This window comes from Parambassis ranga, chromosome 10, assembly GCF_900634625.1.
Source record: "Parambassis ranga chromosome 10, fParRan2.1, whole genome shotgun sequence".
Taxonomy (NCBI): Eukaryota; Metazoa; Chordata; class Actinopteri; family Ambassidae; genus Parambassis; species Parambassis ranga.
The window spans coordinates 19,484,272-19,625,527 of NC_041031.1; the positions used below are offsets into that span (position 1 = coordinate 19,484,272).

The following is a 141,256-nucleotide window of genomic DNA, read 5'->3' on the forward strand; positions in this document are numbered from 1 at the left end:
TCCTGGGTGGTCATATTTATTCTCCCCATCAACAGCGCCCTTAACCCTATCCTTTACACACTAACCACACGGCCTTTCAAAGAGACCATTCTGCAGGTATGGGCTAACTACAGGCAGAGGAGGCCTCTGCTGAGCAGTCAGCCAGCTCATCACCCGTCGCTCACTTGGCAGGAAATGTGGCCCCTGCAGGACAACAGCCACAGTGTCACCCTGGGGCACCCAGTGGAAATGAAAGGAACGCTAGCCAAGCTCACCCCTGTAGAGAGTCCTAACGATGGATGCAATGACATTACAACGTGTGTTAAGCCGCAGCAGCCGAAGCCACACGCGGTGCTTTCCGTGTGCTCCCAGAAACAAACGGTGCCACACACACTTACGCACATCCACACCTATACACAAACCAATGAACTCCTCTAGGTGTTGATTAGCAGGGCTCCTGGTTGTGGGTTTGTTTGTAAAGTCATCACCACCTGAGTGTGATTCAGGTTCGTTCATTTCAGCGATTTGTATGTATGTACCCTTCTACAAGTCCAGTTTAGTCCTCGATTTTTGTGGTTCATAGTGGTTCCTGACATTCTCACTGTGTGCATGATCGACCCAAATAACATCTATCAGAGCAGCAAAGTGAATCTCTTATTTGACATACAAATACTGGCTTCATAAAGAGATAAGTCGAAATAAAGAACAAGCAAAATATTCAAATGCAATAACTGCAACGTTTATTAGACTTTCTGTGTGTCTGGCTCAGATACAGAGCTATAATAATAATAATGCAGAAGAATGAGAAAGAAAGATAAAGTTATATTTAATTGTGAATGTCTGAATGTCCCTGGGATGAGTTATTTGATGAAGGACAAAGATGTACCTTGTGTCACGTCTTAACATGATAACCTGGTACCAGCAGCTGGGATGTACTGGGGTGATTGGAGTGGTTCTGTGTAATGCTGGTTGTCACCGATGTGCGTATAGCTCGATTAATGTTATTTGGTTTCATCCAATCAATTTACCGCCCTGATTGGTGAGGCGGGAGAGTTTGATTAAGTGTTTAGATGGAGGTGAGTTTCGATGGAGTGAGTGACCTGTGAAGGGTTGTTGCAGGATGTAGACGCTCACTCCTGACCTTGACAATGGCAAAATCTTAAAGAACTTACCGACTTTATTTTCCCGCAAACCTTTCGACTTATGATGATAAATTCAAAGCATCTAGATTTTTAGACCAATGTTGGAACATTTTATCTCCAACACTACGAACTACAAAAGACACCAGCACTTTGAATATTTAATAAGATTGCCACTAATACGTTTACATTTTTATTGCCCTTCTGTGGCATTTTAAATCTCTCTAAAGTGGATATTTTTGAGTATATCTCCCTACGCTTGTTGATACATTTTTACAGGCAATAAATTCCGAGAAAAACTAATTGTTAGGAGAATTATTTACAGCTCTGCTATTATCCAAAACAACAACAAATAGTTTAAAGAGTTTCACTGAAAACATGCTGAAAATACCAAACATCTTCAAAAATACTTACTTAAAATGCCCACTCTTAAATTATCCAATATAATATAGGCTAGGCTGGATGACTAGACATGAGTGTTGCACCTCATAAAATTGGAAATAAATGAGAAATGGATTGGCTTTATTCTTGTCCAGGGATTATTATAGATGTAAGTATGTAGTGTTATTGTGTATTTCCATCCAGACATTCTGTCCTTAAACCCCTTAAACCGAATTGGATTTTCTTGGGCAAAGATATAGAAGTATACTGTAAATAGGTCTGTGACATTATATCAACAGGCTACATGGTATTTAAGTTCATCAGGTTTATTCCATTCCTCACTGCCTCATTCAGAATTAATGGACCTAGGGATGACATCAGCTTACCCCTTTTTTTTCTTAACTGGAGTCAGTTATTCACTCTGCTCAGTCTCGGTATCTTTGTCCCCCCGGGGCTAATATGGCACCAATACCAAGAGGTCCAGCAGAAATCAACAGCCGCTGTACGACACTGTCGGCAGAATTACATCAGAAATAACCCCATTGGGTTACTTTGGCCCAGAGCTGATACTCTACCACTTGTTTTCTATTATCAATTCTAGTTCATTTAAATATTTAGCAGCAATGAAATTCAGCTAGAGAAGCTGCCGATGGGCGAAAGGTGCAATGGTCAGTGTCTAATTTAAACTTTTAGACATGACATGACCTGCCTCATGAGAGTCTTTACAGACTATTTGCTGATTTTAAATAATTTATAGATAATGCTATGATTTATGCACAGTAAAAGAGCAAACAGGAACTGTGTGTCTTGGCTCAAATGTTCCACAGGAGCATTTACACTATTTTTTCATGTTAAAGTTAAAGGAATGAAGCAGACTTCAGTCTCTTGCTCTTAGTTCTAGTTTTAATGGAGCAGCATGTCAGTGCTGAGTGGCAGGGAGTAGACGCAGCGTGTCTCTAGTGTAGCAGCATAATTACCCTCTTAAGATGTTTTCTTTTTCTGTGACAAAACTTGATTGTGTGATGTACTTGCTCTGTTCACAGAAGAAATGTCAGTAAAATCTAAGGGGGCAGAGTGATAATAACACATCTACATTTCCATTATGGTACCCATGCTTTCTCATTTGTCTTGACACAGCTTGTGCTTTTCAGTTTTTTTGCCATCTGGAGACGTAGCCCTCACGACCAATCCAATTATTATTATTATTTTTTATCATTGTGTCTTTTTTTCCCCTCTCCATGCTGATGCAGGCTTAACCAAGATATTGAGACAACCAAAAACATGACACTTGTCTCAGGTCCATGATGCAATATTTACTTGTTAGATGCATATTCCAATTAGATTGTTAAGTACCAAAACACTAGAGCATGCACTGAGATATTGAAAAATGTGACTGCATGGGGAAAAAAAATGTCATGCCACACTCCACCAGGAAACTTTGGGCAATTCTTCCCCACATGCCTGCTGTTTGCACATCGTTGTGACTGTGGTTGCTTGTTAAACCCGATTGAAGGCAGCAGCTGTCATTTAATTAGTCAAACAAAGTGAGGGAACATAAAACAGATTGGCAACAACTTTAGTTGCAACAAACTCTGTGGGAAATAAGCCTGCACTTTCTTAATTGACAGTATGATTAAATGTGATTGGCAACATTCCTGCTAATCAGCTCCATTTTCTGAGATACTAGAATCTAATCCAAAAAGGTAAATTGCTGTTTTATTATTGAACATTCTGGTCATATTATGAGAGCTCCTCATGTGTCAAACCTGCTTGATCAGTATTTGAGTGATGTGTGTCAGGTCCACAGAGGATGTACTGAGTTTTCCTGGAGGTAGTGATGAGAGATTGTTGGATTGCAGCAAATGTGAGAAGCATACAAACACATCTTTGTTTCACTTTGAGGCAATACAGATGATTATGCTAAGCATATACAGTATGTGCCAGTGCTTTTCTTCAGAAGTGGTTTATTCATCCAGCAAGGTAGCTTTTATTTCACAAGAGGACCTGCGAGTCACAATGGATTTGAAATGATAATTCATCCTATGATATGTTTCTGTCATCACATCACAACAGTGATTCTGACTGAAATCAATCAAAGGTTTTGTTTTAGCAATCATTCATGAATAGTTTGTATGAAGCTATTCATGTTTGAGATGGTACCAGCAGCTTGTTGGGAATAAACTGTGAAGAAATGGTTAATCAGCATGAAGAGAGACACAGCAGAGGTCACCAGTTGAGGAATTATGGAACAGGGACCGTCAGTATCTATGGCACAAAGCCCCTGAAACCAGGCCCAGCCAGCTACAGAGCCACAGTGACAGCAGCTCCAATCCAGCTGCTACCATCCATCAAAACAAAACATAAGGACTGATTTTGTTATGACATTTGCACAACCTGCAGGCAATAAGCATTTATGCATTTCCTGTTGAAGGTGCTGGTCAAGGTGTCCCAAAGATGAAGCATTCCAGCAAAAATAAAATCAAGGTTAATATGTCTTGGGGTTTAAGTGAAATATCTTTACAAATCTCGGATGGATTGCGCTGAAATGTGTTAGTCTGCAGAGATGTAACTCAGAGCACCACTGTGTCTAATTAAATCCACACAGAGATGCGAGCTGTAGCCTATTTTTTCCTGACACAGTACTTGTTCAAACTATTTAAAATGTCATCCCATATAAAAAAAAAAGTTTCACTGACTATGTACATGTATACACTGTAAAAACTGCAACCGATAAATCTACACATAAAATAGCTAAGGTTGTAACACTCCTTGCCTGCAGGTGGTCCAAGTGCTGTTAAACGTAGCAACAATTTTCTTTGAGGCGATATCAACACATCTACATCTGCTGCTATTCATTTCCTCTCCTGTAGCTGAGGCATGTTGTTGGCATAGGCTGAAACTAACTGAACAGCTCCCCCTGTTGAGAATTAAAGACCTGCTTGATGTGACTGTGACATGCAGGCCAGCTCCCTGTGGTGTTTCGGAAACACTTGTGTTCATTGAAAGGCATGCCTTCTAAAATTGTAGCATTTAAAAAAAAATTGTGAAAATGTTCGTTCATTCATGCAGTCTGCACTGAGATGCTTTATTATTATATTAGGCTAGTAGTGTCTAAATGTAGCTATTACTTGTTTACTGTGAGAACTTCGTTGCATATTTTTGTGACTGCTGACTGTAAGCTGTGTAAACATTATGCCATTTTGTATCTATGTGTTTTATACAATTTATACTGTACATATTACCATCTTTGTTAATGCATCATCTTAAACTCCGGTATTGTCGTATTCGTAGCTGTAAATCAGCTCATAGTGCAGTCTTCATATAATGAAGCAGGTACTGTACGTCAACAGTGCAGTGAAACAACTTTGCATTTTGTCTTTAAACTGTGCAGGTTCATCATAGCTCTTGATACTTGTCTTTGTTTACTCTGATAGAGAGGAACCTGGAAGAATAACACAACACTACATGTTTGCATCTGAAAGCTTTGGAGCGTCAGGAAATTGTGCATTAAACCCATGATTAACTTGAATATGTTTTTTCATACTTGCATTTGTCTTGGTTGCTATAGGTCTTATTTTGATATATTATTTTATACATGCAACTAACTTACAGCAAATAACTATTTTTACACCAAAGTTTTACATTTTTTAAAGTTTGGTAAGAAGGATGAAATGCTATTTGTTCATAATTTTGTTTACAGTGTTCGTTTATGTTGCCTCCACCACCAAAAAATACCTATAAGGGAAATAGTGAATGTAATATAGATATATTCAACAAAGAATGTATTTAATTTTGACAAATATAGAGTGTTTTGTCAGTGGGTTGCATTTACATAGGCAGCAATTAAAAAAAAAAAAAAAAAAAAAAACTAGCATTGCATCCGGTCATGAAACCCTCCAGCTGGTCTGGTGGTTTTAAACATGGTCTCAGCCTCATATCAACAAATCCAACATTCCGCTACACATTTTTTTACTCTGATCTCTGCATTTATACAATCAATAAATACAAAGTTCTTATGTACATACTTTGTAAAAAAAAAACAAACCAAAAAAATAAAACAAATTCCTGTAAGACTGGCTCTTTCCAGACATTGTAAATGTATGAATGTAAGATAAACAGAGGGGGATAAATTATGTATCATAACAACGACTTGTGAATACATCATATGTGCCAGATTGTGTTAACATTGCATTCTAATACAAGCTGAAAAGACAGAGGAGCCGGCATTTTCTTGTGATATATAACAAATCTGCAGGCTTTACATTTAGTATTGGAGGGAAATCAATTATTTTAAAGTTGTTATCCTTTAATTTGTTGTATTAACTGTGTCCTACAATAAAAGTACTTCTGTTAAGGTTGTTGTATTTTTTGTTTTTAAATATTGTATATATTTGTTAGGTTCAAACCCCAAACATTTGTATTACACAACCTGCACAAAAGAGACACAGAGAGTTAGATATCTTTTTACTTGCAAGGAGAGTGACCAGAGACTGCTCAGTTACAATCTCCCACGCCACTCTGAAGCAGCTCTGGGTTCTCCAAGCCTTTTATTAGTTGGGAACGCCCTAATACATAGTTACTAAGGGACAAAGGGTTCATGCATCACAAATCTTAGTTTCGTTTTACGATGTCCTTGAACATCTTCAACAAGCTCTGTGTGAAAGTGTGTGTGTGTCATCTTCGGCCTCTGTTCTTTCTCCAGTCTTGACCTGTTGTAAAGTGGTTAAGCTGCACATACCATGCTGTATAGACATGTCAAAGTTCAACTAGAGTAAGCATACCTTCAAACATAAACACTTATGTGATTTAGGTTAACTCAAATATAAAACACTCATGTGATTTAGGTTAACTCAAATAGAAGCATAAATCAACAGGTTAAATGATACTACACACAGCAAGATACTTAAATCATTAGGCACACATAAAGAGTAAGATGTAACTCATATAACGACGTAAGATGTAACTCATATAATGAAGTAAAAGTAGGATAACTTATGTACATTGATTCCAACATTTCCCTCCTGTTTATTCACTTTTACTGCTTTATGTTACATCCTTTAATGACCACTTCTGGTTAAGATTTTCGGTCACAAATTCATACATGCAGTATAAAATGGTACACTCAGAGGGATGGATCATCGTTATCGGTCTGATTAAACACCTGTTTCCGTTGCTCCAGCATTTTTCTCATGTAGTCAGCTAAAGTACTTTCATCATCAGTTTCCCACACATTTTGAAAGAAAGGCAATCTGTAAGGTCTGCCAAACAGAATTTCATAAGGTGTTAGTCCATTTGTACTTGTAATGTTTATGTACAACTTTACTAAATCTAAGCATTTAGTCCATGGTCTGTTTGTCTCTTCCATACATTTTTTAAGTCTATTTTTTATTGTTCCATTCATTCTCTCTACCAACCCTGCGCTCTGTGGATGATAAGCACAATGGTGTTTTAGATCTATACAAAACATTTTGCCTATGTTAGAGATTAGTTGATTTACAAAATGAGAACCGTTGTCACTGTAGATTTTTTCTGGAATCCCATAGCGAGGAATAATGTCTTTACACAAAGCTTTCGCTACCGTTAGTGCGTCTGGGTTTTTGGTAGGAAATAGTTCAATCCATTTTGAAAAAGAATCAATTATGACTAAACAGTATTTTTTACCTTCACTTTTGTTTAGTTCTATGAAATCCATGTGTATGTGCTGGAACGGATAATTAGGTTTTGGAAACTGTCCTCTTCTTGGTCTCAAATTGCCTTGAGCATTATGTTTTGCACATATCAAACATGCTCTGCAAAAATTTTTTGAATAGGAATTGAATCCATATGTTGTGTACTTTCTGGCTACCAAGCTCAACATCCCCCCTGTGGAGACATGTGTTTGCCCATGGCTCCATATAGCGGCCCATTTATATAGATTTTTTGGTAGGATTGGTTTATTTTCTGGTCATGTGTATATTCCCTCTTTTAGTTGTGCCCCCTTTCGTTTCCACTGTTCCAGCTCTTGGTTGGGTGATTGTTGTTGCATGTCACGTAGTATGTCATGGTTTAAGTTAGTGTCTGACATACTGAAAACATGGATTTCACCCTGCGCGGCTTGTTTTGCTGTTTTGTCTGCAAATGCATTTCCTCTAGAAACAGGGTCAGTCCCGTTTGTGTGTGCTGCACATTTGCATATGGCTAATTGTTTCGGCAAATTTATAGCCTGTAGCAGTTCTGAAAGAAGTTTTGCATGCGTTACTGGTTTTCCCGTAGATGTTATCATGCCTCTATTTTTCCAATGTTGCGCAAATGTATGAGTTGTTGCATATGCGTATTGGCTGTCAGTGTAAATTGTTGCTATTTTGTCTTTCATTAATTTACAAGCTTCAGTGAGAGCTACTAATTCTGCTGCTTGTGCAGAAAAATGTTGAGGGAGTGCCTCTGCTCTCAAAACCTTATCTTGTGTTACGACAGCATAGCCTGTCTTTGTTTTTCCTTTATCATCCTTTTTAGAAGAACCGTCAACAAACAGTGTGTGTCCCTGCTGTAAAGGAATGTCCTTTAAGTCTGCTCTGCTCTTAGCTGTCTGTTCTGATAGAGATTCACAGTCATGAGGCTCCCCCTCCCCTTCCGTGGGCACGAGTGTAGCCGGGTTAAGCACTGTGCACCGTTCTATTTTTAGATGTGGTTGTGAGAGTAAAATGGACATGCAGGATAAATGTCTGGCCGGGGAGAGAAAAGTCATTTTGGTTTGCAATAATAAGGCAGACACAGCATGAGGGACTTTTAAAAGTAACGGATGAAAAAGTACAATGTCTGCACTTGAAATTACAGCTAATGACGCGGCGATCACTGCTCTCACGCAATGAGGCAATGCACATGCTACAGCATCCAACTTTGTCGAGTAGTAGGCAATTGGCCTGAGTTTATTTCCATGCATTTGTGTCAAAACTGAGGTCATGAAATATCCTTTACAATCTACCATTTGCACAAACTCCTTTTGGTAGTCTGGTAAGGCCAATGTGCAGCTGCTTACCATGGCCTGTTTTAAATTGCACAGAGCATTTTCAGCTTCAATCGTCCACTTAAGGCTGTCAGACATTTTCAATTCTTCCTTATACATCAAAGACTGCAATGGTGCAGTTAATTCTGCGTAATTCGGCACCCAACTTCGGCAATAATTAGTCAAACCTAAAAATGACATCATCTGCTTTTTTGTTAGTGGCTTGGGTGCTTGTAGAATTGCAGCTTTTCTCTCCTCCAGTATTGTTCTCCCCCCTGTACATAACTGGTGTCCTAAATATTTTACTTTTTCCTGACAGAACTGTAGTTTGCTTTTGTTTACTTTATGGCCCTCTTGTGCCAAATGTTTTAACAATGCAATCGTGTCCGTTTTACAGCCTGCCTCTGTTTCTGACGCCACGAGAATGTCATCTACATAAGTAAGCAATTGACTCTTACTTGGAGGTTCAAAAGTGGAAAGACTAGAAGCAATTACTTGTGAATAGATAGTTGGACTTTCACAATAACCTTGAGGCAACCTGGTGTATGTGTATCTTTTCCCTTTGAAAGTAAATGCAAACCAGAATTGGCTATCTTTATGCACTGGTACCGAAAAGAATGCATTGCTTATGTCTATCACAGTAAAATATTTAGCTTTTGGATTCAGTGAATTTAATAGTGTATGTGGGTCTGCTACGCATGGAGACCTCTGAATTACTGCATTATTCACTGCTATCAAATCCTGAACCATCCTCCACCCTGTAGATGGAGGCGCCTTTTTCACTGGAAAAATAGGCGTGTTCACTGGAGAGTCTGCGCATTCTATCAATACACCTGCTTTCTTTAAATCCTCAATTACCGGTTCTATTCCTTCCATTGCATCAGGCTTTAAAGGATACTGTTTTATTCTAGGACGATGTTCTGTTTTGGGCCTGATTATTACCGGTTGTGCTCGTTTCACTAGTCCTACATCCGTGGGTCCTTGTGACCATAGTTCAGAGGGAACTTGTTTCAATAAATTCTCCTGCTCATCAGTGAAGAAAATGTATCACTTTTCAGTTTCAGCCAAATGTACTCCTGCTTGGACAGTCACAGTCCAGAATAATGCTTTTCTGGTCAGTTCAGTTGAATCACTATACCAGGTGTTTACACCTGTTGCTGTCCAATCACACGCTTTCTCTCCTCTATTCACTAGCTGTCCGAGATCTCTCCATCTAGCATGTGTGTGTTTACATAGAGAGATGTGCATGTGGTTCCAGTGTTGTCTGTACAAAGTTTTAACTTGATCTGGTACAGTGACTGCAGCTGCAGCATTTGCTATACCATCAGAATACAAGTATGTCACTGTCACTTTAGCAGGTGTGACTTTATCCAAACGTTCTTTATACTTAGGATCAACGTGGTCAGTGTACCACATGGTGATATGCAAATCATTTGGTGACATTTGATCCTGAACCTGCCTCACCGCTCCTTTCCCTTCATTCATAAGAGAATCTCCCATAGAAATGGGTTGCCTGTTAGGAACGTCAAGTGTATAGTAGTAATTAGGTTTCCCTGTCCCTTGCACTACATATACTTCATCTGGTTTCTGTCTGATCATTTTTAATCCTTCAGGTGTTGGTACAATGGCTAGGCCTAGAGAAACTAAGGCATCTCTTCCAAGCAAATTTACTGGACATTCTGGCAGCCACAAAACTGATAGCTGACATGATTTTCCTTTCGGGTCTCTAAGCCATATAGGTTCTGTTTCTTGGACCATTTTAATAGCACCTTGTGCTGATCGTACAGTAGAATAATTAGGGCCCAATGAAAGGTGCGGTAGCTTTTCTCTAATTGTGGTCCTGCACGCTCCAGTGTCACAAAGAAATTTAACTGGAGTGCCTTGTACCATTATAGTGATCTCTGGCCTTATTTTCTCCTCAAAAAACAAATCCTCTAGATTTAACACTTCCTCTCCTTCATCAACCTCTTCCTCAGGTTCTCCTAACTGTGTATGTTCTAGTCATGCTGTCCCGTGACTGTGGGGGGAGGGATTGCTTCTGCAATCTCTCGCTATGTGGCCTTCCTTTCCGCATGACCAGCACGCTCTGGGGTTATCAGTTGAGCGTGATCCAAAACCTCCTCTGCCTCTGGCCCTACCGCGTCCGCGACCTCGACCTCTGGCTTGTTGATAAAACACAGCTGGCTCTTCTTCTTCCTGATAGAAGACCAACTCCTTTTTTCCTTTTTTGCTGCTAATGACTTTCTCCGCATGCAGGGCATGATTTACATACTCTGCGAGTGTTCCCCCGCTCATGCCTATATAATGACGACTTACCCACCCACTAATCTCTGGTAGTGAGCCTGAGTGTAAAGCGTTTTTTAGCTGTTGTTTATAAGCTCCATCATCAGCGTCATCCATCACTAGACCACTGTGCGCTCTAAAAATTTTCTCCATCCTTACTCTGTACTCCTCAAACGGCTCCTCTGGCTTTTGTTTACACCTTCCAATTTCAGTGTAATTTGCTCTCCTTCTATATCTGTTTCTGATCCGGTCTAAAAGCGGATTCACATTTCCATTTAATTCCCCACTCTCAGGAGGATGAATCTGGTTTTGTGCATCAGTAGGGGAATAATTTCCTTTTACATAAAACCAGTCAGGACCTGTTAAGGTCATCCAAATTTGCTGAACTTCTGCTCCATTTAAATGATATGATTGTCGCAGATTTTCCATTTGTGTGATGCATTCCTCAACATCCTCCTTAGGGTGTGGAATCCCCTCAACTGCTTTTTTAACATCACTTTGAGTCCAAGTTCTGAATACTCTAATCACCTCTCTCTCACCTTCCTGGCCTGCGCGTGGATTAGGTAATTCTATTAGAGGGAAAACATCTGTGTCTTCTCTCTCTAGTGAGAAATCAGGTATTTTTGGTTTCGGAGAAAACATATTTTGTATTCCGGTTGTTAAGCCTTTTGACCAGTCTCCTACACTGCCTTTTGAACGGGTCAGCATTGTGTGTGGAGTTTCAAATACAGGAGGTGCGTAACTGGGCTGTGAAATTGCATTTGCAAGAGGTGTGTATTTGGGTGGCCCCCCTGGTGGCCCCGCTGCTATGTGTGTGTCTGGAGCGGAGACCTCAGCCTGTTGTTGCAACAGCTGTCTAGCCTCTGCATATGGCCCACTAAATTCATCATCCTCCTTCCTGTGAAACATCAATGTCTGTTTCTCTCCCACACTGTCACTGCCTGCTGCCCCTTTTTTCTTTTTCTCATCCCTCTCCCGTCTCGCCTTCTTCTCACCCTCCTCACGCTGTCCTGCTATTTTGATCCAGACCTGCGTGTGTTCATAACCTTCTTTTTTCAATTTATTTTTATCATCTTTACATTTGATCCTAATTTTGAGTTGTAGGTCTTTTACATCAGTAGTTGATAGTTTACCATTAAAACTATACTTTTTTATCCAACGACCTAACGGTTCTATCGCGGCCTCATCTGCCTTTTGAACTATTTTCCAATCTTTACAAGTTAACTCATCAATTAACTTTTGTCGGGTTTTGCTTTGCCCCTTCCCCATTTTGATCTAGATGTTGGATCCAGTGGGTCTTAATACCTGCTGTATTCTATCACTGGATTTCTTTCAACAAGATGGCAATCAACAACCTTTTGTGGTAAAACTCACTTCAACCTTTTCAGGTGGAGTTTTCTTGCCTACATGCATCCACAAAGGCTCACCATTTGAGTCTTGTTGTTTTACATGAAATATAATTACCTAGTGGTAATTATGTTTCCATTCACACATTCACTTTCACACCTTTTTGTTCGAACGTGCACTTCACTTTTTACTTTTAATTTTAACACAGTTGCCAAACAGGTTCCGCTGACCTACGTAGAATTTAACTAGTCGTTTTAAACTAGGGGAGTCTACCCTCCTGCGGACTTTTTTACTTGACCTGATAGAGTCTAGAATTGTCAGGGTTTTATTCACTTTTTCAACACACAGAGGATCTCACTATCCTCTTGTCACTTCTTTAACACACAGAGGATCTCACTATCCTCTTGTACTTCTTATCTTTTACTGCGCGCGTCTTTCACACATTCCCCCTTTTTAAGGAAATCTATACTCACACTCGTCTGTGTCTCCTGGACTTTCCGTCAACCATCGGACCCCAGCCCACGAGGGAGGGACCAGTCCCGGAAAGGGTCTCAAGCAGTGGCCACTGTCTTTCTCTGGATCTCACCTCGTTCGCTGGGATCGTCAGGTATCTTGGAATCCGGCTCGAAGGACCAATTAAATGTTAGGTTCAAACCCCAAACATTTGTATTACACAACCTGCACAAAAGAGACACAGAGAGTTAGATATCTTTTTACTTGCAAGGAGAGTGACCAGAGACTGCTCAGTTACAATCTCCCACGCCACTCTGAAGCAGCTCTGGGTTCTCCAAGCCTTTTATTAGTTGGGAACGCCCTAATACATAGTTACTAAGGGACAAAGGGTTCATGCATCACAAATCTTAGTTTCGTTTTACGATGTCCTTGAACATCTTCAACAAGCTCTGTGTGAAAGTGTGTGTGTGTCATCTTCGGCCTCTGTTCTTTCTCCAGTCTTGACCTGTTGTAAAGTGGTTAAGCTGCACATACCATGCTGTATAGACATGTCAAAGTTCAACTAGAGTAAGCATACCTTCAAACATAAACACTTATGTGATTTAGGTTAACTCAAATATAAAACACTCATGTGATTTAGGTTAACTCAAATAGAAGCATAAATCAACAGGTTAAATGATACTACACACAGCAAGATACTTAAATCATTAGGCACACATAAAGAGTAAGATGTAACTCATATAACGACGTAAGATGTAACTCATATAATGAAGTAAAAGTAGGATAACTTATGTACATTGATTCCAACAATATTATATATATTATATTTGTGTAATTATTAAAGGGGAAATAAAACTGTTTCATTCTCTCATTTAGTCACATTCAGTCCGTATTACTTTTGAAATAAAATTGGCTACATGTGATGATGACTGTATTTCCAACATAAAGGAGAAGATGGAGGAACCTTTTTGAACCAGCTGCTGTTGTCATCAGTGAATCGTGGTATCAGGGCTCCATTGATGATGTCTTTCTCATAATCGCATGCATGCGCTTAACTCAGGCTCAACCTAGTCAGAGTTAACTGATCTGTATCAAACACTCTCAGTCAATTTAGTGTGCATCTTCAAATTTAGAGTTTGTTGAGCCTCCTCTGTGGTAGGCTAGTGGACAAATGCTAGCATCGGCTAACAGAATGGTTCGCTTGTTTGAGGTAAATAAAAAAAATAATTGTTACATCCTTTTAGTTTCAATACAAATGTACCGCCTTTAGCTTTAGTACTGTCAAAACTCTCACTGCCAGTAATTTCAGCTACTGTCAGACATCTGCAGAAGCTAACCCAGATGACTATGCTACACTTTGGGAAATGTCGCAATAAAACCAAGATTTTTTTAGTTTTTAGTTTAAATTTCTTCTTTACTGACAGTGTTAAACTATTTTTAGATGGATAATTCACCTTTTAATAATCCTAACTACAGTCAATGTTTCATTCCCTCTAAAAATATAAACACAGGTTAAGTAGACTTAATGGCATCTGTGTAAACTTTAAATTTAATCAACTTTCAGTTGACATATATTTACATTTATACTGTTTCCCTACCTTTACCTTTAAATTGTGCACGCTAAAGAGTTAGATCTAATATTAATTCATGACAAATGTTTGTTAATAGTAATAGTAATCCTTTAGTGTCCCCCCTGCTGTTGTTGGACGGTGGCCTGGAGGGACAGTTTCAATATCACGCCTGTTGCTCCGCCGTCCTTCGCCTGACTCCTACTACTGTGCACTTCACCATCTCATGTTCACTGCACAGGCTTTCCGTAGCGTAGTAGTGCATAGATCTGCACCTGCGCAGTTCGTCCGGTTACGTGATTGCTTACGCAGCAGCGCAGCTTTTGACGCTGCTGAATGTCTGTGTTATGAGACGTGTGTTGTGCGAGTGTTTGTTTGCTGAGCAGGACGGTTACACAAGCTCTGCGCTGCTATCAAAGTGAGGACAAATTGCATTCAGCAGATTTTAAAACATAACCCTGCTGTCTGCTAGTGAGCTCGCACTAGCTGACACAGAATGTTTCCTGCTAGCAGATATCCATGTCAAGGTACGTCAGCTAAGAGCCGGTTAGCTAACACTTTTTTGCGTGCCTGTGACTAATTATTTTGTCAACTCTCATAAATAGTTGCTTTTGTATTTTCTATATGTGCAAATCATAATGTTCTCCCTTGTGTCTGATTGAAGTATTTTCTACACACGCTACTATTAGCATTAGCCTGAAAGTCTAGCATGCTTACCTAAGTTAGCATCGAGCTAATATGTAGGTTAAAGGTGAACCAATATATAGGTCACTTGAACAATGTCCTTGATCTGTTACGACTTTCTTAGGAAATGCACTTTTGTTGCTAGTGGGTGTTCATTGTTTTGTCAGTTAAGCTATGCATTTACTACGTGAGAAGGATGTTTATTACCAGCTTTATTCTTATCTTCCCACTAGTTAAACTACCAGCTCACATGGGTCTTGTCTGGGAAGGTCCAGCTGTGGGGTATTCTATATATACATACATCAGTGTGTTGGGGTCCCTGTGCTATTTTATCTATTACCTTTTTTGTTAGTGTTTAGAAATCCATCAGACTGTCAGCTTAATCAACTCCCCTCTGGTCTGAATTTGTATTTTTTTTCTTCTCATGCAGCCCACAGGTGTATTAGGGTATTTAAAACCATAAAGGCAAAGCATACTGCCCCTCAGCTGTACACAACAGTACACAGGAGGACATGCTCTTCTTTGTCAACACCCCGCATCACTACACACTACACCATCCATCCTCGAGAAAAGGATCCACGATGGGAGGGTAAGTGACTGTATTATTCAGTTTTGTCTGAAGTATTAGTGACAGAATTTTGCTGATAAACACAGACATCACTTCAACTCCTTGTGGGGCTGAGTTTTTTTGTATAATTATCTGCTTTTGTTTTATGTAAACATGTCTATAAGTCTTTGTTGCACTCCCACTCCAAAATTACATCCTTGTGCTGTTTTCCAAAAACATAACTGCACAGCATTCAGGGTAAATAATTATCTAGATTGATTGTGTTAAACCTAGTCTAAACCTTTGCACCACAAAGTCAATCACAGAATTTTATTGACACATAGTAGAACATCCTTGCACAGCTTTTAGTTGGTTATTTGTACCTCAAGATTAGATACTGATTTTTTGCACTCATACTAGAGGTCGACATATTTGGTCATTTTTCAATAATTGACATCGGCCAATGCCGGAATATATAAGGCTTGTTAATAGAGAGGCGCATGTGCGGGCAGCGCAGTGTTGTTGTGGAACACGTGCACTAGCACTGTGAGGATAGCAAGCCATAAACCAGCTGTGTTTCCTGGTGGGGTGGGTCCCTTTAAATTCTTAAAGGCCTTCATATTGTGTGGCAACGATGGTATTGATAGGGGGAAAAAAATCAGCCTCATATACCAGCTGCCCTGATTAAAAAAAAAAAAAAAAAAAAAAAAAAAAAAAAACAGCATCGGCCGAAGAATCACAATACACCAGTATTGGTCGACCTCTAACTTATACCAATATCTGTTTCATATGGGTTCCTCACACCTTTAGATGCTTGCAGCAGGTCCTCAGTCCATTGACTCTAGTGTGAGCACAAAACTGAATATTGAGCCTACTTGTCACAAGCCACATGCCAGCTGACAATCCTGAACATCCCAGTTAACAAACTTCACTTCTGTAAATCTTTTGCACTACCTTCACAGTAATAACTCATAATTAAGTTGTACGTTTTGCTTTAAGGCAGAGGTCAAATTTGCCCTACATGGTTGCATTTATTCTATCTAAAAATATTTAATCCTGAGTCAAGTGGAGAACCTCTCTCTTATGTAGATTTCCCTGAATAGTTCTTCTTGTGTCTTCTCCAGGTATGGAAATGGAGAGGTTTGCCGATGAGGCAGATGTGGTGATAGTTGGCGGAGGCCCTGCTGGTCTTTCAGCAGCCATTCGTCTGAAGCAGCTAGCCAATGAACACGAGAAAGAGCTGCGAGTGTGCCTTGTGGAGAAGGCTTCTCAGATTGGAGCACACACTCTGTCAGGAGCTTGTCTAGAACCCAGCGCCCTCTGTGAGCTCTTTCCTGATTGGAAGGAACGAGGAGTAAGTGTCTCTTTCAACAGTTCACCTGTGTGTGTGTATAGGTCAACAAAGGTGGTCTTTAAAGGAGGGTTACATAGGCGCATTATGTGCTTGTATGTTGCATAATATATGACATTATGCATGTCATATATTGTTGTCAACACTTTTCTGGATATAGGTATATAATATATGTCAACATTATGTGTTATTTAGTTCTCAATAAAAACCCATATATATATATATATATATATATCACAATTTACTAACACTCAAACTCTTAATTTAGTTAGATTCATAACATAATGAATATCAACCTCTCAACAACATGTGCTATATTCATAATTATCTTACCTCAGGCACCTCTGAACACTCCAGTGACTGAGGATGTATTCAGCATTTTAACAGAGAAACACAGAATCCCTGTCCCTATGTTACCAGGTAAAACGTCTCTTTCTTTTTTTTAAATACATATGATGAAATGTTCTTTCACTTTTCACTGAGCCATCCACACAGTATTCGTGTTCAAGTATTAAGAGGTTTTGCCATGCCCAGAGAATGTTTTATTCATGTTGGCATAGTCTGTTATTTATGACTTGGAAAGATTGAGGCCTGAAGCACGTTTGAGGGTAGACGGAACAGGATGCAGCAGCTGACATGTTCGATGATCAGACGTAATTGAAATTTGAAGGACATATTTGGAAGATGCAAGATTCATTGGGGGCACTGTCATACTATTGAAATTTTAAATCAGCAGGAACTTACTATGATTTTCTTTAGGTTTTAGGAACCATTCATCTTCAACTTAAGTTTGGTCATTTAAAAACCTGTACATCTATAATTGATTTGAATGCTTTTCAACAAGCTAACAAGTGTCACAGTACGTAATAAAAAAAGGACACCAACCTATTAGATCAAAGCAAGAAAAGATGGAAAGGTGACGTGTAAAAGCCTAAAGTAAGGCTTTTTTGTCCCCTCATTGGCTTTAGAGATAATGATTTATTATGTACACCTCCTGACCCTGGTGGATTTGACACCATTAACAGAAACATGCAGAATGATCTGATCACAGGGCTGTTACTTAAAACAATCACGCGTCAGCCTCAAGCTCCCTATGGTCAACATAACATTATTTTTGCAGCATCCTTTTACCAATTCATGAGTTGGACACGGGTGACGGCCTCTGTGAAAACTTTAGGCCAGCTTGTTGATCAAACATTGAGACAGCCACAGTACTGAGCTTGTGCGCATGATTTTTCTTGCCGTCTGTAGGCCTGCCCATGCAGAATCATGGGAACTACATAGTGAGACTAGGGAACTTTGTGCGCTGGCTGGGGGAGCAGGCTGAGGAGCTTGGAGTGGAGCTCTACCCTGGATATGCTGCATCTGAGGTGAGACCTTCCCTTAGAGTGACTCTTTATATCCAGTAACAACAACTTAAAACAACAAACTATTGTTATTTGTCCATGAAATACAAATATTTCAGTTAGTAAATGTACTCTTGTTCTACATTAATGTAAAGGTTTTATTTCATGAAGATGGAAGCGTGAAAGGAATTGCCACTAATGATGTAGGCATCGCCAAGGATGGGTCACCAAAGGTAATGGGCAGTAAACTTTTACTGTATTTAAGCTTGTTGTTAGGGCGATGTTTTCTTAAATGGAAGGCAAACAAACCAACTTACATTATTCATAATTGGGTAAATTAGTTTTGTGTCAGAGCAATGAAGAGTATAATTTATACACATAAAATATTTATGGATTTCTTTTCTTCTTTTTTTAATCTCCATGTAGTAGGTCATTTTTCATTGCATAATTAACATGGGAAAAGCAATTCAGTGATGGTTGCACCAGCAACTCAACTTATGTAATAGAGTTAATAACTTTCAAACTCTTTCATTGCATGTATTGATACATCATGTTCTTTTATTGCATCAGGATGTTTTCGAGAGGGGAATGGAGCTCCATGCTAAAGTCACATTGTTTGGAGAGGGCTGCCATGGCCACTTGGCTAAGCAGCTGTACAAGCAGTTCAACCTGCGTGAGAACTGTGAACCCCAGACCTACGCTATTGGCCTGAAGGAGGTAAATAACTTTTATAATAACTGCATTCATCTAATGCCTTGGAGAGGCTTTGTTGTTTGTAGTCTGGTCAACCACAAGAGTAAGAGTAGGAATGTCACGGTGAGGAAATAAATACTTCCCATTATCAGTAGGGATGTCCCGATCAGGTTTTTTTGCCTTTGAGTCCGAGTCCGAGTCATTTGATTTTGAGTATCTGCCGATACCGAGTCCCGATCCGATACTTTCAAGATTCTCTATAAAGGCGGTAAATAGGATTAGGATTAGGATAGGAATAGCAGTAGCTCATCGAGACCTTGCACCAAAAGCAACTGTCATACCTAGGCCTGTCATGATAACAGATTTTGCTGGGTGATTAATTGCCAAGAGAAATTATTGCGATAATCGATAATATTGTCGTTTTGCGACTATGTTCAACGCTTACAACGCGGACTCTCTCTGAGAGCAGGTTCTATACATGAGCATGTTTAGTGTCGTGTTGAATTGTGGCAAAGTGTTGAAACGGTGTTGTGCAGCTTCACAGCTCTCTGTGTTGCTGTAATGTACAAGCCCTGCAGCGCTGTGACGCACCGTGGCGACGCAGACAGCGAGCTGACAGTGGTCTGCTCAGAACATCCCGTAAACGTTACACAATGAGTTTAAAAAATAAGAACTACCTGTTGATTTGACACATTTTAAGACAGAAGCCGCGGGACATATAAAGTCCGACGGCCTTTATACGCTCAACGCACCGGAGTGACGCCTTTTGTCATCCAGTCTCTTTGGCAGCGAGAGGGAGAGAGAGAGAAAGAGAGGAAAACAAACCAGCATGCAAATGTAATTTATCGCGGCCAAAAAACTTAATTTATCGTGCAATTAATTGATTTATTGTTTATCGCGACAGGCCTAGTCATACCCCTACACTACAGGACACAGAGCCACCCTGCACAGAAGGCATTAACTTTGAGAGCCCTAATAAATATATATCCGAGTCCTGATCGGGAGGTAACATCCTAACCCATCCGATCGAGTCTGAAATCACGTAATCGGGCCCGATTTCCGATCACGTGATCGGATCGGGACATCCCTAATTATCAGTGCTACACCAGCAACACGTGGTACAAAATATAAGTGTGTAAATTGTCAGTGTTTCCACTTTCATCAGATAAAGTTTACATATTTCATCAATAATGTATTACCGTTTGCCCTCTGCTTCACTGTGCAGAAAGCAGCAGATCCTGCTGCTGTCCACACACATTTTCAGTTTTGACAAAACATAGACAGGAACTGAAGTTCAGTTTGTGCTTCCAGCTGTTCATAGAGTTTTTTCCCTGAGTTTTACACGCTTGCAGTTTCATACAGCATCAGGATCAGGATCTGAGGAAGGGAGTAACTTTAAAGTAAAGAGAGTATTTGCACATGTAGCACAGCAGTGGTGTCATGAATTATTTATTTATATTTTATTTATGAATAATCCCTGGCTTAGACTATTTATAGTAATTTAAGGATTCCTTATAAAAAAGTGGTGTTATTAAGTTAAATAATGAATAATATGATAAATAAATAATGTTACAGCAACAATTTTCTTTGTTTATAGGATATAAAGTCAAAAAAAGGCTAAGGAAGGAGAACAAAACAAAAAAAAACACATTCTTATGATTGATAGATTTTCTGTCCTGTTCTTTTTTAAGGTGTGGATGATCGATGAGAAGAAGTGGAGGCCAGGCAGAGTGGAGCATTCTGTGGGTTGGCCTTTGAACAGAAACACATACGGAGGATCCTTCTTGTATCACCTGAATGAAGGAGAGCCTCTAGTAGCCTTGGGCTTTGTGGTGAGTGGTTTAATGAACATTATGATGTTGACACCCTTTAAAATACACAAGACATCTGTATAACTTCGAGAGTTATTGAGTTGCAGATTTTTTTTCCTATACACAGTAAGTATACACTGACATTGAACATGTATTGAAAGTGTTCTGTGTGTGTTTCCTGCAGAGATGATAAGAAATAAAGTAAACATTTGACAAAGTGGCACGACATTGATAAATGTTATATAAATAAAGTCAGAAAGAGCCATTTCATTCTGAAGTACACTGACAGTGATTGCAGGTTTATATCTTACCAATGTCTCTGCCATTCTGCACAAATGGACTTCTTGTCTCCAGCTCTGTCAGACTGACGGGGCGAACGCTGGTGAAAAGCTTTCCCACTGTTGATTAATTGAATTCAGTTCTGCAGTTTTAGCACTAGGACAGTCAGTTCTACAGTCAAGTCCTGTGTGCCGATTGTGTGCTTCTATTTGAGTTATTACAGTGTTTACCAGTCACTTTGGTGCATTTCTCACATCACTATTTACATTTGCACAACAGTTAGTGCATTTCCTAGCTGATAAAATGCAAAAGCATGTCACTTGTGCAAAATTGATAGTTATTTCCTCAAAAAGAAGTATTCATGTCGATGAAAGTGTCTGTCATCAAGACAGCCAAATGGCTTTGTCATGTTTTTATTATGACAGTTTACTCCTTAGGTGTTTTCTAATGCAAAAAGACAGCACTATATACTCCACAGCCATCTGGGAACTACAATGACTAAACATTACTGTTTTTAGTGAGGTAACTGAGTTTAAGATACTGAATATTTTACAACCTTGTCATTGTTTGTAATACAACACACTAAATCTGTGCTGCAGTAAAGCTGTATGACATGAGAGTAGTGCAGTGCAGATAGTTTAGTGCTAAATTACTGTCCATTACACACCCGTTCTCCCAAAAAAAAATTTGAATAATTGCATTTATAGTGGTTCTCTCACTTTTGGCTGCACTCTTCGACCAGCCTCAGCCATTGTGAGGCCTTGATTGACAACATGAGCCACAATTGGAGCCCTGATTTCATACCGCCTGTGTAATTGGCCTCTTCTTCCTCACCGCATTCTCACCACTCTTCCACAAGGCTGACCTTCTATATCTGTGTCACAGTATTGTAGAAATGGAGCACACTATGACCTGCTTGGTTCATATATGCTTGTAAAGTGGGTGTTCATGGCATTCAGCTCTGACTGACTATGGAGAAGTGGCTTATCACTGGTAGCCACCAATGCTTCACAAACCCCTTCTCATCAGTGAAAGCTGAAGTTCACCTGAAAGAAATTGTTTAATTTAAGAAACATTTTTGCATCTAATTACTCAAACAATGAAATGAGGCCTCAGTTTTATAGGGATGTGCACAAATGACTAAATGTTGTGGAGGTTGTGCAAATGTAAATAGTGGTGTGAGAAATGCACCGAAGCGACTGAGAAACTGTCAATGGAAACTCACAGAAGCGCTATCATGAAATCCCTGGCAGGTCTGACCTCCATGACCAAGGTCTTTCTTGTCCACTCAGTTAATTTGGCCACATATCAAACAAGCTGTGTCTCAGTGTGTCTTCACTTTCAACATGTACTTTAAGTTCATCCTTTCGATCTATACCTCATCACAGAGTAACCTCAGAAGAGTCCTTTACCTGGTGTAGTTTGTCCTCTGATACTTGCTGTGAATGCTGAGACGAGCAACAGATTTTCTGAACTCACGGCTTTCATTTTAATTTGTCTTTTTTTACTTCCTCAGAACAGTCATATAGATCTCATTCTGTTAGTTGTGGAGTCTCTGCACACTGTTGCTGTTTTTATTTTATCATTCCATGTTTTGGTTTGTTATAATTGTACTATAATTTAAGCTATCAATGAAAATCATTCATCAAATTGTTCAGCTGTTTTTTTGGGCCTTTTAAGTTTTTCATCCCATTAAAATGAATAGAAAATATCCTTTAAAATCCTTTATATGTGACCTTCTACTAGTTCTTGATAGAAATCATTAAATTATTTTCCTCTTTCTGCACTTCAAGAACACTCCAATTTATATTCAAAGTTTAAAGTTTAAATATTCTGCAAATTTATTTTATCCCAAAATAGTTTCTACATGTAATTATACCAAATTAAACACATCCTACTTTTTAAATACGACTCACATACACTTTTAGCTACCCTTCAACAACTTGTATTCTTGTATTAATATATTTCGAGGCTTTTTCTTTCTTTCTTTTTTTTTTTTTACTGTCTCTGTTTAAATTTGACATTTTTCACCCACCTTATGGTTTATAATGGGTCTCTGAGGGGCAGAATGGTCACACTTACTGTAGGTGATGCCATTGCTCAAGTGGAAATTGTTATTCTTACCACAGGTTGGTCTGGACTACACCAACCCTTACTTGAGTCCCTTCAGAGAGTTCCAGCGCTGGAAGCACCACCCTTTCGTTGCTCCGACTTTGGAAGGAGGCCATAGGATTGCTTATGGAGCCAGGGCCCTGAATGAAGGAGGATTTCAGGTATGTGTGTGTGCGTTATGTTTTTATTATCCAAGCCAACAAATTAAAAGTTGTCCCTACTGAAAAGTGAAATGTGTGATGGTGCACATCAAATTGATTTGCAATCCTGTGAAGCTGTGTGTGTAATCTGTTTCACAGCAAGGCAAGTACACTGTGGACATTCTCAAACACTTATTTTATTTGGCACTAAATACCTGTCGTTATTTGTATCATTTTTTTTATAGTGCATAAGAAAAATTGCCATTTAAATATGAATGTGTGGATAAAAAGTGCACACAGTCACTGCATTCATCCCTGAGGAAAGGTCAGTAAGCGAGTCGGGTCCTTGGCTGAATGAATGTGGAGGCTTTCCAGACATGTCCAACTGGGAGAAGGCTCCAGCAGACGCAGAACAGGATGAGGGTGAACATTTATTCCACGTGGACTAGGAACCCCTCAGGATCTCCCAGGTGGAGTTGAAGGACAAGGCAGCAGAGGACTTCTAGGCAATCTTGTGTTTTTTCTGATCCAGCTGTAGGTTTGCACCAGAAAAAAAAAACTCTGCCTGGGTCCAAATTAAGCAGCTAAATATAATTTATTAAAATGGTTAGAGTTTATCATCAATGGTATATACAATATTGCCTGTGTATCAGCATCTGGTAATTGTTTTTTAGTTGAAAAGATGGAGGCACTGTGGATACACACATCTTATGTAACTAGGTTACAGCTTATTAGTCAGTAAGAAAATTCTTAAATTCCAGTTAGAAGTTTTTAGGGCTCCGAAAGTAGAACACAAGAAAGTTCGAAATGGGCTTAAACTCTTTCCTCTTCCTCTTTAGTCTATCCCAAAGCTGACTTTCCCTGGAGGGCTGCTGATTGGCTGCAGCCCTGGTTTCATGAACGTCCCAAAGATCAAAGGCACCCACACAGCTATGAAGAGTGGCATGTTGGCTGCTGAGGCCATTTTCCCCAAAGTCACAGCAGAGAGCCTGGATTCAGAAACGGCAGGTACAGAATTTAAAACCCACTAATAATCATGATAGCACCAGCGGCAGCTGGTTTTGTATTTAATTCCAGTTCCTCCATCATTGGAGTGTAGCTCTTTAGAGGAGAAATGAACCTGCATTACTCTTGTGTAATACCACTGGATGAGCTTTGACTGTCCTTTAGGAGCTGCATTCTTGGAATAAAGCACGTTACTCTTCTTGTTGCCTGATGCTGTGGCCAGGATAGGCAAGAGATCGGGGGTCTTTGCTAGGCTAATAACTACTTTGGATAAAACTTTTTATATATCAGTGCATAAATTGTGCTTTCAAAAACACAATAAAAGGTTTCAACGTACATAAATTTAAGTTATATAATCGCAAACGGGGGGTATGGCAGAATAAATGGAAAACAGCGGCTGTGGAGGGTCACAGTGAACTCACAGTGAAGGGAGAACTTTGTGCTCAAACTGCAGGTGTATCAATCAAAGAACTACAGTGTCAATAAAATGTCATGGGGGGAGCTGTTATAAGAGCCATGACTCACTTTCAGAAAAGACGGGCTGGTCGCCTTAATAAGAACATGAAACACAGTGTCGGATATGACAAATGGTCTTTGTAGAGCTGTACTGTTTTAGTTTAATAAAGTGCCTTTTGCACAGTTTTGGTCATTTTCTAAAGCATTGTGACAACATAACAAATGAAAACAAGGAAATAAAAAATGTTTGTTGGTTCACTCAAATCACAGACTCCAATGTGCATGAAAAACTGTTTAAAAAGGAACTCTGTCTTAGTTGATAAGGAAATCACAGGCGCCCCACTGAGATGTGCTTGGTACTACTTATTTCCAAGTAAATGATCAAATATTCTTGGAAATAAGTAGAAATGCAGTCTTTGACTGGAGCTCTGTACCGCAGATGTGCAGAAAAGAACACATGACAACAGCAGAGCAGAAAATAAATGTTATTATTTAATCTTCTTAGGACTCCATCTACCTGAGTATGCTGAGGCCCTTAAGAAATCATGGGTATGGAAGGAGCTGTATTCAGTGAGAAACATCAGGCCATCCTTCCACAATTACTTTGGCCTGTATGGCGGTATGATCTACACTGGAGTTTTCTACTGGGTCCTCAGAGGAAAAGAGCCTTGGACTCTGAAACACTGTGGTGAGTATTGTCGAGTGGAATCACTGCACACCTTTGCAGAGACTTTTTAATAACTGTTAGTGGGTATAATAATACACAAGAGGCGACTTCTGACTTGAATACACAATTATGTGGAAAACTCTGAGCACTGTCCATGACCTTACCTGAATGTACAGTGCACCAATATTTTACTTTTTGTTCCTGCGGACTGGCACAAACAGTGTAATCTTTAGGTGAGGTCCAAGGTCAGCTTATCGTGGCAAAGAAAATCAACATTTCATAACCAGCTGTGCTCAACCTGTCTCAGGCACTGATGCAAACCAGCTGAAACCGGCTAAAGATTGCACACCAATTGAGTACCCCAAGCCCGACGGCAAGATAAGCTTTGACCTGCTCTCCTCCGTGGCCCTGAGTGGTACCAACCATGAGGGGGACCAGCCCCCGCATCTGACCTTAAAAGATGACAGCATCCCAGTCGCCAGGAACTTGGCCATTTACGACGGACCCGAACAACGCTTCTGCCCTGCAGGTATCACCGACATGGCGACTGAAGCGTATACCACACACACAGACATCTATTTATCAGATAAGAGTTAATCTTTTCCACATGCTATTGTGTGAAACTGAGCTCTCTGCTTTGTTGTATATAGATTCAGAATAAAACAACAACAACTTAAGGTGAACTCTTCGTTTTTGCTTGTTTTCAAGCAAAACCATTTCACAAAAATGTCAAATCTTCATATTTGTAAAGTCAGACCCTTTGAGAATTGATCCATTATCAAAATTGTGTAAAATTAGTTCTCTCTTAGCCTCCTAATGACTAATTATTCCAGTACTAGAGCAAAGAAATGGCTGAGAAAGCTTGTGGGAGGATGGGTTTTGCTACACAAACTCCAGGTTTTGCTGCTGGCTGGTGGATGTCAAGTCTCTGCTAAAATGATCAGAAACCAGAACTTCATTTTTAACTGCCACAAACTTATAATAAATAAATAAATAAACAAATGTTGGCCATTGTTTTTGGCTGATGAATGTGTGTTAAACACGTCAGGCACACTCTGGTTATTTGCCTTGTCAATCTCATTTTGAGTGCCACCAGTCATTAGTCTGTCTCTCAGACACTGGCTCCATGTGAATTCTTGGGAAACTTTGAAACCTAATGATGTGTGGCCTGTAGCTGTGCTAGCGTAGAAGCAAAATGCAGCACGACAGTTGTGCTCTTTCTTTGTGGCCCGTTGAGCGAGCCAGAAAGAGCACTGGAGATTGGATAAAGCTGTGCAGCAATTACTCCAGCAAGTCTGTACACATTTCAGCTTTGGGTCAGCAAGGTTAATTATTTTTCTAAATGGTTGAGGGAATGGCATTGTTGGCTGGCGTGATTCAACACTTTCTATAGAATTTGTGAAATGGTGATGGCGGCATAAAAAACAGGAAAGGACTTCTAGAATTTAGAGGACATAACTTCTCCTTCAGGGTCACAAGCATTGTTGCAGGCAGTGGTAATTAAGCTGCTAATATTACTGTGGTGTTAATAGCACTATAGTGAATGTGAGAAGTCTTGCATTGCCTTGACATATGTCCACAAGATCTGCTACATGTCTTTAAAAATGTTTTAAAGAGAAATTACTGCAGACAAAGCTAACTACCATCAGGCTAAATGTGTCAATTTCCAATGTTGCACCTTTTTTGAACTAATTGATGACAGTGTTTCTAGTAATGTGTCAGTTTTCTAACTATTTCAATGTCTCTTATCCACCTATTTCCCCAGGCGTGTACGAGTATGTTCCCTTAGAAACAGGAGAGGGGATGAGATTGCAGATCAATGCACAGAACTGTGTCCACTGTAAGACCTGTGACATTAAGGACCCAAGCCAAAACATCAACTGGGTGGTGCCTGAAGGTGGCGGAGGACCAGCCTACAATGGAATGTAAACCTCTGATTATTAGTTGTTTTTTTTTTATATATATATTTTGACTTTTTGTCACATTCAGGGTTGCAGTACTTGCCGGTGTTCGGCAAATGTGCCTAAATATCAAAGCTTAAAATATCTGTGTAGCTCTTTGTGGGTACAAAATAATCTGTGAGAATATCAAAAAAAATTTTTGATAAACAGTACTTGGTAAATTATATTGGGCACATTGGAACTTGTGCAGGACCATGAAGTCACAGTACGCAGATTTCTTTCTCTTTATGGGGCATTTAACATAAATTGTAATAGTTGGTTTTCAGTAATTTAACAACATGTTTTTAAATTAAGGTTTATTACAGCACTAATATTTTGACAGGCTTGTATCCATACAGTATTGTACATAATACTAGTTGACAGTGTCACAGTAATGAATAAAGAAGATGTTACAGGTATCTTATGTTTTATTGACCTCTGTAAAAAAAACACAAAACAAATGTACTGAATGAAAACCCCAACATTAAAATGATACACAGACTCACACCCTTCTTCACTAACCTTCCTCAAAACATCAGAACAAAAGCCAGTGTTAAGCCAGTTTTTCAGCACAGTGGAATCAGTCAGGCATCAGACTAATACTCAAGCTATCCAATATAGTGATGACACTTCAAATCAAGGCAGGTCAAACCTCAGGACAGTGACTTCCTTCTTAAATGATAGTGAGAAATGTATCTGCTGTAAACCATGAAAATCCCTGTCCAATGGGAAAAAAACAGTTTTGACCTGATTAGAATACTTATCCATTAAAGTGCAGCTTCCACTGCAAAGAACCTCAAGTGTTGATCATGATGCAAGTGATGCAGTGAACTGTTGCATTTCAGCAGAAATACTGAAATCCAACTGTTCACGCAAACATTTTGGCATAGATTTTCTTTTCTTTCTCCTTCTCCTCCTGGATTTTATGGTGAACTTTCTTCATTTCATTGCTGATAGCTGTCAAAAGAAAGAAGTGAGTCTGTGAGTCGAATCCTTTCTTAGTCTGCAATGGATACAGTTTCACTCTAAATATTAAGATTTTAAACATTGTTTTTTTTTTAGTCCCCATGTGTCCACTTTGCCACATTTTGCCTGTTTTTTCTGCACAGTATGAATCTTCCTTAAAAAGACAGCCTGCTCCTAGAGGCACACACAGAGCATGAAGCGCACTGATAACGCTTATCTTCTTGCCGGCAGCCAATAAACTGCAGCTTAAAATATCAAAAGAGCAGTGCAACACTGTCTAAAAGCAGAGAATAACTCAGATTTGCAGAGAGCAGAATTCTACCCAGGACACTCACTTTTACATATCGGTGGGGGGGGGCTGTTTTACTTCCCCCAACACACTCTCTCCCCTCTCAAAATAACTGAACTGATTACAACTGGCACTCTGTTAACTTAGCAAAACAGTGATCAAAGTAACTGATCCATTTTCGTCCTGGATAACCTACTCAGTTCCTCTGTAAGTCCAATTAGAGGCTCATCAGACATTAGGAACGAAAAAAAAGGAGTTTTTTTCCCAGCATTCTGGGACTATTTATCCAAATGAGCTTGCATGCACATCTTAAATAATGCATGTGAAAATAAATACAGTGAATATGCAAATGTTGGAGACAAAAATATATTTACTGTGTGACACCCTGCAAGGGAAGGTAAACAGAGATTTGGAGGAGGGGGTGGAAACTGACCTTTGTCTTCTGGAGCTATATTCTGAGCTTTCTTCAGATCGGTCTGTGAAAAAGCAAAAAAAGTTTAAGTCAAACAACCTAAGAATCAATGCAGCATGAGTCTAAACAAGGACACGGCAGTATAAAAATATATTTTCTACACATTACACATGCGTTGGTGATTTGCTGTATCTACTACCAAATACTGTCTTTCATCATTAACAGCCACTCTTACCATGGCTTTGTTGTATTCTTTTAAGCCCTGCCAGGCCTGGGCCCTCCGGAAAAGTGCCTTAGTGTTTGCTTGGTTCAGCTCTAGCGCCTGTAAGACAAAACAAAAATGAACTGAAGTGTTTTCACTATTCATAGGTTGCATAAACAGACAATTAACTTTATCGTGTAGACTTGTGGGTCTAAATCGGAAGAACACAATGACAATTGTGTTGATGTGTATAGGTGTGCTTTGTTCTGTGCCGTGTCACCTCGTTACAGCTGTCTAGAGCTTCCTGCCACAGCTGCATCTTCAGTTTGCAGGCTGCTGTGTTAAGATAGCAGCTGAGTGCTGCCGGCTCCAGCTTCTGCTGCACCTCCTCCTCAAGTTGATCTCCACCTGCCTCCAAGTACCTGCAGAGTTCAGAGTCATTCAGTTTAAGCTGTGTGCCTCCTCAGATTCATACTTCTCATTCAGTGCAATGTGAGCGTGGCTTAAAATAAACCACAAGCACGGTGACGTTGTCTATGCATCACCTGAGGGCTTTGCTGTATTTGTTGACTGCAGCTTTCCAGTCCTGGTTCTTAAAAAGAGTGTTGCCAGCGTTCTTCACATCCTCAGCCACAGACAGAATTTTGTCAGCCTGAAATGGAGAGCAAGCGAAAAGTAACTCAGAGACTTCAGCTTTTCTTTGTTTCTTCTTTGAAAACAACTCCTTTCAAGACAAATTAGGATTATTTAGTCTTTTTTTCACAGCTTGGCTCTTACTTAGCTGTTTAACCATTGTTTCTAATGGTTGCAATACTACAGTGCTACAAAGTACACTGAGAATAAGTAGACCAACACACAACAAAGTCTGCAGAAATTGGAAGGGACAAGGCTGTAAAAACAAAAAAGTTTTGCCTGACTTTAAACTTGTTTATTCCAAACTGCAAAAGAATGTGAGCACATTCAAAATGTCAGTAATAATCTATCATCCTCTATTTAAGGGACAAACCCTTGAAGATGTTTAGCAACTGTTTTTTCCCCCTCCACCAAGTGTTTGCTAGTCTGAACACGTCCTGGATCTTCATATTGAAATTTATATCAGTCTTCTTTCCTGACTCCGGGTGAGACCGTAAACAAGCACATTTCCAAAAAAACGCCACATTGGTCCTTGCAGAGCAGTCTGATGCTATCTACCAGAGTTAACCCGCGTCCTTGAAGATCAAAGACCTCCCTGATACTTACATCTTTAAAGTCGATGTCAGAGTCCTCGGGGAAATCTGGGTGGGTGTCTCCTGTTCCATCGTTTGGTGCAAAGCCCCAGCTGTCCCCGTCCTTATGCTCGCCGCACTCAGCTATGATACATGGCTGCGATGGCACAGGATAGAAGAAACTTTAGATAGAACGCAGTTATTTATACCTCACTGGACCAGTGGAATCATTTTCCATCTATACATCATATCTGCTAACACTGGGTCAATAAAACTATGCTATAAGAGTGAGTCTTTGACAAATGTTTAAATTTGGATACTAACCGTCTTAAAAAGCATTTACCTTAACAGGGGTGTCATCTGTAGTCTCCATGGACTCCAGCATTTTTACTACTCCCACCCCTTTCAGCACTTGTCCAAAGACAACGTGCTTTCCATCTAGATGAGGTGTAGGGACAGTGGTGATGAAGAACTGAGAGCCATTGGTGCCGGGCCCAGCGTTGGCCATGCTCAGCAGACCCACTTTGTCATGCTGGATGGAGATTTTTTAAAAGAGAACAAACACAGATGTTAAACTTTCCCCATCATTTATGATCATAGCAGTCGTGGTAAATCTGATTTACCTGGTAGTGGAAGTTTTCATCTTCAAACTTCTCTCCATAGATGCTCTCACCTCCTGTGCCATTATGGTTGGAGAAGTCACCTCCTTGGATCATGAAGCTTTTGATGACTGCAAATGTGATGACAACAACAATGCATTATTTAAAATGTACAGAACTAGAGGCTCAATTAAGGAAACTGAAATCCAGTATTTTAATCATGAGTAGCCTTTTTATTTCATAAATCTACCATAAACTACCTGACTGGTTAAATGTACCATGTCCTGTTTAAAATTCGGCAAAGTAAGCAGACTCCAATGTGACATTATTTGCATATTTGAAGGTTATTTACTTCTGTGGAAGGGGCATCCTCTGAAGTGCAGCGGTTTCCCAGTCGATGTGCCTATGCCTTTCTCTCCAGTGCACAGGGCCCGGAAGTTTTCAGCAGTCTTGGGGGTGATATCAGCAAACAGCTCCAGGACAATTCGGCCAGCTGTGGACACAAAACACTCAAGTGAGTCCAGACTCTTTTGTTTGAACAATAATGCTGATTATTATCGAAGTAAAGCAGGATATTATGGTACCCAGATCCTTATAAATGAATTAAATCCAATCAGCAGAATATATTAAGCTACATAATACATTTGATAATTAAAATTAAACTGTATCAGCAACGTTAGGCGACTTAATAATATTAAATGATATGGCTGACCACTAAACCACAACGGCATGACACCGTAACTAGGGTTACTATTCTTAATAGACAAAACAATTACACGTGGTTCATTCATAAAACACCCTCCCTAAACACGTTTATTTGACACAGAAATAGCTCAAAGATAAACTCTTATAAACATAAGTAGTCCTAATTAACACCTTAGCTTATTTCTTGTTTGTAACCTCTCCTATATTCAACGTATAATTAGTTTCTAGAACTCATTATAACATTCCACTATGGTGCTAAGCTAACCAGGCTAACGGCTAAAGTGTCCCAAAATAGCCGTTAGCTGACATTAAGTTCACCGTGTCCTGACCTCTTTCTCCACCAATGTCTACATCGAAGAAGACGCGGGGGTTTTCGGGGTTTGAAGGCTTGTCGGACGGTGTTGGGTGAGACATTTTAAGGACAAATCGACACTTCGTTCTACCTAAACTAGCTAAAGTCCCCGGCCGGTGCACAGGAGCTAGTTTAATGAATGGCTATACGACTTCCGATTGGGAACTTCAAAATAAAAGCTGAACAGCCATTTCGTATAATACTATTAAGAAATTCAAATATAAACGTTAAATTATTATTTACTTTGAGATCCTAAAAGACAAGAACATTAATTTTATCTACAGAATGTTCCTAAGTAAATTTTAAAGTGAATCTATTTTGGTTACTGTGCGAATCTATGCATTTCCTGTCAAGATTTACAAAATAAAGGTCTTTTTAAAGGATGATTACCCCCGAAAAAAAGACGTTTATGCTTTAATATTGCAGTTTTGACCTTTTCTGCAAGTTACAGGAAACAATTCTGAAATACTGTGTAAAACAGAATGAGATTGTTCAAGGAAAACAATAGCAGAGAATTGTATTTTAAGGCCTTCTGACAAATTTACTCAAAAAAGGTCATTTATTTGTCACAAATTCCAACCTTCTTGATGAACAATATTGACTTTTGTCAATATTTGATATTCTAATATCATATATTTTCCACCTACAGTAAATGCAGAGAAGGCTGACAGAGCCTTTCATTGTGTTAATAAACGTGTAATGCTGAAGGATTGCTGATGCTGAGCTACAGGTAACCAATCCAAATCCTGTAAAATGCATACAATGATCTCTCTCAACACACCTTCAGGTGGCTGACCCCAATAAACTGATGGCTCAGTAACTCATTGGATGAAAAATGGGCTGTTTCTCTGGTGGTAAACAATCTTTACAGTTATCTACAGCAGACATAAGGGGGTGGGATTGCTTTAGCCGGCGGGGATGGATTACAAGATGCTCCTCAAATAAGAATGAGAAGTCTGTGGTGGTGACACTGAGAGGGGAGCACGACCTCTGATAAACAATACCAACGAGGTAATCACAGTTATTTCAGGAGGGAATCTTCAGTTTAGGGGCTTAGAGTCACATCTGAAATGTTATATGACCACAGATTGAAGGTGTGACAGAAAGACTCCGTCATTGCTTGTTGGCTAAGTTTGTATATTATATTGCACATACTGACAAACTGCAGTCATAGATTTTCAGGGATGAGTAGTATTTTGCAAGAAAACTCATAATTCCAGCAGGAGGATGTGTTAAAATGTTTTAAATTCAAGCAGTGACAGAGATTAAAATATGTTTAATCAAAGTTGACACAGCTCATTAGCAGTCAGGTCCTCTGTTCGCCGTGGGTGGTAGAGGGCCATCTGGTGTTAGCTCCGACTGTCTCTGTGCAACTTGCTCTTGACTTATGTGAGTCATCTGTCATGTTCTGTCTGAGAAGAAACAAATATGAAACCATTAGAGGACAGACAATGAGATGAATGAGGCTGATGCTGCTGACATCACTGATGTATGTTTACAGACAGCCAGAGGCGGAGAATCCTGTAGTTAGATTTAATTCTGACGTTTTAAGAAAAAAGTTCCTGCGTGAAATTGCTTCTAACAAGGTCTGTGGCTTCTTTTAATTAATCGGCTCGTGATTTGTGGAAAGAGTTGGGATTTCTTTTGTCTTTTTTTTCTTATTCTGGCACTTTCGGCACAACAAACCTGGTGCTATGTAGTACCATTACGTTAGAGTCAAGACAAAAATCTCTTAAACTCAACAACTCTCATGTGAAAAAAAACATCTATTAGGTAAATAGCACTGCAGACCACAGGAAAATCAAAGCGTGTGAGTGTGTCACACAGAGAGTTACAAAGATCATTCCAGCTGCAGCCTTCAGAGAGGTAAGAGCACTTGTCAGCTGTACAACTTGATGTGTCTGAGGACATTTACTTTGCTGACAGGAGAATCTGTTCATTAGTCTGACTGTGTGAAGTTACAGTGTGACTCTGACATGTCACTGTGTTGCTGTGAGGCACCTTCTGTCCCAAACATGATTGGCCTGTCAGCTTTGCCTCATTTGTTACCCGTGTTACATGTGTATAAAATGAACAGCTTTTGTAGGGTCTTTTTGTAGTTTTTCGTGGCTGCTGTTGCAGCTTTGTCTGATCTTTTGTAGGTTTTGCTTTTCATTTCAGGCAAAGCGGAGAGACAGAACGAGCCGAAAATGGAGAGAAAACACAGGGGCACAGAGGTCAGGCAATCAACACCAAGACACCACAATCCTGAGCGCCAGCTCAGTGTGTAAAATATAATATGGAAACAGGTCTGGGTTAGCTGAGCAGGCGAGTATGGAAGCCTGATTATAAGTGGTTATGCGCTGCCTGTGTGCCGGTCAGCTCCCTCTCTCCAGACTTCAGCAGAATCACCATAGAGGCATCATGAAGGCATCAGAAAGCAGCAGCTCCTTCAAAAGCTAAACCCAGTCCATCCTGTGGAAGTCACCAGACTGCTGCATCACAAAAACAAGGTTAGTTCTGGACGCCGCCATTCAGCTGAAAGCTTCGCCACGTTTCGTGCCGACAGTGTCCTGTGGGTGGCGCCCACTGGACAGCGTGGGAGGACCTCCCTCTGGGTTGTGATTTGGCCGAAGTGCAATAAGTCCAACTAAATTCAACACAAAAACCACAGCTGCACACACACACTTAGTCTTATGTTGATGAAGATTCTCAGTCATCCAGGTCATAATATGTAGACAAGATTGAAGCGAGGCAAGAGTTTTATAGTAGAGTTCAGACACGAAGTGTGTGAGTTCCTTGTCTCTTTTTTTGGTACACTATGACCTGACTGTTGTTAGCTGATACTTAGATGGAGGGGTGGGTGCTGTGGTTCATTCTTGTTAGTTTGTTAGACACAGAACTCTGACATGATAGTGATGGATACAAACTGTGACCGTGAGATGAACACACCGGATTCTGATCAAATTCGACACAAAAAATAAATTTGCATTCTGCCTTTTCTCTACTGTCTCTTCAAGATGGAACCCCCGTTCTGGACAGCAAGCCTCTGTTGTCTCTGGCTGTCAGAGGACGCTGCCAAGAGGCTGCGAGTGTAATGGCATGAGACCAGAGCTGGTCTCAATCGACCCGGTCAAACCACTCTCTGACCTTCTCTCTTCTCTGAAGAAACATGGAGGTGGACACTTTGTCCATCAGCTTTTCACATCACTGAACAGACAGTCAGAGGAGAACAGCGATCACTAACATCAGTGTTTGCATTTCAAGTGACTTTAGCAGAGTTAGCTTGTAGTCTTTGAAGCAGCTTTTTTTCCAAACATTACTAAAACCTAACTTTAATGTCAGAGGCTAAAACCCATTTATTGATTAGATCCCTATTTTGATGAGACAAACATGATCCACTGAGTGGTTTCCCTCAAATCCCCCTCTCACCCTCTGACCTCTCCTCTACTCTCATTAGTCTGGTTCATACTGGTAATTCATGTCATAATCTGTGACTGCTGTCTTCCTCATAGTTTTGTGCCTCTCTCTCTCTCTCTTTGTCCGGCCCCTTAATACTCCAGTGCTTATTGACTTCACCAGTCTCTGCTGCTCATCTTTGTTTTAATTACTATCAAATTACTATTATTATTTATGGACTGATGATATATATAGATATCCATTATAATATAATCACTGTTGCTTGTCAACATCAACAACCTGTCATGTTTGTTCTCTGTAATGTATCATGTTTGTGCTCCTCTCTCTCTCCTTCATCCTCTCTGTCCTGTCTCCCTCTTCTTCTCCTCCTCCACCCGGCCGACTGGCAGCAGGAAGGTTCTTCCTTATGAGCCGGGTCCTGCTGAAGGTTTCTTCCTCTGAAAGGCCACAGTTGCTCTTAAGGGGGTTCAGGCTCTGGGTCTCTGTGAAGCGCTTTGAGACTATTTCTGATCAAATGCACTATATAAATAAAACTGAATTGAACTGAAACCTTAGTTAAGACTGGACCTAAGTAATGACCTATGAAAACACTTAACAATCAAAAAGCTTTATTATTATTTTACTAAGAAAAGAGAAGTATTTTAACCTGTTTATATTTTCTATAGTGGAGAATGTTCGGACCTGAGTATTTATAAAACGCTGGCTCCACAATCATTGATATAAACAGCTGTTTTAGTTGAATACTTTACAGTTGCTGGATGTTCAGGAAGTGTTCAGTCACAGTGGCTTTTGAGTGGAGAGTGCATATTTTAGCATTCCTGTCAGCCTCTCAGTATAATGGAAACATTTTAAATTGAGAAAATAATGTTTGGTGTTAATGCATTAGATATAATGTTGGCTTGAAGGCCTGGGAATTTAGCAAATGGCACTCTTAAGCTATTTCCTTTATTTATGACCCAGTGTTTTACTGTCACAATACAAGAGCTTCCTCTTCCCAGGATGCTCCTCTTCAATAAAATATGATTCTGACCTCGCGTTTAGAGGCTAACTGGACTCGTTTGAGATCTAGCTGCGTGGTTTCAAGTGAAGCAGCGTGAGTCACACATGCTGTGAGTTCATCCACTTTGTTCTTGTGCGATCTGCTGTGCATTTTAATGTATTGTTTTCTGTGTTTGCCGATCATCTGGGACACCATCAAATTCTGTTACACAAGGATTTTCTTCTTGAGATCCTGATCCATCCACAATCTCTCCCTCTGAGCCTTGTTAGTACTTCTTTACTCTCGGCCCAACTCTTGTTGTTTGTTGCTCGTGTTTTTTTTTTGTTTTTTTTTTAACAATGTGTGATGGGTTTATCCAAACCATCTATTAAACCTGTTTCTGGTCTTATTAACATTTTAAAACATCTTTTATTTGTTGTTTCATTTCTTAATGAGGCTGATTTTAGAGCCAGAGTTGGAACAAGCGTCCATTATTGAGTGTTTTTTTTTTTTTTTTTTTAATCTCCAGATGACACATCTGGCCGGTGCTTCTGCATGGTTGTGTGTCTGTTCTCAGCCTTTTGCCACAATACTATTGTCCTACCTTATAAATCAGCATTTCTTTTTTTTTTTCAAACTGTCCTGTCTGCATCACTTTGTCGGCTGTGATGATTTTCTCATTTGTGTAAACATTTTAGGCCTAAGATTTATGTGTGCTGTCCCCACAACAAGGATAAAAGTCCATCATTGACCCCAACAGGCTTTTTTAATGCTTGAGAGCATAAGTGCAGAACAGATGAAAAAATGGGGAAATATCCACATCGGTGACAAATTAAAAGAAAAATCGATACAAAACATTTTAGTAAGAGAGCCAGCAGAACACCTTTGATGTCCTTCAGCATTGATTCTTCAAGTCTCAGTTCAATAAATGCTGCAAAGGCTAAGACGCAGACAGTGATGCAGCAAAGTAATCAGAGAAGGCTCATAATGAAAAAGGAGTGATACAGCTGACCATATGTCTGACTTCAGCCCTCGATGCAACACTAGTCTTCAAAGATATTTTATTGTAAAAGGACAAAACCACAGATGGTTCTTTGCTGTTCCGAAATTAATATCATTAGTAACGTGTTACACTCTGCAAGTGTTCTTTACATAGTGACATTCATTCCAAGGTAATAAATTTAATGGCCTTTGATTGCAGATATTGAAGAAAGTGCAGAATGAAGTGTTTTCTGAGCGTTTGTTTAGCGTCTGCCTGGCTGATGTCCTACATCTCGAGGCGCTGCGTGTTCCTGCCGAAGTGGAAGTGTTGCATTATGGATGGGAGCTCACAATGTAGCCACTCATCAGTGTGCAAACCTGAGAGGTTCTCACTTTTCTATTCGGCACAGCACTCGTGTAATACGATTCTGGGTGATGGAAACAAAAGATGTCGAAAGTGTTCTGTCTTACTGATTGCTTTGAAACTTCTGAGAGTCCTCCAGTGATGCCCGTAACTCTGTTTTCTGTCAGACAAATAAGAAAGAACAGCCTGCGTTCAGTGAAATTCCATATATAGTACTTCATTTGCATTATGATGCCTCTGATCATTTTTTCCTAATCCACAGCCTGCACAAACAATAATTCTGCAGTTAGCACGTATCTAAAATAAAACAAAAAAATAAATCATACTTGATATAAATCATACTGATCATGCTACATAAATGTTTGGCTTGAGAAAGTTGCTGCATGTTGCATCATTTCCAACTGTTTCTCAAAGTCAAGCTCTCAGTGTGACTTTGTGGCACACGTACAGAAGGTGATGCTTCATCTGCATAAGCTGCACACACTGTGGATTTTAGTCATACCTTAATTTGCATATTGCTGAGCAGAGTCCCGCTGTTTAACAGCTGGTTATACTGCCACCCCCAGCCCACCTCCCCCACGTAGCTACGCCGGGGCCTGAACGGATGGGCGTCCGGTGCGGCTCGGCACAAGTAGTTGAGGTCGCCTGTGGCCTCAGGTGACATGTCGCCCACACCGATGTACACGGGGAAGTAATTAGACCTCGGCCTGTAGTCTCCAATTCCATCTGGACCTGATAAGAACCAGAAGATATATGAGAAATATCTTTTATTCTTAAATAGCTTTTATAATAAGGGAAGAGAGGTTTTTAAGTATATTTTGATGCTCACATGTTCTTGTACCAATACAATAAACAAAATACAATAAAAGGAAGAACACCTGCTGATAAACAGTATGCTAGACACACACACACACATAGAGAGAGAATGTCAATTTGCTTTTGGTCCTGGCTACACTGCCATCATGTGTCTACTTATAGTCATATTTGCCTGGACACAGACTAAGAATGTATGTACTCTGAAGCATAATCACAAGAAGCTAACTAATGATAACAACATATTGTAGCCCCAGCAGCATAGTTCCAACTTCACACAACACATTTTTACCCTTTAAGGATTGAACACCTGCTTCTCCTACCTGTAAAAAGCATCCTTTGCCCACGCTGCGGCCCTCCTGCAGCTGTGTCTCTCTTTTGCAACATGTTCCCCTCGCTGTTATGTTTGGATATAGGTTGTAGCCTACCTGCAGCTTTAAAACGGACACTTCTGGGTGATAACATAAGCCCAGCGGTCTGCTCTGTCCATGGGGTCATGGTTGGTTGTCAAGCAACCACTGGTTGTCATGGCATCATTGCTTGTGTCCCAGTTGCATGCTAAAAACAGAGGCTGCTTCACCTATTACATGTTCTCTCTTTATTCCACATTTAATCTCGTAAAATAATTAACAGTAAGGCTAAAATACACTGAAGTAATATTGTGGTGTCCATGTTTCTCTTTGCGTGGTATTCACGCCTTTTAAATGTATGCTGGAAAAAACACTGTTACACTGTTTAAACACACACACAGCATGAACACTTTAGATTTATTGTGAATGACTTATTAAAAAAATGTTATCGGACGCTGCATTGAGAATTTTTGATATGTATGTATTTTATACCTGTTCCTCAAACAACTATACCCCCTCTACAGAAAGGGACAGAGCTCTGTGCACTTCCTGAGGAAGCTGGGCTCCTTCAACATCTGTTAGAAGCAGCTTCAGATGTTCTGACGGACTGTCATTGCTAACGTCCTCTGCTATGCTGTGGTTTGCAGCATTAAGAAGCCACCATGTGGTTGGACAAGCTGGTTAGAAAGGCTGGTTCTGCAGAAGATAGGCCTTTGAGGAAACTACTGTCCATCGTGCTCCGAGCCCACCACCCTCTGCACAACCTCATCACCAGAAATAGGAGCACCTGCACAAAAAGCTGATGTCTCTGTCCTGCTCCAAAGACAGACTGACAAAACCATTTGTCCCTCAGACCATATGGCTCTTCAACTCCTCCCACATGAACTGGAGTGTTGCTGATCTATCTATTAAAAAAAATTAAATGTCATCCATCTCCCGGGGTGTCGTCAAAATCAAAGTCAAATCGGGGCTGGCCTGCTAGATAAGTGCAAAGGGCAACATTTCAATCCAAAAATAATGACATATTGACGTTTTAAGTTGTTGATCTATCTATCTATCTATCTATCTATCTATCTATCTATCTATCTATCTATCTATCTATCTATCTATCTATCTATCTATCTATCTATCTATCTATCTATCTAATCACTTAAAGTTGTAATCTAACATTGCACCGCTTGGTGGCGCCAAAGCATAATTTTTTTTTATCACAGAGTTTTTTTGTTAAATGGACTCGCCCAAGTGAGCCGCCTTCTTGTGACTCAATTTCTGTCAAGTGCAATAAACATTACAACTGCTAGACAGGAAGTGCAATGGTTTCACCTGAAGAAAATGGAAATAATACTATTCAATAAAAACAAATATTCTGTGAATTACTTTAATATATATTCCTACTGAATGTTAACCTAATTATGCTGTTATGGTGCACTGTAGATTATGTTATCCTTACAGTTTATTGCATGTTTTCTTAGTAAGTAATGGAAAGCTAAATTAATTTAATCCACATATAATGTAATTTGTCAGTACCTGTGGAGGAGATGACATCTTTGTAAAAGGAAACATGTCAGCATTAATATTATGTAGAAGTCTAATTTACCACAGACTCCTCCCTGTAAAACCCGGATCAGTCATTGTCTCTTTGCATTAGCGTTGAATTGCGTGTTTTATTTTGAAAAGTTCTGCAGGAAGTTCCGCCATTAATTCTGTCCGACTTGCCAATGGTGTGTCAGTCACCATGGTGGCACACAACAGAGCGCAGCGGCGGCGGTCTTATCTCCACTTTTAGACCCGGTAAAATAAGAATATAATGAATGTTCTCAGTGAGTGTGTCGGGTTCTACCTCTCATAATGGACGCCGGCTGCTTGTTGTCGGGGTAACGGTTAGCCTTTAGCTCGTTTTTCTCTTGTTTGCCGGACCCTACATGGAATTTCTTTCCGTCGCTAGCAGAATGCTGAAGAGACAAGGAATGGTTTTGATGAAGAAGAACGCTGGCTTCAATAATGGGACATCATTTTTTACGTTAAGAAAATAACTCCGAGTGACACTTTCAGCTGGGTGTTTTAAAGAGAAGTTTTACCTCCCGGTGGGGGACAGACTGGTGTTGTTGTGGTTAGCCGGGTTCGGCTCGGGCAGCAGAAATAAAAGGCGCAGACACCCGGAGGAGACTGCTCGGCTGTCTGGCTGGCTCCGGTCGTGGCCTGGCTTCGGGGCACTCCCAGCTTGTCCGCTTAGCACTGGAGCACAAGCGACAAGAAGAGAGACAATAGAGGGGCGTCTTTTGTCCACAGCCCTGCTCCTGGATATTTATAAACACTTTTTTTTTTAAAACGATAAGGAGTTCAATATCTTCCAGACGGCGTCTTCCAAAACAATGGCGTCTTATGTGGATAACAGCTTTCGGCAGGCTGTGATGATGAATCCGGCTGAAAGGACGCAACAGGTCAGAAGAAATTAATTCTTATGTTTTCCTTCTAATGTGATCTGTATTCGGAAGTGTGTGTTTTTTTTGTCTCATTGCATCATTACAACATTAGCTGCAGCCTCCCAAACTGCAACAGTTTTTTTAGTAGCAGGGTTTCTGTGTGGAACTGTTGCCATTCAGCTCGTTCCAGCTACATCCCGCTAAGCTTCCTATCAGCACAGATAATCAATGCTACTTAACATAACATGGTGGGAATCTAACCTCCCTGGAAGCATCAGCCTATTTGTGCACTTTTATAAACTTGTTTGCTTAAAAAAAAAACACTTCTGAATTTTGCAAAAAGTAACATTTAAAGCAAAGGGGCTAATCACCAACCTAGCCTTTAGAAAACACTTGAAAGGCTTCTCCTTGGTTGCTCCTTCAGAGTCACACTATCTTTGAAGCATGGCTGCATGCTGCAGTTACATATAAGTAAATACACAGTTTTGTTATTTGTTTCTGAGGTTTGTGTGTCCTCTGTACATGCAAATCCTGTTGGCAGTTATTACACCACAACAAACAAAACTTGCATGTCTTTTGGGCGGTGGATGTTATTATTATGTTTTTCCATTTATTGAAACAACGGCTCTAAATCCATGTTGTACATATCAAGATGATATCATTTTCATCTGAGCACTGCAAACAAACGCTCCCTTCAGCGCAGGCTTTTACACACAAAAGGACAATCAATAGGCCATCACTTAAACCAGTGGGCTACAGTTTTAGTGGCACGGCCTCTGCATGTCTATCTGACATTGAGGAAACAATTATGGTGTCATTGGCGGCTTGTTAAGTGCCCTAGGCCCATGGTCTTTACAGCTTTATGCAGGCTATAATTTGTACAGGCGACAGATACCATCGTGATGATGGAAACAAATATGAGGATAAAGAATCTGGCCTGCGTTATAGTAGTGGCAGTGTGTTTTATGACAAAGATTGCTGATGATATTTTTGATTCAGTCTTAAAAATGCTCGAGTAGCACGAAGAAAATGTCGTTTGAAATGCAGAATCATCAAATTAAATGACTTGTAGTGTATTTTTAGCCATGAGGACTGATTTGATTCCAATAAAAAGAAATAGAAATACATATATTCTTCCATTCCATCCATCCTTTCATATCAAATGCTGCCTCTGAGGCATTCCTCACCTGCCAAGAAGATGTGAGAGGACATGAAGTAAATGGAATTTCTTCACCCCCAGATAAAAATAACACCTTCTGGAAGATGCTTTAATAAACCACCGGGCGGTCTGTGGTCCTTTGACACTCTAGAGATATGGTTCAAGTCCACACTGTGTCAGCTTGCAAACATTTAATCTTTAAAAATGAACAAAAAGGAACACAGACAGGTCTTCCAACGACTAAATGTCTACCTTAAAGGTGTGACGTTCTTTTCCTTTTTTCCACAAAGCCACTAGAAAATGTGTGGGTATTCTGCTGAGTCTGTTTGACATTAATCTTATTGAAAATCATGTGATTGTCTGCCTACACCGGCCTCCACCTCTGCAACACCTTTCCCCAGTGTTCTTTTCAAACGTCTAGCAACGGCGGTGGCTCACACAGTTTATCCTAATGGTGTTGGCAGGACCTCTCTGTCAGGATTAGCTAACGGTTAGAGGGATCTGTCTTTATCTCCCAAGTCTAACCACAGTGGGATTTGATCCTCTGCCTCCACACTATTGTCACATGGTAGGTTAAATAACTGGCCACTTGACAGGTAGTGTTGTCACCATGCTGTGTCAGTTTCCTTTGTGTCATTTTGGACTGTAAGGGGAAGTGCACTGCAGGCTGATAATCAGAAAGCAGACGAGGACAATTTTTCCATGAAGCATGGATGGATATCATCTTTTTCATGTTCAAATTCAATTACAGACAGAATTACATTGCTCCAGATAAAACTGTGTTTCTTGAAGAGTAGGTCTCTGTCTTGTGTAATATTGTTGTGGTTTTGTCAAGTAGCCTTAAATCCAAATTGTAAAAGGTGGTTGGTATCATAGCATATAGGGTATGATAGTAGCATGACATGAAAAAGACTTCAAATATATAAATATATCATGTAAACAGTGCCTTAAGTGCACGTTCAGGATGTAAAATGGTGAGGGTCGCGAAGGTTTTATCTTAAAGAACATCATCATCACTGTCTCCTCTTCAGGACATCTTGTGCAGACAACATAATGACAGCAAGTCCTGTTCAAGAAATGCATGCTGCTCAGGTCTAGGTTTATATATGAAAGCTTACGTTGAGCTGATTCTCATCTAAAATTTAGTTTTGCATTCCATGTTATTAACCGTATATTTTGTGGCATTATAATCTGACTTAGCCCTTTTATAATGATTGGAAAACATGCAAAATTTCCCTTAGGTGGCGAGCTGTTACATATGTGAACCTACCTGATTTAAATGATGCAATTCTTTATTTTACAATAGCTCCGTATGCCGTCACCGCTTTGTTTTATTTTAGGCAACTGGACAGCCATCTCTCCCCTCTTGTTCAGCCAGGTGGCAATGCCAAAGGCCACAAACGGCAGCCCTTGGCTGCTGTGACCCTGCTTAACAGCCACATAGCTGGAAGGACATGTTGCCTACTTTACATTGTTTCCACATATTCTCGATCAGAGGTTTTAGTGCAGGCTTACGGTGTTATTAGTGGGGGGAAAACGCATTCAGGATATGTAGTGGTCATTCTAATATGGCTGCAGATCAGGGTCATATGTGTAGGAAGTCACGAAAAAGGCCAACACAGAGAATAAGCACAGATTTTGTTTTCTATTATTATTAATTATTAAAATACATCTAATTAAATTTTAACAGCCATAATTAAGCTGTTAGTATAGTTGATAATTAAACTGTATGGGAAGCATTTCGCCACAGGCTGTAAAATGATGTGTACAAAGCTGCCCGTCACTCAGCATCCTGCTCAACACAAGCAGGAAGAGGAACTGCGTCAAGATGCTTTTTGAACTTTGGCAAGAAGAATGTCTTAGAACCCCTTTCACCCCAGAGCTGTATTTTTCCATCTTGATGAAGCTAGTTGTTGTTTTGTTCAGTGTCAAAATCATGTGAACATCGGTTTAAAAACTGCTGCTGGTTTAAAAAGTAGCTCGAGAAGGAGTCATAATAGCATAACTTTAATTTTTTTGTTCCCAGGCAACACATGGTTTCCTGAATTCTCCACAAACACCAGTCCAACCTGTATATTGCGTTGTGCGCCTTGGCATTTGCATGTACTGTGCAGCAGCACTAACCTTGTAGAAGTAAAGTGATGTCACATGTTATTCTTGCATTGAATAGGCTGAAGCGGTTACACACCGCAGTCATTGTGACGTATTCCTCCCTGTTTAAACACAGGGGAAGATTTCAAGAAGGGAAAAAATTAAACAAATACACTGACGGACAATGCTCACACAGACAATCAGCTGACTTTGGCTCATTTGAACCAGGCTTTTAATTGCATGTGAGTTTTTCTTCATGATGCTGTGACGCCAATAAAGCAGCACCGTCCACAGTGGACTCATAAAAGGTATTGATTATTTTATTAAAAGAATGGTTTCCTCAGTGTTATGACTGTATAGGGAAGAGGTTCAAACCTAAATCAAACATATAACCTCTTTACTACAAGTTGATGACAGTTATGGTTACTTTAGAGTTTATTGGCCTGATAAATGTCTGATATCATGATTAACTACAAGCCAGAAATTATTTGCATTCCTCAAACAGTTTTCCTTACTGGAAAACATGAGGATGTTTGTGTAGCCCTGCGCTCAGTTTACTCCCTAAAATCTAATAATGAAAAGACCAATCCAGTGCAGTTTGTCTTTAAATGCACCATTGAGATTGTAGTTTAAGTTTAACACGCAGTGGTTTTCCCCATGAGGCATCATTTAACACTGGTGGAACACAGAACAGGCAAAAGCTCTTTGTCAGTGGCATATATCTAGTTTTTGTGCTGCACTGGTAACAAATGGCCATGAATAAGGTAGGTGAAGGGTTTTTGTTGTAAAGTACAAGTGAAGTGTTTCATATTTTTCTGGACACAAATGGATAGTTGATGATGTTCCTTGCTTGGTTGCTGTTTGGGTACAGATCTACAGAGATGTGATTGTGCACACTCAACAGATTTAAAAACACAAGAACATAAGAAATGGGGCTCAAGTAGATTTGTGAAGACGACAATAAGGGGACACTAAAGGGTCGTCATGGGACACAAGCTCGACTAGGCTTCAGCTACCTGAAGATTTTGGTCAGCAAGTTGTTCTGGAAATCACTGGCAGTCAACCCGTTCTGTGAGGGTGTGTTGGATCTGGATCTGGTCCAGTCTGATACAGTCTGAGTTACATTGTATCTCATGTGTGTCTCATTATGTTGCACTCATTGGACTTTTATTTAAAGTAACGTGAGGTTTTAGCTGTTGTATGAAAACTGAAGCATGAGTTTGACCCAGTTTTTAGTACTTGAGCAGTGAAGTGTTTGAGGTGGATGCTTCCTCGGGCGGTGCATGTGCAGAAGTTGCAAAAGAATCTTTGATTGTCTTGAGCAAAACTATGCTCCTTTTCCAACAATAGCAGAGGGAGAGAAAGTAAACGTATCACCGCTTTTGATATGTTTATCAAGGAGACCCCATGCTGGCTTCAGAGTAGCTGACTCTGCGGTTGCCGCTTTCATTTCTGAGTCGGATTGCTGGGCTCACTCCAGGTTATGTCATTCATTCAGTGAGGAGTTTTTTTTCAGTTACTTTGCAGAAAATAAAGAATTTTGCTTACTTAGATAACACTTACTGGTCTGAATGTACAATCACGTACAGTCCTGGATTGGATTGTCTCTACATGTTTATCTTGTCAGATAAGGTCAGGTGTAGCCTTCAGGGTCACTCTGTACATTCACACCAGCGGAATCACATACATTTTATTTTATAAAAAAGGCATGTTTCAGTTCCTGATGTTCACATTCCTTGAGATATTTTTAAAGCAAAGCAAAACAGCTCTGCAGTCAAGGCACCAGAAATTCCATTGGCCTTCACAGCAGAAAGCAACAGACCTCATGCCACTGAGCGACCACAGTCTTTACATAACTTAGCCCGAGACCCACTTGGCTGCTTGAAGAGCTTAGAGAATAAACCATTCCTGACGTGCAATATTTGCATGACTGCTATTGAATTACCCTCCATACTGCGGCTGTCATTAAGAGCTTCATTCCTAAATGGGATTTTGGAAATTCCTGCATTTGGAAAAAGTGACACCTACGTTACAGAAAAGATTGAACATGCTAAATCCTTGACTGACACAAAATGAATGAATGAATGAATTAAGATCTCTGTATTGAAGTGGCACTGAATTTAAGCTGTTGTAGTCCTTTTGTCTTGTAATATCCTTAATGTTTAGCCCTAGTCCTACACAGGACAGGCTCACTCTGCTGTATTATCTACCCTGTAATCCCTCTTCATGGTGTACTGCTCAGACATGACGTGGATCAGATGGAGAGCTGATTAATTTATGTGATTAGAGATCTCTAAATCCCAGTATATGGGTTCACCATGCAGCTAATACTTGTTTACAGTATTTGTAACAATGGCATTTTAACGTGGTTTCACAAACAAGGCAGCGTTGTGGCAGGGCTGCACGTAAACAGAATTAGGTTTAAGTCTTTGGCTTTTTGAAGTTTTAATTTGGAGATTTGTGTACAAGTTGAGCAACTTGCATACAGCTCACTTTTTATCTAATACATTTAATAGTTGAAATGAATTTAAAGTGTAAAGCATTTTTCATTATCAGAACAAAAGCCATTGGCAAATTACAGCTCTACTCTACACAGACAGGTTCATTAGCATGATGGCTCAATATGTCTGCCGGCTTTTATGCAGCAGCCGGTTTCATTAACACTATGCCTCTTGTGTATGGCTCACCTGTTTAAGATACATCTCTCAAATATTTATTAGTAAGGCACAGGCTGCCAGCCCTCTACACTACACTGAAAGCTTTGCATCAGCATCACTGTAACTGAGATGCTTGTCTTGATTTTCACTTCCCCTTTGTTTTATGATCTTCTTCTTTTTGTTTGTTTTTTTTACCTAGTCCACCTCCAAGAGCCAAGAGAAGCACTATGAAACAATATTTAATAAAAATAGATGGCTGCTTAAGTCCAACCCCCTTGTAAACAAATACACACTGCAGATTAAGTAGGAGCAGGAAGTGTGTGAAGTGAAAGTGAGACGAGGAAAAGTTCTGTGATAACGTTGTCATTCATGTCACACAAGGATTTCACATCAGCTTATTTGTGTGTGTTTTGTGAAGGAGTAGGAATGTTGTGCCTTTCCGATCGTAACGTGGCCTGTCATGCCTCATGCAGACTGGGGTTTCTTAACAGCTGTGCTGGTGGTAGGCAGGTGATTACTTGCCTTTGTGAGCTAAAAGAGGTGATTCATTACAACATTAGCATGAGCAAAAACAGCTGTCTTTGCTAATGGATGCTGCTGTCAAAAGTGAAAACTGCTGCAGCAGCAGTACTTGAGTTCTGCCTGCAGGAAGATGAAGGAGGTTAGTGGACAGCCAAAAAAAGAAAGCATACATTTCCCCCCCCCTTTACAAATCAGTGATCAGGAATATTGTTGTTCCACTTCCTGTGTGCAGTGGAGCAGACTGGTGCACCGTATCTGTCTTGTTGAAACCTTATCTTTGCAATTGGTCCCTGAGGGTTGGTCTAACCTGTGGCTGGTCACGTTTCCTTCTCTGCAACCCTCTATCCCTCCGATGCCAATCAGGGAAAATGTCTGTTCATTACCAAAGCCTAAACGTAATCTGATTCTCACTGGAATGTTTGACAGTTTCTCGCTGCTTCCTGCTTGTGGGAAGAAGGGGCATAATTATCTTAGCTTGCTTGGACTGAACTGCGTCTAACATTCCCTTTCTAGTGCAGATTGCTTCGGTGCCAGTCTGACATTATTAGGATGGCCTCTCCTTCAAACCAGAGAGCTTTTGTGGGCCCTGAAGTTTTATCTTTCCTACGGGGGAAGTTCATGGAAACACGGTTACGGCTGTGATGCAACGTTCCTCTCGCAGCTACACTGATTTCAATCCGGTGACATTGTGGTATGCTTCCCTCGCAGCATTCCAGCTATAATTTCTCTCTAAATGTTGTGAAGTCATTTACAGCTGGGCATTATTTATTAAACAGCATTAGCTCATTGGCGCCTCAGACCTTGACCAGGCTAATTGACACTTGCCTCGGCTGACCTCAAACAGACATCCGCTGCCAGACGTTTTCCCACATGGCCCTATATCTCCTTCGCACTTAAACCACTCCCGATGAGACCAAACCCTTTTCATTAATCATCCTTTCAGTAATTATTATGCAGATCTGCTCATGTGTTATATGCAGCCTTGATACGGCAAAGACCAGGTATCAAAAACGGGCTTACATAATGCCACATTAGCAGTTCTTTTGAAAGGCTAATGCCTGTACAATCTTCTTAAAGTGGTATTTGCTTATTTGTGATTGACTAACTTGATTACCTACACATTTTTAGCAAACATGCACTGAAACAGGCAGCACATAACACGCACGAAGAGAAATATTGTTAAAATAAGGGTGTTACTCCAAAGTGTAAAACAGTACACGATTAGTTCAAATCAGTAAGTCACAAAGGAGTCTTACAGATCCTGTCATGACAGAATCATGATGGCCCTGTGAGTTTGTTAGGTGACAAAGTTGCATCATGCATACTGTAAATGTGTGTCAAGATGTGATGCAAAGATTAGTCAGTAAGATTAGCCTAAGATGTTTTTTGTTATAAATGAAAATGTCTTGCCTCCCATGCCTCTTCCACATATTGTTTACAGTGATTTGAATGTGGTGTTGCCTGATAATCGAACATTATTCACACAACACACACACACACACACACACACACAGGTATTTCTACTATGTTGGGTTAACCCTCTAAATGTAAAATCTAATAAAGGCACGTTTTCTTTAAAAATGGGTCAAAATATGCATCCAAAAAGACTTCATGCAGTCACCTGCCACCGGCTAGGTTGACAATAAGTCAGTGACCTTTCAGCTGATCCTTTTCAGAGCAGAGCAGAGAGTGAAACTTGCTCAATCAGTAAATTGAATCCAAAACAGCTGAAAAATGTAACTGTGGTGTGGGAAAAATTGGTGACAGGATTCTAAAGTTGTTATGCAGCGTGTTAGTGGGAACACTGCCTTTCTTATGTATATTGCATGTCGACAATATTAGTAACACCTGTGGGCTCATGGAAAACAATACACATATGGCTTTAAATACAACCTGTGCTTATGCGTAAATACTGCGTATTTAAGTTCACTTTTCATCTGACAAATATTCTTTAATTGGTCATTTCAGATGGCAAGTAAAATGTGTCTAGTGGACACAAAATCCAGTTTTATATACTCTAGAGGATTATTTTAATCCCATTTAAGTTCTGTAAGGAAGAAATCCAGTTATGTGTCGGGCATAGGAAAAGTACGGCCTATACCTCAGAAAGTGTCACATTGACCTGAATGACATTCAGAGGGTTTGGTTGTTCTTGGGTCCTATTTGTTTTCTCACTAATAGTTTTGACAGTCATTGATGGAGCATTACAAGTGAGTTTGACTGGGCTGACGCATAAGATTGATGAGATTGTTTAAAGAAATTACAAGAGTTGGACTGGAGTTTTTTAACGAATGTAATTTGAAAGTTTCTTTCCGTCCTTGTTGTCTTGTTGTTGCACAGAATGCGACAGTGTTCCCATGTGATAGCTTTGTCGCACTGCCTGCCTGTGTAGGTCAGACTGCCTGTGGCTATGTTATTATTGGGTTAAATGAAGACTGTATTTGATTTATAATTGGAGGAAAAGATGCAGGCCATTCATGCATGCATCTCTATAGGCTCGGGTGCTTTGAATCCACCAGAGAGCACAGTGCAGACCCAACACAATGACTCCCTGTTACAGCCAGCTTGTGCTTGTCAAAAATGGTTAAAATCACACCAATTATAACATCGCTGCACTGGAAATATATGTTTTAGTTCAACTGTACCAGTTGTGCACATGCCAGGCAGACTTAAACAAAGGCTTCTAGTCTACATTTATAAAGCAGGCAATAAAAAAAGACTCTGAATTGAAGTAGGAGAAAAATAATTAGTCTTAAAAATATGTTGAAAAAGGGCAGGTACAGCATGATGTTTTGTTTTGAAACATTACATTCACTTGATCTTAGATGTGATGTTATTTTATATATTGTATTGTATTTATGAATACCTTGTTGTGTGCAGAAAAAGATGCACACTGTTTTGTTTTTATCCCTGCAAACTATGCTTCACAAGATGGTGGTTGTAAGGTTTAAAACACTACTGTTATTAGAATGTTAAATAAGGGTTTGTTAATGCTGTCGAAACGGTTAACATGAAATGAAAATGGCATTGCAAAACAAAATGGGGAAAGAACGTCTGCAGTTACTTTTACTACCTTAGGCCCAGTAAAAGGAAAACCATAACTTGTGATAGAAGTCTCAAAGGATCACAATGGTCTGCCATGTTTCTTTTGTAAAACATCCTCAGGATATAGCCTGAAATCCCCGTCTGTCTGGAGCTGAGGCCTATTTTTGTCCGAGTGAAGTGAAAGGCCTTGGGTGGGATCATAAGGCAACTCCTGTAAACAGGAAGCTTCCATTCAAGACTTAATAAGTGAGCTCGGTGCACCAATATGCAAGACGACAGCAGTTAGTACCTGAGTAGTGCAACATCCTAGGTATTCATCCTGATGAATTGCTCTGTTGTGCACACACTGGAGAAAAATGTTGGCATTATGTGTTTAAGTGTTCCTCTCCTTATCGCTTTGTTGTGACCTTAACTGGCACCTCACCAGATAAACGATCAGCATCCATTAACCAAATTGTTGCTGATTTCCCACCGGCTCTCAGAATCAACACAGTCATTGTCACCTTTGCATTGAAGGTTTACAGTGTGACAATCACTGCCTTTGAGATAAAAAGGAAAGGAGTCACACCTTACACAGGCAGGCGCTAGACCCCTTCCACTCCATTGTGATGGCAAACCATGAAAGAACATAGATGACAATGTCGTCTCCCTACTAACAAAGGCAATGCTGCTGGCTCGTTCCCAGCTCAGAGGGAACATGCTGTTCATGCGCTGATAATCCTGCAGCCTGGAGACCTTCTGGAAATGTTCCAAGCATGAGACCACTGGTAATTCAGAGTTTAGTGCATCAGATTGCCAACATTGCAAAACAAGTCTTGTTTATTTAGGTGAGATTGCTGAAAAATGTCACGCTGTTCATGTGTCAAATCTTGATTTGTCCTTATGCACTAAGGAGCACTTGTGTTTGACAGTATACAGCATTTATCTCTTGGCATGTCTCCACCCATGTGCTAAAAGAGAAGAAAATGTAATCTTTCTTGTACATGGGTGTTGGTTTAAAAAAAAACATCTTTTCATTATGTCAAGGCAACAAAAAACAAGTCATGCTCTTAACAGTACATGGGGTTTCACTTGAGATTTCTTACAAACAAACTCCAATGTCCCTCCGGTGACCAGGGAGTGTTTGTGGCCTCGGGGGCCCGAAATGAGAAATCTGGCTTGTGTGAAAGCCGTTCTACTTGGGAGAAAGAGTTTCTCTGGTTGTTCCCTAGCAACCAGCAGACAGAGTAGCATTGCAATGCTAGAATTACATTATGCAGAAGGCCATAGGAGAGCGCAGCAGAGATGTAAAAGATTGATTATTGAATTCCATAAATATTTTAAATGCACCAGGGGGAGGTTTGGGAATAATGGGTCTACAGTTTTGGAAACCAAATGGATGCAGTCACAGCAAAGTATTGAACCAAGCCAGTTGGGAACGAGTGTTATTTTTCTCCCATTGTGGCGCTCTGGGGGATTTCATTAGCAACTCTCCTCCAGTCTTTGGCTTCTGTTAATTGGACAGAAAAAAGGGGGGGTTGGGGAGAAGCTGGAACCAAGCGTTTTCTGGATCATTTAGGCCACCAAGCAAGCCATTTGCTCCACAGAGATGAAAGCACATCTCCATCCACCGTTCCCTTTTCTTCTTGTTTTTGCTTTGAGCTCTCATGAATTGATCTTTATGCGATGTTGCGTAACTTTGTGATGATTGCACTGCACCTCTTTGAGCCCTTTGTTTGAGCGAGATGGGCCTGGTTTCATTTGGCTGGACAGTTCTCTTTGTTCCCAGTTATGGACTTGCTACGATGAGGTTCAGTGACAGAGCTGAGAGATCCCTTTGTGTCCAGTATTGGTCTCAGGCCACTGTCAAATCCACACTGAGCCATTGTTGTTGTTAGAAAAGGCTTTAAATAATATACTTAGTACTCTTAAGTCTTTATTATTAAACAGATATTAAATGACCTTTATTCTGATTCTTTTTGTTCATTCTGGGGTTATAACAAAGAAAGTACACTTTGAACCGAAAACAAATGATATATTTTACTTAGAAAATAACCTTATCTGTCCAAATACAGCTTAATTTTCCATCAATAGTTACAGGTCTACATTTTTTTTTACAGCTTTTTAAAAGAAACGCATTAATTGAGCAGATCTACAGTGGATCCTGTGTGTGTTTGCTCATGCTGTGTTATAGATGAGTACAGTGGTTGACTGTGAGGGAAGTTGTGGTCGAAGCAGCAACAGGCTGCAGACCCGAGGCTGTTTTTTTTCCTGTGATATCTGGACTTGTGGTCTAAAGGGTGATTTTCATTTCAAGTTATGTAAAGTGGCAACCAGCTGGAGAAACAGGTTCTAAACTGATGCCTTCCTCTTTGGAAGGAGAAGTAGAAGTGGAATTAGCAAGAAAAGAAAAGCTGAACTTTTCACCTCAGGATTTCCTCAAGGTGGATCCTACAATGCAACACACACTGTGAACATTTGTTCATTTTTTTTTGTTCTCAAGAAGTGACACAGCTGCATAGGTTTGCAAAATATTCAAGCAGTTGAATGAGTTCCAAACTAGTTATAGCTGAGCAGGTGTTTCACTTTCAACTCTTAAAGGTAGGGTAGGAAATTTTGAAAACTCAGTGAGAGTCAGCCAGATTTTGAAAGTAAACACACGCCCCTTTCTCTCAGAGCTCACCCCGAAGCCACGCCTCCCAACCAGTCTGTGACTTCGGCCATCATGCACGTACCTCTCTGATGCGCGCAGAGCAGGAAGAGAGTGACAACCAGCCAATACACCGCGCAGGGTCCACCCGGAGGATTGGCTGATGTTTTTAGCATTTAATAGCTTCCACAGATGATTAATATTCTTCGGTTTTAAACGGAACTGCCGAACTAATTGGTTGCTATCGGATTGTAAAGAGAAGTTACACTAATTTAACAAAAAGTGCATCAGAATGAAATCTCCTACCCTACCTTTAAGGCTGTTACATACTCCATGAGTACATGGAGGTCTCGCAGCTTGTTCTCGACGCATCGTCTGAGCAGAACTTTTGTGTCCGAGAAATTTGTGTGATTGGTCAGAATTTTGAAGTGTGTGTAGTGAATGCAGAAAAGTGGAAAAGCTACTCCACTAGCGCAGAATCCACACAGGTCAAACAACACACACATTGTTCAATCTGTTATCATGCTACGAGCACAAACGCGCCCACCTCTCTTATTAGCTTGTTATTGCCCCTCGTTCAGGTCCCCACTGAAACGAACATTGTTTTTGTTGTTGCCACTTCAAGAAGATGAAAAAATGTATCTGCTCATGTGCTTTAGCATTCAGTTTATTCTTGTGAAGCTGATGATAGCTTTGACTCATGTCTCTGTGTGGCAGTACTCTGGTATTAAAGAGTGTAACTGAGTCAGCAAACAACATTCAGTGCTAATTAGGTAGCAGTGGGATCTTGTATCAGAGTGGCTTGGCTAACACTGTGTGGAGAACATTAAAACACTAGATTTATGCAGGGAAAGGTCATTCTGACATAAAGACAGCAGTGCAGTGTTTTGTCCAGTAGTGTTTGCTGCAGCTTCTGAATTAGTAATCAGTGTGGTGCCTCGTAGCAAGAAGTTAAACTTTCTCACCTTGTGCAGTTCCCTTACTGATTTAAGATCTGTAAGGGAAATGTTCTCTACTTGTACTGTGAACAATGCAGTTCAGCCTCTTTGCTCAGCTTTTGCATACATAATCTTTTCTATGTTGCAACTTGGAGAAACCAAATATTTATTGTTTGCAAGTAGATTTGAATTAATTGGCATCAGCTGCACACCTTCCTGTGATAATGACTTGTCACCATGGCAACCAAGTAAATGGAAGAGAAGCTTTAAGTAGGTGGAATAAGTTTGTCTGTAAGGTGTAACTCCATAATGACGTTCTATGTAACTTCTTGTATAATTTCTAAAGTGTTGGTATACATTTTGTTTTGTAGCAGTGATATCGTGCAGCTGTCTGAGTGAGACAGCCCCAGCTATAAGTCATTATCTATGCATTCTTAACACTGCAAGATATACAGGATTTCAACGTGCTAAAGGGATATCTAAGCTCATTGTTTATAGAACATGATCTTTATCTTTGGAAGAGGATGCTGCAGGTTTGGCTGCATAGATCTATTTTCAGAGGGCTGAAGACGCTCACACATTCTCACTTCCAAACCCACATCTGTGTCTGCTGGCTGTAGCGCTGATCAAAACAGATGGGTTGGAGAGGTCAGCTCTACCCGTAAGCCTTCAGTTTGACATGTTTAATGCCAACATGGGATTTCAATGACGAACACAATTTTTGCAACACAACTGCTACTGCTACTGCTACTACTTCTACACTTCAGCCTGCATCTGATTAGTATGCATCAAGAGACTTGAGGGCATTTTAGTTCTTCAGGGCATTATACAGGCAGGCAGCTCAAGTAGGTGCTGTTAAGCTCATTCACATGCCTCTCTGATTCCTGTTCCAGCCAGTCACCATGTCCACCAGCTGCCTGGCCACAGTGGGAAATAAACAGCAGCTCCCAAGTGCTTTTAAATTTTCTCTGTGACTACGGAGTTGTTCTGCTCCACTGGCCACTTGAACCACCTCCCCACCAGCATTTGGAGGAGTAATAAATTACATTCAGGCCTGTGTAAAACTGGAAGTGGAGGACGTCAAGGTGTATTAGACGCCTTCCTGTAGACAAACAGAGTGTCTCAAACAGGTGGCAGAGGAAGTGTAATTGGTTGTGCAGTGCTTAATTCAGCAACCGAAGCAGAGAGGAAGAAGATGAGAACCGTGTGCTCAGCTAGCTTAACCTGTTGAGTTAACACCAAGTGCTTAAAGTTAATACGACTGCTGATTAGCTTTGTGTAGTATGTGCCAACTTCATTCAGGTGGCACAGGGGTTTCATGTGGTTATAGTGGCAAAACTTGAAGGACAATTTACAATTTTTGCTCCAATGTAAAATGTGTTTATAGTTATTATTCTGCTTATAATCTATAATATAAAGACAAAGCTGCTTTTATATACAGATCTTTGAGATTTTTGTGAGGTTGATTTTTTTTTTTTTAACCTGGAGTCGGTATCATGTTTAAAACAGCGAGCTCTTCTGTTCTGCCACTGACGCCTTTCGCTATCATCACATGCTGTGTCTTTGCAAAATAGGCACTGAGACCTCAGCGATTGGCCCAGTCAGAGATAGCGAGACGACGTCGCTCGTCACTGTGTGACCTTGTTGTAGCCCACAAAGCCTCCACCTGCTCTCTCACACAGGCTAATGGATAAAAATACCCAGCAGATCCCACACTCTCTGTCAATAGAGATTCAAGGACAGCTGCCGGCCACCCTGTTAACACAGGGGAATGTACAAACAAAGGCCAGGGAATACACACATGCAACACACACGCAGACATTAACACAAACGAAGATGGACTGTGTCACCCATCGGAGCATCGTACTGCTGCCCTGAGGTGTATGATGAATGTTGTGCACATTTTGGAATAAACTGCCAGCGCTGCTGTTTTGTCTGCTTCAGGGAGGCGGTCCTCCTCAGTCCCACTTGGCACACTGACACAGACATGCTGCAGCGTTTGTGCTGAGCAGACAATATAATGCAATATATTGCCATTAGCAGATACTGCACTGTAGGCAACATGACCCTCCAACCTTCAACACTGGCTGTCTGACCACCAGTGGTCTGTTTACTTACTTACGCTGCTACAAGCTGTTTATCTCCTCATACAGCAGCTCCGTCCAACTCATTATTCAGTCTCTGATGCAGACCTGCTCTTTATCTGATGACCAGACATTGACAGGTTTGACATTTCACTTTATGCAAAGCCTTGTTAACGTCCAATGTGGGAACATTTGGTAAAGGCACAGAAGAATTTACAGCCTTTGTGCACGTTTTTAATTGAAATGACATTTTAACTAATGAAGCCAGGAAAGACCTGAACAACATCCTTGGATTGTGTTGGAATAACAGTCGTCTTAAAAATAAAAAACTCTGTTTGTAGGAGTATTTTCTCACGCATCACCTGAGCGAACACAGGTTGTTAATGTTTGACAATATGTTATATCTGTCTTTTTATAAAATGTGGCGCACATTTTCCAAGGCACAGGCTTCAGTCTGCCCCACTGGGTTTCAAACAGCATTTTCTACTTTTGAGTTTCTTTATGAGGTCATCTGTTTCAGGCACAGTATACTCACAAAGCATTTCAGTCTCTCTTCTTGAGTCATATTATAGGCATGCAAAGCTACATTACTGGTTAGCTGCAACCCCTGTGTTTCGTTAGGGCACCAGATTCATGGCACAAATAGTTGACCCAGATGGCTCCTCCATTTGGTATGCATATATACTGCCTTCTATAGCTTTGTGGGCAGCAGGGGGTGGGAGGTATGGCCGAGTTGGCCTCTTTCCACCTAGTGTGTGTGTGTGTGTGTGTGTGTCTATATGTTGGTTAGTGTGGTGTAGACACTGAGACATCTTGCCAGTGTCATCTGAAGAATGCAAGCCTCACCCTGGCCTGACACACGAGATGGCCCCTGTGCTGTCACAGTAACAGGATCCAGGAATAGTGATGCTTCCCTGAATGAGGGGTCGTTGGCACAGAAAAGCAAACCTGCAAGAGGTCATAACTTCAAAGGAATGGTATGGACATCGTTACACGGTGTTCAGGTGCACAAATATTTTCTAAGAACAGGAAAATGCATATAATTACATTCCAATGTGCCTCGTTTTCTGCCTGCCATGGGAGGACTATAGAAAGTGCAATGTCCAGTTTCATAGTTGAGACATTAATTAACAATAGATTTCCTCCATGACAGTCCCTGTGTGCAGCACTAATGAGCTGTGTTTGCATACTGCATTCGAGTTGTTTGATTTCCTACCTTGAAGCGGCCACGGTTAAGTTCAGAGGGTGAAGGTATGGAGTGAGAAGCTCACCCCGCAGTGACAAATGAGCAATTGTTATAAAACTAGGTCGTCCTTGCTCCCAAGTCGTAGGGGATTAATTTGTGCTTTTCACAGCTATTTTTTGAAACAGAACGACAACAAATCCTCCCAGCACAAAGTGCTACAATTAGAACGGCCATTCCTTCTTTGACTGCCAGGGATCAAGGTTGTAAGCATCTTAGACAGGGATGCTGTAATGAGCTGGTAGAAAGATGCAGCTTGAGTTTTTGAATTCAGTCTTTTATTTATAAAAAGAAATGACAACCCCTCACTATTGTAGTTTAAAAATTAAGTTAAAATTTTCTGCACTTTTTCAGAGCTTTTCTCTTCTTGTCATCTTTTCCATTGAGTTAGAGACAAGGAAGACTCAAAACTAATCAAAGTGGTATGATGATGAAAAGTCAGTCGTTCTGCTCCTGCTGTTTTTCAGGTTTCAGCTCCTCCGACCGCCACCCTGACACAGAAGGAATGATCGCAATTTACCAAATTTCACAGTTTGCCAGTGAGATGTTACTCGCTGTGAAAATTCATTCAGACAACGTCTTTACAAGATGCCTGGCAGTGCTGACAGAAGTGCATATGCCTCTCAGTAGGCGGCCACCCTGGTCTCTCTTTCTCTCACACTGCCTCTCTCTGTTCCTCTACTTTGGTTTGATAAGAATAGCTGTAGAGTTGGCAGACAGACTCCCTGCCTTTACTTGTGCAATAGCAGTATCATGCCTGGTGATATTTCTCACTATTGTTAGGCTTTTGCAGACAAACCAAAATTATAAATGCAGCAAAAAAAAGACAAATAGCGGTTGTGTTGTTGTGGGGAAAATGTGCCAGAGGAATCAAAAATGATAAGAGTTAAACTGTTAGATCCAGAAATACCTGCTGTTAAAGTAGCAACGTGCACCATAAGTTTATGACAACTGAACACGGGACCTCACAGGTTAGGACGCTAATCAGGCCACAGAAAAGCCCCAGATTAAACACCTTAAAAAACTTGATGTTATGCTGCTTAGCCAGACAAAAACAAACATGATTGAAGTAGGATTTGCTAGACCATTATGTGCATTTGTAAGAGGCTGGCTTGTGAGCACTTGTGCAGACAGCTGGAGACGTTAATGTTGTCGGCAAAGGAGACACGATCATTGATTTACTCTGCTGGGTGACTCAGTGAGGCCAGCGCATCACTAAACCAGCCAACGTGTGGGTTTTATGGCTTTGCAACATTTAATTGGGCATTCCCTACAGGATATAAAAACATAACATAACTACCTGCAGTTTGCTGCCCCTAGTCCCTTGACACTCATTAGCTGGTCTATCTTTTTATTGTACAAGTTACAGCACTATAAGTAGCCTACACAGTGTGAAATCTTGAATCATTTGTCTGCAGTTTCAGGCCACATTTGATTGAAGATACAATATGTTGGCTGTAAAATTTAAAAATAGCTTTTTTTATGGTTTGAACAACATGTCGAAAACTGGTATCTGAGCATCCTTATTGATACTGGGGTCATCAGAAACGTCCTTCACCTCCTTACCTGGATCCCCCTTTTTTTATCTCTCATACAGTGTCCCATTGTTTGTGAAATGTGCTTTTCTTTGATGTTTGTCTGCAGTGGGTGATAGATGAATGCAGAGGCCTGCTATCTGCTCTCAGCCAGAGCCAAATGAATAAGTGGATTGACCATTTGTACTTCAGTGAAAGAGCCCGACCAGAGGAAAAGCTCCCTATCTGTCAAACAGACACTATGGTGTTGAGCGATAAGAAAAGCAGCGGCCTTCTCAAAACCACAGTTTAAGGTTGACCGAGAGCTGTAGAATTAATCAGAATGAATCACAGTACAGACGGCTGCAGAGTTACATTTAAAAATGAGTCTTTAAAAGGTTGTTGGATAGATCTATTAGTCAATCAGCACACACTTTTAAAAAGCAATCGACTAGGCTTATGTTAAGTGAATGGACATAAAGAGGATATTTTTGTTCCTACTAAATAATTTGAGTTTATTTTTTTTAATCATTCTCTGGTATGCTCTGGCACCACAGCTTTTCTAGTCTCAATGACATCCCTTTTCCACTATGAGGTGTTTCAGGTTTCAGTGCAGAAACTTCTCACAAAACAAACAATGCTTTAATCTGTTTATGTCACTGATATGTCTCTGCAGTGGTATCTTTTCACTGTATTTGTTTTCTCTGCAGCCTTAGGTTGTGTGAATTCTGCTAAATCGAAATGTACACAATGCAGGAAAAACACCACAACTTCCTTGACCTCGCATTGCCCATTGAATGCTTTGCCACTTAACAGGCTGGCTGCAGGCCCGACACTGCACCCTCTCCCTCTGGGGCCTAACATAAGGGGTGGAAAAATGGAGGGTGCTTGGTCACTGTGTGTGTGTGTGTGTGTGTGTGTGTGTGTGTGTGTGTGTGTGTGTGTGTGTGTGTTCTCAGGCCTCACAAAGGGAAGACAAGGCCTGCTATTGTTTAATTTGTATCCTTGAGAGGAAATGCCTTCACTTGTCTGACTGCATTGCACTGCTACCATCTGTCTTACAAACAGAGGTGTAAAATGACGACATGTTGCATGGGGAAGTTTACACAGTGGCTTGACTGGCAGTATGCGACCGCTATGTGCCAGCAGGTTGGAAGTAACCCCCAAAGGTTTTATCAACAACAGCATCTTGGTATGTTTTTCCTCTTGTGGGGGCCACCTGTGTTCCTGGAAGGATTAGATTGTAAAAGGAAGGGGGAGGGATTAACTAGTGCTAGCCTGGGAGTTTTGAGCTGCCAGCAGTTTAAAAAAAAAAACTGGACTAGCTTTGTCTTTATTCAACACACACACAATGAGCAGAATTTTGGCTGGTTGCTGCATTCATCAGCATGTCCTACTTTCTGCTACCCACCACTCTTTTCCTTCCTGCCTCTGTTTTATAGGACATTGTTGATCCTGCTCTTAAAAGCAAAAGATTTGAGTGAACATAAAGCCAGCATCACCTAAGTGATGTTAAAAGCATAGACCAAACACCCTAAGTTTTTGATCCTGGCTCTAAGATGCACAAGCATAAAAATCAGTTTTTATAATAACTGAAGTCTGTGCAGGGTCTTTTGTTTTTAAATGCAAAATAAAGCAAATGAATCCAAATAAAAAGCACGGAAGCCCCCTTTTAAAAACATGATGCTTGTGTTGGATTTAATGTTTCCTTTCTCCATGTACTTCGAGGTGTTATTGTTTAATTCTGTGTAACATGAGAAAGAAAATCACACCGGAAAATGTAAGGCCCAGGGAGTGGAAAAGATGGGGTCCTTTACATTCTTTCCATACAGTCAATCTGAAATATTTGAGACTCAAGCCACAATTGATGGTTCTGCATATTTCTCCCTGTGAGACTGCATTTCAGTGGACTGTTTTTATTCACTGTGATGTCACTGCGGACAGGGAGGGAAAAGCCCACAATGCTGCCACCTACTGGTGACTTTCTGTTTGGAAAATAGAGCACTGTACTTCTTTTTAACCTAAAAAATAATAAGTCTTTGTTACAGGTTGTTTTTTTTTTAAACATTTTTTTCCCACTTCTAGAATCACATAAATGAATACATTTGTTTTCTCCACTCATATTAAGTACATAATAATAAGTGCATAAGATTCAGTTTACAGATGTACAGTAATAATGTTGCACTTACATAGTTTGTGCTTTTGACCTCAGGTCCACAGCATCTGTCATTACCACATGATCTGTCACCTTATTTTGCAACTTAACACCCAGCTGAGGTACATTTTTGTGTAAAGCTAAAGATATAGTATAAATTATTTTAATGACTCTGTGAGTACTTTTCTTAGTAGTGCTTTCAGGTATAATTTTGCAGAGGGGTTTGTGAAAGAGGAGTTGGAGTTCACAAAGTTGCATATATGCACACAGAACCCACTAATTTTCAGACTAATGTTAAATATGTGTACTTGGCCTTAATTGTTGTTCATTTCGATTTGAATGTTGTCAATTAATGTCTCTAAAAAGGGGATCCGAGCTATAGTTCCCTTATTATCCAGTAGGTGGCAGTAGGTGTCTGAACATGGCCTCTGTTGTCTGTTGTCGCTCCTGTTTTCTGACCACAGACACTTAAGCCCTGAGGACAATGGAAGATTCCTTCTGAGGTTGTTTTGAATGTGCCAGCACCCAGTTGTGAAGCTTTATACCACAGTCTGAATATTAATAATTTAAGACCTACACTATTTCTGACTATTGATTTAATAGAAACCTTTGAAACTAACGTGTTGATGAAGATTCTCAGTCATCCAGGTCATAATACGTAGAGAAGTCCAGATGCCTTGCTTCGATCTTATCTTTGAAATTAACCTTTCACTTGAATACTGAGTAAACAGCAGAGCATCATGGGTGTTTTTCTCTCTGCTAGATGCTGGTTTGTTTTATTTTTTTGGTCATGTGAAGAAGTTTTTTTTGTCAAACTTCCCCTGTTAGTTGTCATGTGGGTATTTTTTAATCAAAACTGCTTGCATTATGCAAAATCAAAACTTAGGAATAGTTTTCTGTATTTTTCACAAATACTCCATACAAAGGGCCATAAAACTGCGGGTCTTCTGACACCTCCTCTTCTCCACTGACACAAACATTCATCCTTTGTGGTCAATGTTTCATAAAAATTTAAATAAGCTCATGATTGTTGCGCTCAGAAACATAACCCAAAGACAGGGTGTCCATTCTGTGTGGTGTTTTTTTTTTTTTTTTTTTTAAATGTGTGTAGTTGTGTGCTCGACGGGGTCCTAACACAAGCCTCTCTGTTGTCCCTCCACTCTGCTGTCGCCACATCTACCTCCAGTCGCCGTCGACAAAGGCTTCCCAGTAGCTTCGACCGGCGTTGCACCACAAACACACAAACACACAGTCAGTGCCCCAGTGTGCACCAGTAGACAGCGGAGTGGCTGTGCGGGCTGCCAGCTCCCAGAGAGGGCCACTTTGTTTCACCTCTGACTTGGATTCAGGCCAGACAATCTGAGAGTCACTCACTGGGTCACTTGATGAAGTAATTGAATGGGGAGTTTATGGTTGTGCAGTGGAGCTCCTTTATTTCGTCTATTTCAATGTTCAATCTTCTGTTGTGTGAAGAGCAGTTTGTCCACTGCCCCATGAATGAGCAGCATTTTAAGTTCCTGATAGGAATACATATTTGTAACTTAACTACGTCATTCGTTTATTCGACTCACAGAATGAGACTGTGATAATCAGCTAAAGAGATTTAAAATAGTGTTTCCCTTCATCGCCTGGCTGATCAATAGACTTAACGTTTCTGCTCTAATTAAAACCCAGTAACTGAATGCCTCCTTTTGACCTTTGTCATCTGTGTCTGACAACACCTCTGCTCTTCCTCAGGACCTGGAGATCGTCTACTCTTATCTCCATGGGATGGAGGCCTTGTCCAACCTGCGGGAGCATCAGCTGAGGTGAGTGTCTGCACACATTCCCTGGGTGCTGAATTAACATAACTTAGAGCCTGATATTCTAATGATGTGAATTTCAAATGCAAATTAAAACACAGGGGCAACACCTCAGTGTGAGTGTGTTCTATAACTGTTCCAGTCAGAAGTGGAAAATTAACACCGCGCCGTCGGCTAAACACGGATGAATTTCATCTGGTTTTCTAATCTAGCAGCGACTCTGCCCCCTAACCACCCGCTGGCTGGAAGTATTTATTCTGAAAAAGTCAAAAGAAATCTAAATACAGAGCTCACTGAGAGTGATATAAAAGGACATTTTCATGTTTTGTGGAACACCTAAAACCAAAGTTTCAGGTGCAAATAATGTCTTCAGATCAATAAAAAAAGAAAGAAAGGAAGATACTTCCCTGCAGTATGTACTGAAGCATGTGTAAGTTGCAGCAGCTGCAGCTGACCATGGACACAGAAAGCATGAATTGGCCTTTACACAGCAACCAGCCAGGTGTGCAGAGGTGTAACAGTAAGCAAGATATCTTTTTTTAAATGCCATCCTAGTATGCTGAGCCTTAACATAATTGTGCAAACAAACAAATTCACAATTGCAAAAGGATGTTTTCATCCTACAAATCTGTTAGGCACATGTGTTATATCATTGGTAACTGATTGATTGTGTAAAAATGTAAAGTGATGAGAACCCTCGTTCTGCTCTTCATACATGACTTTGTGTTTTGTTGCTCTGTCACCACATTAGCCTTCTGTTTTTTTCCGCCTGACATAGACTTTCCAAACACTGCATGTCAAAAGTCTGTTCCCAGCATGCCTTGTGTGCATACATGTGGATTATACTGGCGAGGGAACAATGTAGCAGTACATGACCCACGAGCTGGAACATTCCTCTGTGTGACCCCTCAGAGGCCTCCCACCCATCAGCAACCCTGCTCCCTCCTCCCTGTTTGGATCCTGAGGAATGTCCCCGTGGTCCCACAGACCAAGCCGCCACTCCTGCCAACTTCAGTTCCACAAACCTTTCTCTTAGAAAAAAAAAAAAAAAGCTCCCAGCCAGCTAGAAATCCCACTAACTATGGGATTATGTTATAGTTTTTTTTTCTATGAATTTCTGTCTGGGAGGGATGTGTTGTTTTTCTTCTGGGGTTCTTGTTTTTTTTTTGTTTGGATTGTTTTTTGTTTTTGTCCTTGTGCTAAAGGGCTACAACATGCCGTCCGCTCCCAGCTATTTTTGAAGTCTTCTGTGTTCCGATCATTCACTGTTTACTACGGTTTCCTGCCCGTTAAGTCGAGGTTCACTTGTCCTTTTTAAAGGCTTCTGAGAAAAGTCTGAGGTGCATAACTTTTTCACAGTTTGACCCCTAGATCTAAGACTTATCACTTACCCTTGTGAGTATAAAAATAACCCATTATACCAAAAAAGTTGAAAAATGATAATACTATCAGTTTAGTTCACAATTTAAACTCAATTTCAATTTACTGCTTAGCAGTCCAACACAATTACAACATGGCTTCAAAAGCACAACTAACCTTTGGTGGGATGATCAATTTTCCTGCAGACTAAGGTACAACTTTTGTACACAATCTAAACAAATTCAGCATGGCAAGCTCCTGATTATGACTTAGAAAGAGAATTTTAATATACTTTTTAAATTTTAAAGGAGTGACGACGTGTGGAAGATCCAAAAAATACATTTCTTGTGATGTGCCATATTTGCATTTGAATAAACATATGGACATATGTGTTACAAAATGCTACACAATATAGCCAACACCTGCATTCTGTACCTCTTGTTTATCAACAGCATGTTCACAGCCTGTCAATAATGGTGGCCACATGTGACTCCAGGAGACTACAATATATTTCTTTTATTGTGTTCAGTATGTGAAGATGATTTGATTGGTCTGTATTGTTTACTGAGACTTTGTCCTTCCTCTGCCCTCTCCTTTCTGCAGAATAATGTGCGAGACGGTGCGTTATGAAAGACACGAGGCCAATGAAGTGCTGTACTAGTAAGTACCTCCATGTCTGGGTCCACTGTAAAATGCATTACATCACAACCACCACCATGAACACAGCCACCGGGACAATGTTTCATTTGTGTGTGTGATCACAACACATTCTGTCCTTTCAGCCTTTAACTCAGACTGAGTTATTGATGACCTGAAACATTCCTGCTGCACACAGCAGAACAACCTGGTGGAGTAAAAACAAATGTCTGTGAAGCACAGAAGCCCTTATGAACGACTGTTTGTGTGGGTTTCAGTGTCACACACAATTACTCAGAAGCACAACCAATGAAAAAAACAGCCTTTACACATGCAAATTTGATCCTGACTCAATAAGCATGACCTTCATTTAGCTTGTCACTGTATGTGCTCATACACTTCCTCCTTTGAGCTATGGTTTGTGGAGGCTTCATCTGATCTGAAAACAGCATTGACAGCTCATAAGTGTGTTTAGATCCCTTTTAAAAGGCTGCCACACATGCTCAGTGTTTGACTGTTGTCACATGTTGACGTCCTTCGCACACCCATGGTGAGAATTAAGACAGTTAATTAACTCTGTCAACGTCCCGAGGGGACAGAGAGGAGTGCATTGTCCCCTTTTCTACCTTCCGATGGTCCCCTGTGTGTGTGTAGATGTAAATGTGGATGCAGATGTGTGTGTTGGGAAGGGGGGGGTGGGGTTATGTGGAAGAGCCAACATCTCATTAGAAGCCCACTTGCCGTTGTGGGGGTTGATTAAACAATAGGAATGCAGATTAAGTGATGGTCACATCATAGACTCCAGTTTCAGCAGGATTAGCTCAGAACCCCTACATCAGTTACCCAAAAACACATACCAGCATATAACCTAGTCAAAACAAATCGACATTTTATTTAAACATAAAGCATTTCCCCTTGTAAAACATGTGTGGTGCAGATTAATACGTCAACACGTCAATTGGTTGCTTCTTTAAATTGGCATGGGTCTCTTGTTAAAACACATTCCCTTGACAATAAAATGCTCTAGCCTTCTTTACGCTGAAACATCCTGTGTATAGTAAATGTACAGAACACACGTTTTACCAGCTGATATTCGACAAATAAACCACCTCAGAAAGCAAAAGTGTTTGTTGTTTATAAGTCATAAAGCGAGCTGAAGTGAAAATCCAGCAGTCAATGAGAAGATGATGATGTTTAAAGGCAGTGATGATGGTCATCTCTCTGAAGAGACTGAATGCTTTCCTTGTGTTTAGTGTCTCAGTGTGGTCAGATGTCTTGACAGCAGTTTCACATGTAAAGAGCATTTTCAGATTACGCTGGTTTTATATACTTGGCTGATTTAGCCCTGAGCTAAAGCACAGAAACACAGCAGGCTATTTTCTTTGTGGTTTATTGGCTCATTTCATTTCCCACAAGTGTATACGCTATACGTGACATTGTTCCTGGTTGCAGCACAGCTGTTTGTTTGCACCATGTATGTGTGTATGTGTTAACCTATAAAAATCAAGTCAAGACTATCACCGACAGGAGCTGGAAATGAAACGGTGGAGGATCAGTTCCTTCCTCTGCAGGATCTTAATCAGCCTGCTCTTTAGAAAACACACGCTTTTAACAGCCTATCTTTATGCCCTCATCTGTTTATAGCATTGGCAATAATATGCTTCGGAATGAGGACTCTAAAAGTCAATGGGGGAATTAAATTGTGATCGTGTCTCTAAGTTGTGTGCTTTGTATATTGAGATGAAAACGGCTTGTAGTGCAGCCCATTAAAAAAAATTACTAAAGCCTGAGGATGTGTCTTTAAAGACAAACTAAAACATCCATTCCTCCCAGCCTAGCAGCTGGGATTACTGATTTAAACAGTTACTAGTATAGTTTCCTATTGATTTTCTGTTAATTGATTAATAGATTTGTTTTTTTATTGGAGACTGGTGACGTTCTCTTTTTTTGGGCAGCTGCATGACCTTTTTCTCTTGACCTAAGGTTTGACATAGAACTCGGTCAGTAATTATAATTATTATGCCGGCAGTTACTTAATGATGCTGGATAAAATTCACTAGTGACCCATAATATGCCGACTCTGTGAGGCTGTCCATCGCTGTTGGCAAACCTGGAGTAATGATAGGAGGATAAGGGATAATAGTTATAAAAGCACTCATATTGCCTGCCTGAGGCTCTAGATACACACACACACACACACACACACTCACTATCACATGAAAACTTCCCATTCTGCAAAAGGCTGAACCTCTCAGGATTTACCACCCAGAGATTATAGAGCTAAACCCTCTTGAGATGGAGGCTGACCTGGCACATTGGCTGGTTGGAGAGGGTTAGCACCTTCTGGTTGGCCTTTGACCTCCTCCATGTCAGCTCTTTTAATGCAACTCTTGACCTTTGACCCGCTGTGGTTTGTGTGGTCTACCTAAAACTGTGCAAGTTTGCAATTTTGTACCATTTTAGAGATCAGGGAGTTTCAAACTGATAATAAACAAGTTAAAATATGACATTAACATTGAAATCAGAAATAAGGCTTCACTAATCCATCAGCCACTATTCAAGGTGAACGTTTTCTATTTTGTAACAGGTTTTAATTCTAAAAACTGAGATGATGAAAAACTGTTAATTGGGGCTGCCTTGACCTTCTATGGAAACAGCACCTTAATGTACAGTATTAATTTGTCTTAGTTGTGTCAAGAACACTAAAAAATGTCAAATTATTTGCCAAACTGTGTGCCTGAAAAAGAAGATAAGATCTATGTTAATAAATTACGACAATGCTGAGGAAGAACAGTTTGCTGACCGATATTTTAACCCCTGGCTGAGGTTCAGTGGCTGCAGCTGTCGGAAAGTTGCCCCCGTCATACAGCTCCTGTTCCCCGTGTCAACACGAAGCTGCTTGCCTTTCGCCGACTGCATCGAACCAGAGAAACTCACTGCCACACTGAAAAACTCATCACATCACAATGACCAGTTTGCTTACATAATTATACATTCCAGCACCCACTGTATAGTACGTGTGGCACTGACAGGGAGACATTAGTCATTTGGTAGAGCTGCTTTTTATATTGGAAAAAATGACACTTCTCCAACGCAAGTTTCATTTTGTCTCAAATGGAAAAAAGATTTTGCCTTATGTGAAATACTTTTTTTTTTGTTTAGCCAGTAGACTCTCTGCCGTCTCACACCCACTCCCTGAAGCCTTTTTTTAGGGTTGTTTGTTGGACAGCGTGAATGCTCGTTTCATAATATTGTCGCCACACTTTTGTGGCAATGAGGCATTTCATGGTGAAAGCAACATAACAATAACAACTCAGAATGGCCATAGCTGCTTGTTTGGTCTGGGCCCCTAAATGCAGCATGTCAGTACACACAAACCTTAAGTGATGCTATATGTTACGAAAGCAACCATTATTTTGCATCATTTTAATTAAAAGACGTGTGAATGAATTCACCTCGTCACTGGTCTTTCTCATATTTTGGCCTGTTCAAATAGCACGGGTACATATTGTGTTTTCAGTTTCATAAATTTAGGAATTAGTAATGATACTTTTAAGTCATTTAAATCGATACTAAATGTGAATTTCTTTTTTTTTTACTCAGAATCCTAGGTCTCATAACAGAACACTATTAAATCCTGACAAGGAAAATGACAACATCTTGTTCATTTTAAAAATGTAGTAATTTTTCTAAGTACAAAATTGGATTCATTTCCACATTTTAAAAAGGAAATTTTCACTATTGAATGAAACGTTTTATAAGAATCAAACCTCATTTCATGAAAGGCGTCCTGCTCTAATCAGACCTCCCTCGTAAATGTGGCCCTGCCACCACCTCCATGGCACTCATATAACCCGATTCCCCACTGTTCAAGGCTTCCCTGTAGGGTGTTTGGTGGATGATGTTTAGCGTTTGACTATCTCCTCTAGTATGCGTGACCCAGTTCAGTCAAGCTGTCGTGGCACATAAGAGTCTTATTTCTCTCTTTTCTTTTTTTCTTTTTAAGTCTTGAATCTTTTCCTCCTCCTCAACTGTGTGAGGTGCTTTCCTTCGCTTGGTACATCTGCGTACCCACAATTAATAATTGATCATTTTCGTCGTGTTGTTCCCAAATGCAGAGAGAACCCATAGAAGCGTGGAACGAGTCTTCAGGGAGGCACTCGGAGCTCAAAGAGTGGGGATGCTTTTGGAAGGAGCGAGAGGGAGATTTTGGTCTGTGTCAGTAGGGTGTGCTGTCGACAGCCTCATTAGTTCTTCAAGGAAAAGTGTGGAGAGTAGAGGGAGGAGGTGGAAGGAGGGGAGAGACTTTGTTCTCGGTGATTTAAAAAAAAAAAAAAACTCAGTCAGCACAGTGATGGAGAGTGTGAATGTATCTCTCTGTGTGTGAGCAGGTGTATAATAAGAGCACCCATCCTTTACCATTCTGTAAGCAAAAACCAGTCCCACTTTGCTGATGTGTGACTGGTCATTGATTTTCTTTTCCCTTTCTCCATCTGGTTTCAATTAAAAAGTCTCACTTAGACTAGGCAAAAATGCTCCACGGTAATCACTCCCTGCACACTTATTAACACCAGAGCGCCGTCAGGTGCAAGGTTTGATATGAGCTGATGTTCTGTCTTCAGATAAGCTGAAGTTTGAAAGCATTAACAGGTAAATTAACAAGTGGAGAAACCTTCATTCAAGTATTTATAAGTTGCTGCTGTTTGGACAGATTTGGAAAATACACTTATCCACTGTCTTGTAGTAGAAATAAATGTGAAGGCAGCTGGTTACCTTAGTTTACCTCAAACAGTATGATCAATAGGAGGCTGTTTTTTCACTTTGGTTTGATTCCAGTTGAGAATAAACAAGATGTAACATGTTAATGAATAACATAGTAGATACTGTTGCCTTCCTGATTTCAGTAGAGCATTTTAAGCTAAACCTCTTGCTGCTGCAGTTTTAACTATATCTACTGCACATACATGTCAGTTATCTCATCTCTAAGAGGTAATGGGAATGATTCCTGTTATCTAACTCCCACATAATGTAACATGAGATTGTACCTGGGCTGATAGGCAGAGCAGGTCATCAGTGCAACCCCTAGAATTCTGTAGACAGCATCTTGCGCTGCTTCAGTGGTGGATGAGTGTGTGAATGGATAACTGCAAAACATTTTAGTCATAGTACCAATGTAAGTCAGAGAAATGTGTGCAGACCATTCATCCTTGATCATGCATATTTGACATTTTACCTTAAAAGATGCATGTTTTGTCTGTCAGTGTAGTCAGTTGCGGAAATGGAAGCAGGTTTTGGTTACTGGCATGCCTATTTTTGTCCAGCAATGCCGAAACTTCAGCGTTTATGTCAAGTTCCCAGCACCGGAGAAAGATGGTATCAGTGTTACATGTCATGTGGATACTTCCTGTACTTCATGTTTACTTCCTTTTTTACTGTCAGAGGTGACATATTTGATAGAAAAGGGCTTTCACAAATGTGAACATTTCAAGTTACTTGAATCACATCTGCAGTGTCTACAATAAAATCACGTTGGAGTTACTAACAGCAGCTCCCACTGTAAGTTGTGAAGGGAAGCAGCTTCTTCCGCCGTGATATTTGCACTGACCCTACACAGCAGTTGCACATGTTGCATTTGACCTTTTGAGCTCTTTGGACGGTTGCAAATAGATAAAATTAACATTAACATTTTTATTCATCTCCTTAGCATTTGTTTACATCCTCTGTGATTTAACACGCGCAGCCTCTTCGATAATCCTGCATGTACAGAGCATGCATGATTTAGCCTGGTGGGATTATCTCTCTGCAATCCTTGTGCTAACTGAGAAGGCCCAAGTATAAGCAAGATCAGAAAGGGAACCAAACTGATGGATTTTAAAGATCCTTTCAAAGATGCCAGCATGTTTTATAAACAGTGACAGTCCCGATTTAGTTTCTGAGAATTATATTTAGGGAGTTGTTTATCTGCAGGCAAATACTCATCTGGAGAATCTTTGATGTTCCTTATTAAGACTTATGATTCACAAGTAAAGACACAAAATTCTGAAAAAAAGACGTGTCTGCTGCAATTTAAAATACATTTGCCCAAGAAAGTGTCTGCGTTTGTTTACCAGTCATGTTGTAAGGACTTGACAGCCAGCTGCATCTTCCAGGGGTCAGTCTGAGTTTACTTTGTCTAAGATGCCCAATTTCCTTGTCTGTGTGTTTCAGCGGGGCCAAGGGTGTGGGCGGAGGAGAAATGAGTCCTCAGTTCATTCATAGTTCTCTCTCTCTTCCTCCAGCATTCTTATATCTCTTGCTTTCTCTCTGTGTTTTTGTAAGTCATTTGGCACAGTGAGCAGTCTTTAATTGCTGATCAGCACAAAAACAACAAATAGAGAAAATGGCTGAGCACATTTCTAGATTTTTAGATTCATTGCTTGGTCAATAAAAATGTGTTCAGTTCATTATTGTAGAGCACTAGTTATTCTTTTAACTGTTCACACCTGAGAAGCCTTAATAAGTGTCTATTCAGTATTTTAGCAGAAATATAGCTACAAAAATGTATTGATCAAATTGATATCCCTCCTCATTTCACTGTCTATAATACTTATGTTTTGGGCCCTTTCAGTCAAAATAAAACCATTTTCTTTTTGTCTCTTCCAGCCCTGACGACATTGGAAGCTGCTGGTACATCCTGTTGTCCGGCTCCGTTTTCATCAAAGAGTCCATGTTCCTGCCCAGAAGCAGGTAAGATCGTCAGCCATTTTGGATGTTCTTTGAAGGCTTGATTTTGGCCACAACATGCAAGCAGCGTCCTCACCTCCAGGCCCATTTAGAACATCAACAAAGGGTGATAATAAAAAGCTAATCCAGCACTGGTAAAAAGAAAAAAAGAACCAACTTTAATTTGTTTGCTCTCGAAAAAAAGTTTTCACTCTTATCTACTGGGTCTTATCCACAGGAGTAAACATGAGCGATTGCTTTTGCTTAAGATTTTATCAAGTTTCTGTTTATCAAGTTTCTTAGTAATTTTTTACCTCGCTGCCTTTTTGGTCACAAAATTAGATTACATGTATGCTGTCACTGAATAAAACCACAGCTGCCCACTGGTTTTGTAACTTATTTTTTATGGTTTTTTTTAACTACCGGTTGCCAAATAGTTGGCTTTTATACCAAAGAGTCCGGGACATGGCATCAACACAACTTTTTTGTAAGACTTTTCAAAATAAACAAAGCAGTTATAGCGTCTCCTTTTAAAAACATGGAACAACAGTTCATATATTGTTAATGTTTATCTTTTGCCTATACTTAATAAATAGGTGGACGCAATGTGTTAAGCAGAACATTATAATATCCTGCTTGTAATTTTACTTCTGCATTTAAACATTAGCATGAGTCATACCATCTTCTTCTTTTGAAGAGCCAGTAGCTCCTTTGATCGTGAAGTCAGTAACCTTAAAGTGAAATTGTTTTTGTTGTCACCGCTGTGACATGTTTATTAAAAAAAAAAACAAGCTTTGAAGTCGCTCTAAACACCTGATCATCAACTAATAATTTCATTTTCTCAATATGTTTCACAAACACAGAGAGAGGAGCGTCTCTCCTCCATGATAGATAACAATCTACGACACGTTCAGAAGATTTAAGATTCATGCTCCCCCTGCAGCCCTCGGTCGTCAGCTCACAGCAGTGATCACCACCTCTGAAGCCAAGACCCAAATGTTAAAAAGCTGCGATTTCACAAGTGGATCTGTTACATGAACCATCTCTGTGGGCGTCTTGAAAACAATGATCTTTTCATCCATTAGGCTTGCATAACACACCTACGGCCACTCAGAGCCGAGGCCGCCACTTTAGCCTGTGGAGCAGAACCGTTCCGGCGGTACAGGCAGGAGTCGACAGCGGTCATTCTCCGGGGTTCATATGAACGTGGGAGGCATTTAAAACCGAAGGCTTGATCGGAAATGTGCCAAAAAGCTGAACCCCTCTTGAATATAACCTTTTCAGTTTTGCCAAGGTTAAAGTGTGAGAGGGATGCCGGAGGGGGATTTGCAGGTATTGGCAGATTAAAACTAATGCCTGACCGCAGTCACAGAGGAGGAGAAGGCCCTGAAAGTGTTTACTAAGCATATGTTGCAAAGAAACCTATGGAGGGATTCACTGTGCTGCAGTGGGATTTATAATTAGCTCCGTTTTTTTAGAGCGATGTCACATTTCTGTCTTCTGCGCTAAATTATACATATGAGGCACCAACCAATTGAGCCATTTTGTCTAAATTATGCAAATTCTTAAATAATGTGAGTGTAGGCAAAGGAAAATAGTGATGTTGACAAAAGACTTGTATAGACTGTCACATTTAGCAGCATTTTTTCTGTTATAATTTAGTGACAATATGAAGTACACGTTAAAGGGTGCTGTATAAAAACATGATTTTTTTTTGGCAGGAAATGAAGCGAGGCCTATTTCCCCAGTGACAAGTAGACGTTTTTGAAATGAGTCATGCACAATGGCACATTCTGATTCAAGGTTTGAAGGACTTCTGGGTCATGAAAGTCACTCATTTCTTGAATAGTGCATTTTCAGTTCAAGAAAAGGAGAAGTTTTCTTGACAGCCACAGTTTTGCTGTAAATCCCAGCAACAGTCAAATCACAATCACAAGTTAAAGCTATCATGGGAAGAACCATTGCTGTGTGCCACTTCCTGCATTTTTTTTAAATCTCGGTCTTATGATATAATATGTGGAATTTCCTCATTAGCTGCTTCTGGAAGACAAAAACCGTTGTCGTATTGGCACATTTCTTCTTTCATACTCTGTTTTGAATCATGAAGAAAAAAAGAAAGCCCACACTGCATCACCTAGTCTGTAAAGAGGAGAAACTGTGAAGGCAGAATGGCTCGGAGGGGAAATTGGTTGTGACACAAGGAACTGAATGAAGTCCAGTGGGACTTCCTGAAGCTTTTAAAGATGTGGTGGAATTGGGTTTCAGACAGGCCCTGCCCAGAAATGGCTGCTCATATCTACACTGGCAGCAAGGTTGAAAACCTGATACGTCGCCATCATTCTCGCAGTGCTTCTCTCTCTCTCTCTCTCCCCTCTCTCTCTCTCTCTCTGCTCCCCTCCCTGGTAGCTGTAGTGAGATCCAGTCCAGGCAAAGATGAATGACTCAGTCATTAAGTTGAAGAAGCCAGAGCACTGTGCCTTATTTAACCCTGAAGCTAGTGTGAAATCAAATACGACCTGAATAAATAAATCTTTTCAAATGGGTGACACAGATTTAAATTACACACAACAGACATTTTAATATATATGATCATTGTTCCTGCATCGTTCATGAAAACAGGGATTGTTAAACTACCGTGGACCAAGCAGACACTATGTTATCACTGTTTTCTATTTTGTCAACTTGGATCCATACTTTGTAATGCTTAACAAATGCCTGAAAGAAATGCTCTGTGTGGGTCTCATTTTTATAAAATATGCATTCTCTTTTGGTTTCTATCCCCCAACATGTGACACTGAGTTGGTAGTGGAATCAGTGATGAAGATTTTCCACACTAATGTAGGATTATGTCTTGTCAGATGTGTTGAGTTTGTAGGTTTGTAAGTAGTTAAAACTATATTCATGTTTACTTTTCCTGGAATGAATTATCAAAGTATTTTTAGTTATCGTTTCAATACAGTCCCTCTCTGTGGAAGTGGTTACTTCCACCCTCATACACAGTTTATTAACCCTGCACTGGTTTCACTTCCCCTGGTTTCTGGTGCACTTATTTGTCAGGACTTCACCTTCAGTCATTTAGACAACCTCCTGATTGTCAAGATAACATTTACAAGAACCTGCTCCTTTAAATGAATCATCTCATATCGGCGATCAGGGTTCCAGTTAGCGGAGGAGTGTCATCCTCCTTATAATAACTCCTGTGAGCTGCTGGGGGAAAAAAAGGTCAGTAGAGCTAAAATCATTAGCAGCAACTCAGAGACCCATCAATGAATGTAAAGACAAACAAATCCAGTGATAATTTATTCTATGTTTGTGTAAATGCAGATCTTTCTCATTGATCAGCTTTGTTGACACATCATGTGTTCTGTAGAAATGTAACAGGATATTTGATCTCTGTCCCTTTATATATACTTGGATGGGGTAACTCGTGAGTTTATTGACTTTGGATGTTGAAATATATTGACCATCAGGTGAGGCTTATTCTCCTCTTTTGTGAGTAAAGAGTTTTTAAAATCACACACACGATTCAGACCTATGAAACAATTCACTATTGATTGTTTGACATAAAATTATATTCGACGTGGCTCTTTGAAATTTGAAGCTGGACAAATACTCCTAAAAAAAATAATTCCTTATTATATCTTGGCTTGGAAACAACATCAAAACATCATTAGTCTACACTAGAGACTTCAGATCACTTTGTTCTGTGCTAGGTTCCTTATGCAAAAGCTAAAATAATAAATGAAGACTACTCTTCAATCCGGGTTAAATATTCACCAGGAGCTAGCTAGTCTGTTTCCTCTAAGAAAGTGTTATTTCGCAAAGAAAAGAAGCTGGGCTTCTATCATCTTAGCCACATTAGCGAGTTATAGAAAGTACTCAACAGGAATGAAAGCTAAATTTAAAGTGCTACAGTAAACCAGTTCACTTCACTTTAATTTATTTGTGGTTTTATTTTTAAAAATAAAAAAACACCCATGATTGATCTCAATCTGTAACTCGATAAACTTAGGTATGTATTAAAGCTCTGGAGAACAATGTCACTATTTTGGATGAAGTCAAGTTTACATACCACTTTAAAATGACTGGTATGCAGTTACATTATGCAGTATTACAACCAGGAAAGACGTCCAGGTGGAGAAGATGATCAGGCAACCTGGCCAACGTGTACAAAGAGGCTGTTGGCGTCCACTTTAAATCAGTTTATTATGCTGTTTAAGATTTTTTAGATGGAAATTCATGTGAATCCCCTGAGACATATAAAAAGATGCTCTTAAAGTCAAGGAAGGCACTTCAAAAAGATGTTTAAAAATCTTGTAATCAAACTTCTTTAACCAAAAAAGACACATTAGGCAAGTTTTACAAAATTGCAATCGTCAGGCTCTTTTATAGTGAGTAACCTCTACCATAAGGGGAGGATGAGAGCAGTCCACACCCACCAACCCCTCCACAACACACATACACACAAACAGGAACACACAGTTCAGCCTCTCGTTCACTCACTCACTCGTAACTCTGTGGCAGGAAGTGAGTCGTACGCTGGAATGCTGGTCGACGCACAACATTACACAGAGAGACAGGGAGAGGGAGGGAGTAAGGGGGCAGAGCCATTGGACAGAAGCTGATCCACACACACACACACTTTCAGAGCCACACACTCCCGTTTCTCACACACAAATCCCAGACAGCAGCACTGGGGTGTGTGCAGGACGATATGCCGCAGTCACACCAAAGTCTCGGGACTTGGAACCTGCTTGTCTGCCGACTTCCTGTGGACTAACAGAGGAGATATTTTAACAAGGAGGGATTCTCTTATCTTATCAGGTGGTCGTGTCACTCTAGGAGCAGTTTGCTGTGTCAGGGGTGAGTTTCGAGTCTATAGCTAACACACTGCTTTCACAGAGGAACACATGAATGCACGACACACTGAAGCTCTGCCTGGAAGTTGTTGTTGTTTTGGTTGTAATTTAAAAATGGACCTGTCTCCAAGCCGGTAGCTGGTTGCGGTAAAACGTTGGAAGTCTGGAATGTGCAGCATGACTTTGATGTTATTTTGGATTTGTCAGTGTGAGGAGTGTGCTGCCAGTGGAAGGGGTGTGTGCTTTTCATGTCTGGTAGGGGGGGGGGGGGTTAGACACAGCTTTGGCAACTTTGAAACCAAAACAAAGATGGAGCTCCTGCTGCTTGCTGAACGTGTTGGATATGGATGATAAGTACAGTGATGATTGATTGATGTGTCTCATAAAAGTTGAGAGCGGCTAGCGTAGTCACTCTGTCTGTCTCTTTTCCTACTTCAGTGCCCTTTTCTCTTTGCTATTACAATGTCAGTGAAGTTGTATTTTAGGAAGCAAAAGTCACGAGTCAATAGCACATTCTTGGCTACAGTGTCAGCTTCTATTTCAGAAGTGGCAGGGCAAAGGTTTGGGGGTATGCACGTGGTGCAACTACGCTGCTGCTCCAAGGAATTCCGTTTATCTTTGCAAGGTGAGAGGTGGTTGGATGGTCAGCTGCAGTTCTGACAGGATGTTGGTAAACGTTTCAAGCCTGCATGCAGGTTTTATTGACCTATCAGTTGTGGCCAATGACTCCTCCCTCCTCTGACCTCCCCTTACCTCCGTCTCTGTGCTAATGTCTTGCATAACCAGGGAGTTTAATCTTTGTCCCTCTTAAGGGTCTGGTGAATGGAAAAAAAAAGCCAGTGTGCCCTCTCACCATTTACTCAGTTAAATGGCTTAACAGAGTGAGGAGACCCCCCTCCTCTCCTCTCCCTCCCTACACCTTTTTTTTAACTCCAGCTCAGACCAGAGGGGCAGATTAGGGACTGCACTGGTTCACACAGACTGCAGAGTGGATCTGAGGCTATGGTGGTGGGCTGCTGGGGCTGGCAGAGTGAAAGGCTGGTGATGCATGTGGAATGACATTCCAGACGCCCAGGCTTGTTGTATAACAGAGGGGAATGCAAGGCCGCTGAGGCAGGGGAGATGTCAGTCTGTCAACTGAGAGAGCGCTTCAGGGTTTAATTTGAAAATGAGACACTGGCTACATGTCTGAAACCAGCTAAGGGTCTGAGGACGGGATTTGAAGCCAGTCTGGGAATGTTTATAAAGTTTGATTGATTGATATGAGGCAACAAGCGACACTAAGTCAAGCTTGATAAGATTGATGGATTCTTTGATATCGTTTTTTTTAGTTTTAAAAACCTAACTAGAATTTTTAACATGCATTAAAGCTAAATAAACAACAGTTGTTTCACTCACATTAAAAGATTATAAGCAAACAAATTGCCAATGTTTCTATTCTATTTCAAATGGGGCTCCTTTAAGACATCTGTCATTATACTCTCTGTTGTATGTTGCATTTGTAAAATGTTCTGCAGAGTGAATGCCCCTTTGAGGGATAATAGGGTGAAGCAGAGTGTCAATAATTTCTCAGCATTGCTACATAAAATTGTACAATCGCATCATTGCAACATTTTAGTGAAGGAAAGTATGACAGTCATTCTCATCACTCTGTGCTCTGTTACAGAGCTACAGACCTGCTCATGCACCTGGCACCTCTCTTATCTTTTTTTTTATCCTCTTATCTGGTTTTGAAAGTTTGTACGCCAGCACACACACACACACTGTAGTTCTCAGGAATGAAGACACAAACCTTACATCACCTCATAGACCTGAATTCCTCAGTGCTGAATTATTCATTGTCAGTTGTCTATGCAAAGGCTTCGACATCATTAGTCGAGCCGATAACAATTAAATATTTGCATGGGTCAAAACCTTGCAGCGTGTGACTGTTGACTGCTGCAGAAATACGCATGCCCCGATCCTTCCAAGTATTTTTTTTGGAAGAATCAGATGTTTATTGTAGATATATTTGTTTGTTTCCTGATGCACATTACTTACTTGGCAGGTCTTGTATCACATATTTGCTTCGGACTAGTCATAGAGCAGTGGAGGCTTTAATCTCCAAACAAGACACTTTTGTGTTAGGGGAAAAATAAAAACTCTAACTCCCCCACTCTGTATAATCCGTTCTTTAATATCACATTGCCAGTGGCATTTGCCTCCTGCAAAATGGAGGATTGGATTACTAATGTCAGGAATGTAATGGAGGAACATGATTGAACATGCCACCAAAAGCTGTTTGCTTTTGGTGGCCAAACGTGTTTTGTGGTGTGTATTGGGTGGGATCGCTTCTCCCTTTCCAACAGTAGAATCAGCCAAGGGAGGATCAACAGGATCAGAGCTGGTGCTGACTCCAAAATGTCCATAAAACTAGATCAAAAGCAGTCATTGGTTTCTTCTCCGAAGCTGCTGTCCAGCTGACAAATCATCTTTGCTGGAAATAAGTTGCAGAAGTATTACAGCGTTTGTCTTCTTGCTAGAACGCAAGTAAAAAATACTGAGTAAGCGCTCTGTGCTGTTGCCGTGTTTTTGGCCCCTTGGTGGAATTCAGGCTTGTGTATGTCAGGGATCCAAGCAGAGTTAGAAAGCATTAAACAGAAGCTCAGGCAAAGCAAACAGCAACAATCAGCATTAACCCCCTCGCTGCAAGTACTCAGCGATCCCCCTGTGGTCCCAGTCACTCCTGCTGTCTCTGATTGCAGTTTCTGCTTCCCAGAACCAGTTAACTGTGGTCTGCGAAGTTATTTGAATCATTGTAAAATTGCAGTTCTGGCAGAGAAATAACAGAAGCACTGACAGAATAAAATAAAATGAAAAAAATCACACAACAAAGGCATGTGAGCAAGGCAGAAAGGGAAAAGCAAAGCCAGCTAAATCCAGTTGTTGAAAATAAAATTATTTTCTTTTTGACAAAATGGCAGGTAGAGTGTGGCTACCCCTTTTTTTTTGCAGCTGGCTGCTGTTTATTTCTCAGCCTGACCAAGTTGTACCCACAACATGTAGCCACAAGCCCGGGGCTCCAAAGCATTTAGGCCACGCTGAGCCTGAAGTCTGCTCCTGTCGGGAGTGATTGATGAAAGCTGCCACCTTCACAGCCTCTGAGTAGTGAAGCCACACACTGCACTTCTCACTGCTCACTTCATCTGTGGGCAGTGAGGAGAACCTTCACACCTGGAGTTACTCACTTTGGATCAGGGGAAATTGGTTAGGTGTCTCAGCATGCCCAGTGCTTAAATTGAGAAAAACCAGAAGGTAGCCAATTTAAAACGAAACGTGTTAAATCTCAGAGTACATATACATTAGAATAAAGAATATATATTGTGTTTTGTCAACTATGTTTTCAGCTTCCTGTCTACCTTTTCTTCAAAATAAACCTTTAGAGTTGTACAATCTCAGCTCTTGAATCTAAATAATGCAGAACTACACAGCACCAGGCTGACACTTCACCCCAACAGCAGCCTGTTCTTTCTGAGTCTCTTGAGTTTATCTCACAAAACAATCGGCAAACCAAACAAGATGTGGGTCACATTCTGTATCTGAAGATGTTAAAAATAACAAACAAGAGAAGTCGTTGTCTCTCTATACTGAGGTCGGAATCTGGACAAAGGCGCCATTCTTCACCAAACCCACAAGTTGGATCTCCACTTGCTCAGAATTTCCATGGCTGCTCGCCATGTTTGAGACATTTTGGTCTCCACTGCTTTTAATAAATCCCCTCCCCTCCCCCCCGTACCTCATTAGGAGCGAAGCATACTGTACGAATTGTGACGTCATGAAAGTGGACTTTTCCAGAGGCGGGTGTTTTCCTTAAGATAGCGGAACGTCACAGCTGAAAGGAGGGCCTGTCCATTCAATGCTGCTCTGTTATACATTTTATGCATAAATTCCAGTCTGCGTATTTAAAATGTTGGACAAGGTGTTACTTATAGGCTCACACATTCATTTATGTGAGGTAAAAACCTAGTGCTAGTGCGTTTTTTTGGCACTGGTGTAAGACTCAAAGCTCAGAACATTATACAGAAAAAGCGAATGAAGTAACAGGCTTTAAACATCGCTTTCTGAATCATTGTTTTTCACATTTTGTTTGTGTCTAGTTTCGGGAAACGATCGGCAGGCAGCCTGCGACGTGGATGTGAGTGCATCGTCCTGGAACCCTCAGAGATGATTGTGGTGAGTCCCATTTTTCTGACTTTTAGCATGGTGGTGTCAAAGTCTAGACACCACACACTAAAAAAGCATGCATAGGAATAGTAATCATTACTGGATGTAATGGAGGAAATATCCAGCCTGTAGCGGCAGACATTTTCCCTCCCAAATTATATTTTTGCCATTTCTATGCCAAGGAGTAGGAGTAGGAGTCTGTCCTGTAAACCTATAACCGGAACTAATACTAAAACCACTAAATCAGTGGGTCTACCTATTTTTCCTGATCTGCAACCCATGCATAATTTAAGCTTCTTGGACCCATATGGGAGTTATACTGAAGCCGAATGCAGCTTTGTGATGTTTTGTACAATACCTGTAATCAACACCCGGTCACAGCATTCAAACACAACTCTGCCTGAGCTAGAACAATATGTGATGTTATCAAACTCTGTGGCTGGTGGGAACATTGGTCCAGCTTTTCTAATAAACTGTGATGTCTTTAAATAAAACCTAAGCAGTGATTTAGATTTAATGTTATTCAGACTTTGTACAACGTCAGGCTATGAAGACCTTTTTGTGGTTTGTGTCGACAGATGTAAGAAAGGAAGAAATTAGCCTTAGGAAAACATAATTAACATGCAGTTGTTGACCAGTTGCAACCATGGGGCCCAGACAACAAAGCTGTGCAAACCTTTTACTTTACCCAGCCAAACTACAGCATCTATCCAGACATGATATAGATAAACATAATTCTGACACAGCCATCACAAATTCACCTTATTGTCCTCACTTTTTAGTGAAATGCTTCAACCACAACCCACCTCTTGTCAGTGCAAAACTGGCGCAGTCATGGCGCTTCTCCTTTTTATTTGCTCTAATTGCTGTATGTCTGTGAGTGTGTGCTGTAGATGGAGAGGGGGGCCTCTATCGGATACATACAAACCCCTCAATAATAACAGCCTCTGTTCTGCTTGCAGCAGACACTTTACCCCCTTTTGCTATTATCTGTACCAGCCTGGCCTGTAATTAGCTGAGAAGGGTTTTGTGCTGCTGGAATGTAGATGCATATGGATACAGCACACACACACACACATAGAGAACGCTGATAGACCTGCAGTTACAAACATGAGCAAAGAAACCAACAAAAGCTGCTCACGTGTCCGTACTGTACACACACGCGCGTGTGTTCACGTTGCTCCCAGATTTGCAATTAGACACACAATCACACTTTTGCTCTCAGTTGCACACAGCTCCGCTGCCGTTGTCATGGCAGCAGTTGGTAAGGCAGAGCGAGATTTTAGTAGTGTAATCCCAAAGGCTGAGCGCTGTGAAATGTGAAGCCGCAGTGAAAGTAGCAAGCGAGGAAAAGGCCCGAAATGTAAAGATAGACGGAGAATGGCAACATATTGACACCATTAAAGTAACCAAGAAGAATTTGACTTCACAGACTGCTGGTTTGTAGTGGCATCCTATGTCAGTCTCCCCATGGAAAATGTTTTTTTTTCCTCCTTCCTCCTACTTGATTAAAAATGGAAACATGGATTTTATCTTGTTTAAACATGTAATTTCATCGTGGTTAATATGTTTAACAGAGACAGAGTGACTTCAGTGTCTCTGCTTCTGCATTCATGCCGAGCTCCAGCATCTCTGTGTTTTTTTTGTTTTGCCTGTCAGTCAGTTTACTCCCCAACGCTTTCTCCATCTTGCTCCTTCCATCTAAATTCCTCGCTCAGCCCTCAGCCTTTTTTTCCTCCTCTTTTTTCGCCTTGTGAGTACCCTTTGACGTAGGTGTGCATCTTGTAGCCCACACACACTTCTATTTTTACGCAATGAGAGGGGCGGGGATAGCCAGGGAGGAGGTAGTTGGAGGAGGTGGAGGGTTTTTGATGGTGGGGGTGTGAATGAAGACGAAGACCGTCACACCCCTTTCCTCTCTCTCTCTTTCTCTCTCCCTCCCTCTCCCTCTTCCTCTCTCCCCCTCTCTTCCTAACATTTCCAGGTGGACTATATGGATGAAAATGAGGAGTACTTTCAGCGACAAGCCTCGCACAGACAGTCCCGACGGCGCTTTCGGAAGATCAACCAGAAAGGGGAGAGGCAGACAATCATCGACACAGTGGATCCGTATCCCACCGGAAAGCCGCCAATAGCCCGGGGATACCACACGGTGAGTTGCTTCCCTGTGCTGCAGTTTCGTGTTTACCTTCGCTGTGGTGGATCGCTCTGTGCCCCAGAGGCGTGCTGTGCTCCGTCTGTCTGTCGAGATCCTTCTTTCTTCCGAACCTGTTGTGAATTTCTGCTGCTGATCTAAAAAAATGTGTGTTGTCAACTTTGTGTTTTCTCTCTGTTGGTGCCCTTAGCTGACCCTTGGCTGTAGGTTGTTGTACTGTGGTGTCTTGTTTCCTGGGGTAGGGCATGTTGCATTTTGAGATTTTCTAATCTCCTCGTAGTCCTGGTAGTGTTTAATTGTTGTTTGATTGCTTTAGTGCTAGATTGAAGTGGCTACACTTGGTGTAATGTTCTACTGACTCTTGTCTGTTGCTCTGTCCGCTCTCAATTTGTGTAGTTTGTCTCTGCTGCACCTGCTTTCTTGAAACTCTGTCTGCTCTTGCCTCGATTTTTTTTCATGTTTCTTGCACTTGACACATTAATATTCTATGCAAATTTTGATCACATGAACATAAAAAGTTTCTTTGCTTTCCAGGTACAATATGCTGAGCAAGTGTTTGTAACAAAGTTACCTTGACATAAAGGGTATTTTTGCATAGAAGAAAATATGCACTTATTTGTTGGTAATGTGTCACTTCTGAAGAGAACTGCATAATTTTTATGGTTTTGGAGGAGTGTTGATTTCTGCTGTACTACTCAAAGCTAGCAGCCCAAGCCTACATTAGCTGCTTAGCTAACATACCTGACTGGACTGTCAGAGGTTTGGTTGCATTTATGAGGAAGAAGGATGAAATGTGTACATATAATTGAAATGATGCTGAATTTAGACACATTGGCTGCACATTTACAAAGAGTAAAGTGTGATGATGTCACAGTGTGTGATGAGAACATGTTAGGATTTTTGTGGAAGTTATACTGCTGCATAGATAGAAAAAAAGGAGGAAGAGGAAGAGTTTGCATAAAGGAAAACTATTGAATAAAAGGGATAGATGTTGTTTCCTTTTATGAGTCTTACAGCTGTTCTGTTCTTGTAAACTCCCATTTACGCACACATCAGTAGAGCTGCTGTTGATAGATTTATTGCAATTGTGCCAGATAAAGCAAACTTTGGGGGACAAACTAGTGGAGATGATGCCAACCATGATAAACTAACTCTGACTGTTTGATATGTAATTGCAGTTCTTATATTGAGTGATGGCCAGAGCAGAGGACTTGTTTGCTTGTTGCATTTCCAGACCTTCTTCCCTCTCTGCTTTATTTTTCCCTGGGAATAGGAAGCAAAGCATTTTCACACTAATGATGCAAATAGCCAGCATGCAGTTGCACACAGTTTTTCCTGTTCTGCACAATTTCACTGCATTCCCTTCATTCCCTGACGCTCCCTAGGGTGTTCTGTCAGTGTACTTGGGTTTTTCTTGGAACACTGTGAAACAATCACGCTCAAAAAAGGAAAAATGCGGCAAACGTCATCTTCCTGCTGCCTCCACGCAGCCCCACCCTGTTCCCTAAATATAGACACGCTGTGTTTTTGATTCAAAGGACTGCACTGAACTTTCTCATGGCCCGACATCTCCTGTCACACACACACAACTCTCCTCGCTCTAGTACCGCTCCTGTGGGAAGGATGGAGCGGGCGCCATGGCAACCAGCAGTCCCAAATGGGCTGTGCTCGAGTGCACTTATAAGTACAGTAGGGAAGGGAGCTAACTTAACAAGAGTGCAGTACACTGCTGCTGCTGCTGATGCTGATGCTGATGCTGACAGAGGGGTGGAGGGGGGGCAGAGTGACAGAGAAGCTGAATCCGGGCGGATGCTAAACTGACATAGCAAGCTAATCTCCAGCATTTAGAATGCCAGACATAGCTGAGATTTTCCTCCTTCCTTCCCCGAGGCATCTTTAGGAAGTGAGAAATGCAGTGAGGCGAAACTTGGGATTGAAGAAAGAAAATCTCTCCAGCAAGGTTTTTATTCAGCTTAGTCACTGCTAACTGACGGCAAATATGAAATCAGGTTTGAAAAAAAAAGAGTGGGTGACTTCCCAAGCTTCAATAACACTCCAATTTGAGGAATAAAATAAGCAAAACAAATTCATGTAGAGCTTAGATGCTTATATACTTGATTTTTTTTGTTGATAAAATGTAACACTTACATTTTCCTGAAGTCTTTGAAGTGCTTGTTTTGTCTCACCACATCTCCAAAAGCTCAAATGAATGTAATCTGAGACTGGCCTCAAAAATGTGTCAGCCCCTATACACCCACCATGCCCAATTTTACGGCAGGAATAAACATGTCCACAGCAGAGTAAGCGTCCCCCATCCACCTCAGCTGCACTCAGGCACCAACTCTTGGCCCATTTTTAGTCATAAGTTAGGTGCAATGGCCAGAGCCACCACACTAAAACTCTTCAGTCTTTTCCAGTGCATGTTTCTTCCAAGACAGATTATCTGTTGCTCTCAGTTGATCACACACATTTCACAAATTTCTAATTAAAAATGATACTAATTATTCTTGGAAATCATATCTGTCAAACTAATTGTTGACTGAAACTGTCATGTTCATTCAAAAGGGTTGATCAGGCCCTAATGGTTGAATTCTATTTGTGTTTTCTTGACAAGCTCATTGAGTTGTCACATGCCAATGCCAGCCGTCATCCTTGGTGCTGCGTTAAATACTTGAAATAGCTAATGCTCTGGGAGTAGCAGCAGTGGCCTTCGTTGTCAGTGAGAGATTGTTCTGTAACTCAGTGGTCTCAGTGTGTCTGCAAACAGCTGTGTGAGCTTCTCTTGTCCCTGAACAGCATTACTGAACATGCCCAGTCATTGTAAGTTGCTCCTGAGAGCGTCAGCTTAATAGCTAAACTATAAAAGTAATGCTAACCCAGTACTGGAACTCCCAGTGGGAATACAGAAACACACACACACACAACCCCCTCTCTCCAACACAGTCTGAAGCTGAGCTATTATCCATATGAAATGAAGATTATTTGACTCTCAGGGTTCAAACATAATGTGCTGTGAACATGTAAATACAGAATCAACCCTCAGAACAGCATTCATGCACATAACGGCTTTATTTTGACCTGTATGGACAACTACAATCACTCAGAGGACTTAGGTGGCATTAACATAATGTGGATTAAACACTATTGTACTTTTCCATTAGCTAATACAGTTTTAAATCAGTAATGCATTTTTAAAAAAAAATCAATACAATAGAAAGAAATACTGTGACACATTCTGCTTTATTAAACAAGCAACAAGCAGCAGTTTATGATCCATGATTGTTGTGGTTTTACAACTGGATGCACAGCTCCTACTGTGACGGCCACCCACGTGTCACCCACCCAAAGCAGCACACAGCATAAAGTGCAGACTGTAAGCATGTTTATTTCTGCTTTAAACTTTAATATGAAACTTTTGGCACAGGCGCTTTTGACCTTCTCAAAAAAATAAATAATTGAGATACAGGCAGTAATAAAAGTTAAGGTTATACACACTTTTATTTTCTTGTGTTTGTGTGCATTAGAGAAAATGGACTGACCTTTGCAGTATTTCTAAGGTGAAAGATGGCAGCTTTGGCTGCTCTTCCAATGTAGCTGCTGTTCTGATTTATAGTCCAAGACAAATCCATGTTGGGTAACATTAAAAGCTTTTGATTTAAAGTATGATGTAAGCTCTATTCTATACAACAAGCCAGATTTTATCTTATGAAGCAATGAAATACTGTGTCACCTGTAGTCAAAGTTCTCATCTGAAATGTCTGAAAGGAGTCACAGCTGCATGTGGTTTAAGGCTAAATTTGTAGGTTGCCGTCAGTAGAAACAAAGCTGATGATTATGTGATTGAAAGGGACTGTATACGTTTGTATGTATTTAAACACATTTCAGTTTCCATAGATAAATCAGTGCAGTGAAAGAGGACGCTGTTTAGGATTCAACACATTCCTGCTGTGTGCTCAGAGCAGTGACTTTACACTTGTGTGCCTTGTTCAGAATGGACACACACACACACACACTTGAGAAAAAGGCTCATAATCTCCATTTCTCACTCGCTCTCCATTTTGCACTTTATCTCACACGTACTATCTCTCACAAGCCACACACACACACACACACACACTGATTTCCTCTCTGATCTCTCACTCAGCCACTCACGTAAGGTCTTTGTGCAGATTCTGTCTGTCAGTCACTCAGAAATGAAATGTCGGCATGGCTGCCGTCGAGGATTCGTGTTTACCAAATGCTACCCTGCTGATTTGATCAATTTCAGGATTTAACACTTTCCTGTCTTCCTTCCGGTTCTTTTTTCCTCCTTAGACACCCCCCAAACTCTCTGAGCAGATGAGTAATATTCCTCTTCTAGGTTTACTCAGTGGCCGGCAGGGCATTCAAGGCCCCAGACAGATGTGCCATAATTATACAAGCAGTAGGAGGCAGGCAATCAATACGCCTTTTACTCTTTGCCTCCACCCAGGCAGTCTGGTGGTTGGTGAGACTGCCCTGTTATCAGAAGGTCGCTGGTTTAATCCCAAACAGCCACTGTGTCCATCAACAATCAGTGCTCAGTTGGAGTGTCCTTGTCCATGACATTGCTCACTCATTTGCTGGCTACATTTTAATTGCTTTAATGTGTATATAACATAAGTAGAGGAAGGTTATTGCAGATAAGCTGTCAGGTTCTTCCAGCCACGCGCGTGTGTGTGTGTGTGGTTCATTTTGCGACTTCATGAACTTAAATCTTACTTTTGCACCTGTCAGTATGGCTGAGGAATTAATTGCTTTGTGTATCAAATTGAAAAAATAATTCCACTTCAGAAGAGGTGAGCTTCGGGTAACTACGCGTGACTGTTCAGTACTTATGAAACTGGACCCTGCAGCTGGTTAGCTCAGTTTGGCATAAACACAACAGAAATGGGGAAACAGTTAGCTCTGTCCAAAGGTAACAAATCCTCCTAACAGCTCCCCTGAAGCTTAATTATTATACATTTTTGTTTAATACTTACAATAACCCAATTGTCAGAATAAGAATATGCAGATTTTCGGTGCCAGGCTACCTGCTTTCCTCATTTCCAGTCTTTAACTAAGCGTATCTAATCCAGCTAATCAGCTGTTGCTTCATGTGTAGTGAACAGACATGAGTGTGGTGTCAGACACCTCTAACTTCTCAGTGATAGAAGGTGTATTGTATTTCCCTCAATGGGATGCAGCTGCGCCGCTGCAGGAGGCAAGACTTTCCTCACGTGGCAAAAAAACAGTATGCATGCATGTGTTTCTGTATGTAGACGACATACAGTTCAGTTTAAAGTGGACCTGCAGTCTCTTCACTGGTGACTTTTTTTTTAAAGATAGTACTTTTTAATTAGATTCTTATTGTCTGCTTAGAGGTCAAAATATTTGCACATTGTCCTGGAAATGAGGAGGTTCATAAGGGATCTGTTCAGTAATCTGCATGCATGCTCAGTGGAAGAGTGTGAGCACAAGACAGCATATTAATACAAGCGTATGTATGTGTGTTCCCTACCTGTCCTTGTCTAAGAGAACAGAGAAAGTTGAATTTTCACCTTGAAAATGGATTAATCTGGTAGAACAATGGAAAAAAAGTGTCTTTTGGTGTCTGTAATGTAATAATGCATTTTTAAATGAGGCGCTAGGAGTTGTTACAAAGCTGAAATCAATGTTGTCACATACAGTTCTCTTTCTAACCAGGACATATTTTCTCAGTTTGATGCCAAATTCGTCCTTTTTAACATGTCGACTGGCAAGTGGCATGGTGGTTTGATAACTTTCATCTTCTTTGCTTCTTTTCACGGCTCTCTCCTTAACCTGGCTTCCAGGAATGCAGTAATAAACCTCAGGTACCGTATGTGTTAACAGAGTAGTCGTATGTTGTGCTTATGTGTGTGTTTGTGTGTGTTCTGCTTCCTGTGTTTCCTAGCTGTCTGTGTTTGTGTTTTTTTTTTATCTGTTCCCTATTCACTGTATCTGTAGCTGCCGCTAGACTTCCTTAATAAATACCTTCCATTTTCTTGCTTGGAGGCTGATAAAGGCAAAGAGGGAAGCCTGCACCGCACTCCAATTCTATTACATCAACAGCAACATCAACTGACTTGTGATAAAAATGCACCGTCCTCTGCTTCCATCCACATTATCCTGCTTTGGATCTGAATATTAGGCATGCTTGGTTGAAGCTCATCACATGGCTGGTGATGACAAAGAAATGATAAACATCGCTCTGATGTACCTTATAAAGGTACATCAGCCTGTAAGCTGAGATAATGTTAACAGTCTCGCTGATTGAGGTGCACCGTATCTCAGACACTGGGCCACTCTGTTGATGTACTTGATAATGGTATTGACTGTCTTTAAGCTCTTTGGATTATTATTATCCCTGCTGTGTGGGTGTGGTTGGGGTGGGTCTTGCCTCAGTGTTGACAAGTGTGTTTGATTATGATGGTTTTGAAACAGCCATTTAACATTTGGACTGATCTTATAAATCATAGATTTATCAGGAGCTCTGGAACCTGCACTGTATCTCTGTATTTCATCGCAGAGTCCTGCAGTGTCCAGGCAGAAACTGGTTATGGGGGGAAGAGGTTGAAAAGATCAGAGCTCAAAGTGTTGAGCAGTCAGACCTGCTGATAAATGCAGAGAGAACAAACCTGCCACTCTCGGCCGCAGAAAAGCCGAGATCCTATTTTTAGAGCTGTCCTTTGTGACAACCTGCTCTGCTTCAGCTGTGCGGAGATACAAAAGCCTTAGTACTGAATAGACATTGTGTTGAAGCACCAGTGATGAAAGCAGAAACGCTTTATTGTACATTTGCTAATGCTTTCAATTTTTTTACCTTGTGTATTTCTTCACCGCTTGCCAGCATGGATTTAGAGATATTCAGAGGAGCTTTTAAGGGTTGTTGCAATGTTTATTTTTTTACTATGGATTAAGTCATGATTTGGTCCATACAACATGACGACAATATAGGTCAAAGGTGTGAGAGTGTCATAGTTTTACATTGAACAGCTCTTTTTTCCATTGTCAGTGGACATGTTTGTAATGTTTATGGCCATTTGTCAGTCAAACAAAGGCCAAAAAACACCTGTTCTACCCTTAACATAAAAGCCTCATATGAGTGGGTCTTAGCAGGGTTTTTCAAATGAGGTTAGTTAAATTGTTTCAGCCGAGCCTTTGCATTAAAAACAATCAAAGTGGCGGCAGTGGCGTGATCAAGCGTGTTTTTATTGTCTGTGGTGAATGAAACACAGTGAACATGGATTTTTAATTTAAGTTGCAGCTAACGTTTTCTTTATTTCGCCGAATGGACCGCCCACGCCTCTCTTTCCCGACAACAAGATCATCATCTGTGCTTGTAGTTATTAATAACCAAATATCAAACATCCTACTTTGATGGAAATAGAACAGGATATTTTTATTCGGGAGAGTTCATACTCCATATAAAACAGCTGAAATGGCGCCTTGGTGCACGTGAAGAAAACCAGCTGCTCATTTACAGACTGCAGCTCATCCGTCAGCCAGTGTTACAGAACACGCCTCCTGACATTTGAGGTGCTTTTCATGTCAGTTTTGACATTCACAGACCTTTTTTTTTTTGTAAAAAAAGGCTCGACAGATGACATTTATTCCGATGGTAATGAGTCTGCATGGAGAGGGTAACACTGTAAGCTGTTTTTTTTTTTTTGTTGTTGTTGTTTGTCACATAAATTTGATCAAAATCTCTGTAAACAATAGCAAGTTTCATGCATTTGATCTGCATGTTGTTGAACAGATGCAACGCTAGATTGAATTGTTGAGATATTTATAACAGTGTGTACGTCTAGTCGTCTGGGTAAATAAGAGTTAAAATGTGGTCTTGAATCATGTGGGTTGCACAGTCGAGCAGTGATGAGAACATGTTCTACGTTTGAATAAGGGATAAAATCAAAAAAATCAAACTCGGATATCTTATCATATCCATAAAGTAGATTTGTTTGTCAGTTATGGTGTGAAATATGATATCAATGAACCTCCATGTGGATGGTTATGGCTCACTGAGGGGTCTGTTTGTAACTCCTTCCAGCAAATTAAGCTATAAAACCAGTTTAAATCCTGACGTCATGATCATTCTCCTCCCTGTCATTCATCACCAGATTCTGGTTAATTGAAGTTTTTTTCATAATGAAGATTCTGCAGCCCAAGCAAAAATGTGCCCTGTCTTAATATATTGTGTTTTATTATTTGTGTGCCTTTATATTTTACCTACACAGAGCCGTCAGCTTCATCTACTGGAATAGTTTTGGAGCCTGCTTGTTTTACCTTTAGCTCGGCGCACACCTTTACCTTCTACAGTTAAGCATTTCCTATGCCTGTCATTCACAGCCAGAAACAGAGCATTGGATTATGCCTTCTGTAGTTCACTCTCACCTCCTCGTCCCACTTCCTCTCCACTCATTGTTAAGTTAATGTCTTTTAGTTCATAACCTTCCAAAGTCAATCTATAACGTGATCCGGAAAGCTCCAGTTACCGATCAACTTTCCGCTCACTTGCCAACAGATTCACTTTGCTGCTCATTCTGTAAGATGCATCTCTTTTCATTCACTTATCTGATTGATGCACCTTGTAGCAGGTGCAGGGGCACGACAGATGTTTTGCCCCTGTGAACCTACAAGTGTAATCTTTTAGACGTGCCTGGCTGCCTGCGTTCCTGGCAAATTATTTTCAGAACAGAGCGCAGGTGACAACAGCCTGAAAAATGAAATAATCCCTTGGGCTGTAGCAGCTATGAAAATGGAGTCTCTTTATTAGATCGTTGTTCTCGTTTTAACAATGCTATTTAGAGCCGTCGTAATGGGACCAGCGTCAAGGATTAATGCACTGCGCTCTCTCTGCATGTGGCCCTCTGTTGGCGTACAAACAAAGTCAGTGAGCGGGTTCAGACACAGATCAATAACCCAAAGGATGTTGAGATGGATCTTGTTGTATCAACCATGTGTCTATGAGAAGCTATTTGTTTTGTTCGGTTAAAAAACAAAAAAATACCAATATTTATGCAAGATGGGAAATTAGTTTAATGGTCTGGTTACATTGTGACAATAACACTGTATTCTGATAACATTAGCAGGTAAGATTGGCAGCATTTTATGCAGCATTATTTAGTGACACATGTAAGGTAATCATGAGGTGTCAACTGCATTGTTGTTTTAAGTAGAATAACTCCAGATGAAAACCTTTAGTGCTTCTTTTCATGCTTTTGATTATGTTATTCTCTTGATACCTCTGCTGAATGCACCGCTATTCTGCTCATGACCTCTCAGAAAGATATGATCTTTTAGTTGTAAGAAAATCAGCTGCATTCATCTTTTTACTGTGGCATAATTTGTGGTTGAGTGGCCTCAGATTTGCCGTCCAGATAATATGACAGACAGAAGTACGGCTCTGTATAGGACTATAAATTGCAGAATGAAAGCTCTTTCTCTCACTTTTCCATGCTGAATAACTGTTCAGATGTTAAGTATTTAAAAAGCTTTAAATACAAGTGCTGTATGTTGGGAGCTGAATGGCATTTAAAGATGTTGCCATGTTATCTCTATCATCAGCCAAAAAATCAGTTGTGTGTTTGTGTGTACATCACGTGTTTGTGCGTGGATGTGTCATCCTGTGGGGTAATGATGTTTTTATGGCTCTAATGCTGTGCATCAGCAAGCAAAGCACCGTCACATGGCCTCTCCCTTTAAATGGAACGCAGCCATGCCGGGTTCACGGACTGTTTACAAATGGCAGACAAGGCTATACACCCCCCCCCAACCCCCACCCACCCACACACACACATGCACACGCCTTGTGCATTTAGCAGACAATTAAGCACGAGTGCATTACTGTTATTCTCAAGTGGCGTTTTTCACGTCACTGTCACAGTCCTCTAAGATCGATGGCCACCTGCCTTGTTCTCTTTACGTTTAGCCTCTGATTAGTCAGTAAAAAAAGATTAATTGGCTTGTTTGTTCCTAGAAAGCTTTAAATGAAGGGGGTTGGGAGGGAGGTCTGATATTCCCCAGACGCAAACCACGTTGCCGCGGTGATGTAATCATGCCCCGGTCCTCTCCTTCTCTTCCTCACACCCCCCCCCCCCCCCCCCCCCCCCCCGGCGATTGCTGAAGACGTTAATGACCCGGCTGCACAGCAAAGCACCTGAGCTTTTTTGTTGTTTTGATACATTACATCATTGCTCGGGGCACGAGAGGTGATGTCATTCCGGGTCTCCAGATTCCCTCCTCCCCCCTTCACCGCCTTCCCACTCACCTCCCCATGCACTGCTTTGACTGGAGCAGCTCCAAAACCAGCTCATACTACGCTGCTTTCGAGGCATTGTCTGGGGCAGAGCAGTCAGATCCTTTATTCAAAGGCAGCAGCCTCGGCTGTCTGCAGAAGTGTGTCAGATGTTTTAGTTTTAAATTATTTTTGTACTGGATGATGTGTTTGGATGTTTGCACAATATTATTATGTGTGAATATCATATCCGGATTTTTTTATTACTATTTTTATTATTAATGTTGATTATAGCTTAGAACTACTATTTGCCATCACAACTTCCTGTGCCCAAGAGAACTGTTTCAATTAATAGTTTTGCAAAAATAATTTGTACTTTATGCTGTTTAATTAATACATTTAAACAAGAATTGGTTAAAAATTAGTTTCATTTACATACAGGATAAATGACAAACTGATGCACTGAAACGTTGCAGATTTATGGAAATGTTCTTGTTTCCCCCCCAAACCACAAAATGTCAGGAAAATAACGGCGATGACAGAAAAAAACAGAAAACTCGACGCTGTCAACAATTCCAGAAAATGGCATGACAACAAAATGACAAGCAGATATAAATGTCACATCAGCTGTTTGAGGTTTTGATTGGTGGTGTTCGGCTTTCTTCTGCTATTAAGTGCAGATGGATTGTGACAGCTGTATTTTGTCTTCTGCATCTTGTTTGTGAACCGGGTTTCTGCTTATTTTTGTGATGTGGATGTGATCTGCAGCAGGTCTGTTGTTTAAACCTCCCATTGTTGCCCCAGTGGTGTTGTGTGTTTTTGTCATTGTGCAGTCCTTTTATTGTCTGCAGGGGATGTTCATATATGAGACTGGTCTGTGTATCTAATATCCAGAGTCTCCAGAGACATGGCCTCCCAGCTGAACACACACACACACACACACACATTTTCTCCCCTTCACAAAGCCTTGAATCGGTTTGTTTATTTGTTATTTGAAGCTTTGTTGGTGATGCTGCTCCACATTGTAGTACAAGCTGAGTAAAGGTGAAGTGGTGAAGTCTATTGCCACTTTTTTTTTGTCTCTTTATGCACTCTCACTCCTCCCCTCCCGCCTCCATTTCAGCATGTCTCGCTGCCTCCGTCGCCACAGCAACTGAAGGCCCTGGAGGGTGTGTAGGGGGGCTGGATGGCTGGCTGAGTGGTGGGTGTGTGGGTGCTTGCAATGGAGGGGGGGAGAGTGGGAGTGGGAGTGGGGTGGGCTCATACTCACCCAGTTGCCATGGCTATTCCAGCTGAGTGACAGTGACAGTGTGACATCACCGCCGCCAGTCTCTCAGTCGCTGTGTTCCTGCAGTTGAACACGTTCCTATTTCTATAGCCTTCATCTTTTTAAACCCTCTCTCTCTCTCTCTCTCGGTTTAAAGCGACCTGCTCCTTCTCTCTGAGCATCTCCCTGTTTTTACTCACTCTCTCAAGAGGAAGTGCTGCTGTCTCCCCGCCCAGGAAATGGCTTTCCTTCTTTTCGTTACTATGCCAACCAGCTCCAGCCATAGTCTTGTGCTGAAGTGAGCGTTATAATGTTATTATTCACACTATGCTCCTCGCCTTCTTCCATCCCTTCAGCCTTCCATCATCCATCCATCTACATTTTGATGTCTTGTTTTTCTTCTACCTCCCACCACTCATCTGTGTATCAACTCTTGTCTGTCTTATTCCATGTCGCCTCCTCCTCCACCCCTTCTCCTCTTTTCCAGCTCTCTATCTGCGCTCTATCCCCCCTCTCCTCCTCTTCCTCCACCACCACCACACTCCCCCTCCTCCACCCCTGACACACATACACACATCCCCCTGCTCCCGTTACAAACAAACCGCTGGCGTTAACGTACAGTACCCCGGTGGAGGCTGCAGGCGTCTCGGTCTTCAAATAATCTAATGGTGCATAAAGGCGTTTGAGTGTGTGTGTGTGTGTGTGTGTGTGTGTGTGTTTTCGTGTTGCTTTACTTTCAGAAGAGGGAGGGGAGAAAGTGAGAGAGAGGGAGAGAGAAGGAAGGCGGAGGGGGCAAACGTGAGTGAAAGTGTTGTCAGCCATTTTTCTCCTCTATTTTATTCCTTTTTCTGCTTTCTTATCGGCGCGCCGCTGCTCTCCGGCTGGAGATGTGATTGTCAAGTGCGCGGAGAGAAGCTGGCTGTTCTCTGCTTGGATAAAAGGATTTCTCTCTCTCTCTCTCTCTCTCTCTCCCTGTTTTTTCGTTCACTTCTGTGGTTTTAAGATATTTCTGTGGGAAGCAGCGGGGTGGCTGGAATAAACGCAGAAGGTGGCCTTGGTTTGGAGAGCCTAATCCGGCCAAGGAACAGCGGATACTCCCAAAACTGTCAAGCCTTCGCCGCCGCCGCCGCCTCCTCCTCCTCCTTCCAGAGAGACGGCGCAGCAGAGGGGAGTGGAAGAGGGGCAGGCGGCTTGGATGAGGATGATGGGGGTCTATGCTGTAGCATAGTGCTAGGTCCGGGATGTTAGATTTTAGCCCGATAAACATTTTTTCATTATGAAACCATTAGCAGCATCAGACAGCAATGGAGTCCCGAGCCAGCAAGATAAAACCCCGGTAAGTAGCCAATCGACGCGCAACGTTTTTCTCTCTCCCATCTTTCTTTCCCCCCTCTCTCTCTCTCTCTCTCTCTCTCCCCCTCGTTTATGACCCCCTAGATATGATTACCGGCCATGTAATGGATGTGCATCGGATTTCTATCGAGCCTGTACAAGATGAATGAACGCAGGGCAGGCCAAGGACGCGCCAGAAACCCGAACGAGTTGATCAGGGGCTGATTACTGCCCTCCGATGTGTGTCAGTGTGTTGTACTAGAAACGGCCGCCATGTGCTTGCTGTCACTGATGCGCGCAGACACACACACACAGACACTCCTGTGAATATTAGGATCTCACAGGCCTGGTGGATTTTAATACAATGATGTATTGGAAACGGTAGATCAGTGTTAGTCCAAAAAATAGACCGAGGGCACCTCTGTAGGCCTTTTATAGGTGTAATAATAAGACACACGGTGCAGATGAGAGTTTAATGAGCGACGTCCATGCCCTCATTATCTTTTACGATGCACTGAGATGACAGTGCTTGATGGTGGGGCTCTAAGATGTGGTGTTGGTGGTGGTGATGTCATGTGTGCAGCGCTGAAGCTCCCCCTAAATTCCCCCCACCTCATCCAGTCTCCGGGAGCTGCTACAGCTCAGGTCGCGTTACAGTAACCGATGCAGGATGAGCTATTTTAAAGCTCAGCAGAGCTGATGTGAGAACATGCACACAGCAGTGTGATCTGTTCATTGTGTGTTTCTGCATCACGATCAGCTGGGGCGTTCGTTTCATTTCGTTTCATCCCGGCGGCCTCTCGCTGGTGGCGCTGTCCGTGGTGCTGGAGGCAGCTCCAGCACAGACACTCGCAGAGAGCCTGAGCTTGATATGCACTTGAACGACACACAAACGGATTGATCGACTGTCAGCGCCGCTGGCATCGCTCACACACCAGGACCACACACACGCACACACGAGTCGTTAAGGCAGGCCTGTAAATCACACTGATGGACGGTTCCTGGGTCGCGCAGGACAGATGCCTTACGAAAAATCACCTTAATATTCCTATGATAGTCATAGATGTGCCATTGTTGAGGACATAGCTCATTTCCCCACAGCTTGGGCTGCTCCCCTCAGGGAAGCCTGCTGAGGGTGTATAGTAAGGCCACTAACAGTCTGCACTTTGAGGCATTTGTGCATCTATTCTAAGCAATTATTATGTTTTAAGTGTTGAAGCAGAGCCTGCTGTCCTTATTTTAATATTGATGCTGTTCATGCATAAAGATGCCCTCTTCATCATGGATCCTTTCAGCATTGATTATTCAGAGATGTAGAAAAAGCACAGACCACTTCTCCTGCTGTATAAATCCTTCTAAAGTTTTTACTATAATCACTCCTAATGAGGAAGGACAAAGCAGCTGTTAAGTGAATCTAATTTGTTACAGACAGGATAAAAATGTTTCTGTGGCCAAAACATAATTAAATCCTGAAACGGCTTCACCTCAAGTTAGACAGACAAGCCAGCAAGTTAACACAATGGTAATAATGTCCAACGTAGTGCAATTACTCTGCAGACAAGATTCAATTTTATCACAATTTTTAATTATTTTAGCACTTAAGGGCTTCATGTTTGGTCTCCCTGCACCTTCATTTGACTTTTGTTTTCCTATGTTTTTAGCATACAAATAGCTGCTTGTGTAAATATTCATTTATCCCAGCAGGAAACCCACCATGGGTCCAGTCAATACCATCTACCAGATCGTATTACAGTAATGACATCACCACTGTAGGCTCATCACCGTTGGCTGACTTAAATGCAATCCCCCAGCTTGCTTTTCTGTTCTTTTCTTTTTTTTTACCCCTTAATTTCCATTCTTATAATTGCATTATATATTTGCACATGGTGATTTACTGCATCACAGTTCAGTTGATGTTGATTTTTCAGGTTATTATGGATTTTTATGAGTTTGTTTTTTGATGATAGCTTTGTGAATGCTGTTCTCTTATCTAATTTATTATGGAACTGACGTCAACACACTGACCACCTGTGCGGGCAATAAATCCAGTAGAAAATGCAGTCAGGATCTCGACACTAATGGCCTCTATGGTGATATTTCTTTCTCTGTAATCACATAAAATGTAAATACTATAAATTCTCTCTCTCTCTCTCTCTACAAATACTTTGACCATATAGAACAAGTGATTCAAACAGCACCATAGTGGACTTGTCTCGTTGTAGGAGATCATTACTTCTTCCTGTCTAACTGCTGGCTTGTGTGATGGTGACTGGTGGAGCTGTTTCTGGGGAAGGGAAAGCCCAGAGAGCATATCAAACCCATTTAATCGGACACCCTGCCGAAGGGATTTTAATCTCTTGATCCGTGAGGCTCAGGAAAGCGAGAAGCTGCCATCGTGGTCAGAGGAAACTCTGGGATGTGTCTGCTGCCTCTTTGCCTTCCAACATTGGCGGTTTTCCATTTTGTAACAAGTAGATGAAGTTAACATCGCTGGTGAAAGGAGCAGTGCAGCAAATCAGAAAGAAAGAGCATTCTGTTGTCGGTGTGTCCTCCGATTGATTAATCGATTAAATGTATGGGTTCTCAGCAGAAGATGGAAGCTCTATGGATGCTTTGCACTCCACGGAGAGCTACATTACCCACTTAAGGAGCTTGGTCATCGTCAGGAAGGGGCATCCAGTGTAGTAGCAGAGATTCACCCCAGCACACAAAGGCGGTAAAGAGATTGAGAGCCAGCCAGCGCTTCCATGCAGGGCTTCCACCCAGCAATCTAGGTCATTAGGTCTGCAGTGTAATTTAAGGAGCACCACATCTGCTCACATGTAGGCAGAACTGAGTGTTGTGACTCGAGCATTAGAGCAACGTTTAATCCTCCTGCGACAGCTGATTGTACGTATTTTCGGCTGGCGATTCTGCAGAGCTCTCTTCATTTGTTTGCAAGCAAGCAGTGAATGTGGAGCACAAGAGTGCAGAGAGAGGCCAAAATAAGGTAGGAGAACAATCACAGTTTCATGGTATAGATAACATTTTGCTATCAATTGAAACAAACATTGGTATTCTATTTGGTATTGATCCTACTGTTTGTAGTTAACAACCTGCATGGCTGTGTCACCACGCTGCTGGTTGGAAGGGCTTAATGGGTGCGTGTTATTATTGATGTGCCGGCATCCATCTTGGCCCAACTTGCATGCCAGCGGGACGAAGAGGTCCCAGCACATGCTTATAGACCTGAATGGACCATGGCTTATTGACCGACAGACGGATGACCTAAATGAGTGGAGAGAAAGGATTAAGTGTTTATTATCCTCTCCCTTTATCCTGCCCTCCCTTTATCTCTCCCCTCTTTCCAGTTGGGGGGGAGGAGGAGGAGGGGCTTGTGTATGTAGAGGGGGGTTGGTGGTGGGCAGGTTTTGTTTGTGAGGAGGTGGGACCTTTCTGACTGGTTGTGGAAACCAGTGGGGATATTACTATTGGCATGTCGACTACTCAAATGCCTGGTTGGAGCGGCCATATCGACAAACTCCACATGACCGGTCGTGTACTCTCAATAATGAGGTGATTCAATGAATTTGCCCTCTGTGCACTTCCACTTATTGAATAAGGAGCCAAAATGTTTAACATATTTTAACAATTCAGCCTTTTGTTTGACCTCAAAATAGGTATACGTCCCTCTACTAGTATTTATCCTGTCTGTGGCACCCAAGCTTTTCCAAATAAAGCCTTGACATGTTTACAGTAGATACCGTGATGTTAAAAAAAGACCTCTGGGAAATGTAGCAGATTTCACAAGAACAGGATGGATGGATTTGTCTGGACCTATTTTCTGCTGCGGACTCCTACACTTTTGTTTGCTTTAGTGGTTATTTACCGAACATATTCAGGGTATTTGGAACCAACTCGGAATACTCTGTGATGGTCTATTTATGATATAACAAGAAAGTGAGACCAACAGTAACTGTAAACACAAACTAATATTAAAACTAAACTGTTGATCCATACAGTTTGCATGCAGGCATGCACTCTGATCATGTTTCAAACATCTTGTGTAACACCTTAGGTCGGTATTGCAATATTTGTTTTTTACTAATCTTTCCTCGCTTGCTCCAAAATATGTGTGATCCCCGAATACAAACCAAATTTCCCCAGGGATAACGGTGAAGTTGACTGTGTGCCTTGAGGCTGCAGCACTCATGAAAACAAATCTAATCATACATATAAATTGTCCTAGTGTCAGCGCCCCTTCTGATGCTTGTGATGAGGCTTTATCACTGCAGTTACTAACAGACAATAGAGATTCATCACACAATATTGTCCAGCCAGTAATAATAATGTGAAAATCAGCTGGAGGCGCTCTGGAGTGAAGTCACCCAGACGAGGGGATGGGAAAACAGCAGCCTGAGGGGGGTTAGCGACTGACTGGGCCCTCTGGTCGACCATTTTGGTTAGTGCAGCCAGCCAGATAATTAAACGTGATGGCAATCTTTGACACAGTGTAATCACATCACACCTCAGTGCCACAGGAGCTGCACTGTCTGCCTCTCAGTCTCCTGTCACTGACACATAAAGGGGCTTTGTGAACTGATACATCTCATATTCAGATTGTTTTTTTTTTTTCAAGCAAGGCTCAGATACGACTCGAGTCAACTCACCACGCCTTCAAGCTCTTCCATTCTTACCCTGCCTTCGCTTCATAAATGTTCAGAAGTCTTTTAGTCAAAACTAGCCTCCGCTATTCCACAGTGATCATTTTGGCAGCAGGGCACTTTTACTCCCATCTCTAAATGCAGACGAGTGCTTCCGAGGCTGTGATGTTTTTCTTAGAGGACATTTTGAGTGCAGATGATAGCTCAAACCCATTTACTTGCAAATCAACCTTTAGAGATGTATTTCAGTGCAATCTATTCCATTAGTTATCCAAGTGAGACTTAACAGTGTTGACTGCTGATGTCTCTCTGTCAGCGATTGCACATTTTTTAGGTGGATTCTCCTGTATTTACTATGTTTTTACAATCTAGAGAAAACATAAACTCATTATACATGAATAAAAACTCAGTAAACTCTTGTTTACTATCAAGATTTAAAGTTACAGCATGTTGGGAAACTAAATATAATCTCTGATGTTTAGATTTGGCACTGATACCCAGGCACCATTTGACTCCTAGATTTAAAAAAGAAACTTTAATATTAATGATTTGCCACTGCCAGAAGTGGAGTTGAAAGTGGCCCAGAGCAAACACTCCCTGCTGAGCATCAAATATATGTCGGTAAATAAAACATTTAGCCATGAAATATTTACATCCGCAGACACAGTGAACCAGTTTATGCTGTTTGATTAAAGTCGTAATTCTGCCCTCTGGCACTTAATCAGATATGATGGATTTATTTCAAACACAACACTCATATTAAACATCAGTTCATTTAAATACAATATTTTCTTGACATTTATTAATCTTAAAAATATCTTTTGTGTGTGTGTGTGTGTATTCTGAGTGCAGCACAGTGTTGAGTTTAAGGTTGTTTGGATAAGCTGCCTCATTTCAGATCTTATTTCATATGCGTGTGGGCGGAGCCTTTGTCACCCCTGTCGGTAGGTTAAAATAAACTTTGTGTAATGAAGTTTATTTTAACTTAGCATAAACACAATAATGATGGGTTTAAAGGGGATTATCACATGTATATCTTTACCTTTGTATACTGCAGTTATGATCACAGTGACCATGAAGACTGAATTATTTCGTCTATAACATGCCAGTAAATCATTTAAATTTCCAAGATACACAAAAAAAACACTTTTCTGCTTTAATATTATGAAAATAGGTTGTTTACTGATGATTGTTTATGCTCTGATTTTACATAAATAGAAATAGCTCTAGTCAAAAAATAGTCTCTAAGCTTTAAACTGTATTTTATTCATCTGCTTCCTAAAACTTCAGCACGCGGGGGTGGGGTTTCTGATGTATTCTACATTTCGGGGTCATGTCCACAGAGAAGTGGGTTGGCTCATTTACTGTATGGCTAATTACAGCCAGGCTCTGGGGTGTACAGTATGAATTACTCACAGGGATCCCCCCCACTGTCTGGTGCTCATTGAGGTTGTTGTGTACCTTAATTAGGGTGTTTCCTTGATGTATGCAGCAACGCTCGTTTCCTTGCTTAGTTAGTTAGTGCGAGGAGTTCCTGTGCAGTCAGGTGGTGAAAATAAACAGAGCCCTCAGCTCCTTTCATTTCACACGATTTCTTGCTCTATGTTTTTACTTAATAGCAGGTTTAATAGTCTATTATACTGACACAGGAGGAGGGTGAGGACGGGGGACCTCCACTCGTATAATGTTAAAACTTCCCATGAAAGTCGAAGGTTTTAATTAACGTCTCATTTTTTCTTTAGTTCCCTTCCTTTAATAATAAATTCTGTGTAAAGTTGAGCTCTTGCAGTGTGACTAATTAATATTTTTTGCTCTCTTAACATTGTGTAATCTCTGCTGCAGTATGAAGACAAATCCCTTTTTTATTCACAAATGTGTTTATAGGCTACACTCCCAATTAAAATGAAAGGGGGCATCATTTTCTTACCTAGTTGAGAAATGCAAAAAAAACACATTAATATCCTACAACAGAGAGTTTTGCTGTGCACATCATCAAATTAAAAGATCCTAGCAGGTCTACAGAACTTTATTTTTAGCCAAACTGAAAGGACCTCATGCCTCTAAATGCCTGGCAGTCAGAATGAGTGTTAGTGTGAGTGACCAATGGTGGCTGCTGCTGCTGCTGCTGCTGCTGCTGCTGCGCTGGCTCATACTGACCATCTGTGTGTATGTTGTGTGTGTGTATATGTGCAGCTCCCTGCAGACTTCAGCAGACTTCACCTGGCCGACGGCTTACACCCACAGGTGACCCACGTCTCCTCCAGCCACTCAGGATGTAGTATCACCAGCGACTCTGGAAGCAGCAGCCTGTCAGACATTTACCAGGTAAGGCCTGCCCTCCTCGGCAACGGATCCCCAGCTCGGACTCCCTCTGGACAGTCCAGTAGGTGTGATAGTTGGGTATTTATTTGAAGAATTTGTCATGAGGTTGGACATTGAGTATATCTAGAGCCTTTCTCATTGCTGCATTAGAGCAGAAGATACAATCAGAACCAGTTTAACTTTGTCTTATGCTCAGTGAGATAACTTTTTTTAGCAGTAACTTGGGATTTCCAGATACTAATAAACAGCATGGATGTCTCCTAAAACACCAGAAATTATTCTAGAATCTAACATTATAAAATCATCATTTTTTCAAGAATAAAAATCAGATGTTTCTACACTTTGATTGGTCTGTATGTGGCGTCACTACTACTGTAAAAGATACGGTAACATACAGAAGATAAAAATATAAAAAAGTATAGTATAACTATTTGCAAGTTAAGTTAATATTATTGCTTCAGTTGTGTCATTTTTGTTTCATTCCAGCTATTGTTAACTACATTACGTAGTTTTCTGACCCATCCTGAGGACATTTTAGCAAAATAGTCGAACAGATGTGGAGTAAAATGGGACAAACTCCACCTCATGGTGAAATGACAAGTATACGTCTGGGAATACTTGTCAGTGTAATTAGGAAGAGGGACATTTTTGGAAAAGAATGTAAAGGCTTTGCTGCCAGAAAGGCTCTAAGACACCAACAGAGACTGTCGCTGCTCAGCGGGAGATGAGCAGACAGGCTGGTGGCTGCGAGCAGGTGGTCCAGCCTGCATCCTGACTCCAGCTCTGCCTCTCATCACCTCAAAGCAGAAGTACAGAACTCCAAGAGAGCTGTGACGTCCGATCGTCATCACACGATGAGCAGCTTCCTGAGTAATTATGTGAAAATATGAGCAAAAGACTTGAGAGGATTTGTTTTGTGGTGTTGAAGAGTTACTATCTGGAAATATTCGAATCCCCAAATACAATTCATCTCAATAGAACATAGAAAGTCTCGTGACAATGGACGTGCCCCAAACCCTGCAACTAATCCTCTTAACACAGCGCACCCACCCTGACGCTGTCACCTGCTTCCTTGCTTGTTTGTGTGTTTGTTTTGTGTGCGCTCGGGGGCACAGTCACAAGTTTTGTTCAGACCTCTTTTTGGCTGCAGAGGGATTAGTTGGTTTGTTGGAATACAGCTCTATAATTACATGTGCGGCGTGTGTATTATCACAGAGGTGTTTGTGTGCATGTGTGTGTGTGTTTGGCCATGTGGCTGTGGCTGGCTGGGGCAGGTTGAACAGGCTATACTGTCCCCCAGTCTGTGATCCTGGTCTTAGCGCCATCTGCTAGCAGCTCTGTGGCGGCCTCTTGATTTCCCTCTCTGTGATTCACACTCTCTCTCTTTCACACACACACACACACACACACACTGTCCTGTTTTCTATTTTTTTCTCATCTCTATCCTCTTTGGCTGGACTCTATTCTTGTAACTGTCTCTGAATGCTGTGCTTGGGTGCCTTAACTTCTCGTCTGTCTCAGTATCTTTCTCCCTTTTCACACAGGATCAAACATCTCTGATTATTTAACTGTGCTTGTGCCTCCTCTGTTTAACCAGTGGAAAAGGTTTGAGTGATTTGGATTATCTGCTTTTGTTATTTGGACAAAGTAAGGTATTCAAGCATGTCAGTTTTAGCTACAGTAATTTGTATTTTCTGGCTTTTTTTAGGCTAATGATGGTGTTAGCTTCATAATAGTGCTCTGACACTTAGCACGTAGTGTCCAGATTATGGATAAGAGGCTGTTCCGCTGCCTTCTCTGGCCTCTGTGACTGAAGCTCTGTGTGAAGAACCCCACATCATCCTCACGTCACTGCCAACATGGCTCACTGTTTGTGTCTGAATAAATCATGAAATTGGTCCTTCAGAAGGACGTTGAAAGCATTGATCCAAGAATAGCCCTTATGAAATATTAACAACACCTGACTCCTAATGCCTACTGCACATTTATGGATTTTTGATACGTGCATGACACGAAAACAAGCCTGTGCATGAATACAAAGCTGCCAGGATGGTCAGTATTTATATATAGAACTGCAAAGTAAGCTACCAGAACAGTTTTTTTTTGCTCTCTTTTGGAAACAAATAGTGGCATGTATGAATAGATGTGTGCTGTCTTGTAACACACTGTGTCCTCTGTCTGGGGGAAAAAAGGGCAATGAACATGTCTGTGTTTTTTTTTCTGGTAAGACACTTTTATTCTCTTCACTTTGAGATATGATACAATTCTACTTGTAATGCATCCTGCTCTGTACCTAATATGTGGCTCCTCACTGCCAAAAGGCCTCAACGAACCACACATCATCTTTACCCCGCCCACTAGAGTATGCACAGCCCAAATGGCCACTCAGACATTGAATCTTTTATGAGCCTTTTGCACATGGTGTTTGAGGGGAAATGACATAGGGGTTCAGTGAGAGACAGGGCACGGGGACTCTGAGCATTAAAAAATTAAAGCCAGACTCAGTCTGGGAGGTGAAGATGCGTCTGGCTCTGGGATTTTTCGGACAGTTTGCAAAGGCTACCTTTTCTTCTCTTCCTTTTAAGAACTTCGCGGTTGGGCACCATATCAGGGTAAGAGGGTTTGTTGTTGGGAGGTAGCAAAGCTTACGTTTTGTAGTCCTTTTTATCCATCTGCTTCACTGTGCTCTGTGAGAGGCACTCGCATTGTGCCAACATGAACCAGCGAAGCAATATGGCCCCCTCTGTCGTGAATTGAAACATTTTTTCTTTGATGATAGCAGAGGAACTCTGTTAGTATTGCTCATGCACAAGTAATTGCGTTACGTTTGCTTCTCATCTTAGCTCTACACATATTTCATGTTGTGCTTTCAAAGAACAGGATCTCACTGTGAGGCAGACTGTAGAGTTTGCTGAGGGGAAGAGAAGAGGAAAGTAGGGAGTTAATTAGCTTGTTACTATGCGTAGCAGACTGTTTGGTATGCAGTGTTGACGTCTGTCTTCCTTCTACTGTACTGTACACCTCTTATCTGTTTCTTGAAGTGGGTCAAATCTGCAGTTTACAGACTATTTTTTGCTTTTGGTTGGAGATGCAGTGGTGTGTTTGTAGCTTCTGATTGATGATATTTTACACCTACAAATGTGTTCATGTGTGACTTTTGAGAATATGCAGGTAGGTGATTCAGCGTCTCGCCGAAAGACACTTGAACCGAGAACATGGCCACGGATGGTCACAGATCTGACGTTATGTTTGCAGGACAGCCAGCTGTTGATGCTGGATGGAGTCACCAAATCCCTCTTAGCGATCACCACTGATTACTGACTCCTTTCTCATCTGTTTAGGCCACAGAGAACGAACCGGGTGACATGGACCTGAGTGGCCTGCCGGAGACTGCCGTCGACTCCGAGGAGGATGACGATGAGGAGGACATCGAGCGAGCATCAGATCCCCTTATGAGCCGGGACATCGTACGGGACTGCCTGGAGAAGGACCCAATGGACAGGACCGACGATGACATAGGTGAGCACCAAAATCAGTGTCATAGTGTGAATAAATAATGCCTGAAAGTGCTGTATTTGCATTTGTATCTTTGGAGCATGTTGTGAAACACAAGCAGCACTTCTTGTCCCAATTTTAGCTGAATTCATTGCTCTACAACAGCCACTCCCTCCTTTCTTATTTAAATCGGTCACAGCAAATTTACATTTGTCTGAAGTCTGCGCTGCTCTCATTCACGATGTCGGCTTTCGAGTAATTCTCAAAGCCACATCAAGCTTGCACTATCATAGCCCTTAAAGCTATGACTCGACTCCAATGATAATGATAGGCATGTTAAAAAAAAAAAAATAAATAAGTACGCACACTCAGGGCTTAGCCACAGATGTGGACTTGGGGGGAGGAGGATGATGCATGGGATGTAGAGAGAGAGAGTAAAGAACGAGCGCCAACCAACACCCCCCCCCCTTTGCCCTCCCCCTCCTTCGCCACACACCCCTCCCTCTGCCGGCAGGCTTTTCTAGGTCACTCCAGCACATCCTCTCGCCTCACCTCTCCCAGCACATTAAACTTTCAGTGCTTCCACAGCTTCACACACAACGCTGTTGCCATGCCAAGCCCAGGTCAACCGGTGCACCAGACTGCTGCTGGCCGGGAAAGGAGATGGGTGTTTTCTCTCAGTGTTTAGAAACTTCAGAGAGCCCCGGATCATGCTTTACACATAGCGTTTTATGTTTGGTGACACACCCAGTCAGACACACAGCACTGAAGGCAGCATTGTTTTGATTAAATACATTCTACTCTGAGATCTTTGCCACCCTGAACAGAATTAAGAAGAATTTGGGTTTAAATGATTTATCCAGTGTCATTCTGAGAATGCAAGTTGCTATTGGAGCTTATGTAGGTTTTAGCATGGTCAGATACCTCCCAAGATATGCAATGAAATGTATTTTTCAGTAATTTAAGTGTGGGTCCTTCTCTCCACTAGCTCCTATAACTCACACACAGGTCACCGAGTGAACTGTCAGCGATTATTCTTGGCTTACATTAAAGTTTATATCAATAGAATTGATATTTGGCTCCACATAATGAATCCTCTGTTGGTGATGATCCATTTTGATGCTCAGCCCTTCAGCTCGTGTCTTCCTGGCCCGGATCGAGGGTGGCGCATGCTTGCCAAGAGCGCTGCCTGCCCTCTTTCTCCCCTCTGAATGTCAAGACACTCTTTGCTCTCTTCTTATTCTCTTAAACTCCTCCACTGTCTCTCCCTTTGTCCCCCTCACAGAGCAATTACTGGAGTTCATGCATCAACTGCCAGCATTTGCCAACATGACCATGTCAGTGAGGAGAGAACTCTGCGCTGTCATGGTTTTCGCTGTGGTTGAACGCGCCGGCACCATCGTCCTAAACGACGGAGAAGAGGTGTGTGTGTGTGTGTGTGTGTGTGTGTGTGTGTTGGTACACATTCATGTTCTTATAAGCCCTGACTCGTGACTGAGCCTTAAATTGTATTTATATATATATATATATATATATATGTGTGTGTGTGTCTGGAAGCTGAACCCTAGTCTCACCTCTTCACACCAATGAATCTTCTTCGATTTGATGTTTTTTTCTGCTCTATTAAACCTGAAAGGCGGACACCCCTTATTGCAGGGTTATTGAAGGATCCCTTAGGCACCAAAAGCTGGCCTCACTTATTTTCTCTTTCTTTGGCCAAGACATGACGCAAAGTTTCAATGAAGACAATTTGGTTATTTTTTGCTATAATGCACCCAAACAATGGAGAGCACACACGCACACATAGGCCTGGACACATTAGTAAATGTCCGGTCACTGAGAATTTAGGGTTCATTGAGCATATTGTTGCAGTCTGGATGAATGAATCCAAAATCTCAGCTTTTCAGGAATTCTTGAAAACATCCATATTTCCTCTAAAAGGAGAAAAATGCTGAGATTTACTTTGCTTATAGCAATTTTCACTTTATTCCTCAGAGGACAGTAAGAACCCATCTTTTGGTGCAGCAGCCCCCTTGTAGTTACTGCTTCTTTTTGATATAGAAGCTGTTGGAACTTAATCAGATCTTCATCCATTCACCTCCATCTTTCTGTCATTCATTTTTAAAATTTTAACCACATGTATTTCGGGTCTAGCTGGATTCATGGTCGGTGATCCTAAATGGTTCGGTGGAGGTCACGTACCCGGACAGCCGCACAGAGATCCTGTGCATGGGGAACAGCTTCGGGGTGTCACCCACCATGGAGAAGGAATACATGAAAGGTGTCATGAAGACCAAAGTGGACGACTGCCAGGTAGGATCCTCTGCGCTTGGGTTTGATTTCACCTGCTACACTGTGCCAGGGTCTGTTTTCTCCACATTTAAGTGTGTGAAAAGCAGGACACCAGCCCTGCCATCTAATGTTATAAATTCCACTGTGACCCACTTGTGATGAAAGCGTTTGCACTCATGACACCACAAGTTGCTTTGGGGCAACAGCATCCTGTTAAATGTGAGAATTTTGAAAAAAAAAAAAAGTGGCCAGTGGTGAAAAGAGCAAGCTCACGTTGTTTTTTGCATCACGAGTTTAAAGGATAAACATTAAAATGGCCTCTTTATTACATTTTCTTCAAGCACTTATTAATGAACAGTTACAGATTGAAGGATGTAGCAGAAAAATGCATGTTAAAGTGTTAATGATAAGGTTCTATAACTCTGTCTCTGACACACGTCTCCTTGTTTTGTCCAGTTTGTGTGTATAGCTCAGCAGGACTACTGCTGCATCCTCAACCAGGTGGAGAAGAACATGCAGAAGGTCGAGGAGGAAGGAGAGATTGTTATGGTGAAAGAGCACCGTGAGCTGGACCGCACCGGCACCAGGAAAGGACACATCGTCATCAAGGTGAATCTTCAACTCAACTATCAAATATTTATGAAAAATAAACATGTGCAGGCAAGGTAAAATTCTTTCAAAGGTTAACACCATCATTTTAAACCTCAGGGCACACCGGAGCGTCTCACCATGCACCTGGTGGAGGAGCACTCGGTTGTGGACCCCACCTACATTGAGGACTTCCTGTTGACCTACAGGACCTTCCTCTCAAGCCCCATGGTCGTGGGCAAGAAGCTCCTGGAGTGGTTCCACGACCCCAGTCTCAGGGACAAGGTACGTCCAGCAAGACTGTTCATCTACAGTAGATTGAATTGGAGACATTCTGAAGTTTGACACCTCTTTAAAAACATCTACTGTTGGATAGATAGTAGGTCAGGATGTAACGTATTCCCACACTGCAGCACATGCAGAACTGTCTGCTGATGTATGCTGCCCATATGATTTCCGCAGGTTACACGGGTAGTCTTGCTGTGGGTAAACAATCACTTCAATGACTTTGAGGGAGACCCTGCCATGACTCACTTTTTGGAGGAGTTTGAAAACAATCTGGAGAAAGAGGTAAGTGTAACATCAGAGAGGAGATTTTAGAAATACAATATAAATATTTTTACCTCCCTCATATCTTGATTTTTTTTTTCCCCCTCAGAAAATGTGTGGGCACCTCAGACTGTTAAATATAGCATGTGCTGCTAAAGCCAAGCCGCGGCTGGTGACTCTGACCAAGCCTGCCAGGGACTCCCCTCTGGCCTTCACCCTTCTAGGAGGACAGGAGAAAGGTTTCCGCATCTTCATCGATGCCGTGGAGCTGGGGAGCAAGGCAGCAGAAGTCGGCCTTAAGCGTGGCGATCAGGTAAGATGCTCCTCCTCGCCATATTTGCTGTCACCACAAACATTCTCTCTGTCACTCACTTAACCAACTATACATTCTGTAGATGAGTATACACGAGCAGATGAGTGTTCAGATTGATCTTTTTTTTCCTGTTAGAGTTCATTTTTGTTGTGAAATTGGTTTTACATTTTCCTCTTAACTGGCATTAAAAGGTTTCTTTTGAAAAGTCTTAAATTGAACTTGCCAGTAGCTGCGGGCACCCTGTGTTGGCTTTCTCCTCTCAACTTGACTTCTCAACCATTTTTCACACTTGGCAGTCCTCCGGGCTTTAAGCAAAGTCCCTTAATCCTTGAAACCATCTTGAGAGTGTCTGGATGCGAGTTAAGCCCTCTTGACTCCAAACATCCCCGGCAGCTGTTTCCCTCCAAAAGGAAGCAGAGACGCTGACATCCTTGGAAGCATTCGCTCCCTCGTCACCATCACACCTACCATTTACCTTTTTTTTTTTTCAAATTAAACCGCTTCGGTTTCAGTCATCACTCACTCAGGACCAACCGTTTCAAGGCTTTGCTATTAATCTCACTTATTTTCTCATCGGGCTCTCAGAAGAAGTTTCACTCAGCTGCGTCTCACTAATCACTCACTGATCCTACAGCAGACATTTGGCCTCTAAAGCCAATGTTTCCTGCCCTGTATGCACATTACTGCTAAAGGTGACTTCCTCTTCCACTAAAGGGGAAGTGGCAGCTTTGTCAGGTGATTGTGTTTAAATGCAAACATCCGGCATCCATACAGCAGCAGTAAAGACAAAGGCCATGCAGTTCGAAATGGGCATCATGTTAATGTCATAACCATGCCTGGGACTAAATGTCATGAGCTGGCAGTTTGTTGCCTCTTTGTGCTCAGGTTAAACGTGTAGTTCGGGGGTTAATACCTGTAACACTTCTTCTTTTGTCTCGATCCTTGCCGATGAACATAAATAACACAATAATAATAATAATAATAATACAGCTGACTGAGTTCATCTTCTTCTTTTCTTCAGATCTTGGAGGTCAATGGGCAAAATTTTGAGAATGTCCAGCTCATCAAAGCCAACGAGATTCTGAAGAACAACACCCACCTGTCTATAACTGTGAAGACAAACCTTTTAGGTCAGTTCATGTCTGTATGATCATTTGTGTCCTTTTTTAGTGTGAGTAAACATCGTGTCTCATGTAACCTAATTCTTCCCGTTCAGTGTTTAAAGAGCTGCTAACCAGGCCAGAACAAGATCACGATCTGGATGGCGAAGAGGAGCACGACAGGAAGAACGGGGCTCCCCACCTTCCAAAGATTGGCGACATTAAGAAGGCGAGCCGCTACTCAATCCCCGACCTGGCGGTGGATGTGGAGCAGGTGATGGGCCTGGAGAAGGCCAGCAAGAAAGCCAAGACCAACACGGTGGGAGGACGCAACAAGCTGAAGAAGATCTTCGACAAGACGCTCACCAGCATCCTGCCCCCGAAACCATACAAGTAATAATAACATGACTTGTTTCAAATATATCATACCCACAAAAAGTGTGATATTTCTGTTAGGTCCCTTATCTTCCAACTGTTGCCTACACAAACATTGCCCTCTGCCTGTTGTTGACAGAAGTGCTATCTCACACCCACCCCCTCCCTTCTCTTCACTCTGCTCTCCCTCTTGTGTTTCCATAGTGACGTTTGCGTGGGCCAATCACAGGACGACAGCATAGTGGGGATGAAGCAGTCCAAACAGATCCCACCAGCTCTCCCTGTCAGTGGAAACCTGTCGTCATCAAACCCAGACCTTCTGCAGTCTCACCACCGCATCCTAGACTTCAACAACCAGCCTGGTGTGTATGAACAGAAGTTCGTAGGACCGTGTTCCCTGTTACTCTACAGGCCCTGTGAAGCCTATGCTATATATATATATATAAACATTAACTCCTGTCCATCATATGTCGTGTGTCTTTCAGTCCCAGTCATACCGAGTGAGTATGTCTCCTCTTCTTGTGATCAAGCACAGTCATGTCTTTGCCAGACTCCATAACAGCCTTACAGCCACTGTACTGTTATGCACAGACGTTAATCTGCCGTCATGCTTGTGAAGGCTAATTTAGTAGAGCTAACAGCATCACTGACTTTTAGCTGTATGCACATGGTTGATTTACTGTACATGATCTGTTGGGTGGTGCCTCTGATCAAACTAATGAATGAGGGGAAGTGATTTATAAGGGGTGCTGGAAATACTGAATGGCTTTTCCTAAACATTGACCTTTACAGCCCGCATATCTGATCTGTTTGTTTTGTTGTTGTTTTTTTCAGACATGTCTGATCAGGTCCTACGAGTCTTCAAGGCGGACCAGCAGTCTCGCTACATCATGATCGGAAAGGACACAACGGCGAAAGAGGTGGTCACTCAGGCCATCCGGGAGTTTGCTCTGACTGCAACGCCAGAGGCGTATTCGCTATGCGAGGTGTCCGTCACACCAGAGGGCGTCATCAAGCAGAGGCGGTTACCCGATCAGCTCTCCAAGCTCGCCGACAGGATTCAGCTGAGTGGCAGGTGAGGACACCTAGATGATATAAAGTACATTTGAACATTAGAGAAGCCGAGACCAGTCAAGAGTAAATAATCACACATTCTCCTCCGTCAACAGATACTACCTAAAGAGCAACATGGAGACAGAGACGTTATGTTCTGATGAGGACGCTCAGGACCTCCTGCGGGAAGGCCAGATCTCCTTGTTACAGCTCAGCACGGTGGAGGTGGCCACTCAGCTCTCAATGCGAGCTTTTGAACTTTTCTGTGCCATCGAGCCCACTGAATACATCGATGACCTGTTCAAGCTACGCTCAAAGACCGGCTCCACCAGCCTCAAGCGCTTCGAGGAGGCCATCAACCACGAGACGTTCTGGGTGGCCACTGAGGTGACGCGGGAATCCAACCAGCTCAAACGCATGAAGACCATCAAGCACTTCATCAAAATCGCTCTGCACTGCCGCGAGCTCAAGAACTTTAACTCCATGTTTGCCATCATCAGGTGAGGAACCTTAAATATATGTAATGTAATAAACATGTAATACAATTACACACATTATTTATCATACTCACTGTAAACTGTGGCTCTCCCCGTAGTGGACTGAACTTGGCTCCGGTCTCCAGACTGAGGGGAACATGGGAAAAGTTACCCAGCAAGTATGAGAAGCTGTTTGGGGACCTGCAGGACCTCTTCGACCCCTCCAGAAATATGGCCAAGTATAGGAATGTTCTCAATAATCAAAACCTCCAGCCTCCAATCATCCCCCTGTTCCCTGTCATCAAGAAGGACCTGACCTTCCTACATGAAGGTAAGCAATGAAATATGGCAGACATATGATTTTATCTTAAATATGTTTTGAATGTTGCTAAATTAGGCAAGATCATGTGTTGGAGGATGGCATTGCAGTTGTTTATATAAGTTTGTAATTTATTGGCTTTGTATTCACTTTTTTCCTCCACCTTTTCCAGGTAATGACTCTAAAGTGGACGGTCTGGTTAACTTTGAAAAGCTGAGGATGATTGCCAAAGAAATCCGCCATGTTGGCCGCATGGCCTCCATCAACATGGACCCGGCCCTCATGTTCCGAACCAGGTCAGGATCCTTTCACAAAAACGGCTAGATTTTTTTAGATTAATAATGAACCTTCACCCTCCCTGTAGGATTCAATCACTTCTCCGCTGACTAACCAACTCTGAGGGGTTAGCCGGTTCACATAGATTCAATTCTGCATCACGCTTTTTTCTCTAAGCAGCTGTTCCCTTTGGCAACTGTGTCCTCTAGCAACTGTTTCCCCCACACACATTGTTGGCATAAGTTGTGCTCCTGTGAAAGTGCGTCTTTGTCTAAAGATGTCTCTTCTTAGTGGAGTGTTTATTGTTCAGTTTCCTTTCTGCTGACTTTCACGTGGGTCTTTGGTGAAATTGCTTCTCTTTGGTGATCTTGGTGGTCTTTCCTGTCCTAAGCTTTTTGTCTCCTCTCTTTCTCTCTTGACTCATCCCACCCTTTGCCCCCCCACGCTTCTCTGTTCATGGCACCCACCCTCTAGGAAGAAGAAATGGAGAAGTTTAGGGTAAGTTTGGTGACCCCTAAAACCTTTGCCCCTCCCTGCACCGTGGCCTTTCTTTTCTGCCAATTTGCGTGCTTCTTTTCTCCTTTTGCTGAAGCCTTGTTTCCATTAACCGGTTTGAGTTGAATCCTTCCGCTAACACTGCCTGATGCTAACCTGAGGATGTGGAATGAAGGGTCACATATGCTAACACATGGTCACACTTAACTTATTTTAACATTTTGTTGTGCATACATGGAAAAAAGCAGCCTTACATTAGCAAATGTGACCGTTTATGATATGTTGTTTTACCACTAAACGCATGCAGCTTGAATTTTACTTCACTGAGATCTTATCTGCTCATCAAACCTCTAAACAGACAGATTCAGGTTTTTTTTTAAATCATGCTTTACATTCTTGTGGTCAAATGGGACATCATTGTGCATACTAAACTTTTAATAGGAAACATATGAAACAACAGTGACTTAAAAAGAAAAATATTTTCACTTCTGTAACTCCTGATTATACAAGATCCACATCTTGTGTAATTATGAAAATTGCGTTCTCATAATCCAAAGAAGAAGTTTTAATCTTTGAAATATGAGGTGCTTCATTTTAATTGCTTGAAAATGTTCCCAAGTTCACTGATAGGAACAAATGTGGCTTCTGTAAGTTGATTGTCAGGGTGTAATTTGGCTTACACAATAGACCAAAAAAAAGAAAAAGCTTCTACTACTACAAGCTCTGACTCAAGCCACAGAAATGTAAACTATGACTGTGTTACACTAGCTCCCTTTCTACTCCCCTGTTGTTTGTCTTTAGCCGTCATCCCTCAAACTCCCCCCACCCCCCTAACCCCTGCTGTCTGGAATGTCTGGAATGTTTTGAAGCTGAGAGAAATAACTAAAGCTGTTCCCTGCATGTCCGAATTGAAATACCTCATTCCCTTTGTAGCCCCCTTAGTGATAAATACGCATTTTTATTCAAATAATGTCTCGTTTACAATCCGAAGCGATGCATTAAAAAGTCTCTCTCTGCCTTCTTCTGTTTGTTTGTGTGTCTTTGTGTGCCGCACAATCTTCTTTCCTCTGTGTGTTCACGTGGATGTGCACACCCAGGTCTCTAAGTCAGGGTAGTGCCAACGCTGCCGTGCTCGACGTCACGCAAACAGGCGGGCATAAGAAGCGAGTGCGACGCAGCTCCTTCCTAAACGCCAAAAAGCTTTACGAGGACGCCCAGATGGCCCGGAAGGTCAAACAATACCTGTCCAACCTCAGCCTGGAAACCAACGAGGAGAGTCTGCAGACACTGTCACTGCAGTGCGAGCCCTCCATTAGCACATGTGAGTCTATAATATGTGGTGATATTTAGACTGAAACCTCACTTGCATTAACGTGACGAGAAAGTGGTCAAAGGTTCTCTGTATAGCGAGCAGACCAACAGTTTTGACTGCTGCAACAGCCCAGTTGTTTTTCAAATCTGTGCCGTCTCACAAGTCTGTCTTTGAGACATGTAAGCATACAAATTTACTCATGTTTCCTCACACTGCTTAGTGCCCAAGAATGCCAGTGGGAAACGACCAGACACTTCTCCAGTTGTGTCCAGAGCTGCCAGTCAACAAAGGGGCCAGCTGGCCAAAGGAAACCAGGCCCTCCAGGTCCCCGCCGTGGCCCTGTACCCATCACGAAAGAAAGTGCCAGTCAAGGACCTGCCACCCTTCGGTAAGTAATGAATGTAACAACCAATTGCTTCATAATGATGTGTTTTATGGAGTCAAAAGCAGCCCACATGCCCCCTTTTGCCAAGTTATCTCCTTGTGATCCTGTTACTTGCAGATAATACCAGAAGCCATTTCTTTGTGACAGTGCTGCCACCTAGAGGCTGTCTGGCAAAAAAACTAAAGCCAAAAAAATCCCAGACAATGCAGCTTAGCATCCCAGCACCCTCAGGACGAATGGCAATGTTCCACATGCTAATTCTGCTCATCTTCTTGCAAATGTCTACAGGCACCAGTTCCCCCCAGTCTCTGAAGAAGATCCTGTCTCTGTCAGAGGAGGGGAGCGACCGGCACCGGAGGCAGCCAGAGGACACCGTGTCCAACGCCTCCTCCCAGCTCTCCTCCCCTCCCACCTCCCCACAGAGCTCGCCCAAGAAGGGTAAGCCAATAATCCTCCCCCTCCCTTCCTTCAACACCACTCTGCTGCCTCATTTTTTTTCCTCCTGGTGTGCTTCAAATGCCACCTGGTGGCCACCAACATGTACTACACCTGTGCAAAAAGTGTGTTCAAAAGTCAGTGGTCGTCAAGACAAAAACACTTTAAGTCCACAGTCAAGTGTTTTTGTTTATTTTATTTCCTGGAAACTCAAGCAGACAAGAGTGAAAGAATGCCACTCTTGTCATTCCATATTATACTATTTATTTGTGGTGCAGCAAAGGTAATAATTGATCAGAACTTAAAGTCCAAAGGCCACTAAACTCTAATATGTTTGACTGCTGACAGGATTGAGGACATGAGCACAGGCTAGTGTTCCCCTTTTCAGTATATATAAAGCTTGTTGTATTGTAATCTAAAGATAACAACAACCGTTTTAATTACATTCACTTATTTAATGCTTCCCCTTACTGCTGCCTGCTCCACATATCTGTTAGCGAAGGCTGTCATTTAAACATTCCTAAGCTGCTATTAGGCTGATTTATGCTGATAACAGCTGGGAAATATGACCACTGTTCCACTTAAATTCTATGGCTCAGCAACAGCAAATGCTTTAATGACCTTAACTAGAAAATATGTACTTACACGTGTCAGCAGTCAGCAGCAGTGATTTCTCTCCACAACTTCAAATGTACTGTGATGAAACTGTTGTAGTAAACAGCTGTTTTTATGCAGCAAAGACAACGCAGCCAGTTGTCTAATGGAAGTGATTTGACAACATGCGATACGTACATTTAGGAAGAATAAGACGTCTTAAATGTTGACTCGCACTTTTTGTGTAGGTTACAATCGGATGGGAGACGCGTACTCGGACTCCGGCCACAGTGAGATCTCCTCTCGCTCCAGTCTCGTCAGTAACTCCTCTTTCGACATGGCACAGGAGGAGAGGAGGCTCCGTCACTCCGGAGGAGTCGGAGAGTCTCACATGGGCGGAACGCGGCTGGAACGAAGAGCCACCACTGACCCCGACCAGTACAGTCTCGGGTAGGAATGCTGACAACTTCTTTCTAGCAATTTGTGTTCTGTTTTCAGGTGAGATGAAGACATTTTATTGTTGTTGTTGTTGTTCTTCATTTTAGATCATATTCATCAATGCAGGATTGTCGGGGCATTTATGCCGGCTGCCCTACAGTTCTCTCCTCGCCCAGTTCAGAGGAACTGACTCAGGATCAGGGCGACCGTGTTTCCCTCGATGCTGCGGACAGCGGTCGTGGCTCCTGGACTTCCTGCTCTTCTGGTTCCCACGACAACATCCAAACCATGCAGCAGGGACGAAGCTGGGAGACTCTGGCCTTCGGCGGAAGTGGAGGCGGCATCGGAGGTCTTCCTCCTGGGGGACCAGAGGCGTTATTAGGAGGTCCAGCTGCACTATGGGCGGCACAGGCCAGGGGGAGCTGGGCATCTGCCAGCTCCTCCTCCTCCTCAGCAGCGTACTGGGGAGAGGACTCTGAGGGTGATACCGGCACCATTAAAAGGAGAGGTGGAAAGGACGTCAACGCCGACCCAGAAACAAGTAGCATCACATCCACCGGGTCAGAGGAGGCAAAGCAGCTCGGCCGGCCGTCTCCATCACCCATCACTGCCGGGGGTAAAGGACTCATTTGTGAGTGACCGCTGTTTGCAGTGCTTGGTGCTTGAAATACAGTTTGGTCACATAAAAACAAGACGTATTAGTTTAAGAGGACACTGTGTTTTCAGTCGTCATTGCCTGAAAAGCACCTTCTTGAAGTTCCTCTCTTTTGTCTCCCTCCAGCTCGGAAAGAGAGCCGTTATCGTGAGCCTCCCCCAACTCCCCCCGGCTACACTGCCCTGACCATCTCTGACCTCGCTGAAGGCCAGCACCCAGCCCCGTCTGTCCCCCCCACAACAACAGCGACCCACTCAGGCCGCCGACCACCAGACTACACCACAGCCTTGCAGCGCTCACGTATGGTCACCCAGTCGCCCGACTCCCACCAGGCACACCAGGGAGCCAAACAGCGAGCGGGCGGCCTCCACCGCACCCGCTCACCGGCCGAGGAGCAAGAGCCCGAGGAGGAAGAGGAGGGTGAGTCTTCCAAACTAGTCGCTCTGAGGAAGCCAGTGGCACAGCATACACCTGAGACTCCCAGACCATGAGAGTGTGTGTACGGGGGTTAACAGGCAGGGCCCCTCTCCCCAAGGCAGGTAAAAACTAATCTACCAGGTTGCCCCCCCCCCCTCCACTCCAGTGAACCTGCATGTCAACAGGAACACACACTTGAATTGAAACTGACCATTCCTTCACAAAGTCTCCCCGAGCACCAGCAGGACCGGTCCCACTCCAAATCACAAATGTCAGTGAAAATTATGGATGATCTGGGAATTGTTTATTTGGAGCGGGACCACCTTTAACCCACAATATGTCATCATGCATGAGTCATACTGGTTGGATTAGAAACTTCTCTTCCACCACACATTCTGCTCTTCTCTCTCTCTCTCTCACTCACTCACTCACGCTGTGTCCAGCAAGCATCCATCAGCAGTTGTTGTCAGGATAGTCTCAGCCATGCAATCAAACTCAATGCCTGTAAACATGCACCTCCATTCTCCTGCACCAGCACGCACCTGACTCGCCTGCACCCACTCTGGATGAATATTGTGTCATTTCAGCTGTCTGGTATTACAAACTGGCCGACCGAGCTGTGGATAAATCCAAGCAATTGTGCTTGCAGGCGGTTTTCACCTGCTGCCCTGTGACAGATGAGACATAGTAAATATAGTACATAAAAAATTGAACATTTATTGAAATAGTTTATGTGCAGGAAGCCCAATAAAAAGTCAAAAACTTTTCCACAAACAAAGCTTAAAAAGAACAGCAGCCAGTTCTTCCAGTGCACCAGTGTAAACGGTGGCAGTGCTGGTCGCAGCTGTGTGCATGCATCCATAACCTTCAGACAAGAAAAACTCTTTATTTGATGTACAAGAGCTGATTGATAAGTTTGTACCCTAAGTTAAAACCTGTGCATTTTAGGAAGGTGTAGCTGATGATTAATATTTAATTACATTATTTTAGTAATCAGTTAAAAAGTTCAGCTGCTCAGACATGTAACGAGAGCTGGAAACCCATTCCATTTGTTCTTAGGCCACAAGCTTATCTAACGCTGCTCGTAGTCTGCATCAGTATTAAACTGAATGTTGCCCTTTTATTCTACAAATATCATGTTCTTACATGTTTTTATTCATTTTTCTTCCCACAGAGGATGAACAGGTGTCAGCGGTCTGAGGGACAACGGTGGACGTCTTTGTTTTTTTTTGTTTTTTTGCAGTAACTTGAAGTCCCCCAGGATCAGGATGAGCAGGATTACAGAGACAGACCAATAGACTCATCATCAGTTACATACGTGCCTGCCTCCTCCTCCTCCTCCTCCTCCTCCACCTGGCTTTCCCTCCTAATCGATGGATTCCTCTGCTTGTCTCCCTCCCCTGCCTTAAAGCATCATGGGGGTTTTAATGACCCTGCATGCAAAAAAAAAAATAAAATGAAATCAAAATACTGTGAAGAAGAGATGGAGAGAGAAGGTCAAAGACGATGACAAAATGCCTGGCACTTTGGAAAAAAATTTAAAGAGACTACAGAAACCTAACCGATGCCGGGGTTTAGAGGGGGGTGGACCTGGTGCCACATACACACAAACCACATAGACCTTGCTGTTAGAAGACTGCCCCCCCCTCCCCCCTCTCCCCACACCACCATCCAGTGACACCTGTTACCACAAACATGACGTGTTGAGCTTCATCTGCACTTTCTCATTTTCTACTTTCTAAAAAAAAAAAACAAAAAAAACACACCGAACAAAGAAAACGAAGCAGACTGAAGGCTGAGAGAAATAAGAAGAGTTGACTTAATTTTCAGCTTCCCACTAAGATTTTTTTTTTCTTTCCCTTTTGTTTTTGTTTGCTCTGACTGATTGCACTCTGAGGGCCGAGAAAAAAAAAAAGAGACATCAGCCCCATCATCATTTCTCTGCCTGGACTGAAACAACCCATCTGTTGTCGAGTGTTTTTTTTTTTTGAACTCTTGAATCCAGTATTATCTCATGTTCACATGTGGAAGCTTATCACTTCTGTTGGTTCAAATCATGGAGGGAGAACCAACACGCACAGTGTACTGACATGCTTACACACACACACACACACACAATACATTTTATGTACCAGTACATACACATAAAACACAGTTTAAAACTAGCACTTTCAGCACAATCCTACGTAGATGTTACCAGGGTATGAGTGAAGCATATCTGACCTGTCGTCCCACCTCGGAGCTCGTGGATTTTTTTTTTTTTTTTTGAAACATCTCGTTGCTTGTTGTTACAGCCGGAGCGCAGACTGTTTTCACCTGTAGGTGATGTCAAAAAAGCACAGAGGTGGTTGCAAATCATGCTGATATCTGCGGTGCGTCTAGCTAGATACTTTTTGAAATCATGGCAGAGCAGCAAGCGAGAGAGAAAGAGAGCGAGCTCTCAATCACAGACCAGCAGGGGCTGGGAGAAACATCAGCAGATTTCAGAGGCTGCCAGTGTGTAAACTATCTGTCTTGTCTACTTTTTACAATATGATCTTGTACAGAGTCTTATAATAATCACACTTCCCTTCAGAAAAAAAAAAAAAAAAATCAGATTGGGCTTCTCACCCCGAACACACGCACCACATCTTGTGAATGTCCAAAGCGCCTTACTGTATGATGACATTTCTTTGACGTTCCCAAACGTGAATCACCTTGTTTCAGGAGCCGTCTTGAATCAAGCAATAGCAGAGTGAGATGCCTTATTCAAGATACTTCCCCTGACTTCATTTTTCTATTAAGACTCAGTACAAGATGTGAAGTCGGATCATTTACTGTCGGTCGTGGCTTCAGATCATCATCGTCATCAGAGCGACGCTGCGTCCCTCCCTCCCTCCCTCTGCTCTTGTGCTTATTAGATTCATCCTCGGCCTGTTACAGCTCCATGGATGCTGTATAATCAATGGAAGTGACTGAAGAGTTCCTGTTTTTTGTTTCACTCTTGACTCCGGTGGGGAAGTTGACATATGAAGTTTTTTTTGTTGTTGTTGTTGTCGTTTGTTTTGTTTTTAATTTCAAGGCTGCCAATCAGAACGTTTAAAAAAAAAAAATCACTTGTAAAAACTCGTTTTCTTCTATCGCCGAGTCCCACTGATCACATTGATCAGTCTCGGAAAAAAAAAAAAAAAAAAACTACAGACTGATGAAGCATATGAATGAGTGCAGTGTTTTCCACTGTGTTCTGTGACTACACACTAATAATTTCTGGAGTTTCCTTTTGTTATTGTAATTTCTTTTGTAATGGCTGCAGATAGATTGTTAATAATTTCTTTGTAATACAGTGGTTGACATGCATCATTCACTTTCATTCAACTCCTGAAGATAATGTGCATATTAGCGGGCTGAGTCCTATTTCGAAAAACAAAAAGTTGCACAAAAATGTACAAGCGTAAAGATAAGTGTAGTAGGTAGAACTGCTACTCTGTTTGATGTGTGATGTCAGTGAGAAATGTACATTTAGCTGGTGATGACCTTTTTTCTTCATTCTTTCTTGTACTACTTCGACCTGTATGTCTTTTAAAAAGACAATTGGTGGAGTATGTATCAGTTGTTTTTGTATTTTTAATACAATAATTGTAAATATTGGTTATATTTTTGTTCAAATGTACTATGTTTATGCCTCAACTTCCAGTTTATATGAAGCTGGGAATCAATAAATACTCCATAAAGAATCAACGCCTAGGTTTAAATGTACTCATTCATTCATTTCGATGTCTTTTACTTTCCTGGTTTATTTTCCATTGTGTTTGTTTCCCCACAGATACCGTCCAGTGATGGAAGCAACTTGAAAAGTGTAACCCTCATACTTTTCTATCTGACCACAGCGAGTCAGAATTAATAAAAAAAAAGAGAGAGAGAGAGATGCTGGAGTCTCCCTTTTCTTTTCACTTGTCTCGTTATCTGGAGCTGTGAGAGCAGCCCCGAGTCCCAACTCTGATTTTTACCTTCTGAAGTTAATTTCATTTCAAATAAAACTCAACAGTCCGTACCCACATCCCTCCAGCAAGAGAAATGAAGGGATGCCAAGCTTATTACCTCAGGCCGGGAAGCACATGTTGTGTCTCCTGCAACAAAAAAAATGTAATTCACATCTTATTTTTTATGATTACTGCAGAGATTTACTGATTTCTTTTCTTTTATTGAACAGTTAGTGAAAATGTCACCTTTACTGTTCCACCAGAATCACTGTATTCCTTCCTCAAAAAAGTCAGAAAAATCATATATATATATATATATATATATATATATATATATATATATATATACATATACATATATATATACGTATATATATATATATATATATATATATATATATATATATATATATATATATACATATACATATATATATACGTATATATATACGTATATATATATATATATATACACGTATATATATACATATATATACGTATATATATATATATATATATATATATACGTATGTATATATGTATATGTATATATATATATATATATATGTATGTATATATATGTATGTATATATAAAAAATATATACAAAAAATATATAAAAAAATCTTCAAGTCCATCTCATGAAGCATGGGAGCAAAAACAAAAGTGTTGCATTTATATTTTTGTTGAGTGTATATATATATATATATATATATATATATATATATATATATATATATATATATACACACACATGTTGATGAAGAGTCATCCAGGTCATAATTCGTAGAGACGATTGAAGCCATGCGTCTGGACTTGTAAAGTTTTCTTGACGTCTAGACGTTTTGCTGCTCATCCAAGCAGCTTCATCAGTTCTGGCCATCAGCATGCCTGACGTGCAATCAGCAGTCAATTGACCAAATTTACAGTTAAGATACAATGAAAAACACAAATACATAATAAATATATCAACAGAATGTGCACATACAGATCTTTGTTCTGACCACAAGAGGGCGCTGATTAGGATCAGGTTAGATCTTAATGGTGTTTACGTGCATATCAATGTGTTTAATTCTGTGTAATTGCCCCTGTTTAATTACAAAATCACCATCTTCCTGTATGAGAGTTGTTATCATTATCATTAGCTGGTGTTGCAGCGACTCATTCCTGCTCCTCATCTGCCGTGCAGTTTGACATTCTGAGTGTAGCCTTGTTACACCGGTCCACACTGTATCACAGCACGACATTTCCATTCCTCATGAAAAATTCAAGCTGTGTTCCTACTATCGCAGAGCGCAGGGCCCCAATTTGACACACTCTCCCCCCCAAAAAATAAAAATACCAGAAAGGAGTGGGGAAAAATACACATATACACACACATATACAGACAAACTCACAGCCTGGTAAAGTAACAAACATCCGTTTCCCTGCTTCAATTCTGACTCTACTCTCCTACATATAAAGAGAGAAAAGAAGTTGTACATTTCAGTTGATCAGTGTGATAGATCCAGAAACAACAAGGATATATTGATGCTAAATCCAAATCTGGAAACCTTTGTTCAAATTTAGTTGCTTCTGAGCTCAGACTTGTTTACGATTTGTAGCATCACAGCCAGAAAATGCCTACAACTGCACAAACTTTATGTATACATATTTATATTTTGTCATTTTCCCCTCCAGCTCCAGCTGCTGGGAAGAGGCGCTCATGCTGACAAATCATGTTTTCATTGTGATAAAGTATCAGAAGGAGAAAAAAGTATATATTTTCACTGCAGTTGTCTGCTTTGGAAAGATAACTGTGAGTGACTGTGGAGGCACAGAGCGCTGCTGCTGCTGCTGCATGAAACACAGCTGTAATCTGAGTGACACCCCCTCTGACTTTAGTTACCGGCAGCATGCTTACTACTCACTCGGCCCTGGATTGTGTGCTGTGCCTTCTGAGGCACCAGAGGGCACTCTTTGCCATGAAATGCCGCCAGATGGACCTGTCCACTCTTCTCCCTGGGCAATGGGCCTCCTTATCAAGGGGTAGCAGGCAGTCAGTGGTCCTCTGTAGATAGTCCGGCTGGTTATGTCTGTAAAGCCTGGGCCCAGAGTTGTCGACCGTGTTCAATTGAGGCAGCCACGGGTCATATTATGGGACTGTCTGGATTCCTTTCATGGTAAATTGGATGAAGGCAGCAGCACTAGAGCTGAGGGGAGTGGAGATGTCACAGCGTTCACCAGGCTGTGTCTGGACTCCGCAGGGCTTCACAGGCCTGAGCAGACAATTCAGTTAAAAGCTGTCGGAGTCAAAGAATTGAGAAGAAAGAAAGATTAATAAAGGCTGTGTACGGTCCTCTGTGCATGCAGGTGCAGGAGTAAAAATCCAGTGAAGGACTGTCATTCGTTTTTTGTTGAGAATAATGTTGCTCATAAAGGTTTCCAGACTGTCTTGTAAGAAGCGTGACATTCTCACTTCCTTTCTAGACTCCCATCCTCCAATAACACATTCGATACTAGACTTTTTTTTCCTTTGACACCTTTAAAATAATCAGTACTACAAATCAGCACAATACCAACAGTATGTTTAAGATAAGTAGCTCCAAACTGGTCAGATCTGTTATTATCTCACATCCAGCGTTTGGTTGTTCGAGGGAGGAACTGCTTTCTGCTGCTGCTGCTGCTGCTGCTGCTGCTGTTCCCTCGACTCTGCTGCTCCGGCTCTTGAGTCCCCACTGTGTTAGATTGGAAGATAGTCAGGGTCCGCCTCTGACAGAGCACCTGCAAATGTACAGAGATAAGAAGAGGGAGCCACCCCCTATAAACAGGGCACGGAAGCAGCCAGCCTCACTGTTAGCAGGTGCATCTCTCTCTGTCCAGGCCTGTCAGACTCTTTCTCCCCTCACACTGCTCACACACCAGTCTCATACATTAATCTGTGGCTTCATGCTCCCTGTTGCCTCTCTGAGAAGCGACTCGCTGGAACCTGTCGCCTCCTGCAGTAATGACTCTCTTGTCATTCAGCGCGTTTTGCAGAAGAAATCACAGAGAGGGGAGAAAACATCCCTCTGACTGTGGAGAAGAAGAAAAAAATCCAGAATTATTATGGAGAAGGATCAGATCCTGGTATTAAATGTTTGCATACATACCACTGTATTACTGCAAGAACCTAAGAGACGACTTAAAAAAGGATTTAAAGGAAGAGTTTTGACATTTAGGGGGAATATGCTGAAGGAGACTTCTGTGTAGTAAATGTGAAGTCATAACCGGCAGACAGTTGGCTTAGGTTATAGATGAGCAGCTAACAGTTAGCTTACCTTAGCATCAATACTGGATCAATTGGATCCAGTATTGGATCAATCCGATGTTTTTTCACAGTTAGCAACGAGTTAGCTGTGCAAAAATCCCTCTACTGGTAGGCAACCCTGTAAAGAAGTAGAGAAGCTAAACATGTTTACAGTCGACTCTATTGTACGTGTGCATTTCATGTATTTATGCTCAGGCTGCTGCTGTCATGACCTGGTTGGTTGTTAGATGGTGAAGATGCTGCTTTATTGAAAAACTCCGGGATGAAGCAGAACCAATTTCTCATTGTACGAACTTTAGCTACAGCCACATTGTGGCATTATGAACAGATTCCATTAACAATATCCAGCTGGATATTCAGTCACTTAGCGCTTCCCATATCAACACAACAGCTCTGTATATCTGGTCAAAAAAAAAATGCAATGCTGTAAACACATACATCTTTTGTAATGGAGAATGTGTAGGAAGCATGAAACTCAATAAGTGACTCATCCTCTTGTGTGTTTTCACATGCTGTGTTCGGCTCCTTTTCATCGACCCCAGAGGATCCCATTTGATCGCTATCCAAGCTGTAAATATAGCTGAGGGCCGTGCTTTGTGAGATGCTTGGAATTCAAATGGATCTTTTAAGGGAACAACCACCCATGGATTCACTCACAAACCTGACTCACAATAAGCTCGTTGGCATGCAGCAGGAACAGGCCGGCCCTCCATTTCGATGGTCTGCATCGGCTGAGCGTGATTAAAAGGTCTGGACCTACTACGCTGTGATATTTTTACCGACAGAAAAAATGGTGTAAGAAGTCTATTATAAGACCATAAGCTGTGATTTACGACCAGACACACGGTTTTAAGTGTCAGGTGAATATTAGACGTGGTTTACTTCTGATATTATAACAACACACCGGTGCATGGTGAGCATTGCTGCAAATGTCACAAAAATAAAAGTGATAATGTCACATTTTCCAATTTCTCCACAGGGATCAATGAAGTTCCATTAATCTTCTTTTTGAATGTTACTGCAGCGTATATGCAAAGATCTGTAATTTATTAATAACTTCACTGATAATTCACAGCGACATATCAGCTGCACATTTCACAGATAAGTGAGGATCCGGGATGTGGTGTTGATTTTTTTGTACCTGATATTTCTCTGCCTGAGTGGAGAAAGTGTTATATTGAATCCTTGCCAGGTTTAGCTGCTGCGACATCAAACTGGGAACAAAAACCAAGTCTTTGTGTTTGCTAAATTGCTAAATTCGGTCTACAAGTGAGCAGCAGAGCAGTGCGAGACAATCAGATGACAGTATTTGTCTTAATATGAAGATAATGGCTCTCGATAGAGCAGCTGCTGGACTCACTATTAGAAGAGTATGTGTGTTTTTCTGTGAGGACTCACATTCATCCAGCTCTTTTTGGTAGGAAATCTGTGTTCTGTGTGGTTAGTATGTGAATGAACTCTCACAGAGCTGATGTCCATATTGGTCAGCTAACAACTGTTACAGGGCTACGTGTGGACCATTGACCGTAAAAACTATGGACAGAGCTTCCGTGACGTCACCTGTTTGTTTCTCAAGGGCCAAAACTCCAAATATGGACAATGAGGGGGAGCACGAGTGGAGTTTAGGGGGGGCGGGCGATCGTGGAAGCAGGAAACTTGCGCTGTGATACGGCAACTGCCTGTCGCTCAAGCGGCAACGCTCATAATTATGCGTAATTTTAAGTCTGAATATAATTAAAACAAGCGAGTTGTAAAAAAAATTCACCCCCCATACAATTGACACTAGAAGAGACCAGAATGGTTTTTTGTGCCAGGCTGTAAACATGTTCATTTCTGCTGTGAAGTCGGCCATTTTAACATGGGAGTCTATGGGAAATGACTCGCTTTTGGAGCCAGCCCCCAATGGTAGCGGCGTGAATTACAAGTTTTGACACTTCTGCATGGTTAAAGTCTGAGCCCCGAAGGTTGCCGCTTGGTGTGGACCTAGTTAACCAACCAGGGAAGTCAAACCTCCAAGGACGCCCGGACTGAGCTGTAACCATGTAGGAGCTGACGTCTCAGCACTCCTCCTCAGCTCAGAGATGCTTTTTTCTATTTTGGTCCATAAATGGGCTCCTTAAATCCGTGTTCACACCATCCGTCCTCTCTGTCAGAGCTGCTATGTGTGTGTATTTTTGTCCTCAAAGGACACTTATATTTGGTGTATGTCAAGAAAATCACATGTTGTTGCAAAACTATATGTGTAATTCACCATTTTAAGATGCTTTCATTCATATATTCATATATAAAAACTACATGAGTGTCAACTCATCCCTGTGTTCAGCTGATTGCAGCATCGTTAGTATTAATAGATGTCAGTGTTTCTCCTGCAGGATAAGATGCGGTCGCATCCAGCTGCTGTGACAGTTCTTAAAAACAATGATCTGACACCCCCCCCCCCCTTCTAAACCACTAATTGGCTATTAGGCCTAACTGGGTTTGAAGGGTCACGAGTGTTTCCCTCCGCCCTCTGATAGATCAGCTCGCCTCCACACCGCCTCGCTGCTCAGGCAATAAGCGGAGTCACTCATGCTGGTCATCTGTGGATAAAGTGTTTATGGGGAAAGCTGTCGAACCTCGGCAGTGTTTACCTGTTTTTCTTTCTCTGCAGTTGTAACTTATATTTGATTTATTCGCTGCTTTATAAAATGAAATGTAATTTACCAATAGTAATTTTAATATTCAGATTATTAGTTCGATTGTTGCTAGGCAACCTCTTTCTTCTTCTTTTTTATTCTTCCGTACGTTTTTTGGTGCAGCGTATCTTCAGCATACATTGACCGATTTCAGCCATTCAACTATCAAAATGTTCATCTCACAGAGAACATTCTGAGACCACTTCGAGTTTTTCAAAAAATTATAATTTTTCAAATATTAAGCAATTTCGGTGTCATTTTTAACATGGGAGTCTATGAGACAGCCCTTCAACGAGGCCAAATGTATCTCCTCCTACAAATTTCAAGCTACAGACTCCATTTTAGTCTTGAAATGCTCATTAGATCCTGCTCTATCAAACTTGTATTCAGAATTTTCTAATTCCGAATCGTTTCCGCACGCCAGGCTCTTAAAGTTGGAGTGGTTTTTGAGGTCTCCTCTGCTGTTACCATGGTGACAGGCTGACACACAGAGGCATACAAAGCTCTGAATTGCTCTGATTCTCCATCAATTCAGAGCAATCCTTCACATCAGCATTCAAAGCAATGCTTCAGCTGCAGCAATCAAACTTGCATTTTCTTCAAGAAATGCCCTTTTCTAGTTTAAGTTGATATACATTTGATCGTGTCATAAGAGAATACCACCTGGAAAAAAAGAGAGTTCAAGAGTCGACCTGTTTTCAGACATTGATCATTTTATTTGAATAATATTAAATTATCTAAAGCAGAAACTCATATTTTCCTCATTATCACCTCACATGTGCGGAACAAGAGCTGTATGACGGACCTCCTTCTCATATTTTACCCTTTATCTGCAATGTTATTGTGATTATGATATTTTTCAGTCAGTTATCAATATCAATAGCTTCTGCTGCAGACGTACAATGATTTTAAGGTTGGTTGTGGTTATTGTCAACTCACATTTATCTCTCAAGCATTTTACACAAACCGGTTTTCCCTAGGTGGAAACGCATAAGGTCAGATATAGATCAAAAGAAGGAAAAATCAAACAGAGGACAGATGAAGAGGAGGTACAGTACTGGAGTGTTTTCATGGTCGGATTCACTGAAAGCCCACATCTGAAAAATGCAGGGGACCGGAGTTCAGGATGAACAAAAGGTAAACTCTCAGGTCAGAACATCAGACGGCTCTTTCATGTCTGTCAGTGTTCAGAAATAGAGTGAGGGACATTACTGCAGCCTGGCCTGTCACTGCTTCTTAGCACAGTGGACCATATTAATCCAGGGCTCGTTCTGCACAACATAAAGCTGGCATTCGTTCTGCTGCTATTTCTGTTTTTCTCCATGGACACCAAAAACCCACTGCAGCCAGGTTTAATTACAGGCTTATTATCTGAGTGGTCCTTTGAGGTGGAAAGTAGTGGGCTGGGGACAAATAGATGTAGCAGCTAATGAGTGAAATTATGAAATCACTTCACATAAAACAGATTTAAGAAGCCATAGATGGTTTGATTTTTCAGCATGAGTAAGATGAAGAATGAGATCACGAATACAAGCAGCCGAGATGAGTTTCCTTCAAAGGGTGGCTGGGCGCTCCCGTAGAGATAGGGTGAGGAGCTCGGAGTAGAGCCGCTGCTCCTCCACATCGAGAGGAGTCAGCTGAGGTGGCTCGGGCATCTGTTTCTGATGCCTCCTGGACGCCTCCCTGAGGAGGTGTTCCGGGCATGTCCCACTGGGAGGAGACCCCACGGGGAAGACCCAGGACTCAGTGAAGAGACTATGTCTCTCGGCTGGCCTGGGAACACCTCGGGGTCCCCTCAGAAGAGCTGAAGGATGTGTCCAGTGAGAGGGAAGTCTGGGTGTCCCTGCTTAGACTGCTGCTGCCCCCGCGACCCGGCCTCAGATAAGCGGTAGAAGATGGATGGAATAAGATGTCTCTGTTGATGCTGTATTAACCCTTTAACCTCATGTCAACCAGAACTGAAAACAAGTCTGAGTTAAGCTTGATATATTCTCTGATGTGTCTAAATTAAGCTCTGCATAATCAATATGCAACATGTAATCATAACCAAGTGAGGTGGCGCTCAGGAGCTGCCCCCCAACCAAATTCTCATTATGCACCACTTTTATACTTCAAAAGGTCCTCATGAAGATGGTCAATAATTTATCATTAACAGCGGGCGGTGACAGCGCACGCTGAAATTCAAGATGCTTATTACTCATGAATTTAAAAAGTGCAGACTCATTGAACAGTGTGATAAGCTGTCGTGAAAGGTCAGAGGTGTGCAGCCTGTTTGGTTGAATACTGATTCAAGTCTTACACACAATCAGATCCTGTTCCTGCGTTTTACATTATAGGACACATTTCTACACTTTGCTTCTGCTTCCCTCTCTTTAATCTGACTGACATGCTCCATCCTCTCTCTTTACAGTATGAGCACCAGCAGCCACTGCTGTGTACAGCTGGGGAGGCAGCAGCACAGCGGGGGAGGCTGGCAGGCCGGATAAACAAACCGGTGTGTAAAAAAGCTCTGGACAGCCTGGAGGCATTAGCAGAGGGGAGGATGAGGACAAAAAAAAAAAACGAACTCCATCTTAAGCAACATCTCCCACCTCCTCTGTGGTGGGCTGAGAGCGATACAAACAGACCATCGCCAGCCTCTGCTGCAACATCACAAGGTGCAAGACGTGAGAGTGCTGTAACTAGTCTTGTGTAATAACAGCCTCTACTCCTACAGTACAGTGGTACCTCATGTAGCCTCATTTCAAGGAGGAGTTAAATCATCATCTTTGACACCTGGGGAACAATAATTCACTTTCTTGCCAGCGTTATTATAACAACCTTATGCCTCCGATAATTATGAAGCTACAGCCGGCAGCTGGTTAGCAAAACTGGAGACAGAGTAAACAAATATGGCATTGTTTGAAGAAAACATAATCCTCCTATAAGACACCTCATCACCTCCAAAGCATACATCTTCTGGTTGCCTGGCAATGCCAAGCCTCCACTGAAACATCCATAAATGTTGCAGAAACTGAGCATGATAAGGAATGTTGCCATAGATTTCTGAGACTCTTATTGTTTTCCTGGTATTATTGGGGCCACACCTTTAGATGTCTTGTGTCAGAAGGGCTTTTTTTTGTTATTAAGTCTTTAAAGGAGGTGACAGAAATGCCAGGAAATATTGGATCCAGTATGTTTATTAAATTTCAGGTACAGATAAAAAAAAAAAAAGACAGAAGGAAGGTCACTCTTTCTGACAGGACATCACAAACTGTGACCCTGATGTGCTCAGAAACATCAAGAGCTTGGACTTAGAAAGCTTCCGGCAAAATGTCCTCAGTATCTGGGGCTTACTGTTTGTCATTTTGGAATATTACATATGCTGAATTAACTATCAGCACCTACTTTTTGCAAAGTAATATTCAATGTACTAAACACTATAAATAAATTATTTTAATACTGCAGGAGACACAAGCAGGAGGGCTGCAGCTTGAGCTTTTTTAATTAATTTTCGTTTCATGCATTCTACAGTCTATGGTTTGTTTACATTTTGGAAAATTTAAAATGATGTATGCACTTACAGCTATAAATTAATTACTTTAATACTGAAGTAACATTCCAGGTTTGTCTGATGAATAAAACTTTCTTTGCTTCCCCCTCTTCAGTGGAAACGTGCTCATTGTGCTGTTGTTCCATTCTTCCAGTCCGGTAGGTGGCGCCATCACTGCTGCAAGCTGCTTGGACTGTCAAGTCACGAAGAAGCACTAAATAGCCGCACCTGTCACCTGCATCCTCTGCCCTGTTCCCCTAACAAAACAGACGTTTCTCTGCCGTCTTTCATTCAGTTTTTTAATTTAAAACATGAAAAGCTAACACTGATGCTGAGCTTTGAAAGTGTTGCATAAGTGATGACCGGAAGCAGTTAATTGAACCGGGTTAGCTGCTTTACCTAATGTTCTTTAACAAGTTTGTAAGAAGCCCAAATATCAACAGGACCATTTACAGCTGCTGCTCATATTCGCTATGCTAATTGCTAACAGCTGTAAACACCTGCTGCTTTATTAGCATAAGTTAGTTGTAGCATTAAGCTAGCTTCCTGTCTCCTGAAGACATCGTGGACGTGTATGGAGTTTAAAAATTGGACGCTGGAGGCCCGCCAGTCTGCAACGATTCGACCAGGACTTCACTCCAGGAGGGAGAGCCACCAGGAGGGGTCACTTTTACTCTTCAAATGAAGGTATTGCTGCTTTTGTTGATATTTGTCACTGGGTTGTTTTGGCTGCGTGTTTGTCGTGACGTCATTGACGCGTATGTCCAGTTGTTTGTTTGTTTTTCAGCTGTAGCTTGTTTGTTTTGGTGACTTTTCTCACTGCAGCTGCTTCTGCTCTTTGAGCCTGTTTACATTGGTATTAATTATGAATGCTGTGGTGCCTAAGCTCATTTTTTTTCAGTGCTAGCCAGCAGGTGCATTATGTTGCCTTTGCTCCTTGTGTACATAGTGAAAATATGAATAGTCATATTTATGCCTCTGCATGTTTCCCTTAGGTTATTGCCATTTTTTTTGCTGGGTTGGCTTCATTATAAGTTCCCTCACTGTAAGATGTAAACGTGTTTTAATGCTCTTCCACACAGCGATGTAATATACACATTTTGCATTGTTAAAAAATCCCCAATGTCCATCTTTTGCATCCAACACAGGCAGCTGTGCTTATATTTTCAACACACATTTCATATTTGGCTTATTATTACAGAAACATACAACTCAAAGTGATGTGACAGCTTGCTGTTCTGTTCTGCATATCATAATTACATCTAAAATACAGAGCTGCTGTCAGGTTCCTACAGCCGCATCAAACTACCAATTGCCATGATTTAATGGTTAAAGTTTTTTTTTTTCCACAGGTTTAAATATGTAGAATAAATTATGTAGTTATATTTATTACAACAGTTAGATTTCTCAGCAGTCTGGCAAGGGTTTGTTAGTTGTGGAAGTCCAGCCATACTGGACAGAAGATGTGCTGACAGGTCTCGTGTAATGGTCTCATTATTAGGCAGGTGTGTGTGGTACAATTTGTGACTCTGGTGGCTGAAATCTGTGTGGCACGAATGCCACGATAAAGAAATGTGGCAGAAAGTCTCTCTAATTCTGGGTCATACAAGCTGCAGCATTTGTGTTTTATACTTATGTGTGTTTTCTCTATGAAGAGTTAGATATCTCAGAAGATCCTGTACTTATTTTTAAAGGTAATTATTGCAAGCTTTAAAATTCTTAAATGCTGTAATTGAACAGCATTATATTGATAACCACTTCTGCAGTGATCTGTGGGTAGGTTTTATATTACCCTGTGGGGCTGACAGGGTCTTGTAAGACGTGTGTGATCCTATCCAATCCTACTGTGCTACATCTCTTTTTTTTTTTTTCACTGGCAGCTGGCCAAAAGTCAAGCAGATCATTCAGCGCTGTGCTATTTGCAGATGTTTTCACCGTTTTAGTTGTGTTGACAATCTATGGTGAGAAGTGACTGGATGAAGTCTGTGAAATTTCCAAGGATGACTTTCCAGATGGTTCTGCTTAACAAACCATCTGACACATCAGGTTAACTACTTAAGTAGGTTTTTTATAAATAATTTACACCAACAAATCAATAATGATGATGTGAGAATCCAGAAGAACTCCAAGTGTGAATTTCCTCTCATGTTGTCAGTCTGTTTCTGTTTCTAATATGTGAGAATAATGTTTGCTCCGTCAGAAGTTAATTAGCAATTGTGTTTTCATTTTGCACATAAACTCTTTTTGTGTTTAGGTCAAAAATTTAAATTTAAGAATACATACACTAAATATAATATTTCGCACAAATGGATATAGGATATATGATGATGTGGCAACATTTTTTATGAAGGTCAGCTTACCTGTGATATTATTTAAACCAGGAGAGGTGTGGGTGTAAACTGCAACATCAAGGTTCCACTCATAAGCGTAGTGCAAAAATTGTAGGCTGAGTATATTTCAGTTCCCATCTGTTCTTTTTTTTTGGGGGGTGTTTCTGGTCATGCTTGCTGCTTCAGCAGTCTTGTAGAAAAGCAGTAAAGTTGTATGTAATGACTGGTCTTTCACAGCTGTTCATGGTAAGAATACAGACAATCATTTGTTGAAGAATGTCACATTTTTAAAAGCATATGCATGAGAGGCTCCGTTGCCATGCACACCATTTAGGTGCCTGCGTGTTTCACTTGTCATTATGGGCTAAGGATTGCTTGTCATATTTCCAAATGTCTCACAAAGCTGTCCCCTTACTTGACATGCAACAACCATCAATCATCTTTAGCTGTCGGTAATCAAGGGGACTCCTGTGATTTGATGCTATGGGACCTCTCATACAGCAGGGGTGGGGGGAGTGGAAGGCTGTTGTAGCATCTAGAGTACGTACATCCCCTTTTGCTGTTTGGGAGAACAGCCAATCAGCTCCCTGATGTTCCGTTATCCTGTCTTGTGTTATTTTCACCAGCTGCCCACCGAATATCTGAGTGAACGTGCGCATTTAAATGGTGCCTATTTGAGTTTTCTTGAGCCATTAGCATCTAGACAACTGCTTTCACACAACGTTGAGTCGCATTCAAAAAGTATCCTTTTTATTTATTATCATAATTAGTCATGTCTGATTCTCTGGTGTGGGTTACTCTAAAGGTTTCCTTTGACCACATAACTTTATCATTAAGGAAATGAGGAAAGTATAATGAAAATAATGTTATACTGTATGTTCATGGAAAAACTGAAGAAAAGTCCAGTGTGTTCTGATTTTTCCTCATTTAACTAAAATATAACATAGGTGCTTCTATGCCTGAACCTGAACAAAAGAATTTTACATCAGCTCTGCGGCTCACAGGTTTTTTTTTCCTCTCTCTTACAGATCTGCCAGATCTAATTAAGTGCTACTAAATGTTCCGTTACAGCAAAGACAAAAACCCTTCAGCAAGCCAAGCTTTGTGCATAACTCACCATTGTATCTTTGGACTGTTTAGAGGGAGAGGAGCTGGTAATTCTTTCTGTTTGACATCATCCTCTTGGCAAAATATTCAAGCTTTAGAGCACCCTGCAATGTTGTGCTGCATTCATAACCAATAACAGGTGAAACTAGATTGACTCTGTCAGCCGCCTCCCTGCAGAGAACGTTAGAAAAATTAGAAAGAAGAATTGGAAGTTAGGACGATATACGAGTTGTTGCAGCTCTGAGCATAACAAGGAAAACATCATTAAATACTGATACCAAGATGCAGTGTTATTTGGTCTCATACTCCATATTAATACATGACACAATTAGTAATCATACAGAATAATTAGATGTTGCAAAGGCAAATTATGCATGTCTAATAAAAAAAAAAAAAATAAATCCCTTGTTTAATTACTTCTGGGTGGAAGACAAGGCCGCACACACTTACTATAGTAGGACCATTTGTAAGTGTGTGAGGGGTAATAACTTTAGTGAAATGATTGACGTTTGACATGCCACATTTTACCTAACCATATAGTACTTTTTGTGCCCCCTGTCCATTGTGCATTGGACACATTCTCCACACATTCATCCATTCTTCAAACCACTACTCCATCGGGGTCATGATGGCAACAGACCTCTCTCCACCAACTTCTTAACACTCCACCTGGGGGATCCCTATCTGCTTTGCTGGGAGATACAGTCCCTGTGTAGCCAGTCCTGGGTCAGCCTCGGGGGCCACTGTCTAGGTGGCCTTGCATGGTAACTCTCTCTAAAGGGGGGTGCCCAAGGCATCTTTATATCAGGTGCTTGAATCACCTCAGATGGCTCTCCTTGATTTTATTCAGACTTCTCTCTAAGCCTGGCTGCCTTGCGGAATGTTCTCATTTTCATTCGCTTATTTTAATTGATTTTATTTCTTTTTCTTTATATAAACTGTTGTTTTTTTTTGTTTTGTCTTTGGAATGCCAATACTTGAAACCTGAATATATTCAGTTCATGATCAAAAGGGTCTAAGTGGGCTGTTTAGATAGATAGATTTTGTCGTAGCTTGTTGACACTGGAGTCTAATATCGAATTATCAGTTTTACCTTGACTCTAGCAGCTTATCCGCAGAGATATGAGGGTTGCTGTTGCTGCCGTATAAATGCCTTGCCGGTCTTGTTCTACAGATCCCTCCATCCATCCATCTTCAACTGCTTATCTGGGGCCGGGTTGTGGGGGCAGCGGTCTTAGCACAGACTTCCCTCTCATGGGACGCTTCTTTTAGCTTTTGTTCTACAGATGTTTCTGTTCAATCTCCAAGTAAGGGGTTGTATATGTAGGTTTAACCTCCAGACGTACTGATCTTAAAAAATTTAAACCTCCTGAACAAGATAAAATTGGATAATAACCAAGCTAATTACAAAGCTAACATTTTGGAGACATAAGAACAATAAAGCTTTACTGTATTGGCAAAGACATTACCATATATAGAGCCTAAGGAAAAGCAACTCTAAATGTTCTCATATGCCTCTTTATTGCATCAATAAATCTATTGAAGCGAGGAGCATGTTTTTCCTCCAGCTTCACTCATTAACAGTCAAAAGGGTGCAGCTGTTCAAATTGGCTGTATTGACAGAAGCGATGTGACTCAAATGCTTTAACAATTTATGAAATGGATGAAAAAACAATGCCATGATATTAATAGATTATAACTTCTGCTGCATTCAAAACTCGAGTTAACTACAAATTAAAACCACTTGGCATCTGTTGGTTTTTGCAACTCAAGGTTGATATGTGAACACTGAATGAGAGAATTTAGCTCTTAATAGTTAGTGGCTTCAGCACAGCTTTTTCCTCAGCAGGAACTTTTTCTTTGTGTGCTTTAATTAAAAGTATAAATTACCGGTTTCACCACCTGCTTTTACAAAGGCCTCTAATGCACCACAACTCTTAAATGTCAGAAATTGTGCCACCAGTCACAAGGCACTTGCAGGTTTGAGAGGTAAAAAGCTGACACCTGTACATTCTTTAAAAAAGTCAGTCGATGGCATAATTATTTTTATCCAGGTGTTGTGACTTTTCAGTATTAAATCATGACATTTAAGCTCCTTCATTGTCTAATTGCTTCTGGACCTGGACAGCTGAATTATAAAATGAAGGCAGATACCAGTGTTTATGAGGCTCCGTGCTCCCCTGTGGTCATGTGAATAATCACATGTGAAATTTGGATCGTTGTGACCATGGCAGCCAAAAACAATAGCAGCACAAAACTAAACTAAAAATAATTCTATTCTATTATTTCAGTTTAAGAATATTTTTAGTCCTTCAGCACCAGTTTATAGAGTTATCTACATAGTATGCTTGACCTCTGCAACAGTGCAGTCGCTAGTCAGTATTGATAGCAATTAAGTACGCTGATAAAATTAACCAATCCCAGTCCTGTTAAGGTTTCTTCATCAGCTAACATTACAATGCAGGTTTAAGTTTTGAATGTATAGATATAATTTCGTGATGGCAGCATCATGAAAACATAGCCTGACATCACATTGCCCTTTAAAGCTATCATACCAAGACATTTTTGAAGTTGTGAGCTTACATATCCACCAGCTAGACCAAATTAAAATTCAAACGTTTCTCGTCTCTCAGTGAAAGGGAGAAAGTTTAAATGGCTATAAAAGTTTCTTGGGCTACTTCAAATAAAAGCCGCCTTACTACAGTCTGACACACTTTTAAAAATGTGACAACCCAGACTATTGGCTTCTATGACTGAATATATTTTTGACTGACTCATTGTCCTGTGAGGACAGGAAGTGCTGCCTTTATCTGCTAAATGTAATGCAGTTTCATGTTTCTAAAAGGGTAATGCATTTGCACCTTTTTGGGATTCAGCTGTAACAGCAGGGGAGTGTGGACCTGCTGGTTTTAGACAGTAGGATGTAGAAGCCACCATGTAATCCTGCCACCACCCCTGGAAAGAAAGAAAATCTGTAATATGATTTGGTGCCTTTCCAGCACAATTCTGATTCTGTCCTTCTCCTACCGAGCCTAAAAATCCACAAAACACAATGGAAGAGCACACCACACTCTGCCATTGTGGGTGCAGGCACATGTCTGTACTGCTGTCAGCTGTGAGGAAAGGTAAATTACATAGAAAAGGGAGAGTGTGTTAAAGAGCCCATTAGCTCTTATTAAGTGTTTTCTTTACATTAACCTCAGTCTGACCAGCTGACAGTTCCCTATGGGTACAGCTCGGATGTTTTTCCGTTTGTTTGTTTGTTTTTCTCCATAAGGAATAATACGCTTCATTAGTAGAACGCAGAGAAAACTCATTGGCAGGTTCCTTTCTTACAATATTTTATAGTCCAATCAAAGTAATGCAGTTGGAGGCGAGAGCATCCGGAGAAAGTGAAAACGATCAGCTTTTTAGTTTTAAGGGGAGGTTTGGAATGAATTACTCAACAGTCTACACCACAAATAATGTGGGGAAAGTTTTGTTTTTATACAATAGCTGTATATTAACTTTTAACATCTCAGCAGAAAAGCAATGCCTGTTCATTCTGTTCTCTCTGATTTCTCTTTCAAAATGAGACAGAATTTTTTAAAGTCTAAATGTAAAAGGAAAAAAAAAACAATAACACAGGCTTAAAAGTTTGTACCCATGCATTTTTCACATTTTTGTCAGCCTTCCTAGCTTAATGCTGGGACTTTCAAGGCTGCCTATGCGAGGAGGAGACGGTGTAGAAGAAACTGGGCACATGCAGGAGGCAGTCATGCATCACTGGAGCTCAGAGTTATGCCCTGCTTTGTATACAGCAGTGTCAGCTGTTGGACTCATTGTCTGTAGCAACCAGTTTCTTTTGGATCGAGTTAGATTTGTTTATCCCGAACAAGGAATACTACAGCCCCTTTTTTATAAACCAACATGGTTTTACAGCAATAACTTCAACATTTTTTTCCATCTTTATACTCTGGAGACAGTCGAGAAACCTTGCTTAGGCTGCTGACCTCACTTTTTAGTTTATCCGTAAGCCATCATTAGGATAATATGCTGCAAACAGGTCATTATATAAAATTTAACCCAGGCAGGGTGATGCAGCTCTTCATCATCCTGAAGTGAACATATAATGACTAGATTGCTGTACATACACAGCTGCTTTATAAGCAATTTTACATAAAGTGTTCTTATAAAATGCATACAGCAGATTTGATGTTGTTCTCCATAGTTATAAGAATGGTTTCCATAGCAGCTGGTATGCTGTGTCCTCCACAAATGACCATAGAATGACCTTTTTCATTATCTTCATGCATATATTGCACACTGAGATCACGACAATCACCACAGAAGGATTGTACAATTATTCCGATTGAAATGGCATCAGTTTCTGCAGGAGGCCCAGCTGTGTTGGTACATTCACGCACACACTCTACAGGAGCTGCTGAGATTAAACTTTGAGGTTCGAGTGTTATTTCTGGCAGGAAATAACACTCAAGCAAATAATAAGTTGTCAACTTGTCATACTTTGTTTGCTCAGTATCTTAATTTCCATTTTACATTGGTTGCAAATGTTGTTTGGCATTTAGCAACAGAAAATCGTTCATTAATCACATTAAAATAAAAACTGTAGCTGTTGCTTTAAACACTAACTATGAAGTAAAATGTTACAGCTTAATCAATTCTGTTTGTTGTCCCAAATCATATCGATTAGAATGCTATTGATCCTGGCTCTGTCTTGTGTTTCACAAAGCAATTGCCTCAAAGGACCACAAGGTTATCTATAGGAAAGTTAAGATGTGGCTTTTAATTGTGTTACAAGCTGTGAATGGATCTGAACTGATGGCAGCCAGCTGAAAAGTTAGGATTAGATACTGTGGTATGCTGGTTTGAAGTACATGCTAAGTGGGTTCAGTTTCAAGAGTTGTGTCTTTAAATGAAATGTCCTTGAAATTCCACATCTGTGGCCTTACTGATTTCAAATTGAATAGCAACCCCGAGTACACAACGTAATGAGGACATCAAGTGATTCACGGTTGTAATTAAACTCTTTTGCCAACATGAAATTGCAACACTGACAAAATTATTTATGCATCATTGTTCCTCTAACTAACAACACTAATTATAAAGCATGAGAGTGATATTTACTGTGAGGAGGCAGAAAGTAAAGTCACACCTGTTGCTGCAGAGTTATTGGTATTGATCAGTAACCCCCCTGCAGTATTACAGTGAGTTCAGTCATCATGCATTATTGCTTCTAATAAACAGGTGTAATTGTCTCTTAGTGAATTTAATCCCTCTTATTTATTTGGCTTTTTGTTTGCAATGGTATGATATTGTAGAAACAGACCTAGTTAATCGATCAGTAATTAGTTTTTTTTTTATTATAAATTTGAATTTGATTGTAATGTTAATTTTTAGAGAATTACATATACTTGTGTGTCCTGAGAGTAGTGACAAATGTATGTGTTGCTAGTACAGACTTCAGTGTTTTTAAAACTTCTTTTATTCAAAGGCAGCAGTGGCTCAGTGGTAGAGCAGGGTTGTCCAATAACCGGAAGGTCGGCGGTTCGACCCCAGCTCCTCCCTGGTCATCGTTGTGTGTCCTTGGGTTGTGTGTCCCGCATTGCCTCCAGTGCACTCACTGGTGTATGAATGCGTATGAATGAATCGGCGGTGGTCGGAGAGGCCGTAGGCACACCTTGGCAGCCACGTCTCCGTCAGTCTCCCCCTGGGGAGCTGTGGCTACCACTGGTAGCTCACCACTGCCACTGTGTGAATGTGGTGTGAAAGAATAATGCATCTCAAGCGCTTTGAGTGCCTGCCCAACAGAGCAGAAAAGCGCAATATAAGACCAATGCATTATTATTATTATTAAGTATTGCCCTTTTATGATTTCACTTCTGGGAGTGTTAATCCCTTAAGTTTATTGAATCACAAAACTCCAAAGACAGACTTCAAAGAAACCGGCCATGTGGTCTAAATTAGGCTGCCTTCTGTGAACCAGTATTAATAAGCCTCTCAGCATTTGTAATGTCCAACATT

The 141,256-nt window shown here is 41.3% G+C and overlaps 5 protein-coding genes across 13 annotated transcripts in view; 3 read left to right on the top strand and 2 right to left on the bottom strand.

Moving 5' to 3' along the window:
- The window catches only part of rxfp1 (relaxin family peptide receptor 1), a 71,932-nt gene extending 71,515 nt beyond the window's left edge, over nt 1–417 (top strand). Inside the window, exon 18 of the mRNA XM_028416464.1 lies at nt 1–417. This exon is cut by the window's left edge and continues 11 nt beyond it. Coding sequence (XP_028272265.1) covers nt 1–417 — 417 coding nt within the window.
- A 14,025-nt stretch (nt 418–14,442) lies between these two features.
- Nucleotides 14,443–27,582, top strand: etfdh (electron transfer flavoprotein dehydrogenase). The gene is made up of 13 exons (XM_028415664.1): nt 14,443–14,659; nt 15,247–15,405; nt 16,488–16,717; nt 17,053–17,134; nt 17,966–18,084; nt 18,216–18,293; nt 18,631–18,777; nt 20,445–20,585; nt 22,973–23,116; nt 23,935–24,103; nt 25,062–25,244; nt 25,531–25,752; nt 26,989–27,582. Exons 1-13 carry the CDS (start codon nt 14,629–14,631, stop codon nt 27,150–27,152), a joined length of 1,869 nt encoding a protein of 622 aa, XP_028271465.1. The 5' UTR covers nt 14,443–14,628; the 3' UTR covers nt 27,153–27,582.
- Nucleotides 27,583–27,584: 2 nt separating this feature from the next.
- Nucleotides 27,585–32,036, bottom strand: ppid (peptidylprolyl isomerase D). The gene is made up of 10 exons (XM_028415665.1): nt 31,871–32,036; nt 31,189–31,329; nt 30,861–30,967; nt 30,581–30,769; nt 30,272–30,394; nt 29,578–29,684; nt 29,313–29,454; nt 29,066–29,152; nt 28,852–28,894; nt 27,585–28,120 (listed from the first exon to the last, which is right to left on the bottom strand). Exons 1-10 carry the CDS (start codon nt 31,953–31,955, stop codon nt 28,032–28,034), a joined length of 1,113 nt encoding a protein of 370 aa, XP_028271466.1. The 5' UTR covers nt 31,956–32,036; the 3' UTR covers nt 27,585–28,031.
- Nucleotides 32,037–37,474: 5,438 nt separating this feature from the next.
- Nucleotides 37,475–38,886, bottom strand: spmip2 (sperm microtubule inner protein 2). Its single transcript, XM_028416713.1, has 3 exons — nt 38,753–38,886; nt 38,119–38,348; nt 37,475–37,776 (listed from the first exon to the last, which is right to left on the bottom strand). Exons 1-3 carry the CDS (start codon nt 38,814–38,816, stop codon nt 37,720–37,722), a joined length of 351 nt encoding a protein of 116 aa, XP_028272514.1. The 5' UTR covers nt 38,817–38,886; the 3' UTR covers nt 37,475–37,719.
- Nucleotides 38,887–40,499: 1,613 nt separating this feature from the next.
- Nucleotides 40,500–121,515, top strand: rapgef2b (Rap guanine nucleotide exchange factor 2b). 9 transcript variants are annotated; one of them, XM_028415418.1, is made up of 30 exons: nt 40,500–41,220; nt 62,977–63,047; nt 65,004–65,060; nt 71,679–71,762; nt 80,734–80,809; nt 82,785–82,952; nt 102,646–102,777; nt 106,116–106,293; nt 107,555–107,691; nt 108,424–108,582; nt 109,018–109,170; nt 109,270–109,434; nt 109,612–109,719; nt 109,808–110,011; nt 111,033–111,141; nt 111,228–111,504; nt 111,691–111,848; nt 111,972–111,986; nt 112,321–112,561; nt 112,656–113,039; nt 113,135–113,346; nt 113,507–113,630; nt 114,085–114,108; nt 115,203–115,426; nt 115,638–115,805; nt 116,091–116,240; nt 117,080–117,281; nt 117,377–117,900; nt 118,051–118,463; nt 119,516–121,515. In XM_028415418.1, exons 1-29 carry the CDS (start codon nt 41,152–41,154, stop codon nt 118,413–118,415), a joined length of 4,938 nt encoding a protein of 1,645 aa, XP_028271219.1. In that variant the 5' UTR covers nt 40,500–41,151; the 3' UTR covers nt 118,416–118,463; nt 119,516–121,515. The 9 variants fall into 9 exon arrangements, with proteins under 9 accessions (XP_028271219.1, XP_028271220.1, XP_028271225.1 ...); XM_028415419.1 differs by having other exon boundaries at nt 118,051–118,459; XM_028415424.1 differs by having other exon boundaries at nt 118,051–118,344.
- Nucleotides 121,516–141,256: the final 19,741 nt, after the last annotated feature.

Excerpts from the sequence above, each read along its gene's own strand:
- etfdh (XM_028415664.1), top strand. The coding sequence starts at position 14,629 with ATGTTTCCTGCTAGCAGATATCCATGTCAAG. Across the intron at positions 15,406-16,487 it reads AAAGGATCCACGATGGGAGG|GTATGGAAATGGAGAGGTTT; the intron begins GTAAGTGACTGT and ends TGTCTTCTCCAG. Across the intron at positions 18,085-18,215 it reads CTGGATATGCTGCATCTGAG|GTTTTATTTCATGAAGATGG; the intron begins GTGAGACCTTCC and ends ATTAATGTAAAG.
- ppid (XM_028415665.1), bottom strand. The coding sequence starts at position 31,955 with ATGTCTCACCCAACACCGTCCGACAAGCCTTCAAACCCCGAAAACCCC. Across the intron at positions 31,330-31,870 it reads AGACATTGGTGGAGAAAGAG|CTGGCCGAATTGTCCTGGAG; the intron begins GTCAGGACACGG and ends TTGTGTCCACAG. Across the intron at positions 30,770-30,860 it reads ATGAAAACTTCCACTACCAG|CATGACAAAGTGGGTCTGCT; the intron begins GTAAATCAGATT and ends ATCTCCATCCAG.
- spmip2 (XM_028416713.1), bottom strand. The coding sequence starts at position 38,816 with ATGTTGCAAAAGAGAGACACAGCTGCAGGAGGGCCGCAGCGTGGGCAA. Across the intron at positions 38,349-38,752 it reads GCAAAGGATGCTTTTTACAG|GTCCAGATGGAATTGGAGAC; the intron begins GTAGGAGAAGCA and ends GGTTCTTATCAG. Across the intron at positions 37,777-38,118 it reads TCAGCAATATGCAAATTAAG|AAAACAGAGTTACGGGCATC; the intron begins GTATGACTAAAA and ends TTTGTCTGACAG.
- rapgef2b (XM_028415418.1), top strand. The coding sequence starts at position 41,152 with ATGGCGTCTTATGTGGATAACAGCTTTCGGCAGGCTGTGATGATGAAT. Across the intron at positions 65,061-71,678 it reads GCCAATGAAGTGCTGTACTA|CCCTGACGACATTGGAAGCT; the intron begins GTAAGTACCTCC and ends TGTCTCTTCCAG. Across the intron at positions 113,631-114,084 it reads GCCCTCATGTTCCGAACCAG|GAAGAAGAAATGGAGAAGTT; the intron begins GTCAGGATCCTT and ends CCCACCCTCTAG.